This window comes from Anomalospiza imberbis, chromosome 4, assembly GCF_031753505.1.
Source record: "Anomalospiza imberbis isolate Cuckoo-Finch-1a 21T00152 chromosome 4, ASM3175350v1, whole genome shotgun sequence".
NCBI lineage: Eukaryota > Metazoa > Chordata > Aves > Passeriformes > Viduidae > Anomalospiza > Anomalospiza imberbis.
In genome coordinates, this window is record NC_089684.1 from 59,942,750 (window position 1) to 60,086,928 (window position 144,179).

A 144,179-nucleotide genomic window follows, 5' to 3' on the forward strand; every position below is an offset into this window, starting at 1 on the left:
AAGGCTGTACATAGAGAACTAAACATTTCCCAGTACTCTTGCTTCAATTCTTTACTCTTTGAAAGTACGAAGCTACTGGAGCTTATACTTCTGGAGGAACACAGGAGAGCTGAGACAGATGGAATATTGTACTCTGCATCTTATGCTCATTGTATGGAAAGGATCACAAGTTTTCTTCCTGCTGAATTTTTTAGCATAATATTCTGGGTGAGCAATACCTTACAGTTAGCTGACAACTCTGACTGCCAAGGCTGGATTTCATCATGGCAAGCATGAGACACTGGATCACTGAGATTCTAGATCTGTGAAACAACGAGTTAGGGCCTCATTATCACAAGGCACATGGTACCAACAGCTCCCCTTCAAAATACCTGCCTGACAGCTCCCTGACTGTGATTTCATCTGTACAGAACATGCAGTGGAAATGGTAGAGCACAGGAGGCAAGATGTGAGCATTAAAAAGCATTCATTACAGCTTTGTAGTTCTGGACAACTGTTCTGCAAGAAATTGAAAAACTTGCCCTTATGCAAAAATGCACTGTACCAGTAACGTGAATCTTTTCAGCAGGCACAGTTTGAAAAGAACAACCAATTTCTTTACAGAGATTTATCTTTTTTTAATAGAGCTAGATAAACAGCCTATTATAAAATATGTTGGCAAGTGGGCATATAGTTAGAATTTCTGTCATGTGCTTTCAGAAATAAAAGGATTGAGCTTTTAATTTTCTCTAGGTGTTCTTCTGTGCATTAAGAATTATATACTATTCGCTCAAGAAGACAAGGCTAAGATGATACTTGTTAAAAAGCAGTAAGACTTAAGAAAAGTTACAGGAATAATATAGCAGGTCTTGGAAACACCTTCAGACAATCTCTCACATTTCTAGTCCAGACTCATAATGATACCATGCTACCATAGAGCCCATCATCTTTACACAGGTGAACAGTTTTCTAACAGAAGAAATACTGTGACCTTGCAGAAGTTTATAATCTATGCTTTAATTTGAATAGTATTGAATAAAGCTTTATAAAATGCTTTTCAGTTACATAAAACCACCTTGCAGCACAAACCAGTATTCTAGGGGGAAGGGTGTGCAGGGGACTTGGGATGGGCTTCTTGGGCTTTGCTCATTAGAAAACACATCTTTAGGAAAAAAAGATGTATATTGGGAAATCAGAAATTTTCCTATTAGGAAAGATACAAGGCATATGTGTTTGACAAGCTGAGCTACCAACTTGCTGAGTTAACAGCTGTTACCTGTTAACTTCATGGGGGTAGGGAAGGGAAGAAGACCTCCAAATGGGCAAATTTAAGATGTGTGTAAGCTGTTCAGCAGCAGGGAAGAAGTAATTTCACCTTGGTCCTAGGATGGTGGTAATTACACTGTTCTAAAACATGGTGTTTTGGGAGCAGAGATTGCCCCTTGGATGGCTTTAGCCATTAAGTGCTGTGGTATTTCTGGCACATAACCTTATTCCGAGTAATTTTTTCATGATGCTCCAGGGTCTGCCTGCATGTTTGCAGACAAAAGCTTCAAAAAGTGGCTGGTAGGGGCTGAATTAGAACAGTCAGATGTCAGCTATTAAACTCCAGCATTATCACCATGTCTAGACACTAGGCACTCCTAGGACACCTCAGAGCATCTTCATCTCTTGACCTTTACCACAGTGAAGACATTCTTACCTATTAAGCAGTACTAAGATTCTGATCTTGTTACCCAAGCTTTCCTTTGTACATAAGGATACTTTGGAGTTCTCTACAAGACTAATGAAGAAGACCTAAACTGGCTTTTGTTCCTGTTCTTGAATCCAAGAACACTAAATATAAGGTGGCAAATGTAACAGGCAAGAGGAACCACACCAGTTAAGCTGGTACCTTTAATGAATTAAACTTGCCAAGCAGCTAACTTACATAAAGGAAAGATGAGAAAAATCTCTAAGTATAAACCAGTTCTATCAAAAAGGTGGCTGTTGAAGATGTGTTGTGGTTTGACATGGAAATGAATTTTTTTCAGGAAGTTGGGATATTGGCACCTAAAGTGACCACTGAAGGTATGGATACGCCTCTGAGAACACAGAGGGTTAAAAGCAAGAACTCTTTTTGGTTCCAGTCAGAGTGCAGTGCAGACCTCCCCTGCCCAGCCATGGGCTGGGTGGGGTAGGGGAAGCCATGTGGCCTGGTTGAGGTGAGCTGAGGGGGCTGAAGGACTGGAATCGAGCCAGCTCCTGTGGACAGAAGTGTGGAGAGAAGTGAAGATGCCTTTGTCGTTCCCCCCCCCCCACCCCCCGCAGAGGGAAGAGACAGAGAGTCCGGATGGCACCTCTAACTTTGCTGGAGAACGGGGGGGAGGTACCCAGCCTTGGCCTTGGGAATTGGCTTCTGGGCAGAGATTTCAGCTGTCTGGGGAGTCTGAACTTTTAAACCTTTCCTGGGAAATGAAGGCTTTGTAAAATATTACTCCTCCTCGATTTGAAGTACAAGAGAGACAGTCTGGGATCTGAGATGTTAGAACAAGAAATTTTTGAGTGGGAGGAAATGATGGAGTGGCTTGTGGCTGGACTTTTCTTCTTAACCATAGACTGAACCAAATTCTCCTGCAACAGAGACTGCATTTTAGGGGGATGCGGTGGTGGGCCAAGAGACCTGTTTCAGTGACTACCAACAGAGGAATGGAGAGAACAGAGGAAAGCTGAAGAGGGTGTGGTGATGCCCTCTGTCTTCAGGAAGAAGAGGATCTCTGTTCTTGAGACCTTTGGCCCCAGGGGAGGAAGAAAATGGTGGGGACTGTGGTCCCAAGATTAGAAGCTGAGCTGTTGTCTCTTTTGGTCTGTGGCAAAGCATCCTTAAAGGAGCCCTATGAGCAGTCTGTCCATGCACGGTGGTGAGAGCACTGTGACATGGGGAGTGTCACACTGGCAGATTTTCTCTGGGCGGTTGCCATGTGTGACATGGAGACACAAGGGTAGCAATTGTGTTTCCTGGGGGAGTCTGTGGTGCAAGAGAGACTTCTCTCCTTTGACAGACTGAGTATTAATTATCTGAAGGGTGGTAACTTGATCAGGAATCCCGGGTGGTGTCTCACTGTGGCCTTGTTTGGAAATTGGGTGGGAGGAGGAGTGTTTTAGAGGGTCTTCATCCTGGATTTTAGTGTCTGTGTTTTTTATAGTAGTAGTAGTTTAATAAAGTTTTTTTTTTTTCTTTGTTATTAAGCTTAGGCCTGTTCTGCTCTGTTCCTGATCACATCTCACAGCAATTATTTAGGAAGGTGCATTTTCATGGGGGCGCTGGCATTGCGCCAGTGTCAAACCATGACAAGATGACAGGGAAGCTGAGCTATGGACTGAAGGGAACAGCTGACACTACATGCTGTTATCAATGTGAAGCTGCCTGCATTTTACATGGAAAGATGCATTTCTTGGAAACCAGTAACAAACAACTGTTCTAACTCTAAATGAGGCTTTGAAAAAAAGCTCATTTATGTTGTCCATAAAGTTCAGATAAAACTGCAGGGGTACCAGATAAAACTATAGGATAACCAGATGGCATGGCTTTAGAGGAGAAGACAATATAAGTCATCATCAGGGATGTGTCCATTGACTGATGATAGTTCCCACATCCAGGTCATCTTTCAGCTGAGAGGTACTGGCCAACTGTGTATGTCACCCAAAATGGCAGCATTTTAGGACAATCATTTGGATTGTTCATTACCCATATGTGGAAGGAGCAAAGCACTGGTGATTGCACTCATTTTTGTTTATCATATCTTGATACTGTACTGGTCTGAGAAGATATTTTTACATCTGCAACTGTATTTAACAAAGGTGTCCTTTCAACTATCCTCTTTTACTTCATATTAAAATCTTCCCTGCAAACACTACATGCCTTGTAGTTACCAAGCCATAATTAAACTCAAGTACAGTTTTATTTGAAATTTGTAATAGTAGTACAGCTTCAGCCTGTAAGAGCTGAAAATTAAACTGTGGCCTGATCCAGTTAAGTGCTATGTGTCAACACAATTGACAAGTTCATGTATCACAGCTCCTCTAAGAGCCTGTCAAAGTTGTGTGTCTGGCACCTTTAGAGATAAGCCTCTTAATCATTAGATGCACACTACATCCAAGTAGTTATTTTAGAATATCTTGCTCAGCATCTCCAAATGTTACCAAGGATGCCTCCTTCCCTAGGAAGGAAACTGTCCTTTCTACATGTTTCTATTTCACCAGTTGCATCCAATACAAACGCCATCAGCTAATACATGAAACTGAGTCCCTGCATACTGCAGATTTTTGCCATTCAGAGATTTGGATTTTGCCTTACAGGAACAACTTGCTCATTTGTGAACTAAAGGGAAATTGCTGCAAAAAATTCAGAAAGCTGCTCCACAGTGTCACAATGTTGGTGAGGGCAGAAAACAATCTCTGTTAATTTGTAGCTGGCAACAGATTGGGAATAAGCCTGCAAGAGGAGTATTTGATGCTGAAACAGAATGATCATAGACAGCAAATAGAACTTTAAGTGGATGATGTAAAAATGTCAGGTGTGTATTATAAGAAAGGGTTTATCCTATCAAGAATTACATAGCAATTCATACAGAAGGCTCTTTAGGCTTTCCAAATGAGCTGAAGTCCTCCTTCTCTAGGTGAAAGCTAAAATTTACACTTAGAAGATAAAACATTTATATGAAAGGAAAAAAACCCAGTATTATGTCTTTAGTCATTTTATGAACAGTATGTTTCAGAGACAATCTCCAAAATCAAGTTCTAAAAATTAATCTGTGGTAATATTTAGCATTCTCTTTCATTCACACAGTTACTGGATTTGAAGCTATTCAGCCATGTCCCACTCAAAGAGGTACACCAAACTCTTACTATATGTAGCAATTAAGTATCAAATGCAAAATTTCAAGAATCTTCATCTAATAGAAACTAAAAATTTCTCCTTGGTTTTATCTCACTAATATCTTTAGTCTTGCCTCATCTATTTCATTACAAAGCTTAAAGAATATAAGAATTATATGTACTATTCTACTGAGTAAATGCCACGTTCAGCTAAGGACTTAATTTGTATACTTGAATTGTATACTTTGGGATTACAGATGTTTAAAGGTTGTTTGGATTTTTCATGATAAAGTGACATCAGACATGTAATTAGCTGGCTGTGAGTCATGCTTTGAGAATGTCAGCAACCCCATTTCTGCACTGACCTTTTAGTTGCTATCTTTCAGCTCTCTAGAGCCATCCTCCACAATTCCATATTTTGTCTACAATGCATGGGGGAGCCACAAGCTCAGCCAGCAGAGAAGCTGCTGTGAGCTCTGTGAGGACTTTTCTGAAGTGGCCACATGAGTGGAGCAGGCAGATGGCTGCTTTCCTCACCTCTAGCCAAGGACTGCCATTCTCTACCTGCTTACATGGAGGCAAGCTTCAGCTGTGATGTTGATGGGCTTGTCATACTTACAATCTTACTAATTTGTTTTCAAAACTTGACTCCTCTTGATAAAATAAATTGTACAATTGCATTCATTCATCATGTAATTTCCTCCTCCATCTCCCCAAATGTCTATATTCAGCCAATCTGGGAAGCAAACATATATAAACCTCACTTAAACTAAAACCAAACTCCTACAACATGACAGGTTCCTGTTTTTTGAAAGCAGGGGTTAAAAATTCAGTGTGTTCATATAAGTTAGATTTTTTTTTCATGTTTTATGTTAATCTTGAACTCCAAGGAGAATAGTACTTCTCACAGATGTCTATGCTATTAATCTAAGACCTGGATACTGTGACCCAATAAAACCAATGCAAAGTGATCCTTCACTTTGCTCAGGGATGTGAAAAGGCAGCAATACAAGACATCAACAGCTTCAGCAAGCAGCACAGTGCTAAAAGAGCAGTGGTCAAAATGTAACTATGTAAAAATTAAAGAACTTAATAAAAAGTCATTGTTTCTTCTAACATCTGAAATATTTCTTAACCTACACAAAGCTTAAATTATTAGCATTGAAGGTGTTCTGATAATGGGTGAGATCCAAATAACAAGAGATGCCTCTGTCCAAATTCAGGTGCAAATGAGACCATATGCCAAGTCAATAGCATGTATTTAACAATGAACATGAGGCAGAAAGACAGAAGATTCTGTGTAGACTTCATAGCACCTTCCAGTGGCTGGATGGTCTTACAGGAAATCAGGGAGGGACTCTTTATCAGGAATTGTAGTGACAACACTACAACATAGTGTTGGAGTAAGGGGCTCAAATTGAAGAGGGGAAAATCAGGTTACACATTAGGAAGAATTGGTTTACTCTAAGGGTGGTGAGATACTGAGAACAGGATGCCAAGGGAAGTTGTGGATGCTCCATCCCTGGCAGTGTTCAAGGCCAGGTTGGATGTGGCCTTGAGGAACCTGGTCTAGTGGGAGGTGTCCCTGCCCATGGCAAGGCAGTTGAAACTAGACTACCTTTAAGGTCCCTTCCAACCACTAACATTCTATGCTAAATACACCAAAACTTTTTTAGACATAAACAGGGTGTGCTTATACCCTTTTGCACTATACCCATGCCATTTGCTTTTCAAAGTCTGCTTCTGCCAGTAGTATGACTGCACAAAAAGACTCACTTTTATCATAGAAGTAACCAGCCCTAACTGTTTCTAGTATTCCATATTTCTAGTAACCAGCCTATACTGTTTCTAGTATTTCCATTTTTTGTGGAGGTGTGTTCCAGGGGAGTGGGGACCACCTGGGGGGGGCCCCCAAGGCTGTGAGTTCTCTGGTGGCAGCAGGCAGCAAGGAGACTCCACACGGCTTCGAGGGTGCTCATTAGATGAGGGTTTATTGGGGGTCCTACCCCCGGGAGGCAGCATGGTTTCTGAGGGAGAGTGGGGAAAGGGGAGTGAGGGGGGAAAGGGGAGGGGGAGAGAGGGGCTGAGAGAGCACCGGCGAGGAGAGCCGGCGAAGAGAGAGAGAACCATCCCCCTGGCACACTGAACAGGGAGATTCAAAGTGGGCGCGGAACAGATTGGGCCAATGGGATTATAGACACAGCATACTGCAGGGGAGGATCACAGGCTTGGAATAAACCAGACATTTTCCAGGGGTGAGACAGAGCATACCATTCAACTACAATATAACACCACAAATCACCCTTTTTTGTTAGAAAAAAGATGAAGAGAATTATGACAATTAACAATTTAAAAATGAAGCAGTAATTACACAGTTTTACAGCATAAAATAAGTACAATTGCAGTAAGGATAAATTGAATACGCTATAAACAGTCCATTTGACTTGTTGTTTGCCTTTGCCTGGTAGGTATTGTTCAGTTCTGAAAGGGTGCTAACACAGTATAAAGATAAAATGAGTAATTGTAATAAATGGCTTATGTGGGTTCATATTGCAGATTTTTAAGCAAATTTAAAGCATGGGCGAGTGCTTAAAGGGCTTCAGCCTTTGGCACTAAGCTCATATGAGAGTTTTGGGATTGGCCTTTTCAGCGTGACTGGCCCAATGGTGTCTTACCTTTTCCAACTGGCTTTTCAGACCACCACAACCCCCAGTTTTAGGCTTTGGCATCGACTTCTGTTCCCCCTCTCAGGGACAGGAAAACACCTGGAGCCCCCTGGACTCCACACAGGTTTGTGGCCTCAGATCCTCACCCTTGGATCTGAGCTTTACCACTGCTTCCACCTTCCAACCGGTTTAACCCAGAAGACCCCCAGTTTTAGGTCATCCCCCCCTCCCTCATTTTCCCTCCCGCATGGATCTCCAGGGCCCATGGGAAGATGGAGGCAGGGAGCGGGGGACCAATCCCGCTCCCCCCTCCCTCCTCTTCCCTCCTGCCCGGATCTCCACGGCCCATGGGAATGTGGAGGGAGGGGTTATTCACCACAAAAATTGCAAAATACTTTCCCAGACACCATTTTAGGTTATCAGTCACCCTCAGAACCTACTGAGGAAAGCATAAACCCAAAAGCGATTCTGGTCCAGCAGTCTAATACTATCTGAACACTTGCTCTTCAAGAAACAATTGAAAACTGCTTCTTGTTGGATCTACCCTTGTGACCTGACAGACCCCTGCTTTCTAAAACTGAAAACAGGACAGACAATCTGCAATATGAACACACACTTAAACTAGAAAAGCATAATTGTAAAAACTACTTCATGGGGATGGGAGGGAAATGGAGAGAAGACAGGTATGGGATAAGAATGATAAAAAGGTTAGAGGGTTTTAGGAGAAAAGTTCTAGCTGACGAGCTCTTTTCAGCTAGAACAAGTGGATAGGGATTGGGAACTGGGGAGGTTACGGGGAGCCAGGGACTCTGCAAAAGAAAAATCTTTTCAGGGTACCCTGCGCCTTCGAGCGGTTTGCTCCCGGTGAACTACCCAAAATAAGGAAAAAGGGGTATGGATTGCAGAGAAGGGTACCATCCTGCTCTTGGAATAACAGGAAAAAGAGATCATGAAGTACAATTTACAATTCAGCTAAATATACAAGGCTGTTAAAACTGGTATTACAAAACTATTTTAGCTTTGGGTTCTGGTTTCTCAGCTTCTTCCCCAATTCCAGCTCCCACCCTGTGGGATTTGGAGGGCGGAAGGTGGGAATTAGGATCTGAAGGGGGAATTGGTTCAAGAGAGACAGGGAAGGGGTGGGGCACAGGGGAGAAAGAGCAGAAAGAAAGGGATTTAGGCAAAGAGAAAGCAGAAGATGGTGCCATGCCATGTGGCTGGAGCCATCTTGGCTGACACGTGGTCATGGCTATGTTGGATACTCTTGGGCTTTTGTTTAGGGGAAGGCAGGTTAGGGATAAAGTTAGGGAGAAGGGATAGTGAGGGAGGGAGAGAGTAAGACTGAGGAAGGTCACAGAACTGACAAAAGCAGTTTTGGGGGGGTGCGGTGCTTGGATCGTCTGGTGGCTTCCTCGTGGAAAGTGGTGGGCTTTCGCTGCTGCTGTGGTCCAGAGCATCGGCTGCTTGGGCTCAGCGCTCTGCACAGCCCACCCGCTCTGAAGGGGCTCCCCCACTGCCGCCAGGCAGGGGCTGGGTGCGCTCCGTGTGGCATCGCTGGGTGCCGGGGCGTGCGCGTGCAGCGGCAGGGTCGCGGCTGGCTGGGGCCATGTTGCTGCCCAGGCCTGCGCGGGGCCGGGACCACGCAGGCTGGTGGTGGTGGGATCGCACGGTGGTGACGGGGCTGCATGGGGCCACGGCTGCGGCTCCGCGCGGCCACTCTGCGGTGCTGGAGGCGGTGCTGAAGCGGTGTTCTGCGCTGTACCGGCGGGGCGGTTGTGGTCTCAGGGTCGTTCATCCTCGAGGCCGGAGATGGGTGCCATCTGTAGCGGCGCATTCCAGGGGGGGCCCCCCAAGGCTGTGAGTTCTCTGGTAGCAGCAGGCAGGCAAGGAGACTCCACACGGCTTCGAGGGTGCTCATTAGATGAGGGTTTATTGGGGGTCGAACCCCCGGGAGGCAGCATGGTTTCTGAGGGACAGGGGGGGAAGGGGAGTGAGGGGGGAAAGGGAAGGGGGAGAGAGGGGCTGAGAGAGCACAGCCAGGAGAGCCGGCGAAGAGAGAGAGAGAGAGAGAACCGTGCCCCCGGCACACTGAACAGGGAGATTCAAAGTGGGCGCAGAACAGATTGGGCCAATGGGATTACAGACACAGGATACTGCAGGGGAGGATCACAGGCTTGGAATAAACCAGACATTTTCCAGGGGTGAGACAGAGCATACATACCATTCAACTAAAATATAACACCACACATTTTTTTTGTGGATAACACAAACTGCCCCCAGTTTGTATTATTTCCTTTCCTTAATATCTGATGAATGATTGTAGCTACTCTCTCATTGATCCACTTCCCACTGACAAGGCCAAAATAAGCTTTTTGTGGTTTTGGTTTGGGTTTGTTTTTTTTTGCATTGGAGTGATTTAGGTGGTTTTTCATGCGAAGATTAATTACAATTCTGAAAATAAGCTTGCTTTACATTATTAGGAAGGAAGGTATGAAAAAGCCTGAAGACTTTCTGTTTCTAATTTTGCTAATAAGATACTATATTGAATCTTCCCCCTTGAGTCTAATATCCTGCCATCCATGTTTCATTTACAGAAATTCTTTCACTTTAAAATTCTTCATTAAAAATGCAGATGAAAGTATCATTGTGTTTGTCAAGACTATATCAGAGAACAATGTCTTAATTTATCATCTAAGCCAAAGCACTTGTTAGACAAAAAGCAAATGTAGCTATGTATATAGCAGTGAGTGAACTAAGCATATTTATTAGAGATTATTAGAGTGATTATTTAAGAAATGTTTAGGAATTTAAGAAATATTTTACATTAATGCCCCTGTCTGTACCAAGGCTAGTCAGAGTTTATTGGGTACTATGAGAAAAACTTTTTTATCTCATCAAAACAGGACAAAATATCAAGCTATACATAAGTATTACACATAGAGTTAATTTTAAAGGTGGGTTTCAAGAAATACTAAACTGATGTCTGGATCCAAGCAAACCTATGAAAAGAGGGCAAAGGGCAAGCAGATTCTAAAGGATAACTGATCCTACCCTAAGTCCCTATCATACCTTGTTCAGATAACAAATAATCTATGGACTTTGAACATCTTTCCATATTATACATGAATTACATTTTTCCAGCACTATAATTTTAAAGATAAAAAAGTAGGCTTAAATTATTTGCATGAGTACATACATTTGTTACTATAAAAAAGCACAATATCAGCACCTGAAATATAATGTAAGAGTATCTCAGTTTGAGCTACAGGCTGTGAATTATTCCTAGCTGTATAATACACAAATTTATCTCAAGAGATGATTGTTTTTCTTGACAAATGCCCTTACTGCCTGCAGTTCAGTTTTCTTGACTTGCAGCATTTGGAATGGAATAGGATCAAATTGCTGTTTTTGACTTCTAAGTCCAAAACTGCATTTCTGCTACCAAAAGGAACCTTCTGTACCAAATAACAACCCATAAACAGTAATTACAAAGCAGTCAGTTGTCTAAGACATGTAGATACCTTATCAAATAGATTTAAAACAGATATTATACACTTTTATATTTAGTTAAAATTATTTTCTTTGGTAATAACCATAAGCTCCTTTTTTTCTGAGAGTCTATCCTTATGGTAGCTGTAAGGTTGGACACAAGCTAAAAGCCACCTCTTCTGAAACCAGGAAAATAGAATAGCAATGAAAACTGAGTCATACACTTGTCAAAATGTTCCTGAAAGAAACATCTTGAATTGTTGAATTCCTGAAAGAATTCTTAAATGGTAACTACCTACAAGAAGTAAAAATAGAACCCAAACTCTATCAACACTGTCCAACTGCAGAGGTTTGTACAATGCATCAACGATTAGTTCACACTATCAGACTACTAGAGGCTGCAGTAAATCTGGCAAGCAGTAATCAAACATATCTGAATGAGTTTATAAATTATTTAACACAGTATTTGTGTAGGGACAATGTTAGATCTGTACTGTAACTCAGATACACTTAACTAAAACACCCAAAAGTGGCAAGTCTGAAGCGGGAAACCAACTAACCAAGCATATGCAACCCAATTCCATTTGTTGCTTAAAGGCTCAGTTGTGGTATTAGTACTTGATTATACAGAAGCATTTTTTGCTATTTAATACACATAGCTTTATGGTTTTATTTTTAGCAAAATGGATATAAGTGCTAGAAACAGCTACAACCTCAAGCACCACTCTGCAACTACAACTTCAAATTGGTCACAGCAGAATGATACAAAAAATTATCTTGTTTACAAGTGTAGAAAACCAGCTTCAGTATTTTCTTGGTAATGGAAGCTCCTAAGTTTCAGATAATGAAACGGTAAAGTCAATATGACATTCAATGCAGTAGTATTTTAAAAACCCAATAAAAAAGTGCAACTTTGGGCTGCTGGGGAAAATACTATTTATTATACATTTAAATACAAATTTGAAATGTGTTATGGACACATCTGCAGGGTTACAAGTAAAAAAAAAATGTACAAAGTTGTGTTCTGCATCTCTCAAGACTGACACTTCAAAAAAATTTCACAAAATACCAAGCAAGAGTTCATCTTTGTAACAACCCCAAAGGTAATAATGCATAATTTTTTTTGCTTGGCATATTATCTTTGCTCCCTCCCTGCATTAAGTACCTACAGTTTGTAAACAGTCTTTAAAAGTGTTAATAGCTTTAAGGAATGTGTAATCACAGTTTATATGGATTCATCCCACAAAGAATTATAATGCTACACAGTAGTTTCATGTTTCCATAACCCAGTTCTAATATTACCAGTACTGTCTGCAGTGAGCAAAGGTCCATCCTGTCCACTGCTTTTAAGTGGTCCATTCTGGACGGCTAAATTTAAGCCATAAGATTTTTGTTGGTTTTCAAGTTCAGCTGCTATTGGTTTCCTTAGAATATCTTTTTTGCTGTTGGTAGCTATTGTTTTCTCTGTATTTCTGCTGCTTTTTGGAAGTGTACTGCAAGCATCACTGCTTTCCTGTTGGGACTGGTTATACTGACGTTCCCTGTATGCCAGGTAGGCTCTTCGGCTCCTGGAGTGCCCTTCGCTGTTGCTCGGGCGGGTTTTGGGTAAACCATTTTGCACACTTCCTTCCACACTCGTGGGAACGTCGTAAGCATATTCCCTCAGCACTGCAAGCCTGCTGGCACGATGGCCCTTGCTCCTGTTCTTATGGTGCCGGCTTGGGTGTCCGTTTGTCCGAAACTGTACCTCTAATGGAGCTACATGCATTTTGATATCATTATCTACTGAATGTTCAGTCAGACTGTTATCAAGTTGTGGACCTGTGTTCAACGGCAGAGAAGTAGAGTGGCACTGAGCTGCTGCAGCTTGTAAGTTAGTCAGTTTACAACCTTGAGATGAATTTTTTAGGCTTGAGGCACTTTTATTTGTGCATGAGGATTCTGCGCTACTGTTGGTGCATTTTGGGGCCTCTCCGTTGGTTCCACTGGAACTGGAGGGTGGCACATTTACTTGCACTGAATATGTACTCCTTCCTGGGCAGCAAGTCATTATCCAAGCATGCCTGACATCTTCCCTGTTAATGCAATGGTGCACCATAAGAAAGGCACTGAGGCTTAAACACGTTGCCCCAAAAAAACAGCTGAAGATCAGGTCCATGGGATAATAGAGGGAGATGGACAGAGCTCCAAAGATCCACAGTGTAACATACAAAACCAAAGTAAGGCCCACTCCCAGAAGCTGTGCTGGAAAACTGTGCTCGTTCTCCAAAGCAGACGTGGACACCAGGGACACTGACAATGAATCCTGATGGGCCAGTTCCCCGTGTTCATTGGTGGCCAGACGCTGCTGCTCCTCAATGGGTTCCTTCAGCTCGTATTTGCGTTCAGGGTGACGCTTTAGTTGTATGAATATACTGAGAAAATACATGCAGTTTATGAAAATTATAAAACTTGCAGGCCCATAAAATGCTCCTAAGCTAGGCTCCCAAGCCATCCAGCAACTGCAAAAGAAACAAACCAAAGAATAAATTAACATCTCGCACAAGTAATTTATATTTTTTCGACTTATTGACATGATCCTGTCTGTGCTATGTTTTCAGGAAGAATCAGAATTAATTGCAAAAAGTACTCGGAGAAAAGCAAGCTTAAGAAATCTTAGGACAAAGCTCTCACTTCTAGGGTACTTACTAAGGTGCATTAGGTCTGCTGCCATAATTTCGAATGTTTGCTGCAGCTGTTATTCCACAAACTATGATAGGGATCCCTCCACCAATAAGGTAGAACCTAAGAAATAAAAAAAATTATCAGCAGCTGCTTAAGTGCAATGCATTTTTTTAAGTCACCATGAGGGAAATTAGAGCTTTCCGGGATTTGGGAAGTGTACAAGCTCTTTATGAAACTATATAGGGTGAATCAGGTTTGGGCTTTGGCAGTATCAATTGTTTTCTAAGTCTTCCTCACTACAGTTTTTTCTCCTCCTGCTGTAAGCTGCCTCTCTCTCAAAGCTGCTCACTTCCACTTCCCACCTGCAGACACTGAACAAAAGTATACAGTGTTAGAAGGAAGAAGCAAAAGCACTCAGTCTGGAAAAGAATAAGGAAGCTTAAAAAAAAATACTAAGTGGTATGTCCTGTGTTCCAGAGATGAACTTGCCTAATATTATATACACTGTTAGCTGAAATTTTTTTGGGTTCAGGGGCTCAGCAGACAGCAGGTTGTTTGTGCTATTTTTTTCATTTTTAATGGATTCCGTAATTTTATAGTATATACTTCCTGCTTCCCTGTGGTGGTATTGATGAAAACTGTAGTCTTTCAAGAAGAAAAATGGCCTATGTTGTTGGAATATCACATTTTTTATTCTGATTTCTATGAATTCACATTGTATTCATTAGTGGCAGATCAATAATTACTGATCAGCAGTGAAATTAGCAGCACTCATTCCTGCAGCATATACTAATCCAGTCCAAATTCAGATCAGAACACAAAAGCAAAAACTCTTCCTGTGACACACGGGTGAGCGTTTGTTTTTTATCAACAGGAGACACCTATTATGGTGGTCCTGGACTTTTCCACTGCGTTTCTGATAATTCACCAGAAATTACTCTTGTCTCGCTAGAGACACAAAGCAACAGTCTAAAACAAATCATGACCTTCTTGGAAATCAAGATACACTGAATTTATTATTTACTTGATGAATCCTACAAAGATCAGATTCTGACATTGGTTTGTTCTGTATCTTGATGAAGCAATCAGAAGCTGGCCAGACAAAAGAAATCTTTTTACAAGTACTACATTATGGGTAGTTTTATTTTGAACCTAAGTTTAAAAGACAACTGAAAAAAATAATCCTTCTGTGGTCTTTCCACACAAAAACATCACACATCTATCCGACTGAGGAAATTCCCGATCTGCAGGAAGTTGGACACTGAGAAAATCTGAAAAATAAAGAACCTGTTTGCTCCATTCTTCCCTTGGATACTTGCCTCCAGAGCAAGTGTCAGAGTCTGCCAGTGTCAGAGACAAGGTGCTCAGACCTGAAATGGCATGTTCGTGTCTGTGCAGAGCTGAGCGTGTGACGCTGGTAATTTTACCGCAAAGTTTTCCAAAGCAGAAACTTCGTAATAAATAAAAAGGGATAAAAAATGCTTGTATATGGTATTGAAAATGTTACTTGAAAATAATCAGAAAAGCACATCTGTTTTTCTGCAATCTCTGTACTTTCAAAATCAACTTCTTTAAATATTTGCCTGTAACTAATCAAAGTTAATCAACTCCTGCCACCTTGTGGAGAATTTCACTGTAGCAGTTTTTAATTAATATCCAGAAGCTGAGGAGGCAACAAGAACAAGGTATGTCAGTATTTTCCAGTAAGAACATCACACATATGTGAATTTAACAGAGGATTAGCTTGTTTCATTTCTGGGATTTCAGAAATGAAAATTCTAGGAGGAACACCACACAAAGAACACTATTTTCATTTGATAATGAGTGACACTCCTATTTTTCAAATAATTCATAAACAATCTTTGGAAAGTATATTTTGCTTTATTTACTTAAATTGGAGTGTTAAATTGTGTTAACAGTTCTACACATTCTTTCTTCTGACAATTGAATGGGTTGTGTTGCTATCTAAAGTCCCAATTAAACCTTCAGTGGCGATGCTCAAATACTACAGATTTTTACCAATCAGCAACCCAGCATTGCATCTGTAATACACTAAGACCAACAGTCTTTCAGCTCATCCTCCTTAACATAACACTGAGGAACAACAAAACCTAAAGGAACTTTACAGACCTGGAGAGAACACAAGGGGAGTCACTTTTTATATTTTCTGGTCAGAATATAAATGTAGCTATCTGGGATATAAGGAGCCACAGAAACAACTCACCTCAGCATTGGCCTGGGTGGAGGAGGTGGCTCATCAGGATCTTGACACCTTTTTGCTTTTTTGGTTACCTGCTTGTAAATATTACGAGATGTCACTCCCAGCCACAGTACTGTTGCAAGAGTGGAATAATGGAGAATTATCCCAACCTTAAAACAAAAATAGACAACAAAAAAAGAATTAACCCCCAAATATTTCCTTTCTACTAAGTTGATACAGTAATCATTAAACTCGCAACTCACCATAAAACTGAAATTTTCAAAAGCTCAATTGAAGAGAAAAAAACCCTCTTTTTTTATATGACCACTCTAAGCGTCAAGTTATTATAGTTTAAAACAAAAAAGAAATATGTAATACAAACCCTTAAAACTTAATAGCAGGAGAAAAACACTTTCAGAAGTGTACATTTCAATCATACACTTTAGGAAAATTTATTTTGCAAAAGACTTAATTTAAAATGTCCTGTGTTACAGACATTATTCAAATTGCAACAAGGGAACAGCAAACTTGTGATAACTGTGATAAGTATGGAGCACATGGCAAAACACAGACAGCCAACACTCATCAGCAATTTTAACATAATGCAAAGATAAAGAGAGTGCATTGGATGTTTAACCTGCCAAAACATTAATGCAGTCTGCTTCACAGTGAAAGCTCCTTATCCTCTACTGCCTTATTCACAAGCCAACACTGCCATGACAGCACATGCACAAAGAAGAGGCTACACTTGAGTTCCAGTCAAGCTAACGACAAGTGGGTTTTTTTGCCCTTTTCAGTCACCAGTAAAAACACACAATTCTCAAACAGCCTATCTGTATCACAAGGTTTCTTCTGGAGTATTTCTGTCTCCAGGAAGGTAAGAAAAAAGATGTGTGTATGTGTGTATATACATAGGAGAAAGATCAGGGATCTATTTTATTGCAATACTTTGAACCATCAACCTAGTAACTCCAGTAAATTCAAACAAAAAGCACTAAGGAATATTATGGTGGAATATTATTTCTTAATCATTGGATTAAGAAAAAAAATTTTAAGTTTCACTGACATTTTTTGAAAGCAGCAACTGTTGTTATACTGAAACACTGCAACTGAATTGAGATGGCCAAATTTTAGAAGGGTAAATCATTAAAAAGGAGGAGTCTCTATAAAGCATGGGGGCTTGAAACACTTCTCTCCCCTCCCCTTCAGCTGTACTGAGCAAATGGAAATAGGTATTCTAATACCTGTGAAAATCAGATCTCACATGGCCTGTAAAGGCCACATACAGGCCTATAAAATAATTTCATAGTAAGCAAGTCTCAAAAACAGAAATAACCAATAAAAATTAGTTTTTTGGTAGCATTTTGGGAAAAAAATATCTGTTGCACAATTAACAAGGGCATGTAGTGATAGGAAGAATGACTGTAAAGTGAAAGATTGTTGATTTCTATTAGATGTAAGAAAGTTAGTTTTTTACAATGAGGCTGGCAAAACACAGGCACAGGTTGCCCAGAGAAGTATTAGATGCCCCATCTCTGGAAATATTGCAGGTCAGGCTGGATGGGGCTCTGAGCAATCTGATCTAGCTGAAGATGCCCATCTTTACTGCAGGGGTATTGGACTAGATGACTTAAAAGCAAAACATTTATTTTTTTGTCTAGATTTTATATTTTGATGAATGCCTATACAGTATTAGAGTTCTATAGGTGGCAAGGGGGGCATATTCATATATAGGAGTACAAAACCAGTAACTAAGTTTTACTTACCGCTTGGCAAATACTGGCATTCCTGGTCTGAGTTATGCCTCCAATGAATACCACACATGTCAGGAAAATATGAAAGCTCAAGTTAACTAACATATGCCAGCTTTTAACACTGATCCTGATCACACTGTTAAAAGAAACAAATTAGACAATATAAAACACAGCTACATTACTGTTTTCAGAAACTAGCAAGATATTCTTGTGATAAACAACATCTAATTCCTGTTGATGATTGTTTGACTACCACATACTTTGTAATCAAATACGATCTCTGGACTTTATCACAAGAAATTAAAGCACCCAACTATTACCAGCTCTATTTGGGGCCTGATTTAAGAATTTTAAGATTCAAGCTTTCACATCAACAGAAACGTAAAAGGCTGAACAGTTTGTTAAATTCTACCGTTATTATTGAATGGCCTCTTTCATCATGAAGCAAAATGAAGACTTAAAGGAGAGACATGGTTATGACAGCTAAATTATCATACTCAAAGATGAAATAGCTACTTGCATAACTCTTAGTTTGCATCAACAAATTTTATAGGGAAAAAACACTGAAAGCATATTACTGTATCATGCTCTTATAAAATACAAAAGGTAGTCTTAAGCATGATCAAACTCATTTTCTTAGTCTGGTAATTTTGATTCCTACCTGTGATGGTATATGTAACTGACCATGATCATCAACAGGCACATCAGCAAAACCATGGCAGTGGCATAAATTACGGGATGCAGAAGGTCAGCTGGCTGTGTATATAATTCAGCTCCAGTCAAGTCCTGACAACAAAAACAGTAACATTGGTCCACTGTATCAATTTTTTGAGGATGGGGCAATGACAAAGGGAACACAAGAAGTAACAGACACCTTCTAGATGAAATGTCTTCCTTCCATTCCCAGTGGTCCCGAAACAACTCTCCAATTATTTATTTGTTATTTCTGGGTTTCTTCTGCAATTTTCTGCTATTCTGGCTGACCTTTCTAAATGCAGCTACAATTCTTATAGAATATTCATATATTCTTGAATATACAGAGAGGTTAGCAGCTTACAGAAACACACCATTTTCTTAACCTTAAAATATTTCTATGTACAGATGTGGAATAACTGTGTGTTTCATTTGTGATTATCTTCTTTAACAGCCCAAAGAACATCACTGACAAGAAAATGTTAAAGGATCTGCATCTGGAAGGGAATAACCCCATGCACATAAAAACAGAAGCTGGGCATTGGACTGATTAGAAAACGACCTGAGTTAGTGGTAGACAAAAGCTGACTACAAGTCAGCAGTGTCACCTGGAGTCCAAGGCCACACTTTGCTGTGTGAGCACTGACACGGCAAGTGGGTGAGCTGATCCTTCCCTTCTGCTGAGCACTGAGAGACCACCCCGCAGAACTCACAGCTTGAGGCTCCCCAGCACAAAAAAGACACTGACATACTGGATGGAGCAAGTCTAACAGATCACCAGGATGATTAGCAGGCTGAAGCATACAGTGTCTGAGGATGAAGAAGATGTCTTTTTTCTTTAAGAAGAAAAGGAAGAGATGAGAAATCTCATTATTTTATTAGACTGCCTACTGGGATGGTAAAAAGAAGACCAAGTCAAACCTTTTCAAACTTTTCTTGGAGCTGAACCATCCACTAAAGAAAGGAAACTGACAGTATCAGCAACACAGCAAATTCTGATTAGATACAGAGAAGGAGAAAAATTCTGAAGTGGTCACATACTGCCCAGGAATACTGTGTCCCTGGAGATGCTCAAAGCTTGACTGAATATGACCTGGAGCTGTAAGATTTGACTTTAAAGGCAGTCAAACTTTGAACAGGTTAACTGGAGATGTTCCTACCAGACTGTTATTCTATGATTACTGTTTGACCAGAATAGTTGATAACTCTAAGAGAATTCAACAGCTTTAAAGCATCAATTAAATTTTCTGAATCTACCCAGAATGACATTTTCATTTACTCTGAAGAAGAAATGTTTGGAAGCAGTTACAATTTACTAGAGTTCCAGGAATGGGGAGGGGACACAGACATGACATGACAACTCAAACTGTAGTCCCCAGCACAAAATACAGTAAATTTATTTAACTATGATTAGTGAAAAAAAAATCTATTAAAATAATTTTGTGGAATAGATAGGATACAGAAAAATCTCTCCCCTATAATTCTGAGTGAGTCACTCTTAAACTTCTGGAGTTGGCAAAATTCAAAAGTGTCCTGAGGAAAAGGAGAAAAAACTTAGCATTAAGAAAGAACAGTAAAAGATTAGGAGGAAGTTTTAGTCTGTTTTGAGAAAAAGCAGTGATATTTTTAGCTAAAGATCAGTAATCTGATTTCATGGACAGGAAAAGAGTTTTTGAATTGAGGCTTTCAATTAAATTAGAGTCAACAGTCTCTTCACCATACCTTCAATTGTTCTTTCATCAGAATGTAAATTTGTTATTCCTAACTAACTCAACAACCTAATTTCAAACTAATTTAATCAGCTTGTCAGTTTGATTCTTATCTATTTGGTTGTCTTTGGCACCTGGAAAAGGATCAAAAGAATTTATGCCTCAGGCAGCCAGTGTCATCCAATTTCAACACTACCCATGACCTGGTTGTTATGCAGCTGGGGTTCCCCAAGAACTCACTGCTGTTACAAGCATGAGTAAATGTTTTGTCACACCTGGCCCAGGAGTACCAGGCAACAGAAACTATAGGGCAATTCTGCTTGCTGCTTCCAGACTGGTGTCAGGTAACAAGATCTTGTGTATGTATAGGTGTGAATTTCAAGAATGAGAGCTACAAAATCACAAGATTTACAATAATCTTCCAAAACATCTGACGAAACTCAGTATATGCCTAGCCTAGATAGCCAAGGCCTTGACCCAATAACCAGTGGAATAAATCAATGGGATTCTTTATCCATTGCACTGACATTTTTCATCAGACCTAGTAAAAAGAGTAAGGGGAGCTAATAATGTTATTTCTGAGCTAAACTGTTCATAAATAATTATTGAGTAAAAAAGAATGACAGTAGAGTAACAGTAGAGAGGGCATTAAGAATACTGGGGAGTTTATAGTTAATTAGCAGAACTCTTGTTTCTTCTCAACCACTATTGCTGGGTTTTTTTCCTCTGTTCAGTCTGTAATAATGAGTTTTCAGTTGAGCTTTCTGCTTATCTCTTCTATTATTAAACAGTGGTGAAGGTAGTCTCCAAATACTAAAGTTTTACAACTGCATCTTCCTAGATCACTAGACAGAAAACCTGGCACTCAGTGATGTGTTTCCTTATCAGAGGACTTCACATTATGTTCTGAAATGTATGAAGAGGGTCAGTACACTACAAATTCCTTTCTTCTACACATATATGTACTAAAATAAAGTAGATTAAAATAAAGTGAAATAGCTCTGGTTAAGCCATTCACCATCCAGCCAGGATGATGAACCACCATGTTCAGGTCCCTCCTGCCTCTGCTGTTTCACATATTTGATGTTAATGACAACTGCTGGATTAAAGAGCAACCTTCTACAACTAAACCCAAAAGAACTTCCTCTGAGCCCAAGACCAGAACTCAGACTTTCAGAACATGATGGGAGTCTAGAAATGAAATAGGCTATTAAGGCTTTTTTGGTTAATATATGGATAGGCATTATGAAAAGCTTTTTTAGCAGCACGTAGACGTCCAGAGTTTCCGCAATGCATTATCCATGTGCAAAGAATATCTGTCAGCTGAGTGTTACTCTGGATCCCTCCACCTACCCCGTCCTCTCTCGTCTCTACAGCCTAAAGTTTTGGAAAGTGGCTTAATATTTAAGGAATACCAGTTCTGAGCAAGTAGACAACAAGAGCTACTAACAGAAAAGGAAGAAAGCTGCCCCTTTCTCTGACTTGATTTCTGATTGTTAACAGTTCCCTCTACAATTCACAAGAGGGTATTCATACGGTCTTACCATGAGTTAATTCAGAAAGAGTCTTTATAGAAGCAGACTGAGCATACTTTTCATTTTTCTTCCTCCAGGTGACAGAAATGTGACCAATTTAAAGCATAATCTCTCTTTATATGCATATTATACATACAAATAATTTTAATTCTGCTTTAAAAATGCTGCTAAATTTTAGGAAAGGATTATATATTTTAAAAATATCAAGGAAGGAACACTACTTGTAAAAGTTGACTTAATTGCAGAAGTTTAAAGTAATTTAAAACAGTACCCTCAAAAGTAAAGTGAAAAGTTGCTCTCTAGGCTTTTTTAAAAAGCTTGGCATGTAAATCAATTTTATATAAGTTTAGTTTGGTAATTACCATTTAATTCTCTTCAGAGGAAGATTTTTGAAAATCTGAGTTGCTAAAGAAAAATATCAACTTCTAATCCACTAATCATCATAACGGAGTCCTCTTTCTTCCACGTATGATTACATAAAAATATATATTTAATTCCCCATGGAACACATTAACTGCCACAAAACCCATACCAAATTTACATTTAACAGTATTTCCTAAACCGTGTATTATTTCGCTCAGCTTACTACCAGTCCACCCTATTTATGTATCACATTTTATAATTTAGCATCTGTAAGGATTACTGATGAGCAGGGTAGCAGTCACCATCTATAAAAGGGAAGTTTCCCAGGCTAGATTCTGAAATTAAGAGTTCTGAGAACAGACAAAGAACAAATTCAGCTTCCCAAGTAAGGAGCCCTAAAAGAAAGTGTCTCTTCTATCACCATGTTTCAGAACTGGTTAACCATTTTATTGATAGCAATATGCTTAGACTAGATTTTGGATGCTATTTTTCAGCAGTATTTAAAAAATATTTTTCATAGTTACTAAAGTGTTTTGATCTTTTTTCCATTTCCACTGATGTCTTCTGGTAACAGACCTACATACTAGTGAATTAACAGTTAATTTGGAGTTAAATAGCTGTCTTTCATTATGGATCACAAAAAAATACTTGGGAAAACACTCCTGGTCAACTGACAAAGTCAACAAATCTAATCTAACACAGAGAAGATAGTTTAAAATAAAGAGCAGTAACAGTTGAAGATAACCTGTCATTCATAGACTAAAGTTCATGAAAACTGATTTGATTAACTAACTCATTAAAATGTCTTCCTATAATATAGTACTTTGCATATGAAAATTCTTTTTTTCCTAGTATATTCAGCTGTTTATTAATTATATATTACTCAATTACACTTTGATAGATTTCCACTTCAACCTCATCTAACCTCAATGTTTACATCAACAAGTGCAAAAACTAAAGACATATTTATTATGTCTAGTTTTATGTGGAGTGTGGAAATGCTTGTTTTCCTTAACACAAGAAAAAAAACCAAACAGAACTGTATCTTGAAACATTTTCAAGTTGCAGAAAGAAACTAAATTCCTAAGTGTCATACCATTAAAACAGCATAGTTGCTGAGGGAGTAGCACTGAATGGTGGTAATATTTTCATCAGACAGAAGGATGCGGCAGCCATCAGATTTCCATCCCCCTTGTCCGTTCAGGAGATTGAAGTCCCACTGAGCTGCAACAGCATCTGCTCCATGTGCAATGCGCCGCAGTGTCACATTGATAGGAACGTGGTGACTGGCTACGTTTAATCCATCTGTTACAAAGAAAATGTATTTGCACATAAATTTCTCATCATGTAACACATGAGATGCTAAAACTTTCTACTGGTACACACTAAACAAAATAAGGGAGTCAAAACTGTTTAGTAAAGATCATAAAAAAGTAATAATAAAAACAAACCTATCTTGGTAAGAATAACTGGAGTTACAACTGTACGACGTTTCCCATCGTCAGCCAGATTTGTTGAATTTCCTGTTGCTGGGAAAAGCTTTCCATTGCGAAACGCAATAAGCTGAAGCTTGTAGATAGATTCATCTGCTGGTCTGATTTCTCTTTTTTGTTTTTGGGTGAAAAGGGAAGCTGGCAACTGGATAGACGCCTCTACAATTGTGTTCTAGAAACAAACAGATTTTTAAAGTTCCAAAGAGAAAATTATGTTCTTTACCGAGATTAAATTAGCAACTCCTCTTTATGTACAGAGTCAGAGATGAATGCATTTAGCAAACTATGTATCGTGACCAACCTATTTGACAGTATTTCCAAGTAATCCAGAATAAAATACCTTAAACAGGTTATTAAAGTGTTAAAACACTTTTTAAAAGAAAAAAAAGTTAAGATTCTTCATTTACCTTACTTGTTACAGAGAGTAAAGTTAAAGCTGGTATCAGTAAAGTATTATGAGTGTTTTTCCAGACTAGACTTGTAGTAACTCTAAGTAGCAACCAACACAAGCAGAGAGAAATGCTGCAACTGTGCACTAGTACCATTCAAAACAAAATGCTGCGTATAAACAGGGTGGTTTTACTTGTATATAAATGATACTTGAGTGAGAATCATGCATATAATTTCATAGAATTACACAAGCATAAATTTTAATATACATCCTACAGTGACATTCAAGCAAATTAAGTGCTAAAACCAAACTGGTAAGTTGGGGAATATAACTGAAAAAAATACTTTTATGGAATATGAGGAAGCGTTTCCATTTTATAGACACCCATATGTAGATGTAATACATATAGGGGTGTGTGTGTGTGTATGCACACGCACACACAAAACTCTCCTCTCAGGTCCATATTCTATTTCATGCTTAACTACGGTATTACTCTGAGTAGAATATTTTACATTTTTAAGGAGACTGCTAATGTCTGATTTAATACATAATTAAGGTGAAAATACAGAAAAAGAAAGATGTATTATAACAAACCAGGAAGCGTTTCAATTTCCATACTTATGAAAAAGTCTGCAAAGATCTTTCAACTTATGAAGTTACAATGAAGAAAACCACACCTACTTGTTAAAATCTGTGTCCATTAAAACAACTATTTTATAATCAAGCTTTTATTATCCTTTACCCCTTTAATTCTTCTCACAGTCATTTTGGATTACACAAAAATGCTAATTTAACTTTAGAAATTAGTAACAATAAACTTGCTTGCCAAATTATTCATATATATTATTAAAAAGTCAGTAGGGAAACAAAGACCATCCCACCTTTAAAGCCAGGCTTGACAGTGTATTTGAAACATTGCACTTAAAGCTTAATTGTTTATCTAGATTTCCATCTGGGTCTCTTCTCCCATAATCACTGAGTCCTGTACGGTCTGATGTAGCCACTTTCTGAAATACTGTGCAAGTCATCCCAGTGAAACCAGCAGCCTTTATTACATAGGCCTCAAGAGCAATATTTGGAGAATACTGTGACAACAAAAATCAAACATGAAATGATTTTACACACAACAGATAGGATAATAAATAATCTGAAAGGGATTCTCTGTCTTCACATAAAAACACATCCAGAAAACCACCTCGGTTTATCTGGCAAGTATAAATCTTTTCAGACTATTGCTCTACTCCCTTCAGAAATAGTAGGCATTTCAGATAATGCCAGCATTTATTAAGAAAAATAAAAAGCTCTTCAAATTCAAGAGCGAGCAAAACCTCTTCTAAATGAATAAATAAATTTACGCTTACAGTAGAATAAACTTGAGCTCCATTTGCAAGCCGGTACATAGCAATTTTCTGTAGACACTGTACAATTCTGGTGCAAGCCTTGGCTTCCCTTTGTGCCATCCACAGAACACGTTCATCAGCCAACATTATATTACTTGCTATGTCCACCATGACGTCGCCAAGCTAACATGGAAGAGAAGTACAACTCTTTTATAGGTATGAAAGCATTCGGCAGATAGGGTCATTATCAGATGTGAGTTGGCAGCCCAAAAAGCACAAAGAAAATGGTTGCTCCTATTTCAATCACCTCATCATGTTGAGATATTGAAACACTTTGACTCGGACATTTACTCCCACTGAAGAAAAATGCCATGCCAATAGAACTGTCTGTTAATATAGTGCTTAGGAAAAAACCCATGATAAATATTTTAGTAAAAGGAAAGGGTGTAATACTCCACCTTCTACTGTAATAATTGCTTAAGAGGACCACTTACAAACAACCTGGAAACTAAAACTATAAATCAACTATAATACAGTTTGCATGTATGATAGAAGATTATAGGAAAAGAGTAAAACAGGCAAAAATTAGAATACAACCCTTCTGTTTTGGGTCAGTCAAACTGTTTTTTATTGCTTTTTTTGTTTGCCTTCAAATTTGAATGACCTGATTTAGGTCACAGGTTTACATGAAAGAGACAGCAAATACCCATAGGTACCAGTGCTGCTTTCAAACCATCAATTACATTGTTTTAAGTTCACAGTCCTCACCGTGCCTTCTGAATGAAAAACAAATACAAACTATAATGGGAACTTATTTATTTAGGCCACTCTACCAAAAATAATGAGCACCTACATTGACAACATTGACCTATGCCAGATTTTCACATTTAAGGAGCAGTGATAAATACTGGACCAAAACCAGTGATGAGTATAATTTTTAGTTAAATTGACCGGAATGCAATTGACAGTGCCTAAATTTAGCGACTGGAATTTTCAGCTTGAAGAGAGAAAGGGTAGGGTGAGGAAGGTATGTCCTTCAGTATGCAGCCTTCCCCATTTTTTTTTTCAGAATATTACTAATAAGGATAGAACACAATAATTTGCTCTTCATTTCTGAAATCTTTAAATCTAAAGGCAAAATTGGAATAAAGGAGTATTTATTATTTTGAGAACTGGCTCTCTAAGGAACAGAATTTACAATCAGTAAAAATTCTTAACTAACACATAGCCTTAAGTAGCATTTGCAGGCTGTAGTCCTTTAATTAAATCTTCAACAACAAAGTTAAATTAATTAAAAGTGTTTATCATGACTTATTACTACTTGAGAAATGGTAACAAGTTTCACAAACAGTGAACCAACAAACAGTGATTTTAGAATAAACCAGCAGAATTCGCACAATTCAAGTTGCTTCATACTTTTAAAATATATTACACATTATTCTTTCTCCTACTTATCGAGGTATGAACAAGTTTTTCCAGCTGTATTCTAAATTAAGACAATCTGCTAAGGAGTTTCTGAACATTTGTCTTGTCGCTTCTGATATGAAAGAGTTAATAATTGTTATTTATTGTACTAATCTTTCAGAATAACCCTTTTAGCACAAACTAGGGAATGAATAAGAAGATGGTGTAAGTGAATCAGTATGAATAACAGTGTCAAGAACAAGTTCATAGAGTAACAACCTGAGAAGAAATCAAGTCTTATTAACAGCTACTAAAATTTTTACATGAAATTGTATTCATGTTTGTTAAATATACCAGCAAATCACAGGCTAGCTTCAAAACAAATCCACAGAGAAAAAAAACTCATTGTCTAAGCTGAAAATCCTCTGAGGAGTTCTGCAAAGGATACAGAACCAGCATTTATGGTTTGCTGGGGGGTGGACAGGGAAAATTTGGCTTTTTTTTTTTTATGCATGACTTTAAACTCGAGGCATTGTGGTCTCTAACTTCCCAACATACACTGTACAGTGAGATCAATATAACCTCTGTTCAGCAGTGAAACAGAGAGTTTCTACCCACTGGTGGGACTATTCAACTACTTGCATTTTTCTCCCCAACAATGAGCATTCTCTAAGATTTTGTTTTAATGTCTTATGTTATATCCTGCAAGACAGAGAAGTACTGAAAACCTTAGAGATATGGCTCAATACTGAATAAAGACAGTCTATCATGGTGGAAGGGGAGAAGATAAGTCTTGTTTTATTCATTATTGAGAGGATCTCTGAGGCTTTCATTATTTGTGTTTTTAGATAAGATCATACCAATGAAAACCTGTGTGACCCACTCCATATTAAATAAAAACAGACTTACTGTACCTATCTCCCTGCTCCAGTGCTGACCAGAGGTGTTACTCACATTACAGGTCCAGTGAATGCTGGATCATCTCAGCGCGAGTGCAAAGTCTGTGACCATGGGTCAGCAACTTCAGGGACCTACTAAACAAACAAAAACATGGAATAGAATCTGACAATCCACTAACTCAGTGCCTGCATCTAGTGTTGGGAAGATATCACTGCTCAGAATACTTAAGGACAAACACTTTAGTTATCTTTAAAGTGATGGCAAATGATCCAGTTACCTCTTTATATTTTTCAGCAAATCTTCCAAATTTCTCTATCATTTCAGCCACAAAAATAACATCCATTTTATCAGAAAAATTTGCTGCTTCAACTGTGTAAGCCAAGAGCTGTCTTGCTGTTGCCACTGCATTAGTGAGGTTGAGCGGCATCTAAATAGAGAACAAACATGAGCATTTGAAAAAGGACAAGATAGAGACAACAGTTCACCAATTAATAAATAAGCGTTGATCCAAAGAGGAGAGCAATTCCCACAGTGTTTTGAGTAGCTAAGGACCACCATCTTAGTGGTAAGCAAAAACATTTCCTAAAAACCAGAGAACAACTGTTTGTACTGGCAGCCAGTAACTGGGTTTTGTGCTGATGTCCTAGAAGAGGTATTACACCAAAAAAAAGGAGAAAAATCCCCCAAAACAGTATTGTCAACTGCTTATTTTCATTTTCACCAAAGCCAAGGCATGACAACACAAAGCTCTTTAAATATAGCATTTTCTAGCAAGAGAAGCCAAAGCCAATTCAAACACACCACTGCCACAGCATTCACTCTCAATTCCCTAATTATAGGAAGCATTTGGAATGGCATACACACAGAAAACCAAAACAGATCTCACTATGACAAAGGTCATAATTTCACTCCTGAAACAAACCCCATGCTGGAAAATTCTTCACTAAATAATACACAACATCTACATGCCTGAGCCAGCAGGGAGCAAAAATGGGAAATTTTACATAGTACACTGGAAAGCTGTGCTAATGTTATCAGCTCATGTTCAGATGCTGTTTATCCAGGATAATCCAAGCTACAGAGGTTTTTGGTGTGGAGATATCTAGTCCGCCCTACTGAATTTGATAAGTGCCAAATAGGCACAACTATATATTTGTCCTTGCCAGTCTTAGCACTTGTACATAAATTTCAATGTGACTAATGGAAGTTAATTTTTTGTCAATATGCTAAAAGTTATGCATTTAAAGTGCAAATAAAGTTCAAAGTCATAACACATACTGAACAAAGTCAACTTTTAAATTCAGACACTCTAAGATTTTTTTGAACTTTTTCTTTAATCATTAATTTCTTGTCACCTAAAACTGTACCTGTTCAATATACAAACAAGAACAGTGGAATACAGTGGAATATGAATGTTCTTATAGAATGTTATACAGGTTTCCTTTTATTTTACATGTGAACCTTTACTTGATTTAAAATGTTTGGCGAAGTTCTGATGTTCAAAACAGCTCAACTACTTTTGTTCAAAGGCTATAAACATGCTTGTAATATGATTACATTTAACATTAGTCCCAGAGACAAGAAACTTCTTTGCAGAATACTGCTAAAAATTCCAAGTCTACTACATATAAAAAGGAGGCAACTTTTGTAAGTTAAAACAACTGCCACATCCAAAATATTCCCCTTCTCCCTTTAAAAAAATTTCAGCATAGATACTGTGTACATCTGTTTTTGAGTAGACAATAGGAGGTTATCTACTTCACACATGAAAATTATTCTTCTGCTTTTCTGAAAATACCAGTCTGATGCTTAAACTTCCAACTTCTTAACACAAAGTTGGCAACATTTTTCCACAACCTGAAAAATGTTGGCTAACCAAAAGCAGTTATATCAAGCTTAAGTTATCTAGGCTCTTGAGCAGCTGGGCTACATTACATAGGCAGGAATGGCATTGAGTTGTCACAGACCCTGCAGAAAAATGTGAGTTCCCAGGTGAGAAAAAAGCAAACCAGCAGCATTGTTGTCTGTTTAAGCTAACACTCAACCTTTCTGTGTCCCAGAAAAGGACAAAGTGATCCCCAGCATCATCTCTCTCCTGTTAACCAGTCTTAAAGAAAGAACACTCTTCATTTGAGCCCTCAAACCTGTTTCAAGTGACCAAGCCATGGCATGCACCTCTAGTGCTAGGAATATAAAGCAGTAATGTAGAATAGTTATGTCAACCTCTAAGTTTTTCTTGGGCCAGAACAGGCATTCCCTTTTTTACCTTCTCATCCTTGCCTTATTTGTTGGCCAGTGTTCAGGGGTCCTCAGGGAACCAGAGCAGGAGAACAAAAAGCTATGTCAGCATTATTAAGTACCTGAACATAGTGGGAGTAAGTCAGCCCATCTTAAACAATAGGCAGTACAAATCTTTTGCCTCAAACTGGAGTTAGCCCAATCAACTGGACATCAAGATTTCACTGTGTGTATAAATCTAAAACATCCCAAAGGGGAAAATACCAGTTTAGATCCAATTGTCCCAGTTAGGGTTGAGGTGCTTCAGATAGGTAGTGTGACATTTTCCCTAAAAGAATGTGAGATAAACTGGAACACTCCAAACCCACACAACATATAGAAATCCTGCCCTGGGCTCAGAGAAGCACCACAGCCCCAGGTTAAACATAAGTGGTGCTACCAACATCATCAACTCCAGTGACTAAGCATTATTAATAACAAATAAAAAACCAACCACCAAACTCCAAAACACCACACCCAAAACCATCTTATATTTCCATGGTTTCACTTGTTGCATCCATACACACAAGTTGGAAAACAGCCTTAAACCAGAAGGTCAAAGCTTTATGGAGTAATTTCCAACACGGCACTTATACAGACAAGGTTGGGTAAATCGCTGCAGAACAGCATTTGTGGAAGTGTGCATTAACTACATAAACCTCAAAAGGAACTTGAAGCTGAAAATTTTTGTTTCATAGCTACAATTTAAATTCTAGAATACTCTCCTGGATCTTGGTAAGTGCTACCAGATAAAGAAGCCTAGCTAATACTTACTACTTTTACTAGTTAATCCTTATCAATCATACTGAATCTACCAAAGGTTTACAGCAACAAAGGCAGAGCAGAGTTTGAGCACTCTCTACTACTATAATGAAAAGAGCTGTTCTCATTACAGATTAAGCCTGCCTCGTTTCTTTATAGCATGTGGGCAGAACAGGGCATCCAGCTGACAAAAATAATCATGACAAGCCATTCTCTTATGCTATAGGTAAGTTCAAAGGATAAAATCTTCCTTGCACTTTCAATCTAGAGGCACTCAAAACAGATACTAAACCAAGCTTTTAACCTAAACCTGTAAGTTCCAGTACTGTACTCAGAGGCATGTGTCCATCATAACCTATCTAGACCACCAGTATTTCCAGCTTGAAGAAGACAAAGGGTCTTCTGAGTTTTTATTTTCATGAATTAGATTTTCATAATTTGGTTTTACAGAAATGCACAAATTACCTGATTGAACATATAAAGAACTCGAGTCACATCATTTGCATACTGGCACCTGGAGTAGTCCTCGTCTGCCCAGTACCCTCCCCTGTCACATCTGCGCCAGGCTCTTCTCTCATCTTGTGAGCTGCCAGGATATATCCCACTGCCAGCAGAATAACGTGTACACAGCAGGTATGCTGTGATGCCTGCCAATGTTCTGGGCCACCTAGGGAGTCAAAAGGGAAAAAAAAACCCCTCACATTTAGACAAATTTACATGACAAGTAAATAAAAGGATTAAGCACTACAACATGAAATAAAGAGACACTCAAAACTAAGCATCTCTAAACTATTTAAAGGGCCACCTTGACTCATCTTCAGCATTTTCAAGCTGTTCATATTTCTATTAACAAAATGAGTTCTAATGTTAGCATGCTTTTTTGAATTCTTTCATGAAGTTTCAGGTGGAGAGAAGAAGGTGCTTCTAAAACAACTAAAAATAGTTTACAATTTTTTGATAAAAAACCTTGCCTACTTCATGAAAAATTCCCTGTTAACGCTATAAAAACAAGTTGATGCTCACTTTCTACTTGTCCTCTACACATGCATCAATACAATTTTCACACAACTGCATTCGTATTCGTACCAAACTGCAGATATGAACAAAAGACTACATTTGCAGTATTCAAGAAACACTAGTAGCAGTTGTACAACCACTTTGACCAGTTTTGCAAAATACCAAATAGAATTTAATGGGAAAAAATTTGTTCTTAATGTCAAGAAAGGAGAAAATAATTTCTTTCACTCAAGGTATGTAAAACTATGCCCTTCTTAAGAAAACTCCTAACATTTTCTCCACTTTCTCCTCTAATTTTACTGCATATTTTATCTGTACAAACAAACACAGATAACAAAAACCCAGAAAATAAATTGCAATACATCTGTAATACACTGATCATTCATTAAAGCAGAACTGATCCAAGGAAAAAGTAAGAATGTACTTATAATAAGCCTTTTGAGAACCAAGCCAAAAAGAAAACAGGCAGATGAGGACAACAAATAAATCAGCTGGCACAGCTGCTACGAGACATGCAGGCCCACAAATACCTTGCATAATACACTCAAACCTCCACTTCTAGAATGCAAAGTCAGGTTTCCAGAAACACTGCCACTGGAATATCAAAACTTAATTTCCAAAACAATTTATCAAGTTTTGACATCAAAGATGCCACTTTGAAAGGGGTATTTGTCTCTGTCTTTACAGTTTTCCAGAAGTTGTATTTTTCCAAAGCATTTTCAGTAGAAGTGTGGTCAGCTCAGTTTTCACTGAATGTATCACATTACAGACTGAGTGTCACATGCCTTGGAATAATTTAAATTCTGTGGTCCTGACAGAGGTTTTATGACACAACCTCCAAGACAAATATTTTAACTGAAATATGGCACATGCTGTTCCTCTTCTCACTATTGACATCTAGTGCTAAAGAAGTAGAAAACAAAACAGAGTTTCTCTCTGGTTTCTCAGACTAGCACTCAAATGTAAAACAGATTTTTCAGGAGAGCTTTAATGGCTATGCTTTTAAACAAGTATTATTTCTAAGCTATATCTTCTAGAACTTCTACAGCCATCAAACAGAAAGAAAGTGAGAACACTACTTCAAAGGTTATTAGATTATCACAAGGTTATTTGCCTTTTCTCCGTCTTCTTATCTCCACTTTCCCTATTTTTATTACCCCTCTCTTTCATTATTGTCCTTTCATTCTCCCTGAGTTTACTTTGCATTCATGTCCCTACACAGCATTTTATCATCTTTTCCATGATCTTCTCAAAATACAAGCAATGCCGGATAATCTTATAGTCTATCCTACCTTTAGAACAAATTTAAATATGCACAAAAACATTTTACTAATGTTAAAGACTAATGTATTATTTGTATAAGTATTTAGAAAACTTTCTACTAAATGGGACATAAAAGGTCGGCAATTTAAAACTCAACAGCTTTGTGCCACCATCTCACATCACAAAAACAATACAAATTCACAGCACCATGGAAACACTTTCAAGCAACAGTGTCCCTTATCCTCTTTCCTCTCCCATGCACAAAACATCTTGTGTAGGTACAAGTTTCTTTGCAGCCCAGTGGTGAATGAGAGAGGGGAACTCATTTTAGCTTTATCTACATTTCCCTTATTCCCTAGTTTTGCTAAATGAATGTTAAGCTGTATCATTCTCAGTCATGAACTGTTTCTTCCCAATACCTGTATGACATGTCCTAAAGAGGCATTCTCCAGTTTACAAGAAGCCAGAGAGGATATCCTTTCAGCAGAGCTCAAAAGGTGATTAATGGCATGAAATTCTTACCATGCAAACAAAGGATATGTAAGGTTGTATTCTTAATTTCTTGTGAGTCTAAGCTTGAATATCTTTCACAGTTTACCCAACTGCTAGCAGAAGTGCAAATTTGGGCTGATTTGGGCTGTATTAACACTTACTTCATTACTCTGTATAATTAGGTGCTCAAAATTTATCACATATACATGAGTGTAGACAACTATGGGGGGAAAGATGGTTCATTTACGTTTAAGCACTTTTATTTCATTTCAGGGGGAAAGAAAAGGCAGACCATGAGATTATAAAAGAATCCTTTCTTTCATAGATATTAATTCTGTTTTGAAAGCACTCATCTCTTTAAATGAACAGTAACTTTCAGTTACAAAGTTACAATGACTTTTTATATCATAATTTCATTAGTTTACAAATAGTCCAGTCTGGTTTTATTACATCTTAGTAAATCTCTAAATTCAGCATGATAATTACAGTTTTAAAATATATTGCGCCCAATGAGTAACATTTTTCAAAAACGTAATTCTTAAAAAAGAATTCTATCAACTACAAGCATAAAATTATGCTAAACACAACAGTTAAAGGATTTATTGAAGTGGAAGTATTTTTACGTGCAAACTGTATTTTCAATTAATCATCGATTGTAAAATACTCAGGGAGATTATCTGAGTAAGACTTAGAATATTTAAATTAAAGAAAACTGATTCCAGGATGAAGTTTTTGCCCAACCTTTACAAACTATGCTGAACTAATACTGAGCCAAAGGCACTGAAGACAAACACCCTCCTTTGCTATCCCATCTCTGCAGGGATAAAAATCTAGATGCCAGTTTTGAAACACCATCCATGCTAAAATGACTAATCAGTTCCAACTAAAAAAAACCTATAAAATCAAATACACCTAGGATCATTTACAGCCATCTGCTCAGAACCATTTTCTCACTAGTCAAAGCCTTATTTCCATATGCTCTCAAAGGTGAAAAATTACTCTTTATTATTACTCTACCCTAGCTACAAGAGGAAGTCTGTTTATAGTAAACCCAAACACAGTGAACTTTTCGATAAGCTGAACATTTCCTGAAATCTTATTTCTTTCTACTGAATTCCAGAGGGGGTAAATCCTATTACACTGAACAGTCACTGAACAGCACAGGTTAATTTAATGGAAAACACTTTGAAATAAGCCTTTACCATCTGTTTTCACCTCTAATGGCAAAGCAAAGAAGAACAATTCACACTTGTATTATAAAAAAAAGCATAAGTGATTTAAATAGATGTGTTCTTTGATGAATACAACCTGTGTCTGTTTGACTTTCTTCGCCTTTTATCTAAAGCAAGAAGTTCTCCTTTTCTAATGTAAAGCTTATTCCTGCAGTTGAAACCACCACAGTGTAAAAAAGGAACATGCACAAAGTTACTTATATGAATAATTCCTTACAATGTGGAAGTGAAGTTCTTCAGTAATTCTAAATTGCCTCTGTGCAGCAAGCGATCTTAAACACTAATTCCCTTACTAATAGTTCCTCATACTCACCCTTCTCAAATTGTCAAAGAGATGAACATAAAGGAGATCAGTTTGGAAATAATGCTATCAGCTAGGACTTTAAGTGAATTTTTGCTACAACTGGAGGTCTTCTGCAGTTGAAAGCTTGTTTTTTCCCTCCCCACAAAAACTATGTCCCTGCAATGTGGTTGAACTTACTTTTCATTTAGTAATGTAAAAGATACATGGTCTTAGATCAGCTGTATACAAAGAGCATGACTTTAAAAACTCTAATGCACACAGGAAAAGGAAAAGTTTCTAACTGTAAACAAAAGACCAAGCAGAAGATCAACACAGCCAAGCAGCATAAGAAAAGTGAAATGAGTGGATAAAAGCAGTTAATACAACATTAAGAAATCCTATGCACCATAGTGAACACAATGCTATTGCAGACACTAATTCTCAGTAGGAACTACTGCAGGGAGGTAAAACACAGAGTAGTCATAAAGGGAATTACCTTACATATAGAGAATCTATACAGAAGCTATCTGTTACAGCTGGCACCTCCAGGAGTAACGTGTTGTTAGAGTAACCAGCAGCAGAAAGATCAGAAAAGGGAAAACAGGTGAAGAGGTAAGAACAAAAGACAAAATACTCTGTAACACTCAACACTATGGAATATCACAGCTACCACTACAGTCCCAACAATAATGAAAAGAAAGCAGCCCCATTCTTACTGCTTACTCTAATACTCACAGGGGGGAAAAAGATCCAAACCATGCTGCACATTTCTTAAATAGTTGCATATTTTGTCATACAGGAGCAGAAGGCTTTTAAAAAGAGAAGGATAACCTGGCAGAAATCCCCCTGTCAGCATGTGGCCTAACTTTATCTTAGAGGTAATCTAGAAAACTTTAACTATTCCAATACTTTCATTTATATATTTCAAGTATCATAGGTTAGTGTCAATATCTTTCAAGGATGTGTTACCAGGCTCAGAGTATAACATTTCATTGTATAATTTCTTGCACTTCTGTCAACACACAGTAATTTAGAACAGATAAAAATCTATTACACACCATTTACAAGCAAACATCCACACAGGCGCCTCTAAAGCATAAGATCTTAGTTAGAAGTGAAATTAAAGGGACTTTTCTTTACTCTGAAAAAAACCTGAGGTTACTAACCTGAAATCCCCTTTATTGTTCACAACCCTCTCTGGAGGGCAGTACTGTGCAGAACTTTCTAACACCACAATGTCTACTGTCCTTGTGTTATTCCCACGTCTGGTTTGTACATGACAACCCCAGTTTCCCGTGGAGCCAGCCTGAATGTTTGAGATTGTCAGTGCACTGGAAAGATAAAAGAAAATAATAAAATCAAACAGTTTCGCAATAACATTTATATAATGTTATAATATTATAATATATAATAATTTATATAATGTTACTTAATTAATATAATAATGTATCTAATTTGTCTAATAATAAATATAATTTATATAATGTTATAATAATTAATATAATTTCTATAATGTTATAATAATATAATATAAGCTTTTACCAAAAGATTAATTAAGTACAGAAAGACAATGGAAAAAACATCAAATTACACACAGTAATGAGTGATCTTATAAAACCAGAGCTATTTACATCTCAATGTACTGTAATTAACAGAGAAGTATTTACTATTCTTTGGGCTTTTAGTTTTGCCAAGGTAGGAAACAAAAAGAATAGCCATAGGAAAAAGTCCCCAGACTTCAGAAAGAAGAGATGAGAAGTCCAAATTCCTCAAGTGTTATCATTGCTATTCAAGACAAAATTTTTAGTTGTTTAGAAAGGCCAAATGAAAATAAATTCCCAAATGCATAGCTTATTATAAACACTGACACTCTAATTTACTAATACAATTACAGGATATATAACCATTCAGTAGATGCTGAATAAGTCAACAATCTGCTGCAGACAGAATAAATTACACTTACAGATCTCTGCTGGAGAACAATTTTAACTGTGGTGTGCTCAAAAGGAAGAGGAAAGAATCCATGAGCAATTCAGTTAAATGCCTTGTTGCCAACATTTTCGTAATTTTAACATTCCATGAAAATTAATGTATCCTACCACAAACATATTTTAAATGAATGCATTGGGTGAAACTTGCAGAAAATTAAAATCCAACTGCAACTTCCTCTAGCTAATCCTATTTTAAGAATGTAGGTTTCACCTACCAAATCTCTAGACCATCTTCCTCCAACTTTATTGTTAATAAGAGATGTGTGAAGATTACTTCCCTGCTAGGGATGTTCCTGTGTACATGTTCACTCAGTGAGATATGAGAGGGCCTCACTGGATATGGAAATAGTCACTAAACCAGAGCAGAAAGTAAGAAGCAGGAAATACATTTTCTCACTATGGATTCACCTTGCAATCAGTGAGCAGTTATGAATCATGTTTTTTTCAACAAAAATACCCTGGGACTCATCAGTTTCCACTATCTTCCCATCCTGATACCACAAGACTTGCATGTCTTGATCAATATATGAAGCCATACATTGGAAGGGTAGACTGTCTCCTTCAAAGACCACCTGACGATGAGATGGAGTCATATAGAAAGACGGTAATTCAAGCGGTGGTTCTAGAATTCAAGACATAAAACCACAATTAACAGCAAGAATCTCTTATAGACCTAATTTTCAAAAGAGGAGATAGATACACTAAATGAGTAACTATTTATATAACAATATAAAGTTGCATCTGGCAAGATGCATATAAAAACTACATTTATTGCACTGGATATTGAAAAATACAAATTATCATCATATTCTTTTTCAAAATGTATATTCCTTTACTGTAATATATTTCAAGACTCCTTTGCTAGCTCCATATCTAAAAGAGTAGAAAATACAAATTTGAAGGAAAATTATGCATTTTAGTTCTTCCCAGTTTTTCACTTTGACTTCAGAAATCACAGTAACATATGAGTTTATTTTTACAGTTGGAATAATTCCAATATAAAAAAAAAAGTAAGCTGGTCATGGTTTTATCACAATAAGAAGGCTAATCAAGAAGAGAATCACAACACAGGAAAGCATCTCATAAAATGAAGATCTTTTAACTTCAGAAATTTGGGGTTAGAATAATTCATATATCTGAAATCGCATAGCTAGACCTAGGAAAGAAATTACCAGTTTCTGATTCCTCCTGTGACATTTAGGTAAAGATCTCTGAAAAATACAGATTAGCAGGAAAAAGGAGTTTATCGATAGAGTTACTTATCCTTTGTTTCTACAAACTAACATCCACCATCATAAATTTATTTATTATTTATTTCCAAAAGCAAGCAATAATGAATCACAACTCAAGATCAACTTTTGAAAAGGAGTCACTATTATCACTGTCATTTAACCATTGAATTTTAGGGAAATTAAACACAGAAAAAGGCTGTTCACTAATATTAACAGAACATGAAAGGCATTAGAAAAGTTTCAGTTGCCTGGAGTCCTTACCACAGGTGAGAAGCTCCTGTTTAACACCAGTCACTGTCTGTGACTGAAGTGATTTGGGATAGACACATTTAGTCTCTCGTACAGTTATGTTTCTTTCCTTTAACCACTGATGCATCCACAGTATGTTGCAATCACAAAGAAGATAATCAGTCTGAAATTCTCTGCAACAAATCACAGGCATTTTCACTGACAAACTGCAAAATTCCAAGGTCTGAAAGCTTGACTTTAACAGTTGTGCCACGCCTCTCATTGTCACAGACACAAAGGCAACAAGCAATGTCTAGACTACAGTGGAGTTGCCTAAATCTACCTGCTGGAAGTTACTCGAATCCTCTGCAAGCTGTACTCTGAGAACAAAAGGACATATTCCCTCAGAAAAGGAATCCTCTCAATAAATATGAGGAATACCTAATACCAGTACACGAAAATAATTTCAGTAATTTCCTTCATGGAAAGCGTTCATGCTACTTCAAATGAGCAATAAGAAAGAATTGCTTGAATGTGCACCATCATAACCTAAGAAGACACTTCATTGCTTCACTGCAGTGATCAAATGCTTTAGCAGTAAAATCAACAGAAATAAAAACAGCTCCTCAACTATTTCTCTTTTCAGAAGCACTATTTACACAATTTTATTCTGTTTTACATGAAAATCATAAGGCTTTTAATTGAATCAGTCTTCTCTATATAATTCAGTACTTTCTAGTAAAAAGGCATACCAAATCCCCTATAGATGTTTGCTAAAGTCAGCTAAATTAAGGGATTAATTAATTAATTTTATCTGTTCCGAAATTAATATTTTATCTGTTTAGAAACAGGTAAAATGTAGTAAAACATATAGCTATGTCTACACTGGTTTTTGCCTCTAGTGAAAACATTTTATTTTTCTTTTTGCAGATGTCTAGAGGATAACACATCACAGGCAGAACACTACAAACACTAAATCAACATTCCTATGAAAGCCCATTTGGTGTTTGTTCACATGAATTCCTCCAGATAGCCATTTTTTTAATAACAACTGCTCTATCCAGGTTCTCTTGTCGCATCTGTGGTGTGTTAGACAGCAACCTTTATGCAGACAACAAAAATATCACGAATAACACCTTATGAACAATTAAAGAGATGAAGGAGGAGAAGAAACATTCTCCATTATAAATATAAACAAGTAATTAACTCAGTGTCAAACCCAGAAACCAAATTCTTTGATTAAGTCCCAGAACAGTGAACCAACTGTCATGACTACCAGGGAAAAGCATAAGCTAATGATCAGCACTTTTTTTTTCATTTACTTTCTTTCTTACACAAGATTACAAGTTATGAAACCAAGAGAGAGAAAAGGAATGTGAGGCTGATATTTACCCACTGTTATGTGTAACAAAACTATACTGTTCATCAAGGACTAAGATCTTGCTTAGAAGTATTTAGTCCTTTTGCTATAAAGGTGTAAAATGCTATTTATTTACTATAAATTAATAAATGATACATATAGAATAAAATTTTTGGAAGCCCAGATGAGAAAATGGCTTTGTTTTTCAGAATACTGTAGGACTAGATGCAGCAAGTACTTACAGAGACTTTAGTGAACCAAGATGATCAAACGTTCCCTGTGTAAGTGTAGAAAACAGATTTCCAGAAAGATTCCTGAGAAATAAAAGTATGTTCATAACTCATCCTCAGACAAGTGACATATGAAATAAAAAAAAAAAACTTCTCTTCAATATAACTCTATGTTTAAAAGTTACAAGGTACTATTAGAACACTGTAATTAGTTCACAAGACTATAAGAATAATAACCAGGTTTCAATAGCCTAGCAAACATCTCCAAATAAACTGTTCTCTAATACTCTTGGTTTAGGTGAAGAATTTTAAGTTTGGAGAAAAAAATAGTAATTGCAGAGGCTTTACTTTTATTTAAAGCAATAGCTGGCAGATGTTGAGCATAGATTTCAAGAAGTGTAAAATTAATTTTGTTGTTCACAGTGAACTGGTGTCTTCCTATTAACATGTTCTAAGAAGCATGTTCAATCTATCAGAATACTTTTTAAAATATTAATCATACCACTTTCTATATATCAGTGAAAGCACTATGTGTAAGAAACTAACAACCAGGGCAAAGAAATAGTTCATAATCTTTACATGTTATCCTCTGAAAGTAAATGAAGGACTTCAAAACATGCAAGACTGCCAGCAAAACAGACTGACAGCAATGCCACTGTAGAAGGCATGGATACTGAAAGAGTCTACAATGCTGAAATATTTTTTTTAAGAAAATATTTTGTACGGTCTCCTTGTCTCCATCCCAGCTACACATTCTAAGAAACTGGAAAACGGCTGCAAGGCCAACAGATCACTGAATAGCATGGTCTGAGGTTGGCCCCAGCACTTGTTTTTAAGCTTGCTACTGAGTAACAAACCACAACCAGAGGCACTGGCTGTCTTTCAAGAGCACACTTAAATAAACTACTCCTCTTGAAACAAAGAAGGTTAACTTAGACAAGGCTAAAACTGAAGTGTATTTATACAGGAAAAATTATACTTACAATCTAATAAGGTTTACAAGTCCTCTAAATATATCTGCATTCAGGCAGCCTATTCGGTTATTAGTTAAGTCTCTAGAAATAGAAAAAAGGAAAAATTGGAACAAGCTGGTTTATTTCCAAATGACACACAGTCTGCTAACAGAAGCATTTGAACAAAAATTCATGAGTAACAGATTGCACCACATGTATGTTTGGTCTTTTCCAGGAAAACCCACAAGGTACTACTATAAGGGTGTATACACATGCACACAGACTCCTTAATCCATCTCTTAACTAATTATAGTTTGTCCATATACAATTAAACAAGTCTAGACTTACCAACAAACTCCCTTAAACAGTCTTGGCTTACATCCCTACCTAGCAAATTTTCCTATTTGTACAGTATTTATATATATATATATATATAGTATATATATATATTTACACACACAGAGGACATCACTTAATTTTTAAAAATGTCAGAGACCTATAATAGTGCATTAATTATACATAAAAAAGACCACTCCTACAATTATACTACAATAAATACTTAAAAGCTATATATTTTTCAGTATAGGTCTCAAATCAAATTGCCAAAAATTCTTAAAGTAATAAAAATTAAGCTTGCAAGTAATAATAATCCAGAATTGGTCCTTTAGTTTTACTTTTAAGGTTTTCTGAAGTCCAATTACCAACATACATTCCTTTTAAGTGAGCCAAATCATCTGATCAGTTACAAACTGACATATATACTCTAGAAATTTAAGAAATAGGATGGGGGAGGTAGTACCAAAATCACTAAGACTTAAAAGCTGTAACAATATTTCAAAAATCTGAAGAGTGTTTTAAAAAAAGAAAAAAGAAAATGAAAGTGATAATGCTGAGTTTTTGTTTTTCAAGTTTCATCTGGTACAGAACTTTTACAGCCAAAGCATAAATCCCCCCAAAATATGTTAATGGGAATGTTGGCAAAACCTTAAATAAAGCAGCATTAATAGTGCTGTAACTTCAGTGTACTATTAATAGCAAGGGATTCTATGTTCCATTGTGACCTTTGGAAAAGAAAAATCACAAGTTTAACATGCAACAAAACAAGACTTGATGGAATCAAAGCTCTGAACAAACATCCACCCAGCGAGGTTTCAAGCCACTCAAGTACAAATAAAAAGGAATCATATAAGCAACTGTCAGAACAAGGGAGACTGCCAAGCCACAAGCAGCGGATGTTCTTCAGTCATAAGACCGAAACCAGACTTTGTTTTATACATGCATGTGTGTGATATAAGAAACATCTATGTTTACAAAAATTCAGAAATTTAGAAGCATATAATGTACTTAGGTGGGTGGAGAGAAGCAAATATATATAGTTTATTTAGAAAATTTGTGAAAGTAGAAAAAACAATTTGTAACAGAACACATAGGAACGCAACTTGTTAGGTAGAAACAACTTGTAACAGAACTAATAAGACGATAGTTGCTAGGTAAAGGCCATAAAGGTAAGACATATATTGTGAAAATTCAGTAAAGCAAGACTCAAGCATTGTAGAAAACTGATAAAGCAGAACATTTTACTTAAGCAGCCAGCAAAAACCAGGCTCCTGGTTTTGGCCAGGACAAACTGACCTGAGAGTTAGCCAAACCTCCACTGCGCCTGCCCAGAGGCAAGGTCAAAAAGTGACCGACCACTGAGGAAGACCTCTTACTTCATCAAGAAGACCCCTGCCCACGACCACCAGAAGGCACCACAGAAGACTAATTATAGTATGAAGCGCAGAGAGGCGGAGAAGGGGCAGGCAGTGGGTGGGCAGGGAGGTGTGAACTTGTGGGATCAATGTGTATTTAAACCTGGAACCGGTCTCACCAGGTAAACATGTATGGTGGAAATATCCCCCATGTGTCCCAGCTAGAAATAAAACTTACCTGCTTTACAATTTTAATTGTAAAGTCCTTATTCTGCAACACATGTGTGTATATATTTAGACAGCATATATATACATTCAACTTTTAATATATTATAACTTTGCTGACTAAACTTCTAGAAGCTAAGACTTACTCTCTCTGGGGAGTTTTTTATTTGTTTTGTTTAAACTGACTAGCTAGATATAATACTTACAGTCTTTTCAAAGACGAAAGCCCCAGAAAAGCTCCTGGATCTATGGTACTAATAAGATTGTTCTTAAGATCCCTGTGGACAAAAATTAAGACATAACATTTACCATAAATTACACTTCAAAACAGAGATATTCATAAAGATACATGTAACTTGTCTCAATTTGCTTGAGAACCTCAAAAAAAGACCCCATCCAAACCCAGCCCCACCAAACAACCCAAAACCACCCAACCCCCCAAAAAACCTCAGAACAAAGCACCAAAAAAAAACCCCAACAACACGTTTTTACTTTCTCTAACATAAAATCTTCCAAAATTGGAAACATCCATATTTTAGCTACAAGGAGGAACAGAAACAGCAGGTGTATTCCATTAAACATTCTATCAGTTCGTATCACGTTAAATAATATATCCTCAAAGATACACAGTGTGAACAGGTTACAGATATGCAGGGTGAGACACCTGTTTATTACACAGTGTGATACTGTGTAGCACACATTGTCTTCTGTAGCCTATCCAATTTTCAGTATTTCAGTAGTGCCCAACATCTACCAAAAAAAGCAAAACATGATCTTAAAAATACACCAAAGACCCAACACTGAAAATTCCCACTTATGTTGCCGGCACAATAGCAAAGCTCTGGTTGAAAATCCCAAATACAGTTGGTGAAAACATTTCAGAGCAAATTTCTAAATCTGAAGTTTATGGAGACTGTAAGGAGAAATGTAAAGTATCCATTAAATTAAACTGCTTTAATAATTGTACAAGTGATATAGGAGTTTTAACTCCTAACCTGATATATTCTGCAGATACAGCTTAATTTCAAAGGTCACAGAAAGCAGCTGATAGCATCTATGCATTTCTGAAGAAACTTTATCACTGCACAAATGATTATATTACTTCCACGTCCCTAGTCACACTAGATTTTTACTGTACTACTATCTGAAACTTCACAGGCACTTATTACTATATGCAAAGTTTCTCACTCCTTGGTCATATCCAAACATTCTAGATTTGACAAGAAAAATAGTACTTTTATTCAAAAGCAGTGATTGAATTTGCAAGAGTAGAAAAAAGATCTCCTACGTCTACCACAACATGAATAATTCTGCTTGAAAGAAAACTGTACAAGAGGATTACATCTACCATGACACAGATATGCATGAGTAAAAATATAATTCATCCCAAGATTTCACAACAGCATTTCCTGCAGACAGATTAACCAATCATGGCACAACAGACAGCATCATGGCACATGGATCACGCTTGAATGCTCTACCTAAACATTTAAAATACTTGAAATACGTTAAATGCACCTTGCAGTAAATTAATTTTCATGTACACACTTCTCTTAACTTTATTTTCTTCCCTTGCTGTGGCCGCAGGAACTGCCAAGTACTTCCAGTGCAGTAGTACCAGGAGCCTGAAGAACTGGCTCTTTCAGGCATATAAACACTCTCTTATACCAGACCATGGCAAATCTGAGACTAATAAAAGGTATTCATCACTAATTTACCATCAGTCTTTGAAGTAGAGAAGAAAAATTGCTTGCTGTTCATATTTCAAATTTTGATTTAAAATCATGTAACTCCCACTTAAAACCTCACTGTTGAAACCACTGAGAGAGAAAAACCTTCACAACATGCCTTGGAAATCCACTAGTCTAGACTATCAGGGATCTTTGATTTCACTCCATGAATTCAAAGAGTACTCCCTGATACAGCTCTTTCATAACGCCACAGCAATGGATTCATATCAATGAATGTCCAATGTGTTAAGACTTTCTCAACCCGCAATTGCAACAGATGGGGAGTCTCTGTTTGGTTGGGGTTTTTTACCCTTCGCAGTGGTAGTCCTTGGGTAGGCACTAGCTGTATATGAGTCTACTAAAAGGTATTTGCAGAGGAAAACTGTGAAACAAAAGAAATACCAAAAGATCTCAAAATTAACAGTGCTGACATGTCTAGCAGCTCTTCAGAAACAGTAAAAGATGTTAATGCAACATAGGCTTCTTTAAGTGAAGAAATTACAGTGGTGGTTAAACCAACAGACTTTTATTTCTCACATAAAAGGGAGGTGGGGGAGATAACCTTACTACAAAGTTGTGTTTAGCTTTAATGTTTTAACACCAATGAATACATTTATATAAACTACATTTAAAATTTAGCAGGAAATTAATAATTTCAGATGTTGAAATTTGATTTCTTTGGCAAAGCACAACCAACAAGATACAACTTTACTAGAAAGTTGTGTTTAGCTTTAATGTTTTAACATCAATGAATACATTTCTATAAACTACATTTTAGCTTTAGCAGGAAATTAATAATTTCAGATGTTGATTTTTCTTTGGCAAAGCACAACCAACAAGATACACCTATAGATACATATTTGTCCAAATGGAAGAAAATCTCTCCAAAAGAAATGCACAAAAGGATTTGAGTTAGGGTAACATCTTTTATATTATACTAACTTTATCTTCCACCATCAAGAATCTTTCTAAAAAACAAAACAAGGAAAACAAACAAAAAAACCCCAAACAGAAAAACCACTCCCCTCACCCCCCAAAACCCAACCAACCAAAAAAAACCTCCCAAAAAAACCAAACAAAAACCCTACACCCACAACTCAAATCACAAGCCAGGCAATAGAGCAATCTTACTCTGAGAATCTATTAAAAGATTATTAATTTTCTCCTAACTCTAAAAAACACTGTAATGGTACCCCGTATTCATTAGTGAAGGCCACTAACATATGTTAGGATAGTAGAAAAACCTAGGTTTCAAGGGATGTGTTGAGGTCAGTCATGTACTCCAAATTCTGGCTCAAATTACAACTAAATCAGACCAACTGCCCCACTGTTACATCCAATAAAGGCCTGAAAACCTCAGAGGATGCATATTTCACTATCACACAACTCTGTTTAACCACTCTCACGACAGAAGATATTGTGACAAATTGGAACAGCCCTTTATCAAAGCCATAAATATGTGGACAAATAGCAACTCACCAACGAAATTTTTTTTTGTGCCTAATGTTCTTGTTAAGATGTAAAAAGTATCTTAATGAAAGATTACTTATATTTAAATATGGTTTGCTACATGAAAAAAAAACCCTTTAATTTAACTACACTTTGCAATGAAACATTTCAGTAGCCAGTTATCTATGATTTAAAAGTGCTTGTATACGTACTTAAAAATTTACTGCTTTCTGTCTCAGCACAATGAAGACTGTCTTAATTATTAATAAAGCATCCTGCAGGCACAAGTTATGCCTATGCATACACATTGACATGTATATATTATTAAGTTCTCTTAGCTACCACTGGATAAATTATCTTTTCTTCCTTAACACTACTTGAAAGTAAATGTCAGATGGGAAACATTCTAGCTACCATGGACTCTTCCTATATGAAATGCTTTTTCAAGAGGGAAATGAAGGAAGTGCACAAGGCAAGAAATTACAGAAATAGGTTATACATTACACACATTACAAAGTCAGCCTATCCTTTCATTGGCTCTCTGGGGTGTAGATTTTAGGTGGGCAAATCAAACAAATGCTTATGACTGTTTTTTTACATTTCCCAGTACTACCCAATAGGTCAGAATGGAAGGGGCTACAGTGGGCTATTTGGTCCAACTTCCTTGCCACATGCAATCAGCCCAGAGCACACAGAACAAGATTGCATCCAGATGGTTCTTGAGTATCTCCAGTGTCGGAGACTCCTGGAAAAGCTGTTCTATCGCCTGTCATCTGCACAGTAAAGAAGTTCTTCCTCATGTTTAGGTGGAACTTCTGTGCATGAGTTTCTGACTGTTGCATCTTGTCCTGTTGCTTGCCTCCACTGAGCAGAGCCTGTTTCCATCCTCCTACCACCCTCCCTTCAGGTGCTGACAGACACTGATGAGCTCCCCTCTCAGTTGTCTCTTCTCAAGGCTGAACAGGCCCAGCTCCCTCAGCCTGTCCTTTCAACAGAGATGCTCCAGTCCCTTCAGCATCTTTGTCTCCCTCCTCTGGGCCTCTTCCAGGAGCTCCATGTCTCTCTTGTACTGAGGAGTCCAGAACTGGACACAGAACACCAGATGAGCTTCACTAGGGCTGAGCAGAAGGGCAGGATCACCTCCCTCAGCCTGTTGGCAATGCTCTTCCTAACACACCCCAGGGTACCACTGGTCCTCTTGGCCACAAGGGCACTGCTGGCTCACGGACATCTTGCTGTCCACCAGGAACCCCAGGTCCTTCTCTGCAGAGCTGCTCCACAGCAGGTCAGTGCCCAGCCTGTGCTGATGCTTGGGGCTACTCTTTCCCTGGTGTAGGATCCTTTGCCCTTGCCTTTGTTGAATTTCAAATTAATATGGAAATGTAATGGAGATTAAAATACTTAGCATCTTTTTCACAGATATTTTTATTACATTTAAGACAGTTAAAATTTTTGACCTGTTTACTCTTATTTGCATACTTTTTTCCTGTAAGATTAGATGTAGACACAGCATAGTCATTTTCTACTCTAATTAACATACATTTCACTTTCCAGTAAAATTAAACTTCTATTTTCGTAAATTTATCACCCTCTTTACAAAATAATGCATTAGCAAATTCACATTATCATAAATTAACACATCTGTAAATATTATTATAAATTAAAACTATGACTTATTATGTCTACCTGGGGCCACCATTTTTAATGCACTTTCTCATTGTTTTATTTGTTGCTTGTATGCCCCAAAACGATATCCCTTTCAACAGTAACAGAGAAGAATTATCAGATGTAGATTAGGTCAAGTGATAACATGTTTGAGTAAAATGATAATCTAAAGTGCAACAAGTTGCCAGCTACAAATACCATGTCCCCAAATTTACCAGAAAAATTAACACAGTGAGAGAAATAATTTAAAAATATCTACATTTTCAAAGAACTGAACAGGAGAAAAAAGGTTAGTATGTCAACAGATGAATTATAAAGTTATCAGTATTGTTGAAAATTCAATCAATTATTATGCAGATACATGTTCCTGACATACTCCTCTGATTTACTGTTCTAAAGGCTTTATTTAAATATATCACAGAATGACAAGTTTGGAAGAGACCTTCAAGATCATCAAGTCTAACCCAGACCTAACACCTCAACCAAACCATGGCACTTGAGTGCCACATTCAGTCTTTTTTTAAACAGATCCAGGGATGGTGACTCCACCACCTCCCTGGGCAGGCCATTCCAATACTTTATCACTCTTTCCATAAAAAATTTTTTCCTAACATCCAACCTAAACTTCCCCTAATGCAGCCTGAAGTTGCTGCCTGGAGAAAGAGACCAACTGAGAAGAGACCCCCACCTGACTGCAACCAACTTTCAGGGAGTTGTAGAGAGTGATAAGGTCACCCATGAGTCTCCTTTTCTCCAGGCTAAACACCCCCAGCTCCCTCAGCCGTTCCTCACAGGGCTTGTGTTCCAAGCCCCTCACCAGCCTCGTTGCTCCTCTGGACGTGCTCAAGCATCTCAAAGTCCTTCCCAAACTGAGGGACCAGAACTGGACACAGCACTCAAGATGTGGCTTCACCAGTTCTGAGTACAGGGGGAGAACGACCTCCCTGCTCCTGCAGGACACATCATTCCTGATACAGGCCTGGATGCCCTTGGCCTTCTTGGCCACCAGGGCACACTGCTGGCTTATATCAACACATATATGATCTATACCTGAAAACCACTACAGTGAAAAGGCAAGTGTTTTTCCTATCAAGTGTAACATCACAAGGAATGAACAAATATGAAATGTATACAGAAGCTCGCCCCTAGCAAGCAGTAAAGTGACAATCATACCGTCTGAATTAACTATTTAAACACTGACAATTTATTTCTGTTATCTCCATTTCATCTCTTAAATTAAATGTGGGGAAATGAACTTATCTACAAAGCACAAAACACACATAAGGAAACAAGAGGAAGTATGAATAGTAAGACAAAATAAAATTAAGCAAAAAAATGTCAAAAAATGCAATTTTCAAGGCATGCATCACAATGAAAATCAGGAAAATAATTTGAAATTACTTAACATAATGTGAATGTTTAAAATAGTTACTGTGACTTTCAACTGTTTTTCCTTTTACTATTGATTATCTATTTAAGTCTGAAAAACTATTTAAATTAAAATAGTAGTTTCTGTCCAAGATCACAAAACATTTGAAGAGCAAAAATTTACTGTGGTTAAATATCCATGGCTTTTAAACAAGTCTTTCATGTACAAAAGGAAAAAAGAAAATGTTATCATTAATAATTAGTGTAGCACACTTGTTATCCCTCCATTTATAAGGAAGACACCTGGCCATTATTAATTTTTTGTTGATGCATTAACTCCTACAATAGTGCACAATAAAGAATGTTCTCATTCTGATGAGACTACCATGCCCTCTAAAACACTGCTATCCCAGTTCATTTTAAATGCTCAAAACTTGATGCCAGCCCTCCTGCTTTTTTTTTCCTTTTCTTGAAAGAAGATACTAAAATAACATAAAAACCCCTTACAAATGACAGGAGTTAAATGGAAGAAATCTTCATTCTTATGATTTTAAAGAAAATTAGGATCTGGATTCATGAAGAAAACTTAAATCATTATCTCAAACCAACTAGAGTTTCAAGTATTTCCTGTCTGAAAACTGTAATGAGTTTCAACAAATAACAACCATCAGCAGATGCCTTTATTACCTAAGCAAATGCCATCACTGCTGATAACCTTGCTTCTTTGGCACAGCAACTTACTTCTACAATAAAGCTCATCTGCCAGTGAAAAGATGCTTTCTTCTGGTATATGGGAGAGGGAATGGTAGAAGTGTTGGAATTTATTTAGGTCAGGTGACTGGGATTGGAGCCTTCAAGTTTTAGAGGAAGAATAAAATACTTTTAATTCCCTGAAGCCAAAAGTCATTTGGAACTCTTCCTAGATGCTGTGAGATGATTATGAAACTGGCTACTTTCCCAGTCAAATGGCCTAGAAAAATCCTTATCTCTAAAGTTTATGCTTGCTCCCAGGTAGATCAACCTGCCAATCCTGACCTTCTACCAGATGGAAAAAGGCTGACTGTAAGGGAAGCTACAATGCTGCCTCTTATCTCATAGGCAATGTATCATCTGTAAGGAAAGTGAAAATGGGAAGCAAAAGATATCCAAAAAGTTACTCCCATCAGACTCATTCCCATCCCCCTGTACCTTTGGCATATACCAAAGCTGTGGAATAAGCAGTAAAACTCTCAAAATAAATGTCAACAACAAATCTTTAATAAATCCACTCTCTCTTAGGGGCTTTAATACATCTGCTTCCTCTGCAAATATATTTTGCAACTGTTCAATAAATGGTTTGACACTTAAGAAATTAAAGCAATTTTCTTTAAAACATAGAGTTTGCATAATGAAAAAACCAACAAAGCAAATCCAGCCATCATAGCATTCTAGTAAAATTCCCACTGAAACTGCCCTCTCACCTGCAGGTGAGATTATCTCTTTTTTGTTGTTACATGTCACTCATATTATTGAATAATTCATTCACACATATTAAAACAACACTTAGCTATGTTAACTCTTCAATCTCAAAAAAATACATAAAAATAAATAACAGAATTTAAGACATTCTGTTCTAAGAGTCATTAATGAAACAAACAGTATATCACTTAATTTTTAAAGTGAAAATAGCTTTTCAAGAAGTACTTACAATCTTTCTAGAAGGTGTAATCCAGAGAAGGAACCATTCTTCAACTCTGTTATTTTATTGTTACTTAAAATCCTGTAAACAAAACCAAACAAGAACAATGTATTACAAGTTTGGTAACAAAATTTTTGCTACAGCTTACACTTCTTTTGTAACGCTTTTTGTTTAACAGCCTGTGCATCCAACTACAATGCCTAGCTCATTGTCTTGAGATGTATGCAACAGCACTGCTTAAATATTATTATGAAGGAGAAAAAGAAGGTTTTGTATGTCATCTGTTTTAAGTACCACGTAAGCTTACATATATATAACATCTGAAAGGGAATACACCCATCTAGGGTTATCCTAATAAGACCCAGAAGTGGTGTAGTAGAAATGAGGTATTAAAGAACCAATCAGTACATTCAACATTCTTGTCTTCTGTACCCATTTTGGTTTTCCAAACCAAGCAGCATCTTTTGCCTGGATCAGGCCTATCTTGCCAAGCACCCTATCCTCCAATCACAGCCATCTGCACAGACCACAGCAGATGCTAATTATCCTCAAGGTAGGAAAGTCTTTGTATAGCTGATATTTCCTTAAGTAGAAGAACCTGCTTTTTATACAACCACATAGCTCTCTGTTGGATAAAAAATAAAACAAACCAAAAAAGCCTATTGTCCTTTTGAATCATGTCAAATTTTGGCATCTGAAATACTCCTTACAAAAGGGTTCGCAGCACAACTCTCCATTCCATAAAAAAATATTCATTTCACTTGTTTTGAAAACGCCTCCTGCCAGCTTTATTTAATGTTCCCCACTTCTAAACAGTGAAACACGCAGTAACCAATCCACTTACCCTCTTTTTACCATGTACAATTATGTACAAAACTTTCCCATTTGTAAAATCCATGTTTTACTTAATTATTCTTTACACAAAAGCCATTTGTGCCACCTTAATAATTTTTGAGTTCTTTCCAGCTTTGTTACACTAAAAAAATTGTGAGGTAAGACCACCAGACCTAGAATAGTACACAACACACACAGAAGTCACAAATCTACATACTGGAATAATGACGTTCTGTTTCCTACAATTTCCCTAGCAATTCCTAACATATAATCTGCCTTTATCACTTGTGCTAAGAATCTAAGATTTCTAGTCAGCTCAATGCCCATCATATTATATAAGACAGGAATGGTTCTGTCCCCAGTAAATTTTTCATTTTTTTACAGTGTGCTGCTGCCATTTTATTGCCCAATTACTTTTACAAACTTATTCCAAAATTCTTCACTTTATCCTCATCCTTATTACATCAATCAACTCACTCAACTATGCCGAACCCCTTACTTACACTGTTTTTACAGGTCATTAGGAAATAAGTTGTGCATTACAGTTCTCTATGACTCCACTCCACTGAGAAGGATTTACTGCCACACCCTCTTCCTATCCTTTAGCAAGTCAGCTGCTGATCTGATGATCCTCCATTTAAGACTGATGTACTTTTTTCATCAAATGCCTTTGGCAAGGGACAAACACACCTTTTAGAAAAGCATGTTTCATTATAACAGCTGGATCAACCTTGCAAATATTTTGCTAACTCTGAAGAACTCCAAAGAACTATGGGGAGTTTCTCATTACAGAAGATGTAAATTTTCCACAGTACCTTTATCCAGGTACCCAATATATTTATTATAAATTCTACTGATTTTTCAACACAAGCATCAGACTTGGAACCAAGCCGATAGTGATGCGCTTTTAAAAATGAGCATTTGCTATCCTCCAGTCCTCAAAAATCATGTTCATTCTAAGCAAGACCTCAGAAATTTCATCCCCAAGTTCTTCTAAAAGCTCTTCAGTCACACCATCTTGTCCTTGAAATTTATTCACTCTGTCAGGTTGTTCCACAACTTCTGCTACAGTCACTTCAATTTCAGACAGATCCTCTATCAAATGCACCCTTCATATCCAACATGTCCCCACACTTCTTCACTTACATCAATGACATCATCAGGCTGGATAACTACTTCTGCACTTAAAGGTGTCACACTATGAGATTTCTTTCCAGTCCACTACATGTTTCAGATGTCCTCTACAACAGCCATAAACCAAACACACACACACATCCCCCTCTTTCCTCCAGTGCATAAAATTTACTAGGCAATGACAAGGATTAATACTTCCAAACACACAATGAATAAGATAAAACTAAAATACAGATATAGCAATCTATGAAAACAGCATCATTTTGACACAACTCTGTATTACACTACGTATTTTTCTTCTCCAGGTTTCTCAAAGATTACCTCAAGACTCTGTAGCTTAGGCAAACACAGAACAAGCATTTTTTGTCAAAAGTTCTGACTCAAACTCTCTCTCTCATCTCACATACACCAAGTCAAGACACCTGAACAAACTGTTTGAAAATCCTTTCATTTCCAGCCTGATGGTAGGAAGGTTTGAAAATTCTTGAAGTTAATCTTAAATCATTCATTCAACAAAAGTAACGTGTTCTGATGCTGTAACGAGGAGTTTACATTCCTTCTTCTCACCTTCCAATCATACCATGTATTTCTGCAGCTCATCTCAAGTCATCCCTGGTGTCCATTGCTCCGCAAGCTGCAAATGTTAAAACTACACATTTACCCAGGGCAACTCCCAGGAGACTGATTTATATGTCAACTACGCAAATGTGATCAACCTAGTATCCTACACAGTCAGATAATACCAGGTGAAGATTGATCACAGGAATGTTGGAAAGGAAGAAGGGGAAAAAATACTTGAAAGTATACTGAGAAATTGCTATTGTATTGCTATAATGCCTGTAACATCTACTAGAGTGTCAATGAAGAGCATTTGCTCTTATGAAAACATAGTTCTGTAGACCAATACCTTAAGCTACATCACAGGAAGAAAATAAGGAAAATCTTCCCTCGGCTGCAGCTGTGATAACCTAGATGAACAAATGAAAGAGTGCTGTTTTTTTAAAACACACATAGAAACCAAGGAAGCCCAGGTACTCTTAAAAATGTACATGTATTTCAATTAATCTTTCCATCAAGAATGGCACAACATTAAACACAAAACCACTATACACATTTCCAAGAGTGCAAGTTGGGTGGTAATAACAATAATCATCATCTACAAATTGGAATGCCCGCAAAACTAGTAAAATTTAACCTGAAGCATTAAAATTAAACATCCTAAAGTCTTTGAAAATACTTCCCCTTCTACTCAAAAAGGTTTCAACCGAAATAGGAAGTATTATTTGTAAAAATGGTAGGTACTGGATAAATCCAACCAGTAAACCAAATAAAGTACACCTCTACTTCAACATCACCCCTGGTTTCAGAAGAAACATAGTAATAATATATAAAGAAGTAATTGAAGGAGCTTATAAAAAATCATTAATAGTTAATGCAAAATGAACATAAGGCATAAAAGCAGCAGCCAGGAAAAAAATTCACACCAATTCCAGACTTTATGAGAAAATAAGGGAAAAAACCCCTTGATGTTCAGAAGCAAACCATGATCTAAGTCAACACAAACAAGCAAATTACAATCCTTGGTAGCACAGAAATTAAATTATATCTTAGTTGCAATTCACTTAAGATTTATTGATATACCAGAGTTTTTCCAGAAAAATAAGTTGTTCAAAATGGAGCTGGAACCACTTCAAAAGTAGCTATAACTGACCGAACTAAATTTAAACTAAATAAAAATAACAGTTCTGTAAGGAAAAAAAAGTTTTCTGACATTGCCTATAAAATAACAGGCCTAACATAGATGCCTTTGAATATCTGGGTACAAGGTAAATTTCTCTTGAGTGTGATTTACAAATTAGTCAGACTGATGTAGTATTTTCTCTGCAGAGGCTGATAGTTGCTCAGCCATAAAGGTTTAATGCAATAAATGATAGATTTTACAACACTCCATATGTTGTGTAATCTTAAAAAAATGCAGTTTAAAATTTGCTATTAATATATAGTCTATACATTATTTGAAGTATTAAGAGATGTGGCACAAGAAGACAAAACATAATAAAGAATTCAACTCAAAGTAGATGCTTTATACTCACTTTCACAGTTTCTGTGCATTAATGTACAATGAAATGATGGACTATTATGTACCACTTAGGCAGAGGATATTATTTGTGATCAATAATAATTCTAAGTTATAGTTTAAGACCATAATTTTTCCAAAGAGGCAAGTAATTTTGAAAATATGCTAACTTTTCCATCATTAAGAAGTCTAAAGAGAAAACAGTAGAGAGCTACCATTGAGAGGAGAGCTGCACTCATCCCCATCTTACTCAACTCTTTAACAAATGACTTGGAAACATAAATGATGTCACTGAAGATTCACGAAGCCAAATGTCACTGGTGCTCCATATTTCCTATGAGCTCCATTTGAGATTTTTATGTACTTTTCTTTTAAATAATCAACAATGCCTGACTGGAACAAATGCATTTTGCTTGTCCAACACTTATATATCAGAAAATAAAATGTGAAACTAACAGAGGGAATGACAGTTCCTGAGTTAAAAAACCATGGCTATGGGAATTAACACAAAAAACCTGGAAGAACAAGCAGCTGAAAAGCAGGTTCTAGAAAGAATTATGGACACCTCAAGTCACCTTACAAGAAAGCATTTCCCTCTTCCTTTGAGCAGAAGAGCTGTAGAGAGACTAAGAGGTAATCTGAAACAATGTACCTCAAGAAAAGAATTGCATCAAACCCCTCAAACCCCCTCAACTCTCCCCAGCTTTTCACCTATTCCAAGAACATTGCTGAATTGTTTCATTGTTGAATATAGCTTGGATCAAAAGCCCATTTTCCATTTTGCTCCATAAACTGGCAGACAACTTTGGCAAAACTGCAAAGAAACTCAACTACGACTCTTAACTAATTGGCGAGACCTTTAGCAGTAGATGCTCAGCATGCAAAACATAAATGCAGTCAAACCCAAAGTCTGTTCTTTGTACTATGAGGAATTTTAGCAATAGGTACTAAAGATGATGTACTAACTTTCCTTTCTCATACAAAGGGGGGAAAAAATCACGGCTGGATCAATTTTTACCATTAGAATGAAGTAATAAGCACTAAGTAGAAAAAGTTTTGTTCTGTGAAACCATTTTGTCTTGTCAGCTATAAACAACTATCACTAAGACAGCAGTCGACTAGACAGTAATTTAGAATGCATCTCCTACCTTCACACATGAATCCTAATCCAGAGGATATTATTAAAACACACACACATCCATTAACACTATTACCGAATAGTAAAAATTGCCACCAAGAAGCCTGTACAAAGCCTGGGTGACAGTGTAACTGTTAGCTGAACATTGAAGTAGCTTCCAAAACACATTTTAAAATACTCAAATGGAGAGCCAGGAAATAGCTAATAAAGCAGATCAATTCATAGTGACTGCATACTCTAAGAACTGGGAAAGTGGTCACCAGCAAGAGTCACATTAAAATAACCATCTGCAAACAACCAAGAAAAATGCTTTCTGCTGAAAGTCATGAACATGGAAAAAGAAATATGTTTCTCAAAGTTTATCTTGTAGAAACTGATTTAACAAGGATATAAGCCCAGTATTTTTCAAGTTAGTATTTTGTCTTCTAGTGAGTTACTGGTGTCAAAGCAAAAGAAACCTTGAAATCTAGACTGAGCAGAACACAAACAGTACTTGCTTAAAAGTAACTCTAAAATGAAAGCAATCTATAAGCTTTATACAAAGAAAGACCTATTAATAATTCCAAAACTCTAGCAAAAGGAGACAGTATTTTCCAATTCGACAAAAACATTATAATTAAGGAAGTGTAGAAATTAAACATTTGCAAAATACAAGTTTGCAACAGATAAAAGATTTCCTGCAGTATTTCATTATTATGCATATTAAACAATATTAAAATTGTAAACTAAACCTCTCAGACATAATGAAATTACAGAATTAAAACTGTGTCTACTTATACTGCTCCATTTTTAACTGGTAATGTGCTAAATTTATATAATCTAATGAGGAACCTTTATTTTTCCTACACAATCCCCGGATCATTCAAGCAGCGATGCTCACTATGCAATGCCATTAGAGAATTTTTTTCTTGATATTCAGTATGCGACAACACGCTTTATTTATTGCTTTTCATTAAAAACAAACTGTTCTTAAGGACAGAAATTATTTCTTGTGAAATACAGTGCCAATCACTGGAGCAACACGCAAGTTTTCTATGTAAAAGTACCAAATAAAAATCACCTTAGAAAAGGACAGAACAGAGAGGCAAAAGAGAATGTGAGAATGAGCAGCAGCGCTGCTGAAAAGCATACTAATTACAAAACAAATTCTTGTGAAATTACAAAATTACCAACCAAATTTTGCTTTCTTTCTTGTACTTATGCCAGGTTGAAAAACCTACTAAGGAGAAAATTCAGAGGACACAGCTACTATTTCTTCCAACACTTCCAACACTAACTCTGTGTTGCCATTTCTAAAGCAAACAGAAAGCACTGGAAGTCTAACCCTTGTGACCACGTCATTCTAGGAAGCTTCCTCCAAGTTCTCGCCCCACTGGTTAGATCTGTAGCACCTGCATTATTTTAAGATACCATGATCAACTTTTTCTGCAATAACTGTCTTGGTTCACTAACTTCTGCTCCCTTCTGATTTCCCCATTTAGTCATCAGCTGTATACTTTTTAGGATTGCCACTGATTTTCAGTTCAGTGCAAGTTTACCTGACCCCAAAAAAATCCATACATACATGCAAGAAAATAACTTGCTTCACACAAAACACCACACATGGATGACTTGCCAGCCACTTCTAACTTTAGCTGCTTTGGCTAATAAATTAATAAATTCTCTCTGTAGTATCACAGTAGTACTAATTAGAACATAGACTGTCACACCCAGTCTCACATGTATTCACATTTCCTACCAGGTGTACCTGCTCTTTAGAAAGTGCTTTGTCTAGACATGTTAACAAGCACTTCCTGTCAGCTGCTGGCACACAAAGATACATTTACAAAAATTTATATCCTAATCCTACAGAAGTAAACAGTTTTTGGATAGCTTAGCTCCCTGAACTGACTAGGCATGGAGCCAGACAAATGCTAGTACTGCAGCCAGGGAGGGGAGGGAAAAAACCCACAAACATCCACACAGCGGCAGACTGGGAGGCGAAGGTATGAACAGACCAGCTCCAGTTTAGGCAACAGTTTCATCAACAGCTGGATGCAGATGCAACATTCCCCATACAGAGGGGGAGATCTTCTTAGTCCTTGCATCTCATCATCCCTGTGTCAGAAGCAGACAGAGAAGGTTGAAGGGGATTTGCAGCACACAACCATAAGTCAGGTCACCGCAACCCACAGAAACATCAATGAGCCAATCAGCACACAAATTCAAGAATTGCTTAAAATTCCTGTTAACACTAGAGGCTGTTACCCTAACGAGTATTGGAATAAGTTGTCCAGAATGTCTGACAGGACACTTTCAGAAACCTACGCATAACTTGAAAAACTCTGCCTGAGTTTCAAGGTAAAACATACTCTATAACAACATGGGAAAGCGAATAAGGAGCTCTTGTATCTGACAGAAATAGCTCAGGTGGAAACAGCACCAGAAGAACTTTCCTGGACTGTGTTATACCACTACCATTCCTTATATGACCCATCTTTTCTTACTGGCATAGAGATGTCAATCATGTCTAGTGAATTTGGGGATAGTAGCTGAATTTCCAAGAATGTTGCTGATCTCACATCAAGCCAGCTTACACTCAGCCTTCAGTACTTTTGTTCTGCCTTCATTCCCTCTTAAGTCTTCTGGTTTCCCACCTCCATAACTGACATATCCATTCAAAGAAAGCCACACTTCCATCCCAACTCCCAGCAACAGGCTCTGCCTCTTCATCCAATGTTTCTGCGGTTATTCACTCTAGACTCTAACCTCCCTTCCCCTACCTCAAAGCACCTTCTTTCCCTAGACTGAAGTGACATAGCAGAGGGCACAGATTGCACTTTTAGACAAAACACCTGAAGACAGCACAGCCCGCAGCCACCTGGAGTCTGGATGAATCCTAGAACACTCTGTCCAGTGCAGAAAGAACTGTGGAATTAAGCTGCCTATTTCTTAAATGTCTTTAATCAGTCTGCATTCATTATGTTTGGATTTCTTCTCCCCCACTCCCCAAAAACCTTTTGGTCTGTCTTACCAAAATGGTCAAGTTCCTACTCCATACGTGAAAAATCTGCAGCCCAGCCAAAATTGGCTGAGCAGCTTGGATCACACACACAACCAAAGCAGGCGGTCTGCTCCTTGAGGACCCAAAAGCTCTGCACTGCAGAGCCCTGGCATCTGCCTTGCCCCAGGGCAGCCTGGAGATCCGTGGGACAGCGCTGTACTGCACCACTGGACCTGTACTGCACCACTGGACCTGTACTGCACCACTGGACCTGTACTGCACCACTGGACCTGTACTGCACCACTGGACGTGCCCTGCGGCAGTGCACAAGGATCAGCCACAGCACAGTGATCCCGTAAACAGTAATTAGTAGGGGATATGATCTCTAGCACTCTAGAGCAACAATGCATTGCAGTTTTCACTGCTAAACACCCAAACAGTGAATACAAGGGGAAAATTAAATTCTCAGCTATTTACTAGGTAAAGACTAGACACATTAAATAGATTATTTTTAAAAACAAATTTAAAATTCATTATCTAACTACAGAAAGCAAAACTCACAAAAACATACTTTATGTGCCATTCTTAAACAGCTTATTACCACTGATGAAAAGAAACGCTCAACTGTTTTTAATCTTCGTGGTTTTACTAGTAGTACAAAAAATGCATTTAAACTGAACAGATTCAAAAATTATATACTGTAATGGTGAAGATAGACTATGTAAGGCAGTAATGACAAATCCAGGAACCTGCAACATATCTGGCTCACGCAAAGTACATATGGGAACCATTAAATTCTGTAAAATCTAAACTTGCAGCTCCATAGTTGTTTTAAATTACAAAAATAACCTGCGAAACATGAGCAAACAGCAAGCATAGAGACATAAGAAGTTATTCGTTCTTCATCACTGCAGCACAAATTCTAGTTCAATTCTTTTACTCTTGGCATTAAATAAAAACAAAAATTTTAGTATTTTGCAGTTCTGAAGCAAACTCAGGAATACTACTGAACAAAAAGGCAACAATAAAATAAAAAAGTATTAATTATGGAGATTCAAATCTGTCTTCTTGAGGCTAGAAACAGCGTAAGATATTCAACATTTAATAGTCACTTTAGGGCTAATTGAAGGCCTAATGAACACATGAAGAACATTGCTTAAATGGGTATCTACTTAGGAACACAGGTATTGGGCAATTTTACATTAATATGATAGCTCTGAGAATTAAAAATTCCACTACAAAAACTTAAATAATTTGCTCTCCAGAATTATGCAGAACTTAGCTCTGTCCTTCTCCCTTATTTTCAACTCAACAGTAACCAGTACATAGCTCTGCTGATGAAAAACCTGAGCACGAGGTTTGTAACAACTGCTACAGTTGTATCTGTGGTACAGAAGCCATATTTCTAATTATCTCATGTATTTAATCAAAAGTAAAATAATCTCATTGAGAAAGGCACATAAAAGAATTTAAAAATGCTTATATAGAAGAGTATTTTTTTATTAAAAAGAAATATGAATCAATATAATAATTGAATACAAGACTGCATGAAGACTATTGCCAGCTACAAAACCACCATGTATGTTAAAGTCATTACTGCAGCCCTTCATTAAATAGGAAAACACTATTCAATCTTGACAGTGTATCCCAGTGGACACATATAAACCACGCAACATGATGTCTTCCAAAGCTGAATAATTTTTCAGATAGAACTAAATATTGCAATTTAGAAGAAAACACTATTCACATTGAGACATCAGAATTTTCTTGCAATACTCAAATATATACGAAAGTGTACATAATTAGAGAATACTACACATACTCAATATCCTACAATAAGCTCACAGCAACAAATCCATGTTGGAAAAGTACATACAGAAAAGCACAACATTGGTTATCTTCTCAACAAGGTAAAAGACACACAAAATCTGAGAGAAGTATAGAACACAAGCCTATCAGTAAATTACACACTAAGGATTTTTAGGAGTCAGATTCCACTGATAAAAAGGCATGTACTTGTACTTGTGAATTAGTATATTGTGGCTACAGTTCTCAAGTACTATCTCTCTACTGGCTTGTGTTCATAAGCAAGACATATTTTGCACAGCCTGTGTCAAAAGAAAATTTTTGGTCAAAGAAAAAGTTTTTGGTCTGGTCAAAGAAAATTTTAAGTTTTAATGGGGATTATTAGTACCTTGTACCTTCAAAAATGTTATCACTGCCCAAATTATTAGTACTGAGCACTTTAACAGTCTAAAATTGACAATTCCCACCAAAAAACCAAACATAAAAACCAAACACACACCAACAGCTATCAAGAGTACCATCTAGAAAGTAAATAGAAACGTACTTTAAAAGAGACAAACTTCCACAGAGGACATTTACATTACACGACTCAGACACAATGTAATTACACATTGCAATACAAATGGCTTCTTGCAATATTAGTGACATTTTGCTTGGAAACGTTTGAAATTTAAATTTGTGCCATAAATAGAAAAATTGCATAGGTATTTGGAAGTCCAAGTAAGTATGCATATGAGATTCTTAATGGATGTAGTTTGATGTGATTTTATTTAGAAGTTGGATGAAAGCTGTAACATTTAAAGATGTTTCCTAACAGCAATCCATCTGAATGTATTTTTGAAAAGCTCTGAACGTTAACCCAGGCAAATGCTCTGGCTTGTAAATCCTAACGCTTAAGTGCAAACACTGGTACTCCTATGCTCCTATGAAAATAAGTGTTTAAGCAAAGTTGTTTGCAGAGCAGTAAGCCTCCCAATTCAGAAAAGCAATTCTTTACTGAGTACATATGCTTCTCCTTTGTTTATTTAGATTCCTGTTCTAATAACATATGCAACAGGTAAATAATACTCTCAACAAATAATAAGTTTCATGGACTTGTCTTCGGTGGACTTACACATTCTCTTCCAAAAAACAAAGTAATGGCTAATAGCCAATAAGTTCAAACAAATCTCTACCATCATAATTTGAATTTGCACCAAGAAACACAACAGCAACAGATATTTCATCTCAGGCTTCCATTACAAGAGTACAGAGCATTTCTCACTTAAATGTGCAACATGGCAATGGCTTCAATATCTACTTAAATAAAGAGCATGGCAGACAAACCATAGTTATATTCACCCTGTTTTGGTATATTCAAACCAAAAGCATCTCATCTGTCTGCTTAACCTACAAAGGTCAAAGCAATTGATGGTGTTCATGTAGATACACCCTTCATTTGCATCCAAATCAGTTGCTATTATATAATGCTAAGAAAAAAGTCCCTTCCTTACCTATAAATGAACTTGAATTCATCTTGAAATTTGACCTAAGTGCCCCCTAAAGCAACAGCTAGTTCCCCCTGGATCATAAAGGAAAACCAATTTACAGTACTGCCAGAAATCCGACACATTACTTATTCTCCCATAAACACGTCTCCATGCTTTAATATGCCTCTTCCCATGTCTGCTTTTCTTCCTCAGTCATGAAACAAACTTACTTTATCTCTTATCAGCTGAAATAAAATTAGGAATTTTTTTCTGAATTGTAACTGAAGAGTCTCATCATACTGACCTAAATTACTGGGAGAATAACATGTTTTGCGGCAAACACAGCCCAAGGCATTTCGCAAATTGAGTGACCTTGTCCAACTTGTATCATCATAATCCACTAACTACAATGGTGTGCAAGAATGAAGGAGCCTGGCCAGCACCCTCAGATGCTACTTGCTTATCCTAATTTCCACTATTTCTCACTTATTTTCTCACTACTGTGAGACTACTATTGTCCTCAAAAGTATTTCACTGGGAAAAAAGAAATGGTAAATGCTAAAGGCACAGTAGCTAATCTGCTGAAAATCTAAGAATTTGACAAGTGATGAGGAAGAAATCAGTATTTCCAAAATGCATATAATCACTTCATTTGCATCATTCCTAACTCATTCAAAAAACAAGAAGTTATATAAAGCTACATAGGTCATTGTATTTAAAACTGGTTTGTGCAAAATAGAGTCAACAGAAAAGAAAATTAACTGAATTAAAATGCAGCTGATATACACAAAAGTGATCTATTTTCAGCTACATATCACTGCAGCGATCCAATAATCCAAAAAGATCTAATAGAAGTAGTACTTATCTTAATAGATGAATCCCACAGGAATCAAGATAACTCAGGGCAGTTTGACTCTAATCAGACAACTGTTCACCAAGTGCTGCAATTTTAAGTATCAGCTTGGGGAAAAAAAACATCATTTTTGGCAAAAGATTAGGTAACAATTAATCCGGGCACTACTAATCAAATGTTAGTGAAGTGACATTTGGTGACAAACCCCACACATCACCAACACTTTCAATCTAGGTTAACATGGATATGGTACTAATAATTTTTAAAAAACCAAAATACACAACAAAGCAAAACCTCTGCAAGAATGGAAAGCCATGCCTCAACAAATATGCAAGATTCTGAACCTGAACACAACAGTTATGGCTGGGAAAAGGAGGTCATTGGTTTGATAGTCCTTGCCTTATATTAAAGTAAAATTTTGAAGTGTATGTTCATTACATTGTATGATATTTCCTATAAATAACAACGGAAAAATGGCATTGTTTCTGGCTATGTCTACTAAAATGTTCAAACCAGAAAAATGTTTCAGATGTCGTTATGAACTTCAAAGGATGGTTAATTGAAAGCTACTAATTAGCGTATGTAGATATGCTCTAGATATTGAAGGAGTATGAAAATCAATATGAAAGATGAACCATTCTTCCAAATTCTTCTGTCACTGCAATGATGAACAAAGATCCACTCACAGCAAGGCTTCTGTATTTTGTATCTGTGTGCCTTTCACAGCAATCATAGCTGTGATCACAGAGTGAACTTCAGCATATCAACCAAACTAACATCTACTTGTATCAAAATTTTTATGCGTAATACCACACTCATAACATTTAATCAGCTGCAATGCATTTGAGGCTAACAAAGACTAAAAGATTTGTTGATCAAACTACTGTCACTTCTACTTTTTGCCTTGTTTTCTACTTCAGAAACTTCACATAGGAACATCTATAATAATTTCTCACCAGTAATTTAGAAACATTGTCTGGACCCTTGCAGACTTCCAAGCAAGAACAACGACTTTAGCCTCATTCAGCTCCCATTTTTTGCTTTCCCTTTTCTCACGGGTCCAAGTCCATGCATCTGCTGGGGTCACACCTCACTGAGACTTCTAGAAGAACACCGTTCCTTGGTGTTTCAGTGCGTCAGTGTTCACAAAAGCAGGAGATTGCTGTTTTCATGACAGCACATTCTGTACTTTTTAAATGTCGGGTTACTGGTAGATCTTTCAAACCTGCGATTTCCAGTTAAGTAGACAAATATCTTAAACTAGACCCCATATTTCAGCTCCTTTTTACTGAGTTTCTTGCACACTACTTGGCTGCACTTGAGTCTTGCCATGGCAGCACAGGCACAATAAGCATCTCTAAAGAATGCGCAAGGGTTTCACTTTTGGGACCACCCACTGATGAGATCCAGTACTGAGCGATCTTGCCCAAGCCAGAGGGATTGGACCAGATGATCTGGAGATCTCCCTCCCAGTCCAAACCATTCTATGAACTTCGTTGCTAAAGTGATCCGGTCATGTCCCAGGAAGGAAAACAACTTGCAAAACCTCTCTTTACACGTGCACGCTTATGTCTAAATCAAGTGGCAACATATTTTTTAGTTTGGATTAAGCTGCATATCCTGTTTTGAAACTTGTTCTTCAAATGGACAAGCAGGAATTGCCTCTGCACAAAAACAGCCCGCCTACTGAGGGACGAAGGAGGGAGAGTTGGGGATGCTGTTCCGCGGGGCGAGCGCCACGGGACGGTGCCTCCTCACCGGTGAGTTACGGGACACTTCGCCCCATTCAAAAATGACCACCCCGGCAAATTACCGGAAAACATGGAAAGTACATCCGCTCCCGGGGCTTTCTCCAGTAGTAGAGGGGAGTCACCTACGCTCCCATTCCCCCCAGCTCACCCCATTTTACCTCACACGGGCGCTCCCACTCCCCCGCCGCCCCGAGGCTGCCTCCCCCCCCCCCACGCGGGGACGGTACTCACAGGGTGACCGTCCGGTTTGGCAGCGCCTCGGGAGGCAGGACCTGAGCGAGCTCCAGGTTGCTACAAACTACCTTCACCTCCGCCGGGCCGCCGGCCGCCGCTTTGCCGGCGCTCTTGGGACGCCCGTCGTACTTACAGCCCGGAGGCAGCGCGGCTCCGCCGCCGCCCAGCAGCGCCAGCAGCGCCAGCAGCGCCAGCAGCGCGGGCACGAGCCGCGCCGGGCGGCGGCGGCGGCGCGGCGGGCGGCAGAGAGCGCGGCGGCCCGGGGGCAGCATGGCGCGGCCGCGCAGGACCCTGCTCCGCTGCTCCCGAGGACGGACGGGCCGGGCGGGACAGGCTGAAGGGAGGGGGCTCCGGTCCGCCCTGGCCTAGACCCGCGGGGGCGGTGCCACGGCCATGCGGCGCCGCGGGAGCGGCGGGCGGGCAGAAGCCGTGGCGGCCGCGGCCGCCTTTGTGTGGCGCGGGTCGGACCGGGCCGGGCCGAGCGCGGCGGCAGCAGCGCCGCCTCCCGCCGGGGCCGGGCCGAGCGCGGCGGCAGCAGCGCCGCCTCCCGCCGGGGCCGGGCCGAGCGCGGCGGCAGCAGCGCCGCCTCCCGCCGGGGCCGGGCCGAGCGCGGCGGCAGCAGCGCCGCCTCCCGCCGGGGCCGGACCCCGCGGCACCGAGCGCGCCCGCCGGGCCGCGGCCCCACTGCGCACGCGCCGCGGAGGCGGCCGTGCCCCCGCGCATGCGCGGCGCCGGCCGGGGGCAGCGGCCGGGGGCGCCGGGCCGGGGGAGCGCCTGTGGCGGCCGTGCCCTCACGGCAGGGCCTGTGAGCGGTGGCGTGCTGCGGCCCTGTGGGGCCCTGTGACTCTCCCTGAGCCCTGTCCTCCTCCAGAAACCGCTTTGGTTTCCCTCTCCTCTGCTTCCATCACTTGGCTCTTGCCCTCCTGCTCCAGTTCCTTAGTCTTAAAAGGAGGACTGTTGCTGTTCTTACTTCATGGAGGAAAACTAATCCCCTGCCTAGGTACTGAATGGCTTCAAAATCCATAACGCTAAGCAAATTGTACTTAAAAACATTTTTTCCTCAAATTGGCCCCGTAAAATGAGATAAGCAGTTATTCCCACTTGATAGCCAAAAGTTGTTTGAATGTAATCTATCTCAACTATAAAAAAAACCCCAAACACACAGACACACACCCAAAACCCCACCTACCTACAATGTGTGTTTTCGTGGCACACTTGAAACTACTTTCCGGAGTGTAATTAGGTCATGTTCTCACATTTCTCTGCAGCCAGGAGAGCCAGGCACAAACACTTTGGTGCCAATGACAGCTGAAATTCTCAGTATGTTCTTTGTCTCTGGTAGGTGTGAGGATAATGAAATAACAATCTAACAATAAAATTACAAAAAGTGGCAGGACCTACTTTAAAAATTTTAAGACAGATTTTGCAGAACCCAAGGGAAGTTCTGGTAACTAACCAAGAACTCACAGTGCCCTATCCCTTGAGAAGAGAACTGGCAAATGACACCCTGCAAACTACCTGCTATTACACAGAAACGTCGTTTTAGATATTGTCAGTAACAGCTGCCAAAATGAGTCTTATGAAATCTCTAACCTAAGATGCCCTTGAATAATGCTGAACACTCAGACTGTAACTCAGTTTTAAATGTAACCTAACAAAAGATTCTGGCAAACCATTGGAATTGTGGATTTGAGCAAGAGGAACAAGATTACAGTAAAAACTTCACAATCACCCTTTACTCCTAGACTCTGTGCCCTCTTACAAATGAAAATGAAACATGTTCTAAGTACTGAAATTGTTGATCAAAATGCAGAGAAGATACTGGTCCTTGAGCTTTAATATGATGTTTGTGTGCCACTGAGTCACTCAACAGGACCAACCTGATCTGTGTGAGATGTGAGGCCACTGTTACACTTGAACTAAATTAGGTCAGACACAAAATGCAAAGTTGACAATGCCTTTTTGCTCTTATGCTGAAGTTATACTAACTCTAAGAAAAGAGAGGTCTAATTAGCATGAAATTCACCAGTGTACAGGTAATTCTTTCTTTATAGGCTCTGTTTTAAACAAATTCAAACTGTACTGTTAATTTGCATTGGATAGGTGCTTTTTATCATAGAAGTTCATAATTTTTGATCTGGCACCAGGAGCTGTAAAGCTGGATTAACTAAATCAAACCATGGCCCAAGATACATTTTTTCTCAGAAGTAGTGCTGAGTTAAACAGTTCTTCTCTTTGGCTACTTTCTTCTCAGAACCTTTACCTACATCAGTAACATGACCCGATTCTCTGCACAGCCAAATAAAAAGTTTATGCTGGGTGGTGGATCAGCATGGAGATAGGGCCTAAAACTGCCTCTTCTGGCACCAGAGGCAATAAATGCCAGTTTAGACTATTGATCCAACCGGAATTTTGGTTTAGTATCACCACAATTTCAGCATAGAGAAGAGATTGCACTTCAGTGCTACTGAAAGAAACATTCTCATGCTTTTCTCAAGCTACTTGCTCGTCAACCTTTTCTTGTGTTTGTGGCAATGCATGTTTTGATCAGTTGTATCAGTGAGATGATCCATGTGGTTTCATAATCTAAAGATGATGATGATGGAAACAGTGAACTGTTGCTTCTGATGTCTGTGATCACAGCCCATCGTAATTTTCCATTTTCCTGAAGTCCTGGAGAGACAAATTTTTGTTACTACTTTTCATCTTAATGTTATGTCCAATTCCTTTCTAATGTACAGATTTGTGTATTATGTGCCCTTGATGTTTCTGAACTATTTGCTCTGTTCTTTCATCTCTGCTGAAACTACTCCTACAAAGATATCTAGCTATGGATGCCAGTTGCAAAACTACAATTTTAAATTATGCCTCTGTTTAAACTGCTACTATAGAAACCTACAAGTCTTGGTCTCTGTTGATTTTTCTTCTGAGTTTAACTGCTTCGGCAGTGAGTCTAATTCCACTGTTCCTCACCTGTGTTCAAAAAGCTTGAAGGCCTCAAGCACAAGTCCCTTCTCGAAGGCTTATGCTTGTCCCTTCATCTTTCCTCTTTCATGCAAATTACTACAACTTCCATTATGTGCCAAAATTTTGAAAATGCTTTTTCTTCCATTGACTCAGGAAAGCCCTTAATCCAAAACATATGTCCCACAGGAGTCACTTAACAAATTTCATGCGAGAGTTTGGGTTTTTTTGAACTGCAGTATACCTATGTCGAGTTTATTAGGTCACTACTTTTATTGTAGTTGTAGTGGTCTAAGGATATAAGAACAAAGGTACATAGTATAGCTGCTTTAAAAACCAGAAAGTCCTGATGCTTCTATCTTTCCAATAGCCCCTTTACCTTTAGGATATATGCCCTCACTCTTGCTCCATCTGCTGTAATTACCTATTGTTCAACAAACCAATTTAACAGCAAAGTTTTTTTTGTGTTTAGTTTTCTGCCAGGTTATTGAGTTGAGTCAAGGCAGGAAAGGGTCAAAAAAATGTCAGAGCTGAAGGGGGGGGGGGGGGGGGAGGCAGGAAGAGAGTAAAACCTCCCACCTGGGCAGCAAAGTAAGCCATCCTATATAACTTCAAGAAAGACGAGGTTTGTAGGGGGATGAAATACCTTTTATTATAGTAGCAGGCATAGATACAAAAAAGAAAGCAAGTTGTTCCCAAAGCTTACTGGCTACTGGGGTAGCAGCTACTTTAAAATATCACTTCTTTCTGCAATTCTTGCTTCTTTTTGTGCACTGAAAAATCTCCAAACTTTCCTTCCCTCAATCCCCTCATTCTCCACCAGTGCTGGTAATGCTTTCTTTGCAATGTGCCATGTAATTTGAACTTCTTTGAATGTGTTTTGCTTCCGGATTGCCAACAAGCACATTTTGTCCAGTTCTGTGGTTTCCCTTCCCTTCATAAAATTTGCTGCTAGTACATTCACTTTAAATTACCTTCCAAAATTGAATACAGTAATGGCAAATTTTATGAAGGGAAGGAAAACCACAGAAATGGGCAATTTTTCCTCCCTTTTTTCTAGTCTACTGATTAGCAACTTTTTGTAACCAGTATATATCTAAGAAGAAGGGTGTGGGAAAGAGGGCAAGGCAACTAAATCCTTATCGGTGTTTATGCATAAACAAAGGCAGCATTTCAAGTTCTTCAATTGTCCTCAGGTCACAGAGGTAAATACGAACTTTTACATTATGTCTGTCTTTCATTCTGATTCTTTGCTTACTCCTATTCTTTTATTTTCTTTTGTCAGCTGTTATTTTACATCCCTGTGCATTTTCCTGGGCTATCATCACCTACCATCTTCACTGAAATGGTTGCTCCCTAATTCTTCTTTCAAGGGACTCCCAGGCTACCTCTACCTTCCTATCTTATGGAGTTTTTTCTTCACTGCCACAGAGTTTTTTTACCAACCACATTTCATGGATTGGGACATCATCAGTTACCTTTTGTTTGCTACAGCAATTGTCAAGAAAGAGGAAGCATTTGGTTGCCCTCAGCTATGTCTGCAATACTGTGGTTATTTGATATTCCAAGTACAGGGAGGTGATGATAACTGCTGACACATGCTGGCTTGCTGTTGGTAATCAAGAAGTCTAAGCAGGCACAGAGTCACCTTTATACAATTACTTCTTACACAGATGCAGGTTGTACTACTGCACCCCTGCCTCTGTCCGCCAGTTCACTGAGTTACCCCAAGCTCTGCTGTGTGAAATACACAGGTATTCCTAGATGCTTGGCTAATGTTTTTCATGCTGGACATTCTCCATTTTTCTCAGACACAGAGATATTCTTTGCAAGCCTCTCTCCCCAGTTTGCAGCAGTCAAGGGTCAGAGACCTTCAGCTTTAGTAGTATAATGGGGAAAATGGAGTTTTTAGCCTCTGTTGGGAGTCTGAGGAGAAACATTACTTCCCTTTACCTGGTAGCTCTTTAAGCAGACATATTTCACTAATACTTTGGCAAAATACCAAACATTCATTGACTTAGTTTGTATACTTCATATGGAAAAGTTTTTTGAAATGCTTAAAAGAAGAATGCTCTCCAAACTGCTTATTTAGAAATCTCTGGATTTGGTTATCAATAATCCCAAATTAATTTAGAATTATACACTGAAACTTTGTGTATTAGAACTTGAAATACCACCAGATTCACTTCTGTGGAAAGGGCAGTCAGTCCTTGAATATTTTCATGCTTGATTTTAATTTTCATTGCCATGACTGAAGGAAAAAAAAACATTCTGTCTGGATTTGGCAGCCTCGTACAGGGATCTCACTCCTTCTCTGCTGTTTTAGACTATAATTGTAGATGGAGCACTGACTTTGGAATACAGTTCCATCCCTAAATTTTAGAAAGCACTGTGAATGGCTCAAAAATATGTTGTACAAGGTTTCTTTTTCAACATACAAATTCCATTAGCACTTTTTGTGTATTTAGCCTTTAAAAATTGTTTCATATAATTTTGAAACATTTTGACTTTCTATATATCTTACATGATTTCTCACAAAAAAATAAAGAAAAAGCTATAAAAATATATATTTGCATGGAAGAGGAAGAGACCGAGCACTAAAAATTTTCTAAAATTCTAAAACTATCATTCCAGCCCCTTTTGAAAATATTTTCATCTGTTAGGTACATTACTCTGCATTAATGTACTTACAGGTTTCTAAGCAATAATCTACTAATAAAAATGGAAATAAAATAGTTTTCCTTCTACTCATTGTCATACTTCATTATATACTTCAATAGATGTTATAATGTAGGTAGGTTTCAAACACTCAGAAATTGTGAGGAAAAATTATGAAGGAAAACAAAACCTGGACTACTTCATACAAACATAGCAGTGCTTATGGCTTAAAAGAAGGTGATGGTGTTCTAAGGTGGTGGTGGTGGTGGTGGTTATGTCTAGGTAGATAGATGGGTATTTGCACTGTTGTGTGAACAATGCATATGAAAGAAAAGCTGTCTGATGCTTAAGCAATTCAAACGATTTAGAAGTTAAGATTCCTGAAGAGGAATAATTTGAAGTATTTCCTTCATTCCCAAATCTTTTCACCTTAGATTTTACAGAACATTAACTGCAGAAAAGTCCCAAATTTATTGGCTGTATAATGTTGCCTGAAGCAAGAGATTCTCTTTTTCTTCCTTGCATGGTATCTCGAACTCAGGGAGAAAATTTAGATGGGAAAACAGGAGGGAAAACTCTATTGTGATAACAAAAAAAAAGAAGACTAAACTGGCCAGAGGCAAGTGACAACTGAGTCCCACACTGATACAGTACTGTAGCTCAGACAATATGCTGCAGGACTGAGCCAAGCCTGGGCAATAGTCCGGAAAGCAGAAAGGGAGGATGATAACAAGCTCCCCTGGACTCACAGGTGTACCCAGAGCAATGGAGCAGGAGTCACGGGCACACTGATGACAAGAAGTAAGATGTTGCCTGTGAGACAGCGGTTGGCATCCTTGCTGTCGAATACTGAAGATGCAGGTACGCTGACTATGGCACACAGGCTCATGGCACAGCCCTACCATGCAGAGATGCAAAAAAAGCAGTCAGTGGATGGGAGAAGCGCCGTGCCTTGCTGTGGCACTCCTTCGGAACTCAAACCCATACCTTTCAGCAGGTGGAGCCACAGCAGTAGGTTATAGCTGCCTGTCTGGTTGCAGAGCTGTGTCATCGAAGTGATCTCTGTGGAACCCTCAATTTCTAAATAAAACTACAGTCTAAACAATCTGCAATGAGACTTGTACTGATCTTTTCTCCCAGTACATTTTATCCATAGGATTATTTATAGTTCTGGTAAACAATTACAAGGCATAAAAAGCGGAATAGGAAGCATAATAATAAATAGCAATTAATACATCATTAAAGTTTTTCTTCCCAAGACAGGAGGAAATGGAGAAAACAATGCATTTTGTTGTCAACATCAGCAAATTTTCTGGATCCTGCTCTTTGAATACTTAATCATCCTGACATCTAGGCACTTCCATGGGAGTTTTGGCAGTGAAACTATCCAGGGAAAACTTTTTTGTTCAAGCAGACCCCTCACACTGCTTTTTTTTTTTTTTTTCCAAAACAATGTGATTTTATCATGATAACACAGCATAGTAAACATATTTCAAATTGTCTCTTGTAGGCAATTGAGATTCAAGTATTAATTTAAACTTCATTAAACAGTTATTATATATTAAACAAATAACAGCTATATACTAAAACATATTTGCAGAGTATTATGTCAATGCAATAGGTCCATATCAATTTCACTGTTATGAATCTATTATATAACTTTTAATCCTTGGTGAATGTTTAATAATCAGTATTCATATAACATACACTAACTGTCCTATTAAATCTAAATTAATTGTGGCTCAGGGAACATTAATTTAAAAGGTTGCCTATTTTCCCAGCAGATCTGATCTTTGTTTCATATTTTTCCATTAAAATTAGTGTTAAAGACTGAGTTTGTTTAATTTAGAATCTATTTACTAGGTGCACTGAATACCTGTGAATCACATTCTGCTGAGCTTCTCTGCTAATAGCAATAATAAAGATTCTCACCCATTTTCTTCCAGTGTAATTAGCATTATGTGGAGATAATAATGATAATAAAATATCACATATTTGTGTGGGAAAAGCTGTCCCTATTGGCTGAAGGAGCCAATTCAGCAGTTCATTAAAACCAGTGAGTCAAAATTTGTCAGTGGGATTTGCCTATTTCTAGTTGGCAAAATGAGCAACTCTCAGGAATGGATGTCATATTAAAAAATTTGAAATACTTTTCTTGTTTAAATGAATCATGAACCCCACAGTGATGATCTAAAAGTGACTCTATCTCTTGTCGTCCTCTGCAACAAATGTGAGAAGCTGCAATAACATTGCCTGTAGACCTTGATGAAGACTGCATTGCTATGAGCAATAATTGGCATCAGAGTGTTTTGGTAAGAGAACTGAGATATTTCTTCATTGGAGAAAGGCTCAAGAATCCTTGAAATTAATGTCAGAAGAAACTGTTCAGTCATATAGTCTAACATATAAGAAACCATCACAAGTCCATATTGAATTCAGTGGATTGTAACTGATTCAAGCTCTCTATAAAGATATTTCTGAGAACATCCAGAGCTAGAGAATTTATTGCTTCTTTTAGTAATCTATTTCCAGTGACCGTTCACCTTCGGTTTTAAAAATCAGTTGTACTTTTTTAAAAACTAGTATAAAGTCATTATTCAGTACTCTTTATCTAACACTCAGGAAATGTGTGTTAGATAAAGAGTAAATTATCTACACTGAAATCATAAAACCTTGCAGTCTTTTTAAAGCCAAACCATCTCTGTCTGTCAAAGGTCTTCTCTTCTGTGGACCTCTTCTTTACTCCCTCCAGTTCTCAACCCCCATCCCCCCAAAAACAGTTGCCAAAACTGTATACAATATTCCAATACTAGCCTCATCCATGCCATATAACTTCTTTGTTCCCATTTACCATTATTTCCCATTACTGTGTTTTGTTTTTCTGCGACTGCACGTTGAGAATCAGGAGCCCACTGAACTGTCTGTTAGTTTATAGATCTACCTTCAGTTCTTTGTCTAGATGCCATGCCCAGATATATCTGTATTGAAAACACAGGGATGTTTTAGCAATTGCTGGGCTATCCTTACACAGCATCAAGGCCTTTCCTTCTCACTCCACCCCATTAGTGAGGAGGCTGGAGGTGCACAAGGAACTGTCAGGGGACATGGCCAGGACAGCTGATCCCAACTGACCCAAGGGATATTCCATATCCTGTGGCATCATGCTCGGCATATACAGCTGGGGGGAGAAGGAAGAAGCAAGGCACATTTGAAGTGATAGTCAGTGGTGATGGTGCCCTGCTCTTCTGGAGATGTCTAACTAAACATCTGCCTGCCCATGGGAAGTGGTGAATTAATTCCTTGCTTTTTTTGGGTGGGCAGCTTTTCCATTAAACTCTCTTTATCTAAACCTATGAGTTTTCTATTTTACCTTTCCAGTTTTCTCCCCTGTCTTCCACCAGGGCAATGAGCAAGCAGCTGTGTGGGCCTAAGGTGGTGAGCTAGATTAAGCCATTACACTCATGGATAAAGCCAGGGATTACATAACTTTTGGCTCTTGCCATCTATTTTTTGCTATACAGCCTTAGCACTGATGTTGTAGTCCTAGCTCTAGTTTGGCTGAAGCAGTGAAATTTAATCTCAGCTGATTCATACCTGAAGACACTAAACAAACAACTGACAACATATTTCTTCGCTGTCCCTCACACCCTGAAGAAATACACACTCACAGACAATAGGAAGTACAGGAATTAAGAGAGGGATATGGTCTCGTGAGCCAAGGGTGGGAGGAACCTCACTACTCCTGTTTAAGCAGAACTTTCTCCTTTGCCCATTAATTCATTGGTTAATTGAGCTAGATTTTATTAGTTGTGCTATTGCTTACTGCTCAGTTTAATATCCATCAATGTTTCTTTGCCTCTGGAAACCAATGGGAGGCTAAAATTGTACTACAATTTAAAAGAAGAGAATAAGTGAGGGTTGAGGAAAAATGAAGAAGAATTATAGGCCACTATTTAACTTCAATATCTGACAAATAACTAGAGCAATTAGTAAAGCAAGAGCAATCAGTACGTAAACAGGTTGAAGAAAACGCAGTGATAAATCGGTAACACATTTGTAAAAAGCATAAATCAAGTGAAACCAAACTAATTGGTTTCTTCTATGAGGTAATGAACACACAAAGCAGAAGTGGTAGACAGAATTTCTTAATATTAGTAAAACACTGATCTAGGTTGCGTATGGCATTCTCAAAAAGAAGTTTAGTTGGATTAAATAGAACCAGCATAAAATGAACACACAGGTAAATAAATCAAACACTGAAAATCTTTTCCAGTTGAGCTGATAGGTGGGAGTAGATCAAAACCACTTTGTACAATCAAACATCTTACACAGCTCAATTTAGACATGAAGGGACTTTTTTTCTTAAGTCAAACTCCCCTCCCCCCCGCCATAAAACAGCATCTCACGTAAGAAAAGCCTAAATAAAGAAACTGAGCAGACCAGCAAAAATGTCAGCCATTTTGGTTCTATGCCAGCACCAGAATAGCTTACATCAGCATCAGTTTTCTGCTACACAGCTGAGCTGCTTTATTTAGATACATTAAATATTCCAAAGCATATCTAAATACAGCTCTGGTTGCTGCAGGATTATCTCAAATTTATTTATTGACGTTGCTTCTGTTGACTGGTATTTTTGTCCATTCATCTAAAATCGCAGGATTCATGAAATGTTTATGCCTTTTTGTTTTGACTGAGTTAAAAAAGATGTCTATTGGCACTACATGTCTTTGGGATATTTTGCTCTGTTTTCTTTATAAAAGCTGATAAAGATTCATATGATTATTTATTTGTTTTTACCGCAGCAAATAGTCATGCTATTGGCAGATACAGCAATGTGCTGGTTTGAAATAATTGAATCTGGTGAAGAGGAGAAAAGTCACCTATGTTTTTTGACAACTAAGAGAATGTTTTGGCTTTTAAGAATACGGAAACATGTTCTTCTCCCAAAAGCTCATGTGCTAGGAGGCAATAGATGATAGAGGTATAAGATCCCAAGATATCAATGAGAGACTCTTTATAAGACTTACAGACAGCAATTGTAGTAGGAACATCAGCTCTCTCATTGTTGTCATGACTTTTCATTGCAGTTAGAGGAAAGGAACATTTTTAGAAATTTTAAAGGATGATTATTCAGTTAGTTTTGTAGATTGTTATGAGACAACCTTTCCAAATTAAGAAGGGTAGAACACACCTGAACAGCAGGTGAGCTAATCAAATCTGACAATAAAACACGACAAATGTATTTTAGTGTTAGAATAAAAATATAATGGTGAAAGGAGACATCAATTGTAAAAAAAAAGACTGAATTGCAGAGCACAGAGAATAGGCAGATGTAATGAACAGTGTTTTATACAAGAAAAAGCAAATACTATTAATTGTTAAAGAGTTGATTTTGTCTGCACATAGACTTTAGTAGTGTTTATTTTAAAGTATAATAAATATATATATATATGCCACAAAAAAAAAAATCTTAGTCAGTAAAACTTTTGCCGCTGTCATTTCTACACCCTTAATGTAATCCAGATTGCATTAAAGTTGGAAAAAAAATGCAAAATTGCTTCTGACTTCCCCAGGAACGGCTTTGCACTCATAAGCAGTGAGCCTTCTCATTTCAGTCAAGTACCACACAACTTGAATAGTTAATTTTAAAAAGGGCAAGGATACAATATCATTAGATAGATTGGGGTTAAAAAGTTATGAGCTTGTATTTTAAATAGTAGAAAATTACTTCACTAGGTTTTTTTCAGGGAAAAAGATGAAGGTAACTTTGTTTTCCCTCATAATGAATGCTACCTCAAATGTGTGTACTAGTACAATCACAATATTGTCTTAGGATAAATTTAAGAGTTTAAAATACATAATTTAAATGGATGAATTTAGGGGTTTTCCCCCTTATAACTCAATTTCTATTTAGACATATTCATTTTGTAGAAGATGGCAGCAAACTTTAACAGCATACAAATAGATATTATATTGCAAGTCCTGCTTGCTGAGAAGAAAATAAAGGGTACATGCAATATACAGAGGGGAAATGCTGCTTATGATGGGTGGAATAGACAGTAAACAAGAGTGACTGTGGAGTTGCTGCTGTTGGAGGCCCACATGGCTGGAGTTGATGGAGTGTGAAAAGAGAAGACATGAGATCTTTTAAGTTACTCTCAGCAGGCTGTAAGGGCATTTTAAGAAGCTCACACAATACTACCTCTTCTTTCACAGGAAGTAATGTGCCAGGAATGCTTTCAAAAGTTGCTGGGAGTAGTACACCCTATCTAATATCCCATTTTTTACATTCCAGGTAATTATCAGCCTTTTTTTTAGATGCTGGTTTTTTGAAGCAGCACAATGAATGGTACAGAGATTTACATAGCCTCCAAAGTTTACAATTCTTTCTTGTGAGTTATAATGGATATAGATACTACTACTCTAAAACTGAAACCATTTGTTATAGCATACCTAAACAAATTTATTCATAAGTAACAATATTTTCACTAAAAAAAAAAAAAAAAAAAAAAAAAAAAAACTAACAGGTTCAGATATAGGGAGGTCTAATCACAGCTTAAAATAAATTTTAAGAATGTTTCCTAGAAGATATGGAAGGGTATTTTTTTTTTCCTATTTTAATTGAAAAGCTGTAATATAAATATATATGTAGAAACACATATAGAAAAGTAGTTCTCAAAGTTTTAAAGTGTTTTTGATATCTACCCCACAGAAGTTCTTTAGGTCACATACATGTAAGTAAGAATGCAAATAACAAATGTTAAGATGTGAAGATACATATGCCCTTTCTGAATGCCTTCAGAAAAAAAGAAGAAAAAAAAGCAATTTTATAAGGAAATGGGGGCTGTGTGATTCTCTGAAGGTGAAGAAATTTGAATTACATCTATATAGGAAATTTCAGGCTCAGATCCTTATTGCTCATATTTACTGTTTTCCAATTGCTAGTCTACAATGAATAACAGAAGAGTTAATACTTGGAAGATTCTTAACCAAACTATTAGCATAATTCATTTACAAAGACATACCTCCTACAAATTTCTACCAACAATTTTTTTCCAATCAAAGAGGTACAGCTTCTTCTGAGGTGTAGCAAAGAGTACCGTGCAGCAGTCTGCCATTCAATTATCTAAACCAAGAATCAAAGGAAATATCTGAGTAAGACTAGATGGTGGGAGCAGGAAGATTTTAAAAAGGCAGAATTGTATTATTGGATGACATCAGCTTGCCACCCACATGTTTATGTGAGCCTTTAGTCAATTGCACAATTACTATCAAAATAACAGTACTATTAACACATCAACTAGTTAGCTGAAACTCAACCTCTGTTGAGGTGTAAGTACACAGAGCTAATCACAACCTTCATTACAGAATAAATTTTCTACTGAAAGGAAAATCACAGAATCACAGAATAAGGAGGTTGGAAGAGACCTCTAAGATCATCAAGTCCAACCTATGCCCTAACACCTCAACTAGACTATAGCACCAAGTGCCATGTCCAGTCTTTTTTAAAACACATCCAGAGATGGTGATTCTACCACCATCACTCCTGATAGGCTGAGATTCTGTGTTTCCCCGAAGTGCCTTTTGTTCAGTTACTCACTTTGCCTGGTTTTAGATAGAGTGAACTGACTTAACTTCATGCAATTTTCAGCTTTCATATAAAGTGCTTAAGCCTTCTCCAGCCCTTGGCATAGGCTGAGAGAAAGCTCATTTGCTCACTGGGAATTTGTGTGCTTTCTTCTGAAGGCGCTGATTATTGCCATACACAGAATACTCACATATTTGGATGCACTGAATCTATTCCAGTATATCATGCCTTATGATCCTAGCTGATAAACAGGTTCCACTGAAAAAGTACCATGAAAATGCTAAAAGAAAGGGAAGGTGGGATGATTTTCTCAGGCCATGACAGCAGGTGTAGGGAAGCAAAGCTGCATGAATTTCAGTTAATTCATTCATTAATGACACTGAAAAAAAAGTAGTATTGAAAGTACCTGAAGAGACTTAAATTTATGATAAATTAAATTGTTCTATACTGGTATGCTAGGCTCTTGCTATATGTTTTAATATAACATTACCTTGTTTGTGTGAATAATTGCAGTGTGCTAACATAGGAACACTTACCCAAATTTCACATAATTGTAAATCAGTAGTCTAATTTTACTAGGTTTGCCCATTTTTTCCACTAGATAAAGCCTTTTATCATCCACTATGGAATGATGACCATGGCTCTTCATTTTTGTAATATAAAGGGTAGCTTCTCCCACAGGATTTTTGACAGCCTTCTGAAGTTGAATTCACCTAATGCCCAGCCCTTGCTTTCTCAACACCTTACCCCACCAGTTTAAGACGCAGTCAAATTTTATGTGACTCTCTAAAGACAGGAAGTGTAGGGTTTGTATTCATATTGTTTGAATTCATTTAAGCTAAGAGCATAACCGCCATTTAATCCACTTCACATTGAACGATCGAAACCTTTGTGACTTTGGAGGCAGGTAAAAGTGCTGCAAGTATTAGCAAGTTTATATTTCTGGTTTAAAATGCCTGGGCTACTTGAGCTGACACTATGCATCCACCTTGCTTAGGTAGCATTTGTCAATGAAAGACCCTCATTCTCCACATTTGTGCCCTAGATAGTTTGACAAGTCATTGTATTTGTATCTTTGGAGTATGCTCCAGGTTTCCTAGGCTCTTTTCTGACTAGAGTATGTACTATCAGGGGAACTATTATTTCTTCATAACAATGCCCATGTTGATGACTTGTTTATAAAATTCACCTGTTTTATATCAAGCAGTATATTATATAAATGTGAAAATAAATAGCTTTTTTTAGGGTCTAAAAGATGCACAGCTGAAGATCTTCTTCCTCTCCTAAATGCAAATGCTATTAAAATCACTTTTTCAGCAATTAAAGAGCATTAGGTAGACTTTCAGTTAAGATAAATTTACCTCAAAAATGTATTCATCATTCCCTTCAAAAGTAAAGCCCTAAAGCAAAATACACATAGTTGCCAGCAGCTTTAGTCAAAGCTAAAATTAGCCATGCTGATTAAGTGGATTTTGCATAACCTTAACTATTAATCCCTCATATTGGTCTTCTTTACTTTGAAAAATCTTTAAGTACCAATAATCTAAAGGTTTATAGAGTCACTTTTTAATACTACTTAGTTAAGATTTAATCCTTTGTATAGTAGTTAACATTGGAATCATCTTTTAATAGTGCAAGATTTCTAACATACACTTGCTGAACAAAACACATTTTCCATTCCAGGGAAATAATGGCAATACACATAGAGCAGAAGAAGTTCGATTTAAAGAATTAAAAAATGTACTTACAAGAGATAAAATGGAACTAACAGTAAATTAATCTCTCAGTTTTCACCCTTTCCTTAAATAGTATTCTTTTGATGCTTAATTCTTTCCCTTTCCATTTTCTTTAACACAGCTCCTTATTTTCTAACAGCTAGATTGCCTCCCATCTTACCTGGCTAAGCAAGACATAAATTACATTTTCCAGAAGACCAATAATGAATTTGACTCCAAATCTTTTTTTGAAAGGAGCCCCTGTTTTATAGACACTTCTGAAAAGGCAAGATAGTACTGAGTCCTGGATCATTCTGTTGCTGTCAGAGGGAAATTAAATTACTGCCTTTAAAAGTTGAAATTGTTCCTATTTTCAGAGTAGGTCAAGGAGGAGTGAAGTAAGTTGTTCTTCATAAAGCGGTGTGCCTTTGCAAACTTTGACTCTTGTTCAGGGCTGGTCCTGCTGACAAAGGGTGCTTTCTCTGAAGGTTTATCCTACACATTTTGTTTCAGATTTGCTCCAGGCTAAGAGTGCAAATATCACTAGCTACCCAAGCTCAGCCGACACCTGGAAGCTCATTAGTTTACCATAACTCCTTTGTGTGCCCCAACCCTGCCTCAGCATTTCATAGCATTTGCTCATCTGCCTGTTTTTTTACAAAAAGTAATCAACCTTCACGTTTTGTAATAATTTGCATTTTCTGATATTTATCTTTTTAGCACCAATAATTTGAAAAGAGTTTGGCAGCACCAGCAATCCTGCTTCCTTCACTTTAGTAATAATTAACAGAAATAGAAAAAAAAAAAACCCAAAATGAAAAGAAAAAGCTATTATAGGTAGCTGGTAATTATAGCTCACACTTCTGTTTTGCCAGTCAAACAATTTAAAAAATCAATTAAGGCAATAATAATTAAAGGCAAATTAATTGAGGAGTAAATATTTTTGCTCTTTTATATCTGCTAAGGTTTTTTTCCATCTCTGTTTGAGCATTAATTCATTAATTGTTTTAAACATCACTTCATCAGCAGTAAACTCAAAGCAGCTGACAATTGTGTTTTGTTTATATATTTGATCAATACAACCAGCTGAAAACTTTCAGATCATTGATCATGTCATGTTCTGCTGAGTAATTGGCCAGTAGAGCTGGGTGTTTGGAAACTGATGACTTAGAGGTTCAAAGGTTATTCCAGCAAGAAACTGAAGCTGGCTAAAACAGACTTTCTTTTCTTCTTTGTCTTACTCCTTTGCAGGTGGTCTTCTGGATGATCTGTGATCTCAACTCTAATCTTCATGACACTTTTCCTCTTTTTTAAGACAGATTTTAAGACATGTTGTTGTTCCATTGATCACCTTAGACTGCTGTCTGTACTGCATTGTAAAAGTATTAGCAATGGTAATCCAAATGGAGAGCATAGTGACATTTATAGGGTTTTTAAATGTTTCCTTTTTGTCCTTTTCAGCTATTTATGACTTTGTCAAGCTTTTTTCACCTTCACAGCTGAAATTTCTCAGATATGATCATTGACCAGAGGTCAATTTTATTCTAGTTCACTTATTAAGTTTGAGGGGGAAAAAAATATCATCCAGTTTTGTGATCTTAAGTCATGTAACAGTTTGCTTTTCCTTACGTGAAGGGTTGTGGATTTTTTCTTACGGAGCTTTAAGCAAGACTCATACCTGAAGACTTTGAAATTTATCTGAGAGAACACTGAGTATAGATATGTTCTTTTCAGTGCTTTTTTACCATTCTGTTCCTATTTGATAGACTTATACAGATTATCCAAACTGCATTTGTTTTTAATTGGTATGGACATTGTTTAGAAAGAAACAGAGCTTTAAGAAACAAATTAAATTATGAAATTGCCAATGTTTGGAAAATTGAATTCTTTCTCCCCCTCTTGATGTGGTTCCTGTCTCAGAATAACTACATGTAAGCCTTTATCTCACTAAATGATGCAGTGATATTGCATGGGAGACAAGCACCCAGGAGAGATTGTACCATGGTCAAGGAATCACAAAGAGACACAGTGCCTGCAGAAGTGCCTGTCTGAGCAGAATGAATGAACTCGTGGGAGGTTACAAGTATCAAATGCTGTGAGTGGGTTAATGGCATTACTCCATAGAATTCCCTGAATTATGGTCAAATAACCAAACAATTTTTTTTCCTTTTCCCAGCCTTAAACAAAAATTTCCTTAATTTATCTTTGTGATGAATAACTAAGCAAACATATTATTCAAGCTGTAATGATTGTTAAGAGGATAAATTTTAAAGTGCCTTAAGTTGACAGTGACGGAGGCAAGTCACGATGGAAAAGCATAGCAGTTTTTTGATGCTGTCCAATGGAAAAGCTATTGTTTTCAGACAGGTTTGTCACTTTTGTAAAAATTCTAGTTCCATAGTCAAATACTTATCCATCTTCTTAGTAGATTGTGATCACAACTCTCCTCAAAAGCAGATCTAATTATGTCTTTTATAAAATCACCTCTTTCTCTTACAGATTCACAGGAAAAATTTGAATGATAAAAAGGTAATTTCTAATGTCATTACAGTGTTCCTATTTTAGTTGTGTACAGAACACAGGCCTTTAATATTTTCTTCTCCATAGAAGCTGAGATTCTGTAGTATTGGCTTTAATAGGCAATCATTTAACTTTTAATCTTTCAAGATGCAAAGTAAATTTAGTACAGGAAACTTGCTATTGCAGTACAGGAAACTTGCTATTGCAAAGGTATGGATGAAAAGATATATTTCAGCATTCACTCAGCAGTACATGCAGGTTTCTGCAGAGAAGGCAGAGCTGAGATACGTGGGTTTGGGTTTCAGGTCTTGTTTCTGACATTTTAACATTTCAGTTGCAAAGCTCCGTTAATGTCAGTTTTTGAAGGAACATACGGAGTTCCAAATTCTGTTGTGCATTCCAACAGACATGCCTGCCAGAACAAAACAGAGCTGTATATTTGCTTTCAGTGTATACCTCAATATGAAAGACAATTAAAGCTAATGAAACACTTCTAGCTTTCAATTTCTATATATTGTAAAGTAAACATCTATCTGCATGTTTCCTTAGCTTTTCAGAAGTGTGCTCAGTGCCAGGTAATTCTGCAGTAGATATGAGAAGGTACAGATAGGTATTGTCCTCTGGAAAGGACATGTGCCTGATGAAAGATCTAAATGTTTTCCTAATCCTGATATTGATCTTTTGTGTGGCCTTTGAAAAATCATTTCTCTTTTCATTAGGGGCTCTTTTCTCCTGTGTAGTGTCTTTCCAGGGACAGAGAAAGATCTGTGCATAACAGCATTATAATCCATTATAATCTTTTTGCACTGAATGCTTCTAGTATTGTAGCAGTAAACAATTGGTATGAACATATTTTTCTTTTTTTTTTTTTTTTTTTTTTTTTTTTTTTTTATTTTAAGGATTCTTTTTCTTTTGGCAGTGTTTATTCCCTATGTGTTATGTTCTCATTCCATTGTTTCATCTGTGAACGCCTTTCATTTGAAAACTCAGCGTATTCAAGGGAAAAAAAAAGAAAAAGTTTCATTTTAATATCACCGTATTTTTAAAGAGAGAACAAACCAGTGCCTAGAGAAATTAATGGCTATGAAGTATTCCAGGATAAAAAACAGGTGTAGTGATAAACAGAAATTACAATAATCACAAGATCTTCTCTCAAAAGTGTGCCCAGTTTGCTCTCTTATGCTGATATTCTCACTGAACTATTGTAGGAGAACAAAGTTATTGTTCATTTTAGACCTTCTCTTTGAATAGCAAAGGTATAGTTAGGGCACTAATCCAGCTGAATAACAATTGCAAGCTCTATAACCAATAGACACAAATCATGATGAATGATACATATTTTGGATCTGTTCTAAGCATCAATCCAGGGCTGTATTCTGTAACTGCATCCCATGACATAGTGGAAGTTCAGCCATGTTAAAAGAAGACTGCAAAAGTACCTTTAAATATATCAGTTACAGTCATATAAAAATAATATTTTGATGGAGAAACATTTTTGATACCATTCATATGTTATTTTCTCCTCTTTTTGTTTTATACCAGTTCATTAAATATTTTGTTTTTTGTGGGGAAAGTTAAGACTTGATCCAACTGTCAATGACTAATGGAATGCTTCTGTTGATTTTGTTTGTAGAGCCTGTGTCCATATAGAGTCCAAAATGGAAACCTTTGGGTATTCTACTTGTGGAAATGTGATAGAATTTGCATTTCTTCCACTGTACCCTGGGGAATTCCAGACTAAGATATTTAAAAGGAGGAGAACAGTGAGTATGGAAAGATGAGGTCTAAAAAGAAATTACTATGACTTTTTTTTTTTTTCTTACAGTTAAAAACTGAGATTTAGAACCAAGATATCTTGTCAGAATGATGCATTATGGTACACTTTTTATCAAAAAGATACCCAGGATGCTAAGAAGAAGGGGAAAAAGAAAGAGGAATTTTTGGGTTCAGCACAGGATAACCAATACGTGCTGCTTAAGACACTGCATCTGGTTATTGAAAAATGCATATTCTAACCTGTCTCAGGCTAAACAAGAACTGGACCCTTGCAAAAATTCATTTAAGATGTCTAATAACCATTACATCTATTCTTCATTGTTTCAGGCCACAAGTCTGGCTGCCTTTTTGTTTTCAGTCTCAAATTTATATCAGAGAGATATTTAGATTAGAGGCATCTAAAGCATGAAATTTCTGCAGAAAGGAAACAAGATAGATTTAGCACTCTAGGCACTGACTGAGGAGTGAATAAAAATTGGGACACCAATGACACATTCTTGTCAGCTTACCTCTCTTGCCATATCTATTAAGCTTCCATAAATTTGGACCCAGTGTAAGCCTTGGAGAAGAAATACACATTACGCAAGTTCAGTGGAGAACTTGTTAATGTTTGGTTGTGTAATTTGCCAAAGATTCTGTCTGCTTTGAGAACACTTCAGCCCCCATCATCTTTTCATTAAGTGGATTGGACTGCTCCTACAGAGCTGGAGCAGTCTCCATGATAGAATTTGGAGGCCCAACAAAAGTTCCCCTGTCATTCTCCTGCTACTGCCAAAGGCTGTGTTTTAAAAAAATGCAAAAGACAAACCAAAACAAAACTGAGGCTAAGATCATGAACACAGGCCAGAAACAGAGTATAAAATAATTGGTAATCTGTAGAGCAGTCTGCTGGTGAACTTGGAACTCAACATAAAGTTACTCACTCTTTGGCAAGGAAACAAGTAACTGCAACCAACAGCAAGGTCCACATAAAAGGTAACAGCTTTCTGTTGCTCCAACTTCTTGCCTTGGCTCAGACTGAGAGGAGAGTGATGTGGGTAGTAGCACCACCACTGGACAGATTTTAAATACATTTAATAAACTGCTTTATGTATTCTGCCAAATAGTGGTAATTCACAAAATCTGCTTTTCAAAAGCTAGAAAATAAAAGGTTGCCTTTGTTCCCCTGCCCCAATCTATGCCATAGATCATGATGTTGTCTTTTCATTACCTAAACACAATTTTTTTCTACATACCTCCATGGGAATGTGAGGAACCAGAAACATTTCTAAGAACTCAGTATGGATGTGTGCCAAATATCCACATCCTCGGAGCTCTCTAACTGTTGCTTCCTACGGGATATTGATCATGCAGCAGCCAAAAACTTTCATACAACAACCATTACTAGTTCTATTCACCAGTTTAGTCTGAAGGGCAATTAAGAGACAATCAAAGGAGCTTGATCTAAAAATAAACTTGCTTACCCATAAACTCCACTTTTTTTTGTTGTCTGATTATAAAATTCTGGAGTATTTTGGCAGAAGGGGAAAACTATGTTTGATTTAATCTACTCTATGTCATAGTTCAGTTTCCTCTGTGCCAAGTTAAAATATAAGGGAAGACATAAAGAGCTTAAATTGAATGAGACACTGTATTTCTCCATGTGACTTCTTTATTAAGGAAACAACTTTTGTGATGGTAAAAAGGTCAGTGCTGCCTCATGATGCCTACTGTATTCTTTAATATTTTTTAAAATTTGTGTGTTGAAATAAAGAAATAGAAGGCTATGTTAAAAATTGTGTTGATTTTTTTTTTCATTTCATTCTATTTGATTAGTTTCAGAGTCAGGTGCATGTTTTGTGGTATTTCCAGAATAACATAGTCCTGAGATATCACTGCACATCTGTACTACTGTTTGGAAGACTATATATATTTGTGTGTATATGTGTGTGCATAATTATGCATAAAACTCAAGTTATTTGGAAAATAACCCATGTTTACTGAATTTCAAATAGGTATTTGAATTAATTTGTCAAATTAGAGTACTGTTGTACATCTCCTTTTCCAGGTGCAAGCAATAGTGCTCACTACTGTTTTGCAGGATGAAAAGAAGTACAATGGATAGTATTTCTTGCAAAAGGAAAAAACATTTACAGGATAATGGGGTAGCACAAATCTTTTGAAAAGTAATATCAACTACTGTCTCTCAGAGTGTGCTGCCATTTAACAGTAAATGGTTCTATATTGCTGATACAGGGAAGTGAAGTTTATGTAAATGGACTAATATAATGGGATTTCTTAATCCTGACTGGTGGTGGAAGAAGCTTTTCAAGCATATTTGCTGAAGTCATAGTCAATGTCATTAGTCATAGTCAGTGATTTGAGAAACAGAATTTCTGGAAGAAAAAGAAAATGAAAGATACAGTTTCAGTGCTGTATAAACTAGTTGCACTATATCAAGCTAATTCTGAAAACAAATAGTGGGACTCAGCAGGACTTTATACATATTATAAATGCTGAAATAATTTTGTTTTGTCAATATATCCCCGATGTAAAATTGGTCTGGGCAGAGTCCTTTCCTGGTTTATTCTGTGATTGTGTTAAAATAACTTAAAACTATAAAAAAGCCCCAAAACAAACAAACAAAACAAAAAACCATGCCAAAACCCAAACCTTGAAAGAAAAAAAAAAAGTCAGTTAAAATTGTTAAGAAATTTTAGGTTATTATTGCTTTGGTGAGAAAGCCTGTATATAAATGAAAAAAAAATGTTTCTGTGATAATTCAGTTTTAAAAACAGGTTTATCTGATAGTGTTGATTTTTGTTTTTTTATGGTCTCATGGATGTTGCTGAAAGCATTTCCCTTAGTACCAGCATGTGTAATGTCTCCTTCAAGTATATTCTCTGGTGCCTGGTACCAGCCCCAGTTTTTCAGGCTTTCCATCATGTTGCACCACCAATATTTATTCAGCCATGGATTCTCACAGTATCAGTTTTCTTTCAAATTTGTTTGGCTCTGGTTAGTGATCTCCACAGATATTGTGCCTGTAAGTATTCAAACATCTCAGCAATGTTTTCACCCCCTGGCATGTGATATGATGTCAGTACACGTCTTGTTGATGGCATTGCGGTCAAAAGAAATTAAAAACATTCCTGTGCTAGGAAACATGCAAGTTGTGAATGTTAGAATGGGAGAATAATATAGACATCATGTATATAATCTTTCAGCAATAAAAACCAAGCAATACAACATATTTCTGAGGGTAAATATGATTTACCTGTTAAGAAGGGAGACATTTCAGAAACAGCAAAACAAACAGATACTGGACATACATTTTCAAATTAGCTAAATTTGACTTCTTTTTATGGACATTTAAATTATGTTCCAGAGGGTAAATTGCTGGGATTTCAAAGTATACCTGGTGTAAAAAATGAGGCATAGTGATTTTAAAGCAGAACCAAGATGTGAAGATTCTATATACATGATTTTGAAGATTTAGCTATGTAGCAAAATAGCCTACAGATTCATGGCATAAACAGGGAAATTGTGCCACTTTGTAAGGCTTGTGTAAGACTTTGCCTTCTATTTTAAAAATAAACAAGTGTAGCTAAAGTAATTCAGATGTGTCTTTACAACCAGTTGCAGCTAAACTGGTAAGTTGCAGCAGACATTTTCCTGGCAAAATCATATTAAGCATTTTTGCCAGTAGGTAGCTCTGCAAACATCTTGAAACTCTCAGTTTCTGGAAAATTTAGACAGCTCTCCCTGAAACACCAGTGAAAGGGTGCTGTCTCAGCAAACAGAGTGCATTCACAAGGGACCTGAGGGCCTGCCTGTATTTTTGTGTTGTATTTCATATATATATTCCTTTTTTTTTTATCCTGATATTTTTGCATGATGGCTTGTTGTTTTTAAGCTTGTTCACCTAAAAGATGAGTGATCCAGAAGTATGGAACAGCAGGACATGCCAAGATATAAATGAATAGAGCGTGCTTTTACATAAAAGGGCTTTTGCCAGGTTTTCTACTGAAGTGTGCAAATTTAAAGCTGTGGATCAACGCCCTGCTCTGCGCACTCAGTGTTGTGTCACGATGCAGTGACAGTGACAAACTCCTGAGCAGACAAGCCCACTCTAAAATACTGTATGGAGGCACTCAGCAATAAAGGACAATTGCCTTCAACATCCAAGAACTATCAAGGACTTCTGAAGACTGATGACCAATATGGAATATCACTTTACAAACTTACTATACATCCTAATGCTGTTGCTGTGCTGAATTGCTGAGACTTTTCTGGTTCAGGGAATGATGTAACACTAGTCTGGCCCTCCACTATAGTTTGTGTAGAGTTATTCCCAGCAAGATTAATTTGTGTGAGTTCCCCAAATGCAGCTAACTTGCTCGCAACTAGCTTTAGGTCTCCAAGATATTGTACCCATATATCTGCTATTGGAAAGCTCATAGCAGCTGGCAATCCATTGGCAGTTTCCTCAGGAATATAAAAAAAATTCAAGCTGCATGATTCAATTACCAGAAGCAGTGGGAGAATATTTTATTTCTTCAGTCTTGGACTTTTTAATGTTTTTTTAGCCAGTGGCTCACTGTTATGTCATTCACTTTATGAAGGACAACACTGTTATATGAATAGCTTACTTTTAAGTTTTCTTCCAGGAAAAAGTACCGTAGCTGTAAAATCTCTAACCATCTGACTGATAGTCTGTTTTTCCAGTGCCCATGCTATACACAGAAGAAAACTGATGGTTGCAGAGCTGCTTTAATATGAGTCATTACTTGTTTACTTATTCTTTAATAGTTTTGCCCAAATTTCACAGTTTCTATCTGCTGCTCAGATACAGATTCCTGCCTAGTTTTCCTGATGTTCCTAATTTTAAATCTCTTCCAGCATTACAGCTCTCCAGATTTTTACCTGTTACCATCTGTTGATTTTTTACCAAAATATTATTCATCTGTTTTCTAAATGGAATCTCATTGCAATATTCTGCTGGTGTCTCTAATCTTCCCAAGAACCCTTGAATTATTTCTCTATTTTCAGCAGTGTGCTCAGCTCCTCCTAGTTTAATAGATCTGCAGATTTCATTAATGTACCATTTACTCCCTCTTCTAGCTCATTATTGAAGCTATTAAATGTGATCAGAAGTAATACTAATCTTTGTGTACTGCACTAAATGCCTCCCTTCAAAGTTATTGTTTATCATTACCCTTCATTGTTTGTCATCACCCTTCATTTCAGTCAACATGATAGTTCATTTCCAATTTGATTTAAGTTTGGGAACAGAATTTTGACACATTGGTGATGGGAAAAGAAAGACTAATCAACAATCCAGGAGAGGCTTCTAATTAAGGCTGAATTTAGGGAATCAAAGTTATGAGTTCTCTATTGCAGTCACGGTGTAAGACAGTATGGTGTCTCCATAATTTACACCTTAAGCCTAGTGCTAAAATATCTTAAAGATTACAGTATGTGGCTAAAAGTCAGACATATGACAGTATATCTTCTGCTGTCTATTCATTAATTTTGTATTACTATTTAAAAAATCAAGATTATCTGGCAGACTTCAAAGTGTTTTAGTAAATTTGTTTCTCAATAGCTGCTCTATTATGTTGCCAGAGAGAGAAGCTAAATTTATGAGTAGCAATTACAAAGAGAACTCACAGAAGATAGAAAAATCTTTGTCCAAATACATTTGGATTCTGCTTGTTTTTTCTTATGCATACTTTGGTTGAGGTCATTTGGTTACATATGTGCCAGTGCAAATATAAAGGCCTTTAAAGTAATCTGGAAAAATATTGCCTCTAGATAGAGCTTAGTAGTTCTCCTAAAGGTTTTTACCTAAATGGGTTGGAAAAAAGCATGGGACAGTGAAATACTCAAATTCACATTGGGGCCAGATTATTTGTTAGATGTTGGGGAAATTATCAGAGTAAGAAGGTGGGTGCATCCCAGAAGCCATGCAGAGGGTCTAATGAAGATTTAATTTCAAGTCACACCACTGCAGTAAGGAGTGGGTTATGAATCCAGAAATACAACCAGAAGTGGGATCACAAATGTAGAAACTGGGTTGCCAGAAATGTTTCATCTTAGTTGCTATCAGTGCAGCTTCTCTGAATTTTGAAGCCCTGCATCTTTCAGAATCTGCCTACTTACCTGATATAACCTGATATCTCATTACTGTGAATCTGTCTTTACCTCTGAGGCAAATTTTGTTCACTCTCCCCCAGACTGCTTATGGAATATTTTCCTCCTACTCAGTATCTCTCAAAACCCATCTCTGTTGATTCCTGATAGGGAATCAGCAGTGGCACTTTTTAGCTGTTTTTTTATGCTCAAGCATTTTTAGAAAACTTTTTATTGGATTTTTATTGTTACTATATCCTGTCTGCCCCTCTCCCCCTATTATTTAGTTATATTTTTATTATATCTCCTGTGAAATTGAATTGTATTATTCTCTGGGAAAAAATTTAATCTTACTTACATTTTCAAAGGTGCCTACCAGTAACATTTAATGAGGTGAAAAATAAGCATTATTACTCTAGTTCATTAATACTTATTAATCGTGATTTAAGGTGGCTCTGGTGAGTTTTACTGGTAACTGTCCGTATCTTGCAGATGAAAGCCTGAGTATGTAGCATCAACAAGATAACATTGACTAATTAATTTTATCAATTTTTGATCATCTGTATAATACACATGAAGGATATGTATATTTGCCTAGACGTTGTGTCAGCATGCATTTTGGGAACAAATTAGTATGTTGTGCCTCATTTCCCCCTTTGTTCCTTTGTATTCAAGGGGCTTTTACCTTTCCTATGTAAGACACTTGAGGAAATACATGCCTGCTGTGAAAGCCTGATTTATTTTGCATTGCATCTGCACAGCCTGGTTCTGCAATATTCATTTTGGAATTAAATCAGCTTCCCTATGTCTCTACAAAGGAATTTATTTTTTTCTAAGAAGTTGATTCTTTTATTGTGTGCATTCTTGGCAAAAGTATGTGCTTTGACTGTATTAGTGGCTTTCCTACGTATAGTAAGCTTTCTTATTTTCATTATCAAAGAAAATGTCAGTTATGTGTATAATGCTTTGCAAAAGTAGGTCTTCACCCAGAAAGATTTCTGAGTCAAGAGAGTTAAGTGGAGTAAAGAAGAATAGTGGTGATATATTACACCAGTCCAATATGTGCCAATACTGACCTCAGCAAAAGCAGTGTGGAAGTAGGGTTATAATAAATGGGGGAAAAGCACCAATAGGTTTAAAAAAAAAAAATTGCAGTAGTGCCATCTAGTGTGCCAGGTGTTGCAGATTTCAGGAGAGGGACAGTAAACTACTTTCAACCCATCCCACTTGTTACATGATTCTCCTCCTGCTGCTGCTCCCTTTTCACACTGCTGACAGGCGAGCAGTAACAGCATTGACAGAAGGTAGAGGAAGAGACCTGAGGGCTGTTTTGCAGATGCTGATTCCGGCACACATGCCATAAGGTTGTCATTGCTGCTCTAAAAAAATGAGCATCCACGGGGTTTTAAAGGAGAAAGATAGCTGTTCTGTTTGTACTCCCATACAAATCTTGCTCATCTACTCATTGGTTTCCACTGCAAAACATGTAATGGCTAAAATATCTTTTTTCAGCTACTGCAGGGACATTTTCTTGGTGTTGGATGAGGAAAAAAAGTTTGATGCCAGAAAAGAAGAGGTGCTGCTGGTTTTGGAAGCCTACTGGTAGAAATTATTTTTTGCCTGGTGGCTAAAGGAATTTTATTGAATAGAGAGTCCACAAAGTTCTCTGTATGGGAGATGGGAGGTGAGAGGCAAGTGAAGGGAAAGAGGGATCTCTTTTGCATATTAATTGTTTGTACTAGGAGGAGCCTTTTTACTGTCACCATCCTAGTCTTTTCCACTGCTGCCTTTTCCACTTTCACTGGTAGCTGACTGAACCTCTCCGCTTTAGTCCCAAGATATGCAAAGTGCATGGCTTACCCTTCAGTGTGTGAAGCTGCACAGGGTTTATTTTTGTCTTCCATATAGAATCTGCTTGTAACAAGTGGAAGAGTGATCAAGCCAGAAAGTGTTGTCTGCAAACGAAACTAACATCTCCACAGCACACATAATGCTGTGTATTCACCTGTCCTCTGCAGCTGGTGCTGGAGGATATTGCTTTTCCAGTTGGATTTGCTTGAGGTGCAGCTGCAGCAGCATATCAAATTGAAGGTGTCAATTTTTAGCTATCAAAGTGTTAAAGAAGTTTTAAGTGAACAAAAAGTCTGGGCCCAGGAAGGAGAGTGTTTGATCTTCACCTTGTTATGTAGACGCTACTTCTGATGCAAATCCATGTAGAACTTCTGTTTAAACACTTCTGACTTGAGGAGTAAGAACTAGGTAAAAAATGTTTCAAATCTCATAAATATGGCTAGGTAATGGAAATGGAGCTACTTATTGGGGCGAGAGGGGTGGGGGGAGGAGGAAGCAGTCATAAGTAATTTTTTCATCTGCTTTATTGCATATATTCCTTTCTGTAGAGCTCGTTCAAGTAGATTGCTATTGGCTATTTTGAAACTGGGTGGGAGAACTACCTAATCAGACATTGGTACTCATAACAAGTCTTCAGTTAGGAACTCATCTCCAAAGATTATGAGAAACAATGGACTGAGAGGTTAACAGTTGGACTTGTGGGGGCTGTCTCCCAGGGACAAGTGTCATGTTCTCAAGTGAATAGAGGGACTGATGAATGGATTTTCCCAGCACAATATGAAAATATGTTGCAGATTAGGGAATTTAAACACATAAACACAGGGACACCTACAGCCATAACCCCTCCAAATTTTATCCTTTCATAAATCTGTCTTTATAAACCGTTGAAATACATATAGACCTGATTTTCTCATATTATACCCTGCAGCATACAGGCACTTAAGTCCCATTGATTTCAGTACCTAAATGGGAGTTGTAGATCCTAAATTGTCTTTGAGGATGTAGCCTTTAGTTCTTGGTTATTGCTGAAATTGAGAGTACTTGCCCATGCTCAGTACCTTTTAACGAGCTCAGTTCACTTCACCTAATAGACTGCACAGCTTGCAGTTCTCAGGGAATCAATATTCCGGGCCAGATTCTAACTTGAGTCCTGCAATGCACATAGCTCTTCTAACTAATTTTTAAAATGTGAATTGTGTGTGCATTATAATTTCCTGCCTTTTGAGTGGCTAGATGTGCAATTTTAATGTTGTCTTAATGTATTTTTAATGAACTTTCTTAAGGCTACTGAGTGAAGAAAACATAAAAAAAAAATCTATAATATGGTCTAGACACTACTCAAATGACCCTTTTCCTGCAGAAGTAAGAAACTCAACAGGGAATTCCTTCTCCTGAAAGCTTCAGAGGCTGTGCAGCTTCCGACTCAGAGGCAGAATGATTGAAGCAATAGTTCTTGTAGAGTCCAAACTCAGTTGCTGTGCATATCACAAGATACACAGTGGAAGAGGCATGAGCTGACAGGCTACTTTATTTTTTACTCTCAGCTATGTATTTATGCACAGCACAACCTTCTCCACTCTGTATATTTCAAAGCGCTAAAAAATCATACCAATTGTACTCTGCATGCTCAAAGTGCAGATTTCAAAGGTTCATGACTCAGTCAAATCAAAATCAATTTGCACCAGAACATTCAAAAGCACTTCTTCTTACTGAGGGCCATTTCTATGCTAAATTTCAACTCTCTGCTTGATTTTTTTCCTTCTTTTTTTTTTTTCTTTTTTTTTTTTTTTTTTGGGAAAAGTTGCAAAAAAATTCTTTTAATGGTTAAAGTGGTTTTCTTCACTTCTTTCATATGCCAAATAATGGAACTGCATTAATTCAAGCAAAATGACACTTTTTGGTCAGAGACAAGGTCAAGAAGTTTTCACTCTCAAAGGTTAAAAGACAGCTGAATTAGAGGACAAGTGTACTTGTAAAAGTACATGAAAACTTAAATACTCTTATCAGTAATATTCATGCTTTAATAGCTTCACTATGTGGAAAAGCATTACATTTCTTTCTGTTGTAATAATTGCAGAGTATGGGAAACATGTATCATAATAATTTATATTATTCATTTGATGGCATGTCATGTTCTGATTTGGTATCCAATTCACACCTAAGTATTTTGAGTGTAAAATCAATTCCTCATCACTGTTCTTTCCTGGCCCCAAAGCTCACTAAAACTCCAGTTATGCCTACACTGTGGAGTGCTGTGTAGCATGGAAGTTTCTGAGCAAGCTTAGCGGTGCAAGCTTGGTTCATTGAAGCAGAGCACAGCTCTCTACAGACTAATTGTGGCTCAGCAGGATGTGTTAGCGTATCTAGAGCTTTCTGTTGCCTCGACTGGATTCTTTCCTACCCATTATCAGGTGGCTCAGATGCTCGATGCTGTACGGAGAAGTCTCTTTGAACAGTGTCTGGAATGCTTGAAAGTGGGTCTGTTTGCTGCAGCCCCATCAGGGCTTTACAGTGGCTAATGACCACTGGAGTAGTAGTGTTAGACTGCTGAAAATCAAATGCTTCTCCTCCTCCCTCCCACTACCTTTGCTGGAGGAAGGCAGACAAAGCAGTGGGATCATTCAGCCTCTGGTCGAGATGACAATTCTTAACCGAAGGAGTGTTAACTGCCTGGTATGGCAGCCTTTTCTTCCCTTCATTCCAGCCGGACTGAAAAAAGAGCGCTATCAAATCAATATGGGGCAGGAAGCCTGCTCTTAAAGGCTTCAAAACTCTAGGTACCATCAAAGAATTACTGTTATTTGTTATTTCCTGCACTTCTCTCAGATGACTATTTATTTCAGCAGTCATGTTTGAAATTTGAAACAGGATATAGAAAACTTGTAGTATTGTATTTTTCTGAGGAGCGTACAGACAGAGCACAAAGTCTGTCATAAAATCTGGGATTAAGAAAAGCTCAAACTGTCTGGATCTAAAATTTGACCTACTTTGAAGGTTGTCCCATGTAAAATTTAATTTACTGACCAACCAAATGTAGATGTATGGGTGTTCATGTGCTGCAATAAAATTCTGTAAAGACCATGAAATGTGACAATGATCTCCGAAAAGCTAGGTTATAGAAGTGATATTACAGATTTTAGTAATGCTTTAAATTAAGTGTCTTCAATATGCTTAACCTTGCATTAAACTTAGATTTAATAAGACAGATGTATATTAAGTACTGAATATACTTAAGGGAGCAATCTTGCATTGGCAGGGGATGGACTCAATGACCTCCTAATAGTTTTTCTCCATCTCTAATTTCTATGATACTAATTGATTATTAAAACACTTTTATTGAGGATTGATATGTAGCTATTATATAGTTATTAATCTTATAACCCAACTGATATTTAATTTATACATAATTTTATCACACAATGTCATTTTAGTTTTTAAAGAATAACCCTGGAACAGTGCATTCACTGGGACTCTGAAAAATCTTGGTGGCAAATGAGGTTGGCCATTTTGAGGTTAATTGAAATTTTATGATTAAATCACATTTTACAGGGGTTTACAAGGGTTTTACAGGGGTTTACGAGGGAAGTAAGTTTACAGATCTCTCCACAAAAAAAAATGTAATGTTTGCCTCAGCTATAGCATGGCTGAGGAAAGACAAAGAAACTTCTAATGAAGAGAGGTGCATTTATTCAAATTAACTATTATATGTTGTTAGATCTCAGAAAACAGCTAAATTTTGAATACTTTAATGGTAACCTGTGTATCTCAATTTTGAAATTGTGAAGAAATATTATAAAACTCTGAAAGTTTGGGGAAAATGGTGCAGTGCTTTTGAACATTCAAAATTAATTTCTGTGTATGTCTGGCTAAACAAAAAGCTGAAGTTTTGTAGAGCTGTGTTATTAATTCAGCTTGTATATGCCTAGGGCCATGGCTCATAATGGCATTCCTTTCTTTTTAACAAACTGTCAAGATTTTCAAAGGACATCCTGAAAGCCATAAGTGCCTATTTGTTGGATGTATTTCTCATACCCTAAAGGCTTTCTTTGATATGGACTGATCTTTTACATTTATGGATGGAAGTTGCATTAGAAAATGCCCTTTGTGAAAACCTGTAATATCTCAAGAGTGGCAAACATCTGATTTTTGGCTAAGGAAGTATAAAAAGTGTTAGAAGTCTGAATGTTATTTTAAAACATAATTTTCAAATAATTAGCAGCAAGTAAAAGTATGAATAAATGCAAAACCTATTGCAAATGTATATTAATGCTTGAAAGTTCCTAGTTACTTTAAATAATATAAGGAATGGGTAGAAAATACTTCTCAATTTGCCCATGGGATTTGCACCTACTTTGTGATAAATTATTTACTTGCAACATATGTCTTTTGATGTCAAAAGTGTAACGACCAAGTTTTGTTTCTCAAGCAGAAGGCTGGAATGCAGATGGAAAGGGCCCTAATGTCTGGGACATATTCACTCATCAGGGAGGAGATCGAGTTTGCAAGAACCAGACTGGTGATGTAGCTTGTGGCAGCTACACTCTGTGGGAGGAAGATTTGAAATGTATCAAACAGCTTGGATTGACTCATTATTGCTTTTCTCTTTCCTGGTCACGTCTGTTACCTGATGGGACGACAGGTTTCATCAACCAGAAAGGCAATTGTTTCTTAAAAATAGAAGGTTGCAGCTTTAATTCAAGGTTATTGCTGCAGTCTGGCATAATTAATCCAGTATGCTATTCTGCAGTGTAGCTTTGAAATTGCAACTTTTTTTCAGAGTAATTATAGGATGATTTTTTTATAGGTTTGCAACAACTTACTAATTAATAGTCTAGATCCCCTCGGATAGCACAATCTTTTGGGATAGGATTATTATTATGTTTCCTATGTATCTTTTTGCTTACTCCAGTTTTTTTAATTGTAACTCTAAATCATTTTGCTTCATCAGAATGTTTATACTTACTGGGATCCTAGCCATGAGAATATTTTTGGATGGCTTACAATAGACAAGTTATCTCATTTGGCAAGTGCATTTAGATAGCTTATCAGTATACTCCTATGTGCTGAACTTCACATTGACTATTTTGCACTAAGGGACATACTTTTCCCAGACATTTTCCTTTAGCATATTAGAGAGGATTCTTCAGACTGATAGGAACTATGCTTAGTTCTCTGGCAAACAGAAGCTCTGAAAAGAAGAGTCTTCACAGTTTCAGCAGGCAGTGTCTAAGTGTAAAGGGATAGAGCACATAAATAAAGTGGTCAGATTGCTAGAAGTCAGATATAAAATTTGTTTCACTTCTGATTAATTTATTTTAATTCCATCAGTGTGGACTGGGGGAGAGCTTAAGGTCACTCACTAAAAAATACAGGAAAGGGCAGTTGTGCCTACAGAACAGAGGGAATGGAAGAAAGAAGAAATAAAAAGAATTGTGAAGAAAAAAAGCAACTGAAGCTGAACCAGAAACAATGGAAGAATCAAAGAAGCTGGCTGAGATCTCTTGTATGCTGGGAGGATATATTCTGAGGAGAAAAAAAAAGAAAAGTATATTTGAATGAACTTCTGAATCTTAATTCTTCTTTCTACTCTTCTGCATCTCAGTTCAACCAAGAATATTTATTTATTTATTTATTTATTTATTTATACTTCTAAGGCAGCATTTACCTTGGCAATTCCTTCCTTCTGGTTTGAAGACTGCAAAGACAGAAGTCTACAAAGGATAGGACTTAGAAAATACTCTTCAAGTTATTCTTAACTGTACTACAGTGGTACCAGCAAAAGCAATCTTTTTCTGCAGAATTTTGGTCATGTAGAGCTTGGCTGTTCAGTGGACAGCAGCATATCCTCTGCATCCTGCAGATCAAGGTTTTCACCAGAGAGTGGAGGAGCCATTGTTTCAAGATTTCAGAAAAGCGGAGCTGGTAAATCTGCAGTAAACAGACAACCAGCCATTTTTCCCTGCAGAGCATGCCAGTTGCATGTGCCAGTATCCCAGAGAGTCTTGAATTGAAGCTTTCTCTTTGCCACCAAAATTTACAATACATGGCCCACTTTCACTGGCACAGCTTGTCTTTCCCTCGGAATGCTTTTTGTGGTGTGTTGAATTTAAATTTGGCTGAGTTGTTATGGTTTCTTTCCTGTACTGATATTCCTTCAGCTTGGGCTGCAGGCACTGTAAAACCTCAGCAAGCTGCCTACTGAATGGGCTTTATTATTTAGTTGTCAGAGTGGGAGATAGCAAGCAGACATTCTGAATGCACTTGGTAAGGAAAGCTAACATTTTGACAAAACTCAGCTGTAATTTCAGAAAATGTTCACTTGATCCCCAGTATAAGCAGTTGCCTGATTAATATTATGAACTTTACATTTAACGAAAGGGCATTGGCAGAACTCCAAGTAGGCCAACTTTCATTAGGCAGGAGTTCACTTCTCTTGTGCAGTGATCTGTTGAAGCAATTGTAACTGCATAGCATGGAAAGGCCATCATCTTCTATATAAACATTTTTGCAAAGAGCATGTGAAGAATTAGAAAGCTTAAAGCAATGTCCTTTCAAATACAATCATTCATACCAACTGACTCACTACCAATTTCACACCTAAGATGTAGGACATTTGAAAACCTTTAAAACCATTCTGTTTCTGACTTGGTGGAGGTAGGGTCTTTTAAAGCAGTGATGTCGTAGATGTATTGTTCCTAAGATATGTCAGGTTTTAGCTTAAAGCTTATACCAAGTTTTTAAAGTATTTTCATACAATTATTTTTACCCTAGAAGGTGCCCTGAGAAGAACAAGTGAGCTGTTCAACATTAAGTGTCAGTGCAGAAGAAGACAGAAATTGTAGGCAAGGGGATATTGAGTCTGTGAGAATTTGATGTTATGCCTTACTTCAGCATGAAGGTAGGGAATCGGAAGGGGGAGAGAAGATGATAGAAAGGAGAAAAGGACAATCCTTCACTTTCTACTGACAAACTGCTCCTTAATATCTGTAATCCAAAAATTTTGGGTTATCTCCACAAAACACTTATACAGACACTTCCTCAGAAGAATCTTTTCTTCTGTATTTCTGCTTCTACCTGACTCACAGATACATCCAGAGAAACTAAGTCAGCCTACTCTGGAAGGTATGAGACAACCTGAAAATTTTACTTGACATTCACATTTTTCAGGCATGCAGTTCTACTTCTCTTCATTTTCTAACAAAAGGCATAAATCTTTTCCAATATAGGTGTTTAATTGAAATGTAAAAAATAAATGATAGCTGGTTGCACTTAGATGTTATAAATTGTACTATATAATTTATAATCTGAAAATTAGGATGAGATATGCTAGTGTCTTCTGCATAGGGGTTGAATATGAGAGGACAGGATCCCATAGCAGCAAAGGAGCTCTTTTTTCCCAGTTTAAGCTTATGTAGTATACCTTGTAGTCTCATTAGCAAAGAGTTAACACACACCCAGTCCCTCTGAAGACAAATAGAACCCCATTCAAAAGTTCGAGAAACAAGATGTATTTCCTGCTAATTGATATTGCAAAATGCAAGAATTTGCTTTTCAAATTTTAAGTTCTAGTATATTCCTTTCTCTTCTGCACGGGTGTTTTCTCAGGCACAGGCACGTATCTCCTCTGAATTTAATGAGTTTTTCTGGTGCTGCATTCAGAAGGAGAAGCAAACTACATGTGAGATTTATTGTGAAGTACTTTGTAAACAATCTTATTGAGTCTTGCTGTGCTAAGGGATGTATATGCACCTGTTTGTTTAGGAGAAGTCACTGTTGAAATCTGGGGATTGTAATTGATTGCTGCAGTAAATGTTGTCTTAAAAAAGCTATTTGGCAGAAATCCCTAAGATCACTCATTTGAAGTTAAGTTGAAGTCTAATACTGTCCTTTTAAGAAGAATGTAGTGTGGCATTCTGTGTTGGCATTTTCAAACATCAATACACAGTAAGCTGAACCTGAAAATACCAAGGAATATATAATAGAAGTATAGAACAAATTTCCTGCTCTGGATTAAACAAAATCTCTGGTTCAGAAACTGTTAAGAATAATGATCTAAGCCATACATAACCTCCTAAGCATACCTTTTATTAACCTTTGCAATTTAGTCTTCCTCTTCCTACTTTTTGCTGTGTTTTCTACTTCTCTAGACATTTCCCAGTTCTGTGTTTCAATACAGCAAGGCCTTGGGGGATAGATATGTCACAAGCATCTATGTCTTATAAGGATATGTGGTTGTCTAAGACCCACAAAAATTTTATGAAATTTAGGTTTCTGAGGTTATTACACACTTCGGTATATTTAGTCCAAGTCTCTGAAGCAAAGACTGATTTCTACATTCCACCAGCATGAGAGAGACCTATTCCTGTCTGGAACCTCTTAGCTTACCAAATAATAATTCAAGGCCACTGTTGGCCTTTTCCAATTACTGCAGTAAACCAGATAGTTCAAGTAAAAGAGCAAGATAATTGATACTCTTTGAACCAGAGCTTATGATGTGTATTTCAATATTTTGTGTTTTCAGAAGGTTTAAAAGCAATATTGTTTGTGTTTGCATGTAAGCAAAAATAAAAATGCCTATTTGAGAGCTTAAAGTATCCTGATATTTAAACTTACAGTGACCTCTCAGTAGTGTACAAATTGTCCTTTAGGAAACATTCATGTCAGCCACTGCTAAATCTGTACACAAGGTGAATTCCTTTTAAGCCTCTAGAAATACATCCCCAGTACTGGCTAGCTTTGACAACACATCCAGGAAATTAAAGTTGATCTCTGTCTTAGCAAGAGGGGACAAGAAAGGTTAAAAGTCATGAGCTTTTAGAGAGGTGAGCTAATTCCTTCTTGCAGTTAGAAGGACTGAGCAGTCTGCAGCAGTGGCAGTGTGAAAGGGTAAGAGATGGTTTCTCAGATAGACTATTGTCAAGCCATTCAGGTTGGTGGCTAAAGAGACCAGTGCCTCAAACTCCATCTAAAATCTCATAGAACACAATGAAAAGCCTTAAATATAATATAGATCTAATGAGCAAAATGTTGAATTTACACCATTGCAAAATGTTGAATACACTGACAGTATCTTTGTCCTGATGCTGGCACAGTGATGGAGAATGGAACATTCTGGAGGAAACAGCTAATCCAGCTAACCAAGTTTGAAACATAAAAGATCATCTTAGTTACCTTGCTGAGTGTGGCACTGAAGTTTTTAAAAGACACAGTCTCAAGGAGAAAAATGCTTTTATTAGAATAAATCTACCTGTAAGGCTCTCAAGTATCAGGCTTTTTTCAACACGCTTGCATCTTGCACATGCAGTCAGCCTGCCATTCAGGCATTTAAATGAAAGGATTATATTTTCATGTGACCAGCACCCATCAGAATTATGTTTTTCCTGGGGAGTTGCTGTCCACTGATCTATTTTGAAAATTTGCATCCTCATTCCATTTTACGTGCCTGGTTGGAAGATTTTGTGTGCTGAGCATTTTTGCCAGCTCTGGGGTCTTGTAACTGTAGTCAGCATGCACTTGAGAGAAAATATTTGCATCTCATAATAGAGAAAATGTGCAGTGAGGTTGCTTCAAGTGTTAAAATGTAGCAAAATTATTATTAACCCTTTTTTGTTACCTTTAAAATTTTCAGAAGTCAATTCTTACTGCAAAACCATTATGGACCTGGGAAATGTCATCCTTCTCCCTGTATGAGTTTGGTTTGCCTTAATCCTTAAAAAACAGAGATGACTGGAAATCTGAAAGTCTTATTGACACCATCAATATTAATGTAAATTATTTCTTCAGAACATCTGGAGATTGAGTGATCATTACTAATGGGCCTTATGTTGCTTTAGGTGGTTGTTTAAAAGGTATAGCTCCAATATTGGTACCAGAGCTTACAAGGCAATTTTAATGGGTAAAAACTACTGCTGAACCCTGATGCAGTTGTGGTAACATTTGGAGAAAACACTGTGGACTTGTGTCTATAGCTCAGATTGATAGAACCTCTATGAGTTCTGCAGAAGATTTTTTAGGAGCCCATCTGGATTACATAATATATTGTAGAAGATATAAATAAAAAAGTCACCTTGGGATTTGTAATTTAATTTTTTCATGCTGGCTATAAAGAGTAGGAGCCTTAGTGTTTTCCTATTACCTTTGTACTTGATATCTGTCTTACTATTTGAAATGACACACCAGTGTTATATCATCTTTTGAACTCCAGAAATTATCTTTCTGATGCTAGCAGTAGGGCTTTCCTGGCATACATCTACTCCTGGCAAGGAGACGTGGTGACTGCCAGTACCAAGGGGTTAAGGAGCAGTGACAATAAGCAGATGCTAATGCAGGAAAGATATTTTAGTCTTCTCATTAAAATAAGTCATTTCACTGTCTTCATGGATATTTGCACAGTTTTGCTTTTCCATTGTTAGTCATAAAAGGTCACTTCATGGAAAATTAAGTTAATAGGGTCAGTGCAATTTGATGAAAACTAGTTTTAGTTTGTAGCTTAGAAAAGATAGAGGGTAATGCATCTGATTTTATGGCCTTTCTTACATCTGTTCTGAATAAAACTTTTGCTCTCTCTTGTTCTAGGATACATATAATAACCCTATAATTTACATCACTGAGAATGGGTTTTTATAAAGTGACCTGCTCTACTTGATGCCAGTCAACAATGGGAGTATTTCAGACTGATTTTACAGAAAATTTTAAAAGTCAACATTTAAAATTATGAAAGATCAGTGGTGTAAACCTAATAAAATTTTATTCTGTGCTTATTTGCATTCAGCAATGACCAATGATTCCTGAAGCTAAAACTTAAGCAAATCAGATTAAAGTGATGTGATCAGAAAAAATGTTTAGCTGAAAGGAAAATAAGTAGTTTTAATCTTGGTGTGGAAGCAAAAGAAAAGGTGCTCCATACATACATTTTTCCTAAACTTGTTTTGTAAAGTCAAAGTTCTTCATTGAGCAGAGCAACCACGTTAAAAAGTGCTTATCATTCATACTTCTTATTGTGCAGGATGTAAAGTTGAGTGCACCTAAAAATCTGACCATTGCATCTCATCATATCCTTACAGAATACAACCTCCCACACACAGCAAGGTCTGTGTTACAACTAATTCCTGTACACAGCCATTAAGTCATTATAACTCAGCTTCTGCCTTTGTGTCAAGGTGGTCAAAACTGTTCAACCCTGGCAAAGCTCTGTTTTTATGCTTTACCTATAGTTGTTGTATTGGCCCAGTTTCCAACCTTCTGGAAATTCCTTCCTCACCTCCCTTCTTTTGGTAGTATTCTCTTTAGTAATTTACTGGAAGTAGATCTTCTTACTATATAACAAGTGAAATGCATTTTAAGATGTCAGTTCATTTAGATAACCGCTAGTATCCCTGTTGTATTTGTCCAAAATGATCACAGTCATGGAAGTCATATCATAGCTCAATAATTTTTTGTGACCACTTTTACATTGTCATGCTTAATTTTTACTTTAGCTATTTGAATTCTTTATTTTATCCTTACTTTGTTAAAAAACGGTTTTTGTTAAAAATTGTTTCATTTAAAAGATATCTCTCTATCTTCTTCCTTTTAATTTAGAGTTGCAGTTATGCGAAAATCCATGCCACCTACCTCTTTTTTTACAACTAAGTAGAAGATGCACAGGACCTTTCTCCAGCACTGAAACCAATAGATAGGTTCTCTTTCTATCTGAAGCAGACTGGTCATCTACCAGCTGTCTTTGAAGAGAACCTCCTGAGCTGTTCCATATCTGACCCCAAGTCATGTCTGGAGACTAAATGGCATTGGACAGCAGTTTATCAAGGAGTTTTGTTTACTTTTAGGTTTGTAGACAAGATATCTGGATTTGACTTTCTCTGAAGATGCAAAGAAATTAAGAAACACAGAATTCTTACTGTTCGATGAAATGGAATTCATTTACCAAATCTAGTTGTTTCGACAATGTTTTAGAATGTACAATGACTTTTCCTGAAGTACATATTTAGGGTAGGTCTGATGAACCCCACTGCAATGAATCTGTTGACATGGTTCTCTTTATGCATAGTAACAAATGAATGGGACTAGCTTGGAGGTAGATGCTTATTGGAAGACATCAAGAGTTAAGTAAAATTTGCCTTTACCTTTTTTTCAGCCCAAAAATACTTTTAAATGTGTATGTGGTCTGAGTCTAATCAGTGCAACCTTTCACAGGTTTAGTTATATATGAAGGTTGACATTAAGTTTATAATTTTATCCAGTAAAATAGCATGGTGGAATGCTGGCTGAAATGGGTCCCTCTGTACAAAGATAATATAGCTCTTAAACCCATCAGCTGTAGGCACTCCATGAAGAAATGTCAGTAACATTATCCCCATGTGACTTTGTGCCCACTACTCTGAGTAAACAGTTTGTCAAGGCCACTCAACATGTAATGACCCACAAATGAACAACCCATTTCAAGTTTTCAGCTCAGACTGATGCAAAGCAGGATACTTAAAGATGTTCACTTTATTCAGTGCTTAAATGCTTAACCATTTATTAAGTGTTACATGAATCATAACAGTTTAATTGCTTTGCATACAGTGTCTACTCTATGATAATTCCTTATCTTTTGAGCTAAATTTTGAAATTATTAGTACGGACTCATTCATGCAAGGGCCTTTGAGTCATGACAGGAGACTGTGCAGATTCTGCAGTAGCATTTAAACATCTACTTACTTTTATGACTAACTAAGAAATAAACATGCTTGACTACAAAGCAGAGTGTATCTACAGTTTGTTACTGTAGTTATTGTCAGAAATATTTTAGTATGTTGTAATTAGATTGACAGTATCACCATTAAATCTTTTTTTTTCTTAATTAAAATCCTTCCTAGCTTTTAAGATACATATTTACACTGGTTGTCTTAGTTTTGTCATCCAAAATTTTCAAAATAATAAGGATCTTCCATTTTCAAGGTCTTGTGTTTTGGAAAGAGTTATGCTCTAGTACTCTGAAAATCAGAACACTTCAGTGCCTCTTAACCTACATGTTCCAAATTCCTAAAAATTTGCTGTCATCAGGACCATTTAAATTACACAATTTTGGAGGGCGGGAACAGTCCTGAATTGGTATAACAACACTGTCAGAGAAAATTGAGATTTTTATTTTTTAGTTAATTAAGACCAGAATGAGCAATGTAAATATGAACTAGGAAATAGAGAGCAGCATGCAGCTACTATAAATCATATCATTGCTATTATAAACGTGTACAACTGCTGCCACGTTGCTTCTGCAATATATGAATAGATAAAAACATCAATGTTTTAACAAATGTGGATATACATATTTAGCACCTCAACAGAGCCATAAGCATGCATGGTGCTTTACAGATAAATGAAAGTGATGTCTTCTTACCCCAAGGAACTGAAAATCTAATTTAGATACAATGCATGAAGAGATGACGAACAAAAAGCTGGATGAGAGGTAAAAAGAGAACATGGGTCAGAGTAGTCAAATGCTTTTTACTGCAATTGCTCTTTCTTAATTTTATGTAATGTATGTTAAGGATGACATCTAGGCCAAAGATCAAGGCTGCCAAAAAGAAAAAAAAAGGTGTTTGAAAGTACTTAGTTTTGAAAAGCGGAGCCCTCTAAGAAAGATAATGTAGTCCTATAAAGTCTGTGGAGGAGAGGAGTGCAAATATGGGTAAATTATTGCCAGCTGATGGAGAAGAGCAATGAAGGTATTCCACAGTCTGGCTGGTAAAAGATTACTAATAATGCTGTTGGGGAGGAAAAAATGAATTAAATGAATTTTAGGTTGCAGAGTGCTGCAAGAAGTAGGTGCTGGAAGTTAGTAGAAATAGAAAGTAAGGAAATTGAGGATGATGTGATGTGATATGAGCAGAGGCAAATAAGAGGGAGATGAGCAAGAATAAATGTGAACAAGCAGGACTAGATTTGGAAGTAAACAGGAAACATATGAACATTTAATTTGGAGTCAGCTAGAAGGTCAGCAGTAAAAGATGCAGGGCAAATAGGAGAAATGATTGTGAGGAGAAAAGGATGGGTAAAGCTTAAGATTCAGATGGTGCTAATTTTCTCCTTAAATATGCTTGAATGATGCAGAAGAGAAAATGAGATACAGAGAATGCTGACTGCAATGGGAAGTGTAGAGCAGAACTAGAACTGACAGTAAGCAAGGTGGTACAGTTAAGATTTTAAAAACTGAACTTTAAGTTAAATGCAGTCCCTTCTGGATAGCTTTTCGTATCCTTTTTCCCTCAGACTTCTAAGAATTGTTAAAAAGCCTTTTATTTATTGTTGTCACTGTACACTCCAACCTTGCTCTCGTAAGTGAACCATTTAGTCTGTGTTGTAGATATGTACAAGCCTGCTTTTGCTGCATTCCCTTGCACATAAAACAGTGAGGTTATAATGCAATACTCTAGTCCATGAAAATATGATTTATTGTTAAATTAAATATGGATGTCATAATGTGAGCCCCTTGGGTCAACTATAAGCTTGAATGTTATTGAAAGAGCTGCAGCAGGAGCTCTGATTCTTCATTGCTGCTGACAAAAATGCCTCTACAAATAGAATACAACAATGCAGACATATTAAGGAGTCTCTGAGATATGCTGTCCCTGGCATAACATTGCCATGTGACATTTTCAAGAACTATAAATACATTGACTATATTATAGTGTAAAAGTTAAGAAGCTTTGCAGTAGTCACTGCAGAAGCATTAAAATCAAGCTGAATTTGTTGTGAATACCATGAGGGATTCAAAGCTTTTAAAAATCCAAACCAACACAAACAAAATAAGCAACCGAGAAACTCCTAAAATCATAAACTTATAACTGGGATAGTGCAATATTTTTATCAGTTTTTAGTGTAATTTGAAAAGGTCCAGTAGACACAAGTATGATTCCATAAGGTTCCAGTTAAATGCCAGTATTATAAGTCCCCGTTGTAACAAGAGTAGTTATAATTTCTTAGAAAAATTATCTGAGACCAGTTAGACAAGAAGTTACAGTTACCACTTTGTAGCAATATTTGCTTGTTAGTCAAAGTTTATGCATAATTTTTCCATATTAATCCTTTAATCTGAATGGTTTAACCTGTGAAAATGAGCCCCTTTTTTAACTCTTAACTAGCCGTTGTGCAGTGTAAAATTATGAAAGAACATTTTCTTCCTCCAAAATGTCCTGTAATCGGCCTTCAAAATTATCTTCATTAAAAAAAAAAAAAAAAAAAAACCAAAAAAACCACAATTGTGACCTTGTGAACTCATGTTGGGAAACTTTCTACTGGGATTAGGGTAATAGAAGCCTGGCAGCACAACAGCAGAAGAGGATCTCTGCAAAAAAGACACGTGAGTGAATTTCTTCTGCCACTGTCTTGATTTTGATTGAAAAAAAAACAAAAATTAAAAGACAGACTTATGCATTAGGTGCTAGATATCTCTGGATTGATCAGCTCACCCCAAGGGAAAGGATTGTAATACACAGGAGCTTTGTGTGCATTGTTACAAAGAGGATAGCTAGGCTGAGTGGTGCAGCAGTTTGTTCACGTTTTGGGGAACTGGGATGTAGCCAGTATTTCACATCCTCACACAGAACCTGGGATGTGCTTTGATTCAGAAGTAACCAGCCCCGCAGTGAACTGTTAGTTTTCAAAAGCATTAGTAACTGCAGAGCAAGAATAGCTCCTGCTCTGTAGAGGAGAGATACAGCCTAGGAGGCTTTAGTTCCCTCAGAGAGCATAACCTAAGTAATTAGGCACTGTGGATGTTGTACTACTGCTAGATAGCTCATGATTAAGTCCCTGCCAGAAACCTCTTCGAAGGATCAATTTTGTATACAGACATACTATTTTCTCTGCTTAGCAGTACTACCAGATTGTTGAAGTAAAATTCAGGAGTTTTCAGTTTTCCTGCTGTTTGCCTTAGTTGTGCAAGCAAAAACTGGGGATCTCAACAGCTAACCAGTTTCTAATCTCCAAATCACACCTAGGTGGCCAGAAGGTTAGAGGCAATTATTGCTCACCTGCATTTTAGAAAGTTCCTGCAGGAAATTATTTTTACATGTACAATGTAATCCCTACATCAGAAGTAGCTACTGTAGTTTTTTGATTCTGGTGGTTTTTTTTTTTTTTTTTTTTTTTTTTTTGTACAAGATGAAAGACAATGACAACTCTGCTGGAAAAAAAAATCACTAATAAAAAGGAGGGATTTTGGCCTTTATGATGAATAAACAGTCTTTTGTGAAAATTGTGAATTTAAATTCATCAGATGTGGATATCACATAACATCACTGAGTTTGATATCAGTTCTAAGCCACATGCTTCATATGGAGTTACCTTTTAGAAGCAAATGTACTGAATCCACAGAGGCACATCATTAAAAAATGCTGTGGTAGTGTTGTGTCTTTGAGACAGCTTTTAATTTATATCTCCCCTTTTTTAAGATAATACAGCTTTTAAAAACTCAGGCCCCTTAAGTACGTTCTAAATGCTTTCTTAGGATTATATACAGGATCACTATTAGCAAAAACTAAGTTAATATGTTATGCAGTTTGGTTAAGCTTTTCCACATAGACATATATCTTTCCTGTAATTGAGAGATCAGTTCAGTTTATTAGGATAAACATCTGTATTTATATATCTATCACTTCTTAGTGATAGTTATTTATATTAGTGATTTATATTCCAGAAAAAGAGATTTTTCTTTCAATATACAACAGGAAACCTATTTCTTCTTAGGGCAGAGCATATTACCAAAAAAATTATGAAAATTTCTTCAAAGGGTATTAAAAAATCTGAGAGAAAGCTATTAAATGTTGCAGTGGTAGTACAACTTTTATCCCAAGATGGTCATATGTTCCTGAGTACTTTCCATGGGATGTATTAATGCTCTGCTTCTCATCTGGCTAAGTGTCTGCTGTTGACCATTTAAATAGATAGACCTGTGATATGATCATCCTTATGTTCATTTGACAATAACTGATGAATGGATCTCTTCCAAGACACATTTTTATAACTGCAAATAAACTTAGTTAGGATCTACTGTGTTAAAAAACAACAACTGTGTTTTGAAGTGCTTGGGTTGGTAGCTAATATATTACTATCTAGCTTCCAAGCTAGTTATTTTTCATTATGTTTCTGTGATAATAATAGCTCATCATTTGATTTCATGAGAGTTATTGTCATTCTAAAGGGCTGCAAATGATATAAATGCATCTGTACAGGGAATATTGCAATGTCAAATGAAGTAGTGTCATTGCAGATTTAGGTATATACTGCCACAATGTCAATATAAAAGGAAAGAAAACATTGATCAATGGAGCACAGTATCAGAAGTGATTGGATATAATGCAAACAATGCATTATCTCTTATACAGTCTTGTTAAATTAAAATACAACTTTCAGGCTATGAAAACAGTGCATTGGATTTGAACTCATGTGTGCCTTGTTGTTAAAAGCCACTGCAATTTTTAATTTTTACTGAGTAAGTATAAGCCCCTTTATGCATTAACACATGCGTTCAATATGACCTACTTTATAATTGCTGTGGGAGTTTGCCTTTGCATTTTTTGAGAGTTCTCTGTTCAGATTCTCAACCATAGCATTGCATTAGCTTATTTGCATTGAATCAATTTTGCTAAGGGTTCTCACATTTTTATATAAAGAAGTACTTAGCTTTGTTTCACAGGGAATGAAATATCTTGATATCTATGTTAAACTAGGGAAATGGAGGTAGCACAAGTTCAGTGTAATTTAGCTAAGGTCAAATTGCAGATGGGATAACAACAGGAATAGTACCTGGATTTTTCTGCTCTCCTGTTCTGACTCTGTATGTGCAATGTCACATTCCTGCTGCTAACAGACATTTTGAAATAAACATTCATATCAGAGGATATGAATATGCACCTGAATGCATGGTTTACATCTTTCAAAAACTCTAATGGGAAAGTCATCTGGTGAACTTGTATAGTAGCTGTAAATTAAATACCAAATGTTACTATTTCAAACATATTAAGGATACTTATCCCTACTGAAGCAAGTCTGATGTTTGAACAGAAGATTCTTGAGGAGTTAATAATTCTATTACACGGTGGAATAATTTGCCTAGAAAAAAAGATGGATGATTATTTTTCTTGGAAATTAAAAATCAAATTATCAAATAGTAAAATAACTGCAAAGCATTATACCTCTATAAGAATGCTGCATCTATCTAGATATAACACAATTTAGAATATATAAATTGGAAAAAAACCCACAGCTTTTACTTTTTCATGCTAGAATAACCGAAGATCATCTACATTAAGTTTTTTAGAGTTCCCTAACAATTTATTTTCAAAAAAAAGGAAATATAAGAAAATGAAATTCTTGAAAGAAGAATCAGTTTTATCATGTTCATGATAAATGCTTAAAAATTTACTTTTACATTTTGTTTCCTAACAATAATGTAACAGTTAAGTATATTTCCTTGTTATTCCCTGCAAGAAGAAATCCTCTGTTGTTGTCACTATTTTACTTTGCAAAAGTAACACCTGAAAGTAAAGATCTTCCTAATATTTATAGTAATTCTGTTTTCTACTTTCAAATTGTGCATTTACACAGTGTAACAGTGACTTGGAAGCTTGAGAATGTAGGGCTTTTCTAACATTCTTGAATTAGAGAGAAAATCTGGAGCGAGTTGGACTTGTATGGCAAGTATTTGCTAGTGTTAGGCTCAAGGGATTAATTGTCAATTAAACAGGAAAAAATTCCTCTGCAATGGCTGTTTGCAAAACAAGGAAAGAATGTCTGCAAAAGTTCCTTCTCTTGCATCTCACACCATGTCTCCTCTGTTTCAGTATATAAGAAGCTTTTAAGACACTTCCATGTTAGTCTTCCTTTTTTATTCTCTCAGTAACACCATTGGGTTAGGCCTAGCAAGACTTGAATTCCTAGAAACACTCACTGTCTTCGCAGCGAAAATGTAATTTCTTTATTGATGTTCTTTGTGTTGCCTAATTTGTTGGTATGGAATAATAAAGTTTATATGGAAAGCTGCTATGGGAACTTTAGTAAAGGACTTAAGCAACAAAGAAAATCTTTGATTTTTCATAATCAATTGTATGTGCCTTAGGTGTTTCAATGTTTCTATAAATAAGTCAGAAACCAACAAAAGTATTATGGTAGTTTGCACTCTTCTTTCTTGGAAGTATAAGAAATTATATGAAGCATAATTTTACAAAGAGAGTTCAAAACCATGTTTTATATACTGTGTATGTCACCCTTGCTCCAAGTATGACACAAGAACAGACGAGAGACCAGATTGCAAGAGGAAAAAAGAAGCTGTAATTCAAAGGACTCTTCAGCTTATATAGACTGATATGATTCATTCTACTTGATTGGCTAGTTAATAAAAACATCTTTCTCACACACCGTCCTTGAGAAGAACAGAAAAGGTGGAAAAGCCACTTTGAGAAACGATTGCCGTTTCTCTCTCCCTGATCAGGCTGGCATCCACACTGTGTATCCTTTATAATGGATTCTTACTGATGACTTGGATGATTTTGAAAAAAGTGACAAAGCATTGCTTGTGTTACTGCAGATACAGGGTCAGTGAAGAGCTCAGGCAGTATATTTGTGCCTGGACTTATACCTTCACTGTAGTATGCAGGATCATGCTGCAACAACTGGAGCTGTCATGCACTTTTCAAGTTTATTCTTCAGTCACCATGCATTGTAAAAACCAAATCTACAGATCCTGAAGGAATGAATAAGCATGGCTGAATGAAGAGCCAGAGACAAATGCTTAAGCCCTTGCAGAAGGGGAGAAGAGAGTTCTTTTGGCTTCTGCAGCTTCTGAAAGTCATTCAAAAGCTCTCTCTTGGACTTGCATGCCTTTTATATCTGCAACTCAGACTGTTGCCTCTGATCTCACCAACCAGCTTTATGCTTCTCTGGCAGTCTTTTTCTTATGAGCTACCCCAGCAGTTAGGAGCAGCTGGGTGCATAAGTAAACAGTCTCCAGGTTCTACATCCTGTTCTTAACTCAGCACCTTTATAAGCTTCTAAGAAGGATCTTTCACTAAGAAATGCAATTTGCAGAGATGAGTGGGACAAAATCTTTAGTGTCCCCTGTCAGGTGCTGGCTTTACAGGGTGGGCGTTAGCTTCAATACTGGACCTGCATTCTGAGACTTCCATAATCCAGTGGCTTTTTTTAATATAGGTTACAACATCGATTAGGGCCATGGAATCCCCTTTCCATTTATATTCTTTTGTGCATTTTTTCTGTTCCTATTTGGCTATCATGGCATTTCTCAGTTTTGTTTTTTTTTTTTTCTTTTTTTTTTCCCTGCTTGCCTTATCCCCATTAATCCTGTGTTTTCCAGCAGGCAGATGCTGATTTTTCTCATCCATGTGTAATCCAAATGAAATTTTCATTTTCCATATTTTATAGTCTGCTGCTGTTCACCTTTTTAAACACAGGCAATAGCAGTCCAAGGGAGAAGAATTCACTAACCTCCTGGGGAAACTAAAAATGATCATAGTCTAGCAAGTCAGTCTTTAAATGTCCTTTGCCCATTCCACCCTCCCCTCTGCTACTCTTTAAGTATTTAAATCTGCCCCCTACCAGTCAGACTTCCTCACCAGATGGTGCCTTCTGACTAGCTCTGCCTTTCTTCAGAGGATGAATAAGTACAGCAAAGAGCATAAGGAACTGGTGAGACAGCTACTGGAATATTTCATCAGCGCTAGTGTCCACTTCTTTAAAAGGACAGTGAAAAATGGCAGAGAGCTCAGGAAGGAGCTGCAAAAATGATTTGAGGGCTGGAGAAAATGTCTTACTGGGGGACTCTAAAAGAGCTCAATCTGTCTACCTTATCAACAAAAAGATTGAGAGGTGACTTGATTACAGTGTACAGGTACCTTCATGGGAAAAATATACTAGGTACCAAAGAGCTCTTTAATCTGGTGAAGAAAAGCATAAAAAGAGCCAATTTCAAATGAGAAATCAGACTCATTTTTTAACAGTGCAAGCAATTAAATATTGGCACAGATTACCAGGAGGTCTGGATTCTGCACCTCTTGCCTTCACATCAGTGCTCAGTGTAGTTTGGAAGATACACCTTAGTCAAATATGAGTTTTGGATATATACCAGGGAAACTATTGAAATTTAAGAGCCTATGATTCACTGAAGATAAACCTAGATGACCTTATGATCTCTTGGTTTTTAATTCTATAAATACAGGAGTGCTGTCTGCAACAACTGTTCATGAATCATTAAAAGAAATCTGGTATGAGGCGTATTCTGGAAGTATTAGGCACTGGTTTTGTGGAAGTAGATTTGCATAAATAATTATTTTATTAGCTTAAAGACAAAGCTAAAACAAACAAACAAATAAAAATGAATTAATTGATCCAGAGTATATGATTTCAATATTTAGGTAATTTTAAGTCACTGTAATTTTTGAAGTTAGGACAATATGAAAATATATACCTCATTTTGTAAAGAAAAGTCAAATGTTTCTTTGGGGATATTTTAAATTTGAATATTTATATTTTCCCCAAAATATTTCAATTTTTTTTTTCTAGCTGAAAGAATTCTGCCCTTCTTTTGCCTTAATTGCATTTACGGTATGCTTATTTTCAATGAGAAAACAACCTGAGGTTCTTCCAGAGACATAGGGAAACATATTCCATACTATTATTAGCTCATTGGTTGTTCTTACTTGTTCTCCTCTCTGAGAATAATTCTCATTTATGCAGGCAGTGATAGGGTTTTAAATGATGTAATAATATATTGGTGCAAAATGGTAATGGCTTTATCTTTAAAGATAAAGATTTTTTAAAGGTTAATTATATTCCACAAATTGTTTTAAAAGTAGAATGTTAATATTATTGTAAGACTCCAACTTGGAAGGCAATTTCCCTATCTATCATTTAATCTCAATATTCTTCCTTCTTTTCTTCCCATTGCTACTGTTTTCAAGTGCCATGCTAAGTATTTTTTTCTTTTGTGTTTATTTATACACCTGTGGGTATCTGTTTCCTCTCCTCCAGCAAGATATCACTTAGTCAGGCCATGCATATTTATCTTTTCTCTTGGTCTTAACTCATAATTTATTTTTTTCCATCTCTAGATACCTTCTGCTTTTCTTTCAGCTTCATTCAATTTCTCACATTCTCTCCAAACAAATCATACCTAGAACATGAGACTGTACTAATAACAAGTGTTACAGCTTGGTGGCTGATCTGACAGGTAATACATGTTTCAAGTAAACTCTGATGCAATTTTAGCCAAGGAAAAGGAAAGGAGCAGTTTCAGAGCTAAGACTGGAAAAGTAACAGAGGAAAAAAGATCAATCCCATGTAGAAGGCAGAATTGTATGTAGCATGGCTTAGTAGCTGAAACAGGAAAACAGAAGCTCTCAATAGTGTAGCCAAGGCAGGTGAGATGGAAAGGAGAAGTAAGGAGGACAAGGTGCCAGCAATAAGCCTTAGCTGGAACCTAAGGTGCCAGCAATAAGCCTTAGCTGGAACCTAAGTTAGAAATTCTGCTCTAGCCATCATGAAATATTAGGTACAGAATCTTTATGAGTTTTTTTTTTTTTTCATCTGGCACTCAGGAGATATATTCTCACACTTTATATGTTTTACTGGTATTATCTCATGTCTTTTCACCCCCTGTATAGCAGTAAGCAGCAGCTGTCATCATCCTCTCCACCTAATCTGATGTAATTCTGCTCTTCTGGTTTTACAGTATTTGGATGGCACCTATCTCTTCACATTGGCCAAAAAAGCATCCCACATTAGTGCAGTCTTTCAGTCTAAAACTCCACCTCTGTTGGGTCATGGGCACTCATGATTCAGCATGGGTGTTCCCCCCTTCTGCACATTTTTGCACATCATAGGCTATCCCATAGAATTTTAGAACTATTCTAGAAGTTCATCCTAGACAAGTAGAAAGCAAGGACATAGGAAAACACAAAGGTAGATTCCCTTTCCTTGTACCCAATGTAAGCTGAGCAGGGAAAGCCCTGAAGTTAGGGAAGAGAGTCCATAATTGAATGTCTCTAGTAATAAGAATTTTTCATATGTGGCAACTTGATCATAATAGAATGTGGGGAGTGATGGTTTATTTGTTTCTGTGGTATCAGTTTTTGGTGGGCTTTTTGTAAATCAGCTGTAATCAAAGGCTCAAATGTGTGTGTGCCTCTGCACTGGCAGTCAGCCTGAGCCTTTTGCCAGAGCTCATGCCTCTTTACCATTTATTCTGAGTTAAGTGACAGAATAATACACTCAGTATATTCTGTGCATGGTCTGTAACTGGAGGTGGCAGTATTCTGCTACATCCTTTCCATAGTCAGTTTTAGTAATGGAAAGTCCATTTTAATTCTTTCAGTCCTAATCTATGCTTTTAAATAAGTAAACTGTGTGCACCTGTATGAGAGTTGTAATAGAGTAGATTACTATGATATGAAAAATGTCTTTACTTAAACAAAAATGTTTTCCAGAGCCCTAGTTTTATTCATTTATAAGCAATGTTTATAAATTACATCCAAAACATACAGTGGGATAGCATCAGTTCTCTGTGCAACAAGAAACAAATCAGATAACAGCAGAGACATCCCTCTTTGTCACAGATAGCTGGAATGTGACTATGCTGCATGGTTGCTATAGTTATGCAAAAGATTTCAGATTTAAAAAAGCAAGCTGGACTCTGTGAAACCAACCCCTTGTTTTAGCCTCCTACCAGTAATAACTGCAGCCTTGCAGAACAGTTGATATTTTTTACTTTCCAAGGGTGAGAAGCAGTTCACTCTGTGGAGCAGTGAATACTTGGCTTGTCCTGCAGAATTTCATGAAATTTGAGATATTTTAGAGAAGCAGTGGAGTGGCTGGAGATGAGCTGAAGACACTTTGCTATAGCATCCTACTCCCTTGCACTGGTCCCAGCTGCAAAGATGGCACTATATTTGCATTGGTTTTTTTAACAGCCAGGCCACTGTATGTACCTGAATCTGTAAAACAACAGAGTATTGATCTATTACAGAAAATGATCTATTTACAATATCTATTCTCTACTAGTCTGGGGTGCAGAGAGACATCTATTTGCTAGTGTAGCCTGGCATATCTGCACTACAGCCACTAGTTTTCACCATCTGGGTGTAAATTTAAAGCAACACTTCTCCTTAAAATAACCTAATATTGCTTAAATCTTCTACCTTCTGTTGCCCTATATATATATATATATATATATCTATATATATATAGTATATATACCTGTCTGTGTGTCTGTGTAGGCATCTGAAACAGAAGAGCTGCCAACAGACTTAGATTATTTTTCCCAACTAGCAATTTGTTTAACCAGTTTGCACTGTAACTCTGAAATTATTTCACTTAAAAGGACACTGTGGATGTTAATTAAAAAGATTCATTAGGGGTTTAATAATTCCATAGAGGCTTTAACCACAAATCTGTTTCTATACCAAAAAAGTTTTTTCTTCTTATGTTAATTCATCTATTTTGGGGAAGCCAGTGCATGTGCTGCTGTACTTTTAATTGTGCTTCTCCTTCTCTGTACCTAGCTTACTTTAAGAAAAAAAGTATATGTCTGATTGATGATGAGGAAAAATTACACTCAAATTCAAATGTTTCTTTTACAATGAGAAATTAGAAATTGGAACTGAAATTGAGCTTTTTTGTTAGTGTGGTTTTTGTAGTGTCTGTTGGATCTCTAGGTGTGACATGGTAAATCTGCCCTTCTGTTACACAAGTGCAACCTTGGAGTCTCCATTAAGATGGAATCTGTATAGTAGGGACAAAGTTTTCTAGTTTACCTAATTGTGTATTTGACACTTTTGTGAATGGTATTGTTAGACAGGGATCACAGATTACGCTGAGTTGAAAGGGACCTACAAGGATCATTGAGTCCAACTCCCAGCCCTGCACAGTGTCATCCCCAGGAGTCACACCAAGATCATCCAAATGCTTCTTGAACTCTCTCAGGCTTGGTGCTGTGACCACTTCCCTGGGGAACCTGTTCCAGTGCCCAATCTCCCTCTAGGGGAAGAATCTTTTCCAAACATCCAGCCTAAACCTCCCCTGGCACAACTTCAGGCCATTCCCTTGCGTCCTGTCACTGGTCACTAGGAAGAAGAGAACAGTGTCTGTCCCTCCTCTTCTCCTTGTAAGGAAGTTGTAGAATGCAATGAGTCAGTCTCTGTCTCCTCTTCTCCAGGTTGAAAAAACAAAGTGACCACAGCTGCTCCTCATATTCCCCTTCACCATCTTTGTTGCCCTCTTCTGGACACTCTCTAACAGCTTAATGTCTTTCTTATATTGCAGTGACCAGAACTGCACACAAGAATTTTTGTCTGAAGATGACTGAACATACCACATAGATAAAACTCTATATTCCAAAATCTGTAGGAGATTTACTTTTAATGTCAATGTGACCAAAACCTAATTATATATGAAAATATCTTCCGTTGAGTAGGAGGTTCTGAATCCCATCATCCTTCACAAAAAGAAATTAATGTTTGGAATCTCGCTGGATGTACAGAAAACCACTTCAGATGTTTTTTGATAATATTTCCTAATCCTTTCTGCATATTTCCATACAGAGAAACATAATTCAAGTATTTCAACTTTCATAAAGTGTAAAAATTGTGATGCTGTATGGCATCTTCATGTCATATATCTGTGTTAGCAACCCAGATTGCCACTTATATTACTAGAATTTTAATTACCTTTCTTTGGTCTTTCTCTTGAGCTTCTTTTGTTTATGCTGTTGAAATCTAAGTCTAAGTCTAATCTAATTCCATTCTTCAGGTCAATATTTCCCCCGTTGTGTTTCTATAAAATTTTCTAACTCAGTCCAGATATGAGTCAGAGTCATACACATGATATTAAATTAATGTTCTTTTTTATTCTCTGGATTATTAAACATCTATTTAAATCCCTATATATCATTTGCCTGTACATGCCATTTGCATGATTGAATGGTTTTTAGTAGTGAGACAGATTCTGTATATTGTAATATGTCGATTCCCTAACTTTTCAGAAAAGTGTATTTCATAGTTCTCATTTTGTGGTCTATGAGGAATCTTATTTTTTGAATAAGTATTGATTGCATAGTACAAATGTACAAGCCCATAAAAGAAATAAAAGTTTATTTTATTCAGAAAGAATAAACATGGTTGATGATGAACAAGAGCATGAATGGCAAACCATTAGGAAAAAGGTACCCCAACATTTGTAACTTAGTAATTGTCCTCATTCTAAAATTAGGTAAGTGCAAATGTTTATGTGCAATGATTTCTGTAAAATCAATATGAAAACCAAGATTTGACATATTCATTTTAAGTATGGGACACTTTCTATGGGTTTCTTGTCCTCACAAATTTCTGTGAAATTTCAATTTCTGTGAGTATACAATTCAGTATTGCCATCTGTATTGGTAAGGAATAGCCAATATCTCCTTAAAAAGACCCCAAAGGGACAAGAAGAGATAAGCAGTAAACAAGTATTCTCAGCAAATGCCATATACTAGCATTTTGATTATTATACTAAAGTCACACTAGGCAAGGGAGATATAACCTTCTCTCAGATTAAATATCTAATGCAGATGAACTTGGGTCCAATGTTTGTTAATACTAGCATCTTAAAAGCTGGGAAAAATTCTGTAGACAGTCTAAGGCAGGGAGAGCAGAAGGTGTTTTTTACAGAATAATGACAATCAGGTTCTCATGGTGAGACACAGTTCAGTTGAGAGCACTGCTACCCTGTCGCTCATAAATTAACCCTCCATGCTGGTACTCTTTAATGGACATGTCAAGAGTTTGGGTATTTTTTTTTTTCACAACTGTAAGCTCTACCATTGATTTCTGCACAGTCAGAGCTTGAGGTCAATCTCTTTACCCATGCTGGATAAAGGGCAGCTACATACCTGTTCTGAATATTCATGATCCTGGCCATTAATGGCTATATCTGGAACACTTTCCAGTTAAGACTTGGAGAAGATAAAACCTGCAGAGTTATGATAAACAGGTTTATTACATTACATCCAGGGGTTCCCTCCATTATTTCCATTATTAATATGCCAAGTAGTTAGTTGATAATGTTTGCTTTGATACTTACATATCTTCTTGCTCTGCAGATTTTAGTGCTATAAAGCTGTCACTTTCAGAATAACCTTTAAAAATGCTGTTCTTGGGAAATTTTCACTATTTTTCACTACATGTCTTGACTGATCTTCAGTGTTTAACTTCACAGCACAAATTTAATACGAAAGGAAAAATAGAGGAAAGTGGAAAATACTCAGCAGTACCACTGTTTGAAATCTCTAAGCAATCACCAGTAGACTTCCAGTATTTCATAGCCACAGAGATCAGCTAGTTGCTGAATGAACTGCTAACATGATGATTTAAATCTGACTCAGTGTGCTTAATATGGCCTAACATTTACTCAGTAGCACCAATTACAAAACTCCTTCTTACCTGTCTAGATGTGCTTGCTGTCTGTCAGATAACTAATTTATTCAACTGTTTTCATTCCTGTGGAACTATATAACTGCATAAAGTAGGATAAAAGTGATATTTTTTCTGCCTATCTTATGCAGTGACTGTTGTAATTTGTAAAATAAAACATTCCCTGTATCTACCATCACAGAAATGAAAGAATTGACAGATGTAGCCTCTGAGAATACATACCTACTCTATGTGTTTATCAGGTTCAAAATTCACCTCTGTTCTTTCATCAGTTTGGGGGGAACTAGATAGAGATACCAGCTTTGCTTCAGTCTGGAAAGCAACATTCCCATGTTACAGCTAGCTACAACTGTACATTTTTTGATGAAAATAATTAGAAATTACTGTATAATACATTGCAATAGAAAATCTTATATCATGTTCATGAAGATATAAACAGTACTGCACAGAGACACAGTTTACCACCATGGTATAAAGTAAATATTTTTATAGTGTTACAAATATTCATGGTGTCAACATTTTTTACCATAATGGCTTAAAAGTATACTTTATTTTAAACAAATAAACTCTTCTACATTTTTCAAATTCAGTCTCAAATACTTTAGCATACACATATGCTAAATTTGCTGATTTAGAAAGGAGGTAGGGAATTGCCTTAAGGAACGAGTTTTATAACAAACAGAACAGGCGCTAATACCAAAGGAGAATAAAGGTCAGAGCAAGTTTAGTCCATTGCAAAAGAATTTTGGTAAAATTAGGCAGAGGAAATGGAAGATCAGTGATGAAGGAAACTACTTTAGAAGGAGATGTTTGCAAGAAGACAGAACCGAAGGAATAGTCAGAATAACCATGAGGCATGTGCATAAACTGGTGACAAGGAGCACAGTTGCCATTAAGAAAGTTGCACATTCATCCTTAGGCATGCAGCATCTAAGGAACCATGAGGAGTCCAGCAAGACACCACAGAAGCAAGGCTACAGGCAGAAGATCAAATTTAAGAGTCATTAATATTGGGAAATAAGTGGGTCCAGGACAGCTGGCAAAGACATCCAGACAGTGACTGGGAAGAGGGACAAGGGAATAATGACAGAGCCTTGAGAGATGCCAGCAGAGACAGGGAAGAAATAAAGGGTCCATCAGCATTAACTCTCTAATGCTGTCAGCCAGATGAAGAAACAGTGAGTTGGTGCCACATAAACCTAAGGGTGGGAGTTTCCTATGGAGTAGTAGGTGCCCTATGGTGTCAAAGGTAACAGAGCTATCAAGAAAGAATGAGCACAGAGAAATGACCCTACAAGAAATAGGCACTTAATGTGAAGGATGACAAGACAAATTAGATATTTGGCAGTCTACCTAAAGCAACTCCTTCAGCTACTGTGACCACCTACATTGGCAGAGTAATTAGAAGATCTTCCAAACAAAGTGATAAATGGCCTGGTAGAGGCAGGGAGATCTATGCCTATTTATAATGTGCCTGTCATCCTAGTATCCATGGCAGATATCACAGATATCATGGCAGCCAGTCAAAGGAAGATAGTCACTATCCAGTAGTGGAATATTTCTTCTGTTATGGTTAGATGTGCTTGGTATAAAAGCAAAATTTTATCAAGGATGACAAAGCAGAGAAGGCTTGTCTATAGTGATGTACTGTGTACATCTTCAGGATAGGAGGCATTCATTCTTTGAGGCTGAAATAATACCTTTTACAGAAAATTTTAATGTTCCATTTCTTGAAGAAATAAAAAAACCGAGATGACTTGACTAGCTAATGCAGACAAAGGCTAGTGCAGAATGTAACACGTAGTGTTAGAAATTCCTGCTTAGAAATAATGAACTCCTAATGTGTTTTTCTAATCAAAGTGTCAGCAGGAAATTCACTATGTATGGAGATCATTCCAAAGGCAGCACAGTATCAAAAGTTCACTGTGGATATGATTTTTGTGTCTCATCTTTGAATTAGATTTGCTTTTGCCCCTCCTTTTTAATAGTTTTAAGTTAAAAGCAGTACAAACAAGAGAGGATAAATGCTTACCACATCTGTTTCAACTTCCTTGGACCAACGGACATTCCTGTCAGTCTCATTTATGTTTCTATGCAACACTCTTTTGAACAGAAGTTCGATATGTAGAAGTTTTTTCTCTCAAGATTTAGCCACACCATAAATCAAACAGACCACTTGTTTCCCTATCTAGTCTATTCAGCACAGACAGAAGTGTACTGCAGGTTCCTCAATGGCTTATTTTCTAATAAAAGCATAATGTTGTGGAGTTCACATATTACAGCAGGATTTTTGTTGGTTTTACCCAGGAAATATTTTTCTGTCACAAAACCAGAGCCATATTTCCACTACAATCCACATAAATGTATCAGCTGTGGCCTCAGTGGTGTTTTTAGGGACTAATTTTTTTCTGTTTCTCTCTTTGCCTTGTGGTAACAACATCCTTTATTCTTCAGAGATGGGTTTTTGCTCTTATATTAAAAAAAAAAAAAGAGCATATGTGTAATAAGTGACATGCAGGCTTATATTTCTAGGAATATTGAAGAAACAGGCAGTTTAGATTTGGTTTATATTTTTAGTAAAACCATTCAAAAGAATCCCATCTCTCTTCTCTTAATTTTTACCTAGTTTTGATTATCCAGGTTATGTGAGCATTGTAAAGTTTCTTGCAAATTCTCTTAATACTTTTTCCAAGAAAATCTCCAAACAGCTATGCAGGCAATTGTTCCTTGATAATTTTTTTTACTCTTGTCTCACATCCCCCATCATATTTCTGTAGATAGACATATTCAGGTATGGCCAAGACTCTGACATGATACAGGGAAGTGCAATTCAGTCTGGTATTAAGGAAAGAAAAAAGACCTGAACGATTGCCTTACTTATCTAATAAAATCTGCACCACAACATTTGTGACATAGTGTCAAACAACATTGTGTCAAACAATAATGTGGTTGTAGTAATTTGTTTCATGGCATATGCATATTACTTAAAAAACGATTTGATATTAGAGCTTGTGTGGGGGCTAAATCATGCAGGCTGCTCGTCTACTGTGCTGCAGAACGTAACTGGGAATTGGTGTGTGGCCTTACATTTAATATACACACAGTGTACTTCAGATAGGGATATAAGAAAGTTTCTCATGTTTAGAGGAAATTGTAAAAAGTTACACTTAAAAAATTCTAAATTATCTGCTTAACTCAGCTTGAATTTCACAACACTAAGCCATCACCCAAATTAGGCTCCCAAATGTCATGAAAAAATTGTAGCTGAGAAGAAAAAGAAACTCTGTCTTGTACTCATTAGCTTACAGGACAGAGGTGGAAGGATGCTACACAGATTTCTTTTAACAGATAAAGCTGAAGGAAAGGGAGAAAAGCTGTGTTGGGTTTAGGTGGGCAGGTTTTGGTATTGGGGAGGCTATTGGGGTGGCTTCTGTGTTAAGTTGCCAGAGACTTCTCCCACATCCCACAGAGCCAATGCCAGCCAGCTCCAGGACAAACCTGCTGCTGGGCAAGGCCGAGCCCATTGGAATGTGAGTAAATGCCTCTGTGTCAACATATTTAAGAAGGAAAAATGTTATTGTGCAGATGTAATTGCAGCCAGAGAAGAATGGGCTGCAAATATGTGAGAGGAACAACTCTGCAGACACCAAGGTCAGTGGAAAAAGAGGGGGAGAGGTGCTCCAGGCACCAGAGCTGGGACTCTGCTGCAACCCACGGTGCAAACCATGGTGAAGCAGCTGTGCTCCTGCAGCCCATGGAGCACCACAGGTATGCAGAGTTGAGGAGGAGGTCGATGCCAGACCTGAGAGAGGGCAAGGCCCTGTGAAACCCATGCTGGAGCAAGCTCCTGGCCAGGACTTGTGACCCTGTGGGGGACCCACATTGGAGAAGGCTATGCCTGAAGGACTGCACCCTGTGGAAGAGTGAGCCATGCTGCAGCAGTTTGTGGAGACCTGTTGCCTGTGAGATGGACTCAGGCTGCAGGAGTTTGTGGAGAACTGTCTCCCATAGGAGGGACCCCACTCTAGAGCAGAGGACTCCTCTGAGCAGCAGCAGGAACGAGGTGTGCGAAGGTGCAATGAGATGAAGGTGTTTTTAAGATTTATTTTACTTCTCATTATCCTGCTCTGACTTTGTTAGTAATAAATTCAATTAATATCCTGAAGGTGAGTCTGTTTTACACATAATGGTAATTTAATTGGTGAGTGATCTCTTCCTGTCCTTATCTCAACCCATGACTCCTTCATTATACTTTCTCTCCCCTGCTCAGCTCCAGAGGAGAGTGATAGAGTGGCTTTGGCGGGTGCCTGGCATCCAGCCAGGGTCAACCCACTACAGAAGCTTAATGTCCTACGATGGTCCTCCAACCCACACTATACCAGAACTTGTCTAAGTGTAGAGAAGGGGAGTTGAACAACCTCCATGACTAAAACAGTATTGCAATTGAGTCTGCCAGCCTTACTGCCAATTCTTTATGAGCAGCAGGGAAAGACTAATCTCCTGATTTACATAGAAAGACAGAGTATGAAGCGTAAGTGTTGTATTTTGGAGCATTGACTCATGTAAAACTGGAATACAAAAATTTGAACCTATACACATTTCACATTGAATTTACGTGTTGTATTTTAATTTTAACCATTTCTTGTGATGTTGTCCAACTTACGGTATGTTTTATGTGATCCCTCTGATAAATTTGATTAAATGCTCCCCCTATCCTCAGAGAAATTCTGTGAGAAAGGATAGCAGAAGATTGGAACAAAACCCCACTTTGAAATGCCAGGGTGGTACTGACGTGGATCCTTGTAGCACCAGCAGTAAGTCACTGTCCTTGTTCCTCACTTTCTTCAAAGAAGAAGGAAACAAAGAAGAAACAAAGGAAGTCTCTCTTAGATGAGTACCTCAGGAGTATTTAATTTCATGGAGCACCAGCGTATCTTAGGTGCAGTCCAAATTAACCTTGACCTAGAAGAGCACAGCTTGAGTTGGAGTAGGTAAAAATTTTCTGATAAAGGTAATATAGAAAGTTGACATCCCATTCCCACAAGATCATGGAATCACAGAAGCATCTTGGTTAGAAAAGACCTCTAAGATTATTGAGTCCAACTATTAATTTATAACTCTCAAGTCCACCACTGAACCATGTCCCGGTGCATTTGTACTCCTTCTCAATATCCCCAGGGGTGGTGGACTCAATCATTTCCCTGGGTAGCCTGTCCCAGCATTAGGCAACCCTTTCAGTGAAGATATTTTCCTAATATCCAATCTAACTCCCCCACTGGAGCAACTCAAGGCCATTTCCTCTCATGTTAAATATAACATATATTCAAATTTTTTGTTAGAGATCCCTTGCCTTATAATAGTCTAACTGCAAGAGGTTCATTGCACTAACTAACCTGCTTCTGACAATGGACAGGAAAAGTTTAACAATTTTTTTTTTTTAATGAAAAGTATCTACAATAAGAAAAAGTCACATGTAAAGTCTGTAACTAGCTAGTGGGGAAAATCACAAAGCTCTGATGCTTAGATTAAAAACAAGTTGTTTTACCTTTATATACAATGCTTGCAATCTGCAGCTGTTCACAAAAGACAGGAAGACTTAATATATAAACAAGTAAGGTTGTTGGCTTTGTACTTTTCTATCCTTACAAAGGACATGTGTGCTTTACCTCTTGCAGTGTTACATCAAGTTGTTGTCCTTGAATCAAGACTTTCTTATTTTGGCATTTGAGAGGGAGAAAAAGAGGAAAAAGTAATAATATTTTGCTTTTACTTTGAGGTGAATCTTTCATGCTTCTTCTTTAATGTGATTTTCTAAGACCCAGGATGCTAAGTATTGTCTCACATTTTACAGATGGGGAAGGAACTAGATGAAAAATAAGTGCTTTATATTCAGATCTTACACTGATCGTTAGTCTTAAAATTGCTCTTTCTTTTTCAGTAGCTGGCACATGTCACCTCTATGCAGTTCAGTTTCTCAGGTATTAACTGAGATACAAGCTGCAGCAATATTTCAATATTTGGCCGGCCTATGTCCTAATGTTAGCTTCCTGATCTTTTATATAATGAAGGCAGAGTTGATTTTCCCAGAACTGTTCTGGGACAGAGGTTAGACTACAAAACTGTGGATGCTCCATCCCTGAAAGTGTTCAAGGCCAGGCTGGAGGGGGTTTTGAACTACTTGATCTAGTGGGAGAGATCCCATCCAACCCAACCACTTTATGATGTTGTGTTTGTTTAAGTTTAGTTCTCTTGCCGCTTTCAGCATTAGGAGACCTACAGTGGCCCATGTAGCCCATGCTGGGAATGCTGTTGCCTCTGTGTACAGGAATCTGAGTGTGTGCTAACAGCACAATCCCAGTTAACGTGGATATACCCAGTACTAAAAATGTGCAGGTATGCTGATCTCTTAAGGCCATCATCCTCCTCCACTTCTGAGAAGCTTCACTACGTTATTTTTGAGTACTTCAGCTTCAGCCAAAGAACCAGATCATAAACTTGCAGCCAGCATCAGATTTCCACTTGTGGCTATTTACATACAAGTTTATCTGGAACAAAGCTGACAGAAGAGAATCCTAAGAAATACTCATCTCCAAGAACAGGATAGAATCAATTAAAATTAAAGGTTACTTAATGCAACATTTATTAGTAACTAGTCATTACCTTATCTGTCTTTACAGTCCTATTTTCTTACTGCTTAAACAGTGACATCCCAGTAAAGGTCTAAAATCTACTTTCACACTCTTTTGCTAAGGCTGCCTGCTTTATTGGTAACTTCAACTCCAGAGTCCAAAGTGTGTTATGTTTTAAATGGGAATCTCCTTATATGTATGCCATCTGCTTGTGAGGGATGACATCAGCAGGAAGTCAAACTTACCAATTATTCTCCTGGTGGCACTTAGGACCTGCCAGAGTTTCCATTGGTCTAAGAGGAATATTTGCATTTCTGGAAGGCTGGAGTTTCAATAGCAACCCCTATATATCAGACATAAACCCTCAGGGATCGACTTGGCTTATGAAACCTTCCTGTAGTTATCTGTGTTCACCTCACCCCTCATGTTACTCTTTCACACAATACACTTTCTTACCCACCCACTGCTGTAGCCCAGTGAATATATGGAGTATAATAGTAGGTATTCTGCATGGCACAGATGATGTCTTCTGTGGAAAATTCAATTTGATAAATTTCCATTCAGCTGTTACTAAAAAGTGAAAAATTCTTATCAGATTTCCAAAATCTACAATAGCAATACATGAAAATAACATGAAAAATCAATCTACAGGACTATAGAGGGACCTAAGTGAACTTTCATGTTTATTTGTTAGAATGATGCTGTGGAATGTACTTCCAAGGAGAATCAGTATTCTTGTTTGCATCGCTAAAAACTCCCAACCTTGTTCCTAAATCAAGGATCCACCTGAGCCTTTGGTAATTTTCTGGAAAAGAAACTATTCTAACTGCTTTGGTTTAGAGAATAAAACTGGCCATGACAACAAATTAAACTATATCTTCTGGAAAAGGTTCATTAAGGTAAATAGGAAAAATTTTGTAACTGTTACTCGATAAGTTTTAATTTTACTTTTTGTTCTTTTGAATTTTTAATTGCTCAGCAAGACAAATTATGTTTGTGTACAATCAATATGTTATATATTTTTATCCATATTTCACAGGTTATCTTGTTCCATTTTATAACATCTTGCCTATTTACCTTTCTCTCCTGTGTTTCACATGAGACAGTTATAGTCTTTTAATTAGGAAAACTAGACAGAATATACTCTATTCTATAAAGAATATTTGCATGTTTTACAACAGGACAAATAGGCAACACATTTTTCTTTGCAGAAATTAATATTCTTCACTGTAAACAATGTAATCCATCATGTTTAGCTTATGTGGTGAGATGAATATCCTGATAGTATGAAAGTTTACTGAAAGTGCAGTGACCATCTGCATCTCTCTGTTGGGCTTTAAAGGCCAGTTCTCTCTTCTAAAGATTTATAATACAAAGGGCAATTCACTAATTAGTACTGTAAATTAGTATTGCCATGAGGCTAAGAAAAAAACTAACAGCCCCTGCAGTATTTCAATTAATGTTATTTTTAATTGCTTGTATTAGCATTTGAGAACAAGATTGATTAGCTTTTGACTGTCAAAGAAACAGAACTTGCAGCTCTTAAGTACTGAAATGGAAGTTGTTAATTATGCTTAAAAATCCATAGATACTGTACATGGAAATCTGGAAGGTCATCTGAGTATCAAAGAGGGTATGTTTCTGCTTAAATAAAAATTTAAAATGTTAGCATATAGCCACATGTATTTCTCAAGATCTCTGTTAATTGTTCATGCAAATTAGCATCTCCAAAATCACTGCAAAAACAAAACAGCTTTAATAGTGCATCTGTTTATAGAAAGTAATTTTAGAGGTTGTTTAACTTTAAAGTGATTAGTTAATTCTCAATTTGTCATTAAAGTGGAGAGACCTGAAATTTATCCTAAAGCTGTTGTGAGTTTTCCTCTGTAGACCCTGATTCAGGAAATAGCAGCTGTTTGCTATGTCTCAAAGGCTAGCTCTGAGACAGGACTTGTGCTACTTCATTCCCAACTTCCAGGTCCTGCCTACGGCAGATTTAGAGACATCAGAACAGGACACAGAAAAGCCAGCAAGCACAGCAGACATCTTCCTATAGCAAGCTACATTTAGTTCTGTAGTTCCTGAGTCCTGACTGTATTTGGGAAGAAGAGAGGTATATTTTCCAATTATATAATTTTGGCTGTAGGCCTTAAGCACTTTATAAAGTGTTGCATAGTTAATGAGCCAGAATCAGAGCTGATGCACACTGTCAGCTCCTCACGAAGTGCGTGCAGACGTCTGCTTCCTTAGCGCCACTTGGATGTGTATTTAGGAGTGTTGCTGAACTGGAATCAGACCGCAAATGGAGAGGAGCATGTAGTTCCACATTTGTTTTGTCAGCAGTTGGGCTGGTCTAAGGAAGTGCTCTCTCCTCAGTGCCTTGTCCCCCCAGCTCACTTGGCTTATCAGCCATATACTTTGTTGAATAGCATTATCTTAACCAGTGATGTGGCTACGAACTCTCCTTTTCCCACCAGGCTAATTATTTTTCAGCCTGATTATCATGGGTGGAGGATTGTAATCATCAGCCTATGAATATGGCAGGCATACCATGTCAGCTCCTGCCTTGAAAGCCAGTGGAATTTGCTTCCACTGATATATTGGTACCTTTGCTATATTGAGGCTCTGAAATAAGTTTGCTGAGAGATCCTCTAAGCATAGATTCGTGTTGGCCTTAAGCACAGGACAGGCACCAGAGAGAGCTCGTGCACACTGGGTTCTGCAAAAAAGTACAGCTATCAATGCATGAAGAACTTCAGTGGCTATCAAAATTTGTGTCACTTAGGAAATTGGTGTCTGCAGCTTAAGCAGCAGACAAGTATCATACTTGAAGTCTGGCTGGAAATTCAGATCTTTTTAAGTCTCCATTTTTATAATCTTGAACATAACACAAGGAGGACCTGGATCCTACCACTACAGTAATAATGAGTATGGTCACAAAGAGCACAGTTCTAACTGACGACATTGTCCTGACTTCCATGTGCTTCCTCTTTCTCTTGCCATTTGAGTCACATCTCCCTATCAACCCCATTATTCAACTCATACACTTACAGGAAAAAATTATTGCAGGTTGTAAGTAATTATATACCAGCTATTCTAGAATAAGTGTAATATGAGGGAACTGCTGCTTAGCTTCTTACTGCTTTACATCTTTTGACTAGATAATAGTACAAAGTGAAGGATGAAAAACAAAGGAAGATTAAAATAAAGAAAAAGAAATTTAAAAATTAGATTAGATAAATAAATATGGAATCTTATATTTTTCACAGTTGGGAAAGCAAAAGGAAACCAAATTTTAATTGAAAACTTTCATTATGGAAAATGATTTTTCAGCTGAAAAAACTTTCATACAAAAATAAAATCAGCTACATGTGTCAAAACAGTATGTCAACTCATCAGAGGGCCAGGATTTTTTTCAGAGGCAATTAGAAGGTATATTTTAGAGCTAATTTGACTATCTAATGAGAATATCGCAAATGAAGTGATTCAAGATAGCTCAAGTACTAGTGATCACAGTTTGTCAAGGTCAAAAGTTTCAGTTATTAATATTTACATATATATAAGTAGGCAAATAGTTTATTCACAGTTAACACTTTAAAGAAAGCTGCAATGTAGTGACCAACAAGGCATTATCATACCAATCTCTACTGACATGCTGCTGAATTTCTAACTGCAGTACACCTGTCAGAGAGAGCACTATGTTTAATTCCTGGAGAAAGACATGATAAATCAAACTAAATGGAATTAATAATGCCTGATTACTAGTTATATACTTCACCTAGAGTATCATATTCAGCAGTGATCACCATACTTTAGCATATAATTGCTCTTCATGGCTTATAACACAGAGTCTGAAGTACAATAAACCTTAGAGAAAACCATTAAAAAGATAGAGACTAAAACCAGTAATTTTTTAAATATTTGAATAAAAAATTCTAGGTTCGAGGTAACCACTTTGCATGGTGTTTTTAGGAATATTCAGACAATTAACTGCGTGACTGGTGTAAACAGATTCTGCTGAGTTATGAAAAGCAAAAGTAGCCTTAAAATGTTTTAATTTAACATTAAAAATTAATGTTTAACCCCTTCAGGGTTGTGACTTTATGAGAATGTGGTAGTAAGTCTGCCTGAAATATTAGTTTATTTAAAAAAATTCTTCCCACTATGGCATCTTTAACTTGACTTATTTGTGTAGTAACATGATTTTTGGCTGAAAAGGAAGAAATAGAAAAATCTTTTCATTCATTTAAAACTGCTCTAGGTATGCACAATCTGTTTCTTCTACACCTGTCATATAAATCAGCTTCGAAAATCTGATGTTGAGGAATGCTACAAACTTATAAATTGATATTGCCAAATGCTGGATAATTGGTACATCACGCTTGAAGTCTTAAAACAGAGACAGTGGGTTCCTGAAGACTTTACAAAATGCACATTACTTATTTTTAAATATTTTTTACTCAAACGGTGCCTCTTGAGGGATTGATAAGTTAATTCCTAATTTATTATGTCAGTGAGGAGATTCAGTTAACAACTGTGTCTTATTTTATCTATTTGTATAGTGGAGAAATGTCTACCTACTTATATGTGTAATCAAAATCAATTTCTCTATGGCCTTCACTTAATATCTAAGTACCAACTAACTGTTTTACAAGTGTAAAAAAATCAGAGAGAGAGGACATTAGTTATAATGCAAAACGTTTCCTTTTGCTTGCTCTTCATTAAAACTAAGGATATAGAAACACTTCCTCAGGCTAGACTTAAAGATTCATTTCTGAATAGCTTTCTAAATTCATTGCTCTGTTAGGAGAGATGGTTCAGCAGTTAGGGATGTGATTGGCTTGCTGATCACTGAAATTTTGATATGTATACAGACCTAATTTTTGCAGGCATTTACTTCTTTTTGGCTAGAAAGTAAGAGGTGATCTTTGTGTTAGTTGCTCCACTACGTGCAGTGATCACCTCTTGGCTACATGGCTTTTTTTAGCTTCAGAAAGAAGGACACCTATCCAAAGAAGGAGAGGAAGCTTAACTGACTGTCTGCAAAACGAGAGAAGGCAGGTGACAGAGAAAGAGAACCCTCTTACCTCTTTCACAAATTAAAAAATTGTCAGACCTGTCCTGCAGGATAATTTTGCTGATTTTTTCTGCACAACAGTGTTTGAACAGCATGGTTTCCTCTGCAGAGATTATGTTTCCTCCCAGATTTTGCCTGGACAACTGGAAGAATGCTGTTCTAAAGAATGAACATCTCACAAGTTCTACTGTAAATATAGAGCATATAGAGTCAGACACGAGGAAGTTCTCTACTGAATATTACTGCTAGGATAATAGGAGCTAGGAGCTCACTCTAGGAATCCCATCTCAGGTCCTTTCATGCAGCAGGATTTACATAACTTTGTTAGCTAGTGTCAGACAGAACTGAAAACATGGGGGATTTCACTATTACACCAGAAACAAATAGGTCTGTAGTGGGAACTTTATATTAGATTTCCAGTTTTCTTATATGTGTATTTTTATGACATACAGTTCTTATTATTTTAATGGAATGTGAATTGCTTTGCTTGCACTATGGTAGTAGGGAGCTAATCAGGTCTGAGAATGAGGTTTATTGCAATTTCATTCTTTGCAATACAATAGGTTACTGAAAAACTCCTAAATCACACGAATTCTGATAAACCATTCTCATATAGTCTTTTCTACTGACAATCTTTACCTTATTGTCCATAAATTCCATTTAACCCTCTCAGGACTGTCTTTACTAAAAGACAAAGGAGCACTTGTCTGAAGATACTGAAAGCCTTCATGCACTGAGATATTGCACTCAGAAAAACATGGATCCATTTTTAAACTTTTTCCCACAAAAATTTTCCTATAGTTTCAAGCTGTGCAGGCCCTGGTTATCCATAGAGGTTTTTTCTGTATAAGTAATTCCTGTTGAACTGTAAGAATGTTATGTACCATGTAGGACAAGAACTTGGTAATTCCAATGAGAACCTATCCCTGAACCATTCTTCCAGAAATTGTGTGATTCTGTTAGAAAGGATTCCCCTCATTGAGGGGAAAAGACTGTTAGATCCAATGCACACATGAAAATAGCATGGCCGGAGGAAAAATTTCAAGATAGAAGATTTTTATGGCAAGAATGTATGGTAATAACCATCTTTAGGCAATGAAGGATATAAGGAGTCTGTTACTGAAGTTCACAGAGCTTCCTTACTATATTTTTGTCTTAGCAGTTAGTTCTGGGTTGGATATTAATTTGATGCATTAGAAAACTATTCCTAAGCACACTTTTGTTCTTGTCATGAAAATATGGCGAATAAGGTCTACATATCAGTGCTGTGGCAAGTTGACATCCAACAAGACTTACGCTATTTGAAAACCCTATTATTGCTGAATGCATTGCATATGTAAGTTCACTGTAATTTACTTGGAACTTTGCTGCTACAAATAATGATAATATCTCTGTTTTGATAAGACATTAAATTTATTTAATCTGGTACTTCATTTTGAAATACATTCATTAAAAGTGTTGAATGGTGAAAAATCTGTCAGCATAAATGGTGTTCATTTTCAATGTGACAGTATTCACATGTCCCAAGAAATAGAACAGTTGAATAGATAATGTCACATATCATAGCATTATTCAGATGGTGTGATCTTTTTATTGATTGGACAGCAGTTGCAAATTCAGAGCTTATGCTACATTTCACCAGTATCATGACAATGAAGAACATGAGCAATGATCTGTCAAATGTGTGAAAATGGTGCCATGAAAGTAAATAAAGACACAGTTTATAATTCTCCGAAAGGAAAAGGATAACATTTGTTCTGGCATTAAGCAATAATGAAACAGAGGTTCTGCTTTGTGCTTTAAACATAAAATGAGGTTATAATGGAAAAGCAATTCTTTCATTACTGATATTATGAAATAGGTGAAGTGTTTAGCTTCCATACAGTGTAAAAAGCTGCTTCTCAAGCAGAGACAACTGTATTGAAACTGCAGTTTGCAATCTCTGTACTTTTATCAGCTTTTAAGACAGGAGGCCTTTTATACTAGATTTTTTGGTTGTAAATACTGAAAGCTTTTTTAAAAACATTTTTTCCTAGCAAAAAAATTAACCCAAACTTGGATCATATGTGAGACACTCATTGTGGCTTGAGTCCAAAGAGCCAGACTAACAATTTAACTAGAATTCTTAAAGCATCTATAAAGTCCCTAAACCTGGAACAATTAAATGAGTGATATCTCTTTTCATAGGATTATTTGGATGGAGTGAATAGTGATACATCAAGGAATACAAGCATAATTTTTTCATAAGCATAATCTTTATATTCTAACCCTCTCACTGGAAGAGGCAGAAGAGGGAGCTGTTCAGGTGTATGAATATAGATGTTCAATGGCATTTTAAATGCCACAGGGCATCCATGAAGCCCTCAAATGTCACTCTAGAAAGTCACAAGTCTATCAAAGATCCTCTTTAATTTTTGCCAGCTCCATAGAGAAGTCTAGAACACTCTAGATCACTGTGGTGGCACTGTGTTAAGGCTGGTGAATTTCCCTGGGAGTGTTTATGGGATTTATCATGTTTTTAAACAGTAAGGAGAAAGAAGTAATGAAGAAAGCAAATATGTAGTCAGACCTTGAGCTAGAGGGTCAGGGACTTGGCATTTGTCTTATATTGTGCCCTGTTACTGAAGGAACATCTGAATGTCCCAAGAGAGACAGGTCCTTGAATCCTCGTGTTTAGGCCATAAAAATCCAGTGCAGTTCTTGCTTCAGCATTCAGTTCTTAAGCAAAAGTAAAGCTTGGAATAGGAGACAGAGATGAAGGGGTCTGTACTTTTGGTTCTCACAAGCACAGGAAGAGGCATGTCCTTGCCAACCTCTAGGCTCTATTTTAAGAGCAGTTTCACAGTCACCATTTCCCCTCTGGAGGGCACTCTGGATCAAAACTAGGGCAGAACAAGGGATTGAAGAAAACTTCAAGAAAGGTAGAGTTGCCTTAAGGTGTGTTTTCAGTTTAGGCTGTGTAACTGAAGGCTCACTGCATGTTGCACCAAGCTTGGCACTCCACTTGTATTTCTTCCTTCCTGTGATGATACTGTTTGTCTAGCACTGGTTATATAGAAGGGCCTAGTGGCAAATAGCTTTAAAAGTGTTTTGATGTTGCCTTCCACAGAAACAAATATTTACAGATCATAGATAGCCTGTGAGGATAGTTTTTGCAAGAATAATGAAAGATCTGAAGAACCAGCACACTCAGGTACGTAATAAGCTTAATTATTCTCCTGGTCTAGCCTGGATCTGCATTTTTTGGGCCATATATTTGTTTATTTTAACTTGTTGAATTATATACTGAGCTGTTTTTTTTCACAGCAAACAAACAGAAATATCCATCTGCATATTTTCCAAGAAGAACTGTGCACAAGAACTGGTTGTTTGGTCAGGTTTTGTGCATGTGACTGCCACCATTGACACAGCATCTTCTTGGAGCTGGCAGGGCAAGGGAAATATTTCATGCTTGTCTGTTGGGGTTTCTTGCTCATGAACATTGCTACCTTTTCATTTTCTTTTATCTGGACAATTCTTCTGAAAATCACTTATCATCCAAATTTGCATTTGTTTTGGGCATGCTCCTAGACTTTTACTCATACTGCTCTTTATAGCCATGCACTTTGGAAAGGTGGGAGTGGAGGTGTCAAAAAGGATTGATTTCCTCCAAAGCGCAGCTCAGAGAAAGAAGGGATCTTTGGAAGTCACCTGGCCCAACCCTCCCTCAAGAAGGGATGCCTATGGTCAGTACCCTAGGACTATGCCCAGATGGCTTTTGAATATTGCCACACATGGAGAGTCCACAAACTCCCTGGGCAAACTGTGCCAGTGCTTAGTGACCTGCAGAGAGAAAAAGTTGTTTCCTATGTTTATATGGAATTTCTTGTGTTTGAGTTTTTGTCCATTGTCTCTTGCCCTGAACCACTGAAAACAGCTTGGCTCTGTTGCCTTTGCACTCTTTCTTCAGGTATTTACACACATGGATAAGATCCCACACCTCAAGCCTTCTCCAGGAGGAATAGTCCATCTCTCTCAGCCACTCCTCATAGGAGAGATGCTCCAGTACTTTCATTATCTTCATTGGACTGTCTCCAGTATACTCATTTTGCTGCTATACTGAGAAAAGAGCAATGTCCCTTGTTCTCACCTCTTCAAATTCAGGAGCAATGGTGGGTGAAATGCTCCTGAACAAATTTCTCTTAAGGCCAGACAATCTGTCTGCCCTCAACACAGAGTTGCCTACAAGAGAGAAGAGCATTGGGAGAAAAAATGTGGTCTATGTAACCTAGCTGCAGTAATTAACAATACCAACTTAATGGATAGTCAGGATCAAGTTTCACCAGAAACAGCCCTTTATTCTCCCTAAACCTTTAGAACTGTATTTCAGTCACTCCAACACAAGAAATAAGGCTGACAGATGTTATTCATATATACAGTTTCAGTGCCTGTGATTCCTTCTAGAGTGATGCACTGCTGTACAAGGATTAAATTATATGACATACATTTGTGGAATACAGAAAACCAAAATAAGCAAGTAGTCAGTTAGGTATGTGATACAAGTGCGTCTACTGAGTGCTTTAAAAGTGAAATTTTCAGTCTCCTGGCACAGTCAATATATCCTGCTAGAACTGTTCAACTGGCTTAGCACTCTCTTTTCTAGAGCAGTGAAATAGGAAACCCTCACTGTGTGTCAGCAGCCCTGTGTTTCTGCTGCTGCCACCCCCTGTGGTCTGTCCTTAGTGCTAGCAGTGCACCAGCGATGCTGAGCAGCTGCTCTATGGGAGCAAGAAGACTCCAAACCTCAGCAAAACCATTCAGCCGTGTGTGCCCTGGAGTCACAGCCATGGAACATGTCAGGAAAGCAGCAAAACATTGCAATTCCTCTACAGGATATCAAGGGATCCTTTATCTTGCTGCAGTCATTCATAGGCCCCTATCACTTTCAGATGATGGCAGAAAATCATTGGCACTAAAGTCCCTACTGTCCAGCAATGACAAAGAAAACGTCACCGTGTAGCAATTGTCTTGTAGCAATTGTCACTGAGTACTGACAGCATGCAAAGTGCACTGCCATTCCAATTATTAGAAGGTCTCTTAGTCTAACCTGGTTTTCCCAAAGGTAATTGATATCAATTTATTTATCTAGTTTTTCCTAATTACAAGAAGAAGAAGAAATGGCCTAGTGAGATGCATTGCCATTTCATAGTGTTTTCAGGGGAAAAATTCCCCAGTAAAGTAGACAAAATATATTTCTGTAGGAGAATGTGATAAGTCATTCTCTATTGATTTTAAAACTTCGTATGAGGAAAGTTTTGCAGTATTTAAAATTAGATTGAAGAGTGAATGTGAATGCATTGCATTTTTTTAAATCTGTATTATCAAAGTCTGGGATTGGTTTTGATTCAGTCTTTTTTTTCTGATGAAATGTTTCATGTTGTAATGTAATAGAATTAATAAGATCTGATACACTGACTTTTAATGAAATTTCATTTTTCAAAAATAGGCCCATAAAAATGTCTCCATAATAAACTTAATTAGAGAAAATAGAAGATTGTATTATTTCATCATTAATACAAAGAGATGGATAATTAGAAGGATGCGATATGCATATTGAGTGAAATCAACACTCCTGCAGAAGGCTGAAGAATATGGGCCCCATGTGAGAAGTTATTTTAGCCAAGGAACGGGACTCCAAGCCCCATCACTGGAAGGCTTTCTAAGGATATAGTACTCAATACTGTTCAACAGTACTTTTCCAAATCAATGCTCTACTGTCTCTCTCTTTTGCTTTTCTTGTTTTTTTCTCTTTGGTGATCTAGTACCATTTCTCTGTAGCCTAAATGTCTTTGTATTAGCCATTTTGTTATAGTTGCTGCCTAAAAAAAACCCAGAATGCTGCATTTTCTATGTTCATTCATTCTCCCTTCACTATTCCTTTTACTAACGCTTTGGTTTCTAGGTTTCAGTAATTTTCATTATATTTGTCTTCATTTTCTTCTGTACTAGCATGTTTTCATGTATCTCAAAAAAGTTATTGTCAAAGTCTTATTTCATTAAATAACTCCCACTTACATCAGTTAATACACTGTGCGTGCCAATACTTTTATTAACCAGATTTTACAAAGGAAATGGTAAATATCCTCTATTTAGCCTGAAAGCAGATTATTTGGGAATGTAGTATAAACTGTGTTATTCAAACAACTGTATAGATGACAGAGCCAATTTCCATTTTGCTGGAGAATGGAGCAAATTAATTTTCTGATGCAATCAGAATGAAAGGTAGTTTTTCAACTGTTGAGGGTGAAATTCACTCCTGTTCACAGGGTCTGTACAAGGACCCTGTTTATGTTTGGCTGATGCATGAGACCTTGTATGGGTAATCTACATTGACAGGAATTTATAGACCTGATTTCTTCACTCTATTATATTAGTACAGTTCTGAATAGCCTATAGCTCTCACTGGTGGATTTCCTCCTGTAATTCCATTCTTTTTATTCTGTTACCAATTTTATGATAGCTATTAAATTAGTCTTGTCAAGGATGGTAGCTTCCCAACCTGTCCTAAAATATCATTTACTTGTTTAAAAAAGAATAGCCAATATGTTTTAAAATTAATGCACTAAATGATGCTTATATTGACAATTAAGATTCTCTGTCACCAAATTTTATAAGAAACTATACAATAATGACATAGTGTAACAGGATTTGCAGGAAAAGAAGCTAGTAAAACATTTACATTTCAAGCCAACAAAGAATGATATTTGGAGAAGTATTACTTGCTGTTCTTCCAAATTAAAGTGCCTAAGGTGACTTCTAAAATTCCTTTTCTGATGAATACAGAATGGTTTGGTTTTCCATTCTGAAAGAAGTCTATCATGTAGTGTGAGTTTTTGTGTATGTTTTGGATGAGGTGCTTCTTTTGTTTTCATACAATAGTTTCCATTCCAGGCAGCTGCAATAAAGCAGCATTCTGTGCCCCCTTCTTACAAGCCTGGGCTGGCAAATATTGCTCAATAAGACACGAGAAGCCAAAGTTAACTTCAAATGTCAGTGAAACATATTCTGACTATGCATTCCCAGAGCTGGAATTTAAAAATTAGCCTTTCAGCTCCATCCTGCCCCCCATGCTTTCTGTAGATCTGTCTGTGCCCCCACTCCCCAAGTCACCTGTAGCAGCTGCAACCTCACTGGATGACTGCAGCCTTCTGCAGACTGTTTCAAAAGCACATCACATCAGTGGTTTAAGATCAAATTAACATTTCCCCATTTAAAATTATGACATTGAGAAAAGGTCATTTTTCCAATTTAAGATTAGTGCAGTGAGTTGTTCTTACCCCTTCTCACAAATAATTCATTTTGCTCCCCATCAGATACCTCATGGCCGTGGGTCTCATGTCCTAGTTCAAAGACTGGTCATACCTGATGAGCAGGCTCAATGATTGAATGCTTGTAAAGAAATTTCTGCCAGGAAGGTGTACATCCCTCATTCTGTGGATTTGTTTAATGCCAGCCTGGTCTTGCTGTATTTTGGTAGTTGTCTCAAGGTCTCCTTGCTGCGGTTCCTGCTCCAGAACTGTGCACAGCTCAGCGTGCTGCCGGGTGTTTCTATCACCTCCACCTCCTTCATGCAGTAATGCACCACCAATCCTGCATCTCACCAGGAAAGTGAGAAGTGCTTTAAGCCAAGACAGGATTACATTTTTGTATTAGCCAGAAGAGGGAGTTGGTGAGGAGGTGTGGCCAGGACCCAGGTGTTATTCTACACCCACTCACATCATTACAGTGGACTGGGTGGGCAGAAGGAACTATCTCCTTAGAGGGCATTCTTTCTGGTTGGGAGAGAATGTGGTGGGAAAGAGCCGAATTGGTATCATCACAGGCTTTCCATGTAATTGTTTCTTTGTCTTATACCTCTTGTTATTAATATTGTTGCTGTCACTATTCATTTTCCTATCCCACTGGGGTTTCCAGTAAATCATTCTTATCTCAACCCATGATCTTTGCCTTTTGTGCTTTCAATTGGAGGGGAAGAGAGAGTAAACAGCAGCATGGTTTTAGCAGGAGTACTAAATTGGAAAATACCATTCCCAAACCATGACAGAAAGTCTGTCCCTCGTACACCTGCAGGGTCCTAATTCCTACAATAGGATCTGAGGAACCACAAGTGGAGGCACGCTTTGAGTTCTCTGACTTCCTGCTTGGGAAGTGGTGTCTATGCCCAAATGACATCCCCTCTTGCAGAACCACCTCTTTTGGTGGGTGCTGTGCAGGGTAACTCAGACCTCTTGCTCCAGGCTCCAAATGCTGCTGCAGAGGTTAGGTATCTGGAAAGCAGGCAGGCCTCCCAATTGTGTGTATTTAAATTATTATTAAGCTCTTCAGTCAGTGGTATGGCCAGCTTCATACTGGAGGTAGGGCAGACAGAGGTGCCTCCCAGGCTGTATCATCTATCCCACTCCAGCCACTCTCCGGGGCAGAGCCACAGCCAGCATGGGTGAGCTGCTGGTGAGGGGCCTGAACTGCACCTGCCTCTTAATTTCAAATCATGTCAGTCATTTCTTAAACACAATCCTGAGTTCCTCCACTGATGCACTGCTTGGTTTCTACCTCCACATGAACAGCAACCTGAAGACCGTATCCACCCCAAGACAGAAATGAAAGATAGAGAGTCTAAACCATACTTTAAAAGTGTCTTCAGAGCTCTCCTTTAACCTTACAGGGCGTCTAACTGAATAGCTTCCATTAGGTGTCTGATTTTAGATGATGAGGTTTAGATGAGTCACATGCTAAGGCAACATTTTTTCTCTCCATGTGTAGTAATTTTCTCCACAGCTTCTGGAGTGGGTCTCATGTTTTTACACTCTGATACTTGCTCTATTTACCCATCTTCTTAAGGACCCATTTGTACCTTCCCTGCACCCACAGTGGAATTAGTGGGCCCCAATGGCCACCAATAAAACAGCTCTTAGCAATCAGTTTTATATGGATTGTAAAACTCTTGGGAAAAGACCTGGGGCAATGGAGACTACCACTCCAGGCTGAGATGGCTCAGCTCTGTTTTTAGCATTTAGAAGCATCAGTCTACTCTACCTGGCTACAATGCATAATTCAATTAGCATTATCCCTTAAATGCCTGTCTGCTGTTATACAAACTATTCTGTTTATTCCTGTGATCCCCTTATAGATGCATTTCCTATTGCCATCAGTCTGCATCTTATGTCATTTTACTTCTCTGCTAGAAGCCATATAATTCTTATCAGCTCCCATAGTACAACATCCAATCCTCCTTTATATTATATGTTGCTATCAATATTCCATTCTTACATATTTTAATCTCAGCTGAGAATATTGTATCCTCTTTACTTTGCTCTGATAAAGAAATGTTATATTTTGGTAAGAAAACTAATCTGTAATCCACATGAATATACAAGAGATTTGTTTTCTGTATTGAAAAGCGGTCTTTTTTTACAATATCTTTAAATCAGAAAAGATATTACATTTTTTAACATAGTTTTCCTTTAAAGGATTAATTTAGTGCTCGTGAAAGCTGCCACATTGACAGTTCTGAGAAAAGAAGCCTATTTAATTGGCCATGGAAGAGATAAGTAGCAGCAACGTAAGATTCCTAGACTACTTACATATTCACCTGAAAAAATCTGTGATCCTGCTTCCATTCAAGTCAATAGAAAAAGTTCCTCAAACCTGGTACTTCATTTGGCTTCTAAGTCTGCCCATGAAAATAATCCTTATGACAATGGTACATGTGCTGTATTCTTAAAACTTTTCTCCAGCTGGAGATACTGTGAGTTTGCTATAAGAACTGAGCCTTTCGCGCAGCCACCTCTATGGCTGCTATCAGTCTACACCAGGTTCATGTCAGTGACATATAGAAGAGAGGGACTGCCGCTCTTTGCTGCTCTCTCAAGTCCCCCTGATGATATTAAGATTGTGATGGTATTAACTGTGCATGATATATTACAAATCTCCTTCAAAGTCACATTTTAGCTCTAAAAGAAGTGAGAGACTTTATCAAAAAATAGATGTATAGTGTCTACCACTGTGGTTTGTAAATGTTATGCCCAGAAGAAATCTTATTTTATAAACAGATGGATCCTTTTTACTTGATTCACTAATGTTTTACAATTAACTAATTAACAGGTTTATTGCCAAAATTAGCAATTAAAAGTGCTAAGGAGTTTTGACCAAAGCAGTCTGGCAGTTACATAGATACAAAACAATCTGCATGATAGTTTGAGGCTAAATATTCCTCTGATCGGAATTTAACCTGCTGTTTTCAAATAAAAGTTGACAAATAGGAAACCAAACCCTGCAGATTTTCTCAACCATTTCATATTTGAGAGCCTCAGCCTTAATTAGTATTAATTACAGGTAACACAACAAAAGTTTGAAGGGCTGATTATGCATTTTCTTGACAAACAAAGCTGTTTAATATCCTACACTTTGATGAACTAGCTTCTTTCAGTCTCCTCTAATGATATAGTTCTGGGTCAGGAATCTTTGTGATTTTTGTGCTATAAATAATGCTTGGTTTTAAAAGGCACGGTATCATCTAGAAAAATATATCACAAGGACATTTAATATCTAATTATTGTAAAAATAGACTACTGACTTTTGTAATCAGCTGCATAATCCCTATATAAAAATCCATCCCTTTCAACTTCACACCACAAAAATGTAAATTAACAAACCCTATATAACCAGGTTTTAAAAGGTCTTACTCATTTTGTAGATTTATCTCTAGGATTGTTTAATAGATGGGAACAAGTCACTCCTGACCATGAAGGTTTCAAAACAAAACATATGCAAAAATACAAAAGTAAGTCATAGTCAGCTCAGGAATAGCTCTCAAGTATATCAAGCTAGTGTGTGTCCATCTATGCACCAATTCAGTAATCACAGAATGGGTCAGATTGGAAGGGACTACAATGGCTTGGTTATCTGGTCCAACCTACCTGCACAAGCAGGGTCATCCTAGAGCACATGGCACAGGATTGTGTCTGGGTGGTTCTTGACAATTTCCAGTGAGGGAGACTCCACAACCTCTCTGGACAACCTGTTCCATGTGCAGTCACACACACAGAAGTCTTCACCATGCTCAGGTGGAACTTCCTGTGCATCAGCTCCTGCCCATTACCTCTTGTTCTGTTGCATGGCACCACATAAAAGAGCCTGGCTCCATCCTTCTGCCACCCTCCCTTCAGGTGCTGACAGACACTGATGAGCTCCCCTCTCAGTTGTCTCTTCTCAAGGCTGAACAGGCCCAGCTCCCTCAGCCTGTCCTCGTAACAGAGATGTTCCTGTTCCTTAACCTTGCTCGTAGCCCTCCCCTAGACCTGCTCCAGGAGCTCCATGTCTCTCTTGTACTGAGGAGCCCAGAACTGGACACAGAACTCCAGATGCCCCTCACCAGGGCTGAGCAGAGGGGCAGGATCACCTCCCTCAACCTGCTGTCAATGCTCTCCCTAACGCACCCCAGGGTACCACCGGCCCTCTTGGCCACAAGGGCACTGCTGGCCCATGGACACTTGGTGTCCACCAGGTCCTTCTTTGCAGAGCTGCTTTCCAGCAGTTTGGCCCCAAGCATGTGCTGGTCCCTGGGATTATTGTTCCCCAGGTGCAGAATCCTGCATTTGCCTTTGTTGAATTTCAGATGGTCCCTTCCTGCCCATCTCTCCAACCTGCCCAGGTCCTTCTGAAGGGCTGCACAACACTCAGGGGGATCAGTCCAAAGCTTCTACCCAGTTTGTGTCATCAGAGAACTTGCTGAGGAGGCATCTGGACATTCATCCAAGTCATTTATAAACAAGTTAAACAATGATTTATTATCCTATCTGTTGTGACCCATTTTGTTTACTTATTGACATTGCATCTTGCACACTGTTTATATTTTTCTTTTTGGATTAGATCTGTCTTCTGAAGATAACACTTGAACTGAAATTGCATTCAATTTTTAGTAGAATGGAAGGAAAAGTAAGTATGTAACTCTGTTACCAAGAAAGGAAATGATAAAATACCATTTTCTAAAGAGTACAAGAATACATGTTATTATTTCCTCACAGTATCTAACTAAAAATTACAGCCCTGTTTAAATTTATGGTAAGGAAAACTGTCCTTTAAGTGACCAGAAGAATAATATAATAATTTTCATTTTGAATAATGGTATAAAGGCTATATAAGATGGATTTGATAAGACATGACTTGTTATTTGTTTGAATGTGATATACATACTGGAAAGTCTGTTGGGACTGGGAAGGTTATTATACTTATCTATTGTCTTAAATGAAAGTTAAGGTCATTTTTTTCCAATGACTTCATTTTATTTCATTGTTATGCTAAATTTTATTCATTTCAAAGGAGCAGTTCCTTTTCTGACTCATATGAATGAAATATAGATGTACATTCAGTTTGGTTTTAATGATAGCCCTTAATTTTATATTTGAGTCAATGCATTTGTTTATCTTACAGTGTATACTGCCTTGCATTTTCTAAGAAGTTCATTTTATTATGGATTCAATTAATGAACTGAAGCATTTTGAAGTAATTTATTCACAATGGACCTCTGTGTCTATCTGAGGATACTGCAAGAGAGGTTATAAAGATTGGGGAAGTTTAGAATTGCTTCAGATTTCCTTGAAGTTCCTGCCATATACACTGGTCAGACTATTTCATAAGGAACAGATGTACGTAAAGGGAAAATCTCAGTTTATATCACTTTTTTTAATTGGTGGATGATATAATTCCCCTAGAAAGGGGTGTTATAATAATAGAAACACTGAAATACTTAAATATAGCAGAGCTAGTAGACAGTGCTATAACATACAATTTATCCTATTTGATACTTGTTAACAAGTGCAGTGATCCATGAAGAAGATTCTTGAGGTTTTGTGTCTGAGTTTAAATTAATGGTTTGGGAGTAGAGTCTATTAGTGTGTGCCACATAGCTAACAATTCTTTGAATTCAACACAAACCATGCACAGGCTGGG

At 37.3% G+C, this 144,179-nt stretch overlaps 2 protein-coding genes across 3 annotated transcripts; one reads left to right on the forward strand and one right to left on the reverse strand.

Annotated features, from left to right (window-relative positions):
• Positions 1–11,909: 11,909 nt before the first annotated feature.
• On the reverse strand, positions 11,910–82,431 carry ADGRA3 (adhesion G protein-coupled receptor A3). Of its 2 annotated transcripts, XM_068188777.1 has the most exons (19): positions 64,840–65,161; positions 50,573–50,644; positions 42,880–42,951; positions 40,788–40,859; positions 39,817–39,888; positions 38,248–38,408; positions 37,163–37,376; positions 35,930–36,094; positions 30,942–31,143; positions 27,715–27,864; positions 25,155–25,316; positions 24,675–24,878; positions 23,361–23,574; positions 23,006–23,214; positions 18,271–18,395; positions 17,622–17,745; positions 15,880–16,025; positions 13,680–13,775; positions 11,910–13,492 (listed from the first exon to the last, which is right to left on the reverse strand). In XM_068188777.1, exons 1-19 carry the CDS (start codon positions 65,112–65,114, stop codon positions 12,250–12,252), a joined length of 3,978 nt encoding a protein of 1,325 aa, XP_068044878.1. In that variant the 5' UTR covers positions 65,115–65,161; the 3' UTR covers positions 11,910–12,249. The 2 variants fall into 2 exon arrangements, with proteins under 2 accessions (XP_068044878.1, XP_068044879.1); XM_068188778.1 differs by lacking the exons at positions 50,573–50,644; positions 64,840–65,161 and adding an exon at positions 82,424–82,431.
• Positions 82,075–96,780, forward strand: LOC137473333 (cytosolic beta-glucosidase-like). Its single transcript, XM_068189211.1, is given in 3 exon segments — positions 82,075–82,134; positions 92,196–92,268; positions 96,458–96,780. Coding segments are annotated over 3 exon segments (456 nt in total).
• Positions 96,781–144,179: the final 47,399 nt, after the last annotated feature.

Excerpts from the sequence above, each read along its gene's own strand:
- ADGRA3 (XM_068188777.1), bottom strand. The coding sequence starts at position 65,114 with ATGCTGCCCCCGGGCCGCCGCGCTCTCTGCCGCCCGCCGCGCCGCCGC. Across the intron at positions 38,409-39,816 it reads CTTGGTTCACTAAAGTCTCT|AGAATTTCAGACTGATTATC; the intron begins GTAAGTACTTGC and ends GATTTGTTGCAG. Across the intron at positions 16,026-17,621 it reads ATGCCAGTATTTGCCAAGCG|GTTGGGATAATTCTCCATTA; the intron begins GTAAGTAAAACT and ends TTTTGTTTTAAG.